Below are 144,179 nucleotides of genomic sequence, written 5' to 3' on the forward strand. Positions count from 1 at the left end.
TGAGTGACAGTGAGTGACAGTGAGTGAGTGACAGTGAGTGAGTGACATTGAGTGAGTGAGTGAGTGACAGTGAGGAACAGTGAGTGACAGTGAGTGATTGACAGTGAGTGACTGTGAGTGAGTGAGTGACAGTGAGTGAGTGACAGTGAGTGAGTGACAGTGAGTGACAGTGAGTGACAGTGAGTGATTGACAGTGAGTGAGTGACAGTGATTGACAGTGAGTGAGTGACAGTGAGTGACAGTGAGTGAGTGACAGTGAGCGACAGTGAGTGAGTGACAGTGAGTGACAGTGAGTGACAGTGAGTGACAGTAAATGAGTGATAGTGAGTGAGTGACAGTGAGTGATAGTGAGTGACCGTGAGTGAGTGACAGTGAGTGACAGTGAGTGACAGTGAGTGAGTGACAGTGAGTGACAGTGAGTGACAGTGAGTGAGTGACAGTGAGTGAGTGACAGTGAGTGACAGTGAGTGAGTGACAGTGAGTGACAGTGAGTGACAGTGAGTGAGTGACAGTGAGTGACAGTGAGTGAGTGACAGTGAGTGACAGTGAGTGAGTGACTGTGAGTGAGTGATTGAGTGACAGAGTGAGTGAGTGACAGTGAGTGAGTGACAGTGAGTGACAGTGAGTGATAGTGAGTGATAGTGAGTGATAGTGAGTGATAGTGAGTGAGTGACAGTGAGTGACAGTGAGTGATAGTGAGTGATAGTGAGTGAGTGACAGTGAGTGAGTGACAGTGAGTGAGTGACAGTGAGTGACAGTGAGTGATAGTGAGTGACAGTCAGTGAGTGACAGTGAGTGAGTGACAGTGAGTGAGTGACAGTGAGTGGCAGTGAGTGAGTGACAGTGAGTGACAGTGGGTGACAGTGAGTGATAGTGAGTGATAGTGAGTGAGTGACAGTGAGTGACAGTGAGTGAGTGACAGTGAGTGAGTGACAGTGAGTGACAGTGAGTGACAGTGAGTGAGTGACAGTGAGTGAGTGACAGTGAGTGACAGTGAGTGATAGTGAGTGAGTGACAGTGACTGAGTGACAGTGAGTGACAGTGAGTGACAGTGAGTGAGTGACAGTGAGTGACAGTGAGTGAGTGACAGCGAGTGACAGTGAGTGACAGTGAGTGACAGTGAGTGAGTGACAGTGACTGAGTGACAGTGAGTGACAGTGAGTGACAGTGAGTGAGTGACAGTGAGTGACAGTGACTGAGTGACAGTGAGTGACAGTGAGTGACTGTGAGTGAGTGACAGTGAGTGACAGTGAGTGAGTGAGTGAGTGACAGTGAGTGAGTGACAGCGAGTGACAGTGAGTGAGTGACAGTGAGTGACAGTGAGTGAGTGACAGTGAGTGAGTGAGTGACAGTGAGTGACAGTGAGTGAGTGGCAGTGAGTGAGTGACAGTGAGTAAGTGACAGTGAGTGAGTGACAGTAAGTGACAGTGAGTGAGTGACAGTAAGTGGCAGTGAGTGACAGTGAGTGAGTGACAGTGTGTGACAGTGAGCGAGTGACAGTGAGTGAGTGACAGTAAGTGGCAGTGAGTGACAGTGAGTGAGTGACAGTGTGTGACAGTGAGTGAGTGACAGTAAGTGGCAGTGAGTGACAGTAAGTAAGTGACAGCGAGTTACAGTGAGTGAGTGACAGCGAATGAGTTACAGTGAGTGACAGTGAGTGAGTGACAGTGAGTGAGTGACAGTGAGTGAGTGACTGTGAGTGAGTGTCAGTGAGTGAGTGACTGAGTGAGTGAGTGACAGTGAGTGACAGTGAGTGAGTGACAGTGAGTGACAGTGATTGAGTGACAGTGAGTGAGCGACTGAGTGAGTGAGTGAGTGACAGTGAGTGAGTGAGTGAGTGACAGTGAGTGAGTGACAGTTAGTGACAGTGAGTGAGTGACAGTGAGTGGCAGTGAGTGAGTGACAGTGAGTGACAGTGGGTGACAGTGAGTGAGTGACAGTGAGTAAGTGACAGTTAGTGACAGTGAGTGACAGTGAGTGACAGTGAGTGATAGTGAGTGATAGTGAGTGAGTGACAGTGAGTGACAGTGAGTGATAGTGAGTGAGTGACAGTGAGTGACAGTGAGTGACAGTGAGTGAGTGACAGTGAGTGACAGTGAGTGACAGTGAGTGAGTGACAGTGAGTAAGTGACAGTGAGTGACAGTGAGTGACAGTGAGTGATAGTGAGTGATAGTGAGTGAGTGACAGTGAGTGACAGTGAGTGATAGTGAGTGAGTGACAGTGAGTGACAGTGAGTGACAGTGAGTGAGTGACAGTGAGTGACAGTGGGTGACAGTGAGTGAGTGACAGTGAGTAAGTGACAGTTAGTGACAGTGAGTGACAGTGAGTGATAGTGAGTGATAGTGAGTGAGTGACAGTGAGTGACAGTGAGTGATAGTGAGTGAGTGACAGTGAGTGACAGTGAGTGACAGTGAGTGAGTGACAGTGAGTGACAGTGAGTGAGTGACAGCGAGTGACAGTGAGTGACAGTGAGTGACAGTGAGTGATAGTGAGTGAGTGACAGTGACTGAGTGACAGTGAGTGACAGTGAGTGACAGTGAGTGAGTGACAGTGAGTGACAGTGACTGAGTGACAGTGAGTGACAGTGAGTGAGTGACAGTGAGTGACAGTTAGTGAGTGACAGTGAGTGACAGTGAGTGAGTGACAGCGAGTGACAGTGAGTGACAGTGAGTGACAGTTAGTGAGTGACAGTGAGTGACAGTGAGTGAGTGACAGTGAGTGAGTGACAGTGAGTGACAGTGAGTGAGTGACAGTGAGTGAGTGATAGTGAGTGGCAGTGAGTGACAGTGAACGAGTGACAGTGAGTGACAGTGAGTGACAGCGAGTGAGTGACAGTGAGTGACAGTGAGTGAGTGACAGTGAGTGAGTGACAGTGAGTGAGTGACAGTGAGTGAGTGACAGTGAGTGACAGTGAGTGACTGTGAGTGGCAGTGAGTGAGTGACAGTGAGTGGCAGTGAGTGAGTGACTGTGAGTGGCAGTGAGTGAGTGACAGTGAATGACAGTGAGTGAGTAACAGTGAGTGACAGTGAGTGAGTGACAGTGAGTGGCAGTGAGTGAGTGACAGTGAGTGACAGTGAGTGAGTGACAGTCAGTGACAGTAGGTGACAGTGAGTGACAGTGAGTGAGTGACAGTCAGTGACAATGAGTGAGTGACAGTGAGTGACTGTGAGTGAGTGACAGTGAGTGAGTGACAGTGAGTGACTGTGAGTGAGTGACAGTGAGTGACAGGGAGTGACAGTGAGTGAGTGACAGTGAGTGACAGTGAGTGAGTGACAGTGAGTGACAGTGAGTGACAGTGAGTGACAGTGAGTGAGTGACAGTGAGTGACTGTGAGTGAGTGACAGTGAGTGACAGTGAGTGACAGTGAGTGAGTGACAGTGAGTGAGTGACAGTGAGTGACAGTGAGTGAGTGACAGTGAGTGGCAGTGAGTGACAGTGAGTGAGTGACAGTAAGTGGCAGTGAGTGAGTGACAGTGTGTGAGTGACAGTGTGTGACAGTGAGCGAGTGACAGTGAGTGACAGCAGGTGACAGTGAGTGAGTGAAAGTGAGTGACAGTGAGTGAGTGACAGTGAGTGACAGTGAGTGAGTGACAGTGAGTGAGTGACTGAGTGAGTGTCAGTGAGTGAGTGACAGTGAGTGAGTGACCGAGTGAGTGAGTGACAGTGAGTGACAGTGAGTGAGTGACAGTGAGTGACAGTGATTGAGTGACAGTGAGTGAGCGACAGTGAGTGAGTGACAGTTAGTGACAGTGAGTGAGTGACAGTGAGTGGCAGTGAGTGAGTGACAGTGAGTGACAGTGAGTGACAGTGAGTGAGTGACAGTGTCTGTGAGTTCAACTGAGTGAAGGTGATTGAGAGTGTGAATGAGTGAGAATGAGTGGTAGTGTGATTTAGTGAATGAGTGGAGAGTGAGTGAGAAGGCGAATCCTTCAATGAGTGCCAGTGAGTTAGAGCTTGGTGAGTGTGAGTTAGTTCATCATCCATTGATTACCAAGTGTCAGTCAGTTACTAGCGGTAACTAGCCCATGTAGCAACAAGTATTAGTTACTGTCCCATGTAGCATCACGTACTGTAGTAGTCGGTGACTAAGCCATTCAGCACCAAGTGTCAGTCAGTTACTAGCCCCTGTAGCAACAAGTGCCAGTGAGTGACAGTGAATGAGTGATAGTGAGTGAGTGACAGTGAGTGACCGTGAGTGACAGTGAGTGAGTGACAGTGAGTGGGTGATAGTGAGGGACCGTGAGTGAGTGATAGTGAGTGAGTGACAGTGAGTGAGTGACAGTGAGGGACAGTGAGTGAGTGACAGTGAGTGAGTGACAGTGAGGGACAGTGAGTGAGTGACAGTGAGTGAGTGACAGTGAGGGACAGTGAGTGAGTGATAGTGAGTGAGTGACAGTGAGTGGGTGATAGTGAGGGACCGTGAGTGAGTGACAGTGAGTGAGTGACAGTGAGTGGGTGATAGTGAGGGACCGTGAGTGAGTGATAGTGAGTGAGTGACAGTGAGTGAGTGACAGTGAGGGACAGTGAGTGAGTGATAGTGAGTGAGTGACAGTGAGTGAGTGACAGTGAGGGACAGTGAGTGAGTGATAGTGAGTGAGTGACAGTGAGTGGGTGATAGTGAGGGACCGTGAGTGAGTGATAGTGAGTGAGTGACAGTGAGTGGGTGATAGTGAGGGACCGTGAGTGAGTGACAGTGAGTGAGTGACAGTGAGTGAGTGACAGTGAGTGACAGTGAGTGAGTGGCAGTGAGTGAGTGACTGTGAGGGAGTGACAGTGAGTGGGTGATAGTGAGTGACAGGTAGTGAGTGACAGTGAGTGACTGTGAGTGACTGTGAGTGAGTGACAGTGAGTGACTGAGTGAGTGACAGTGAGTGACAGTGAGTGAGTGACAGTGAGTGACAGTGAGTGAGTGACAGTGAGGGACAGTGAGTGAGTGACAGTGAGTGACTGTGAGTGACTGTGAGTGAGTGACAGTGAGTGAGTGACAATGAGTGAGTGACAGTGAGTGACAGTGAGTGAGTGGCAGTGAGTGACAGTGAGTGAGTGGCAGTGAGTGACAGTGAGTGACAGTGAGTGACACTGACAGTGAGTGAGCGACAGTGAGTGACAGTGAGTGACAGTGAGTGAGTGAGTGAGTGAGTGAGTGACAGTGAGTGACAGTGAGTGACAGACAGTGAGTGACAGCAAGTGAGTGACAGTGAGTGACAGTGATTCAGTGAGTGACAGTGAGTCAGTGAGTGACAGTGAGTGACAGTGAGTGAGTGACAGTGTCTGTGAGAGTGAATGAGAGTGGGTGATTGAGAGTGTGAATGATTGAGAATGAGTGGTAGTGTGATTTAGTGAATGAGTGGAGAGTGAGTGAGAAGGCGAATCCTTCAATGAGTGCCAGTGAGTTAGAGCTTGGTGAGTGTGAGTTAGTTCATTATCCATTGATTACCAAGTGTCAGTCAGTTACTAGCGGTAACTAGCCCATGTAGCAACAAGTGACAGTGAGTGACAGTGAGTGATAGTGAGTGACAGTGAGCGAGTGACAGTGAGTGATAGTGAGTGACAGTGAGTGACAGTGAGCAAGTGACAGTGAGTGACAGTGAGCGAGTGACAGTGAGTGATAGTGAATGAGTGATAGTGAGTGACAGTGAGTGAGTGACAGTGAGTGGCAGTGAGTGAGTGACAGTGAGTGAGCGACAGTGAGTGACCCTGAGTGACAGTGAGTGAGTGACAGTGAGTGACAGTGAGTGAGTGACAGTGAGTGACAGTGAGTGAGTGACAGTGAGTGACAGTGAGTGAACGACAGTGAGTGACAGTGAGTGAGCGACAGTGAGTGACAGTGAGTGAGTGACAGTGAGTGAGTGACAGTGAGTGAGTGACAGTGAGTGACAGTGAGTGAGCGACAGTGACAGTGAGTGAGTGACAGTGAGTGACAGTGAGTGAGTGACAGTGAGTGAGTGACAGTGAGTGACTGAGTGAGTGACAGTGAGTGACAGTGAGTGAGTAACAGTGAGTGAGTGAGTGACAGTGAGTGACAATGAGTGATAGTGAGTGACAGTGAGTGAGTGACAGCCTCTGGGTTCCACTCGTGGCCCTCGCTCGTGGGGTTTAGTGTCACAGGAACAAGAGGGGATTCTCTTTACTACAAACATCAACTTATTGTTTATGAGAATGGTACATTTTAAACAATCCCAGCTGGGGATCGAGCCCAGATCTGTGCAGTTCCACAGGTGTTGGTTATCTCATTGTGCCAGAGCAACTCGGCCTCACTCCCATGACGTCTTTGTTAGTTAACAACAATAGTTTTGTGTTTCAATGATCGTGGATTTCTATTGTCTATACAGCAAGAGAGAGTGGCTGTCGTGTTGAGCAATGTAACCACAGTAGCAGCAGCAGCAGCTGCTGTGGTTACGCAACAGAATCCGGTCTCCTGCAGCAGCTGATTGGGATCCCATTCTGCTGGTGGCCGATCAGATCCAGATTCCCAACACGCGGAGTGGATCTCAGCGGCTGGGATTCGGGGTCAGGCCGAGTGCTCCTACAATCAGCTCCTATGGGGGCCCCGCACCGTGCACTCCGATGTTGAAGTCACCACCATCATAATCACCACCATCATCACTCATCATCACTATCATCGCCGCCACCACCATCACTCATCATCACAATCATCTCCATCATCATCACAATCATCATCACCACCACCATCAATCTTAATCACCATCATCATCATCTCCATCATCACCACCATCATCACCATAACCACCATCATCACCACCACCATCATCATCGCTCTTCATCACCACCATCATCATCACCATTATCACCAACATCATCATCGTTACCATCATCACCACCGTTACCATCATCACCATTACCATCATCACCACCATCACCACCATCAGCCACTGTCCATCCACTGCTGGATGAAGGCCTCCCCAAAGCGTCCCATGCATTGTTCAAGACAATCTCAAACAAGTTGCAATGAAGCTACTCGCTTGCTCAGCCCCATCCCATGGCCCAGCCGACTGGGCAGCTGAGAGGGCAGCTGAGTGGGAAGCTGAGTGGGCAGCTGAGTGGGATGAGTGGGAAGCTGAGAGGGCAGCTGCACGGAGCTCCGAGGGATCCCTGACAGAGGCAGGCCCCAGCCTCGCGCTGCGCTGCACACCGCACGACGCTCATCATTGTCACAGCAGCAGCAGCAGGCGGTCGTTGTCACTTTTGCCGTGAACAGGAACCTGCTTCCTCAGCGCGTTTCTCAGCGTCGCTTGCACTGTTTGTCACCGTCGATCCACGCTGCTGCGTCGCATCAGGACGCGGTTTGTGTTGCGGTTCGTCACTTCTGGTATGTTGCATTGGAAACTCAAACTCACCTCCTTTGAGTTTTGCCTGCAACTCGTTTATGTTGCATCAACACTAAAGGCCGATCGAAATTCGGTTTTGGCGCCGAAAGTTGGCAAATGGCCATTTTCGGCATTGTTTCGGTAAATTTTTTACTTTCGGTCTGGTTTCGGTTTCGGCCGAAACTGATATTGACTTTCGGTCGTCAACCCAAGATCTATTTTTAGAATATAACGCTAGTGCTAAGTCTATCAGCCGGTCAGTCGGCGCTCGGCAATTCTATGCGATAGGCTGCACACACACACACAGACGTGCACACATACACACACACACACGTACACACAAACGTGCACACATACACACACACGTCAGCAGCAGGAGCTTGCGAGCGAGATTACAGCCGCATGGTCTGGGGCCGTCAATAAATGATGACGTCACGCACCTAGGGGGGGGCAGCGACTGCGTACTAACTCGCGCGCTGCGCTACGAACCCGGCGGCCCGAGTTCGATTCCCGCTCACGGCCGGTGACGTTTATTTGAACCGGTCCTGGGCCTCCCTTAGGTCGACTCAGCAGCAAACGAGTAAGTGGTGTGGTATGTCAACATCGCCACTAGGGAGACAAAAGCGGCCGGCCGTGGTGAATCCGGGCGAAGCCAGGTAGTAAAGCTAGTACGGTATTTCATAAATCTTGGTGTTCGGTAACTTCAGTTATATACCTTTCTGATTCGGTCTCGGTCGAAAGTGAAGTTAAACTTTCGGTTTCGGCCGAAAGTAAAACATTGACAGAAATTCAGTTTCGGTCGGCCGAAACTGAATTGAGTTGTTTCAACAGGAACTACGTCTGTGCATCTTATTTGTTCTTATGCTGCATCAGGAATGTACTTTTATTACATTTCATTTGGAGTTGATTCTCCAATTTAATTCTGTGCATTGATGATGCAAACAGTCCAATGTATCTGTATAATTAACCTGACACTCGCTGTGGTGACTCGTTGCAGGAATCCCGCAACACGCTGAGGTTTGCGGTTACAATTCTCTACAGTTTGAGCCTGGAGACGGAGCTGAAGTCGTGCTTCCACCAGGAGCTGGCGGCGGACGTGCTGGCCTGCTACCTGGACGTGCCCGACGCACCCTGCAAGCTCTCAGCTCTGTCTGCCCTGGCCAGGGTCTCCACTGAGCAGGACCTGGACATCATCTGTAACGCACAGGGTGAGGAGGAGTCTCACCACGGGCTGTGTGACCACCCTTGGTGTGAGGGCCACTGGGGTCGAGGTGTGTAGAGTCACGTGGCCACTCAGCCCCCGAGTGGCCACTCGGTGCCGGCGTCTCTCCGTGCGTGGCGATCGACCGCGACGGGGGGAGTGGAGAGGAGGCCGCGTCACCGACCACGCCCCTGACCCAGTCACGTGACCCTCCCCCCCACTGCCCCCGTGCTGCTGAGGGCCCTGCCAGGCCGCGTGCTCAGCTCGAGGCGCTGCCGCTCCCTCGTCGTGCCGGTGCCGGGAGGCCCAAGCCAGGGCAGAGACAGCGTGCTCTGCTGTGTGCTGCTGCTGTGTGTGTGCTGTGTGTGTGCTGATTGCTGTGTGCGCTGTGTGTGCTGCAGTGTGTGCTGTTTGCTGTGTGCGCTGTGTGTGCTGTTTGCTGTGTGCGCTGTGTGCTTATGCTGTGTGCTGCATATTGTCCATAAGCTGTTTGTGCTGTGTGCTGCTAGGGGCCGTCCATAAATGACGTCACGCGATTTTGGACGATTTTTGACCCCCCCCCCCCCCATCGTCACACGGCGGCACAAAAAGTCAGACGCCCCCTCAAATATGACGTCACAAAGCTCTGCCCCCCCCCCCCCCCCAAAAAATAAAACATGCTTCAAATCGGTTTAAACTATTGTCATTGTAGTGCGTAGTTAATGTGCGCATTTTGATGTGACGTCACATTTCTCAAACCCCCCCCCCCGTCACACATCGTTACAAATGTCGGACCCCCCCCCCAGGTGCGTGACGTCATTTATGGACGGCCCCCTACTGCATGTTGCAGGTGTGCTGCATGAGCTGCTGCTGATGTGTGTTGTGTGCTGCTGTGTGTTGTTTACGCTGCGTGCTGCTGCTGCAGGAGCCATCTCCCTGCTGACGGACATGGTGAACCGGCCCTCATACAAGGACTACACAGCAATGGAGAACATCCTGTACCCTGCCAAGGGGCTGGTGCAGACTCTCACCATGGTCTCCATCACAGCCGGCATCCGCAGGAAGGTGAGGAGGCCTCACGCTCCGTGCCGCGGGCTCCTGGCCAGGCGACAGCGGCCGCTGTGCCGATGGCTCCAGGGGAGAGTCACGTGGGGCAGCAGCGTGGCGCTTGTAGAGAGAGGGGGGGCGAGGGGTGGGGGCGGTGGGGACGGGGGGTGGGGGCGGTGGGGACGGGGGGTGGGGGCGGTGGGGGACGGGGGGGGTGGGGGCAGGGGGTGGGTGCGGGGGGTGGGGGCGGGGGGTGGGGGCGGGGGGTGAGGGCGGGGGGGGGTGGGGACGGGGGGTTGGGGGCGGGAGGAGCTGTGCCCAGACACCAAGGCTGACGACACCAGAGCAGGCGGGGCGAAGGTTTCTCCATGCGCACAAAGCTCACGGGAGCAGTGCTACTACCAGTGGATGTCAATAATTATAGACACTCATTGAATACAACTTGAGATATCATGCTTAAGGAATTAAAATAAATATTGTTATAATTGTTCATCATAACTTGCGAGTGCACATAAAGCGTACAATCGCTGCAGGATAATGTACTGCGCTGCTTTTGATGCTTGGATATTTACAAGACGCGCGTTTGTCCATGAATGGGCAGTTAGACAAGTCTACAGCTACACTCGCGTCTACACAGCATCACAGCGTTCATACACATCTGGATACTGGGCTGAACCTGTTCCCCACGTGCTTCATGTGGCAGCTGTGAACATCCCAGATGCTCCACCCTGTGAGTCACTCACGTGACTGTCCAGATTCTCACAGACAGCAGATCTGTGTGTTTACTGTGTGTAGATGGGAGATTACTGTGTTTAGAAGGGAGATTATTTTGATTAGTTAAGAGATTACTTAGTTTAGTTGGGAGATTACTTTGATTGGAATCCACTTGTACTGCCATCCCCTGGCAAGCCAGGAGGTGGTGGCCTGGCTCCCGTGGAAGTTTCACAAATTTGTGCGATTCACCAACCCTCGCCTCCACAGCGCTGGGTCACGGTGCACAGAGACCCCGGCGCTACGTGGGGTCACTAGCGAGCGATGTTCAGCGTCAAACTGTGACGCAGGCTCGCATCACCGCTGGTTTTCAATCCCGGATCTTTAACGTCCGCTGTGAAGCAGGCCGCGTGCACGTTTGGTGACTCCCCCCGCGGTATTAACCAGGGCGGCCCCTGGGATCAAACCCCGAGGCTCCGCACGAAGCGGCGACCGCGCCGCCGCCGGGCCCCCGTCAGCCCCCTCGCTGTGAGCGGCCGTCACTCAGCACAGCACACGGCTGGGAGAGTCTCTGTGGGGACTCGGTGGGGTGGGGGGGGCTCGGTTGGTCTGGGCCCCCCTCGAGTAACACCGGGGGAGCCCAACGGCTCCTCTAGCAGAGCAGAGCTGGGCCCAGCAACACAGGGGATGAGTCTACACAGCTTCACAGCTAAATAACAAACATACATTGACAATAGCAGTACAGGAACAGTAAACAATAACGCAGTATAAACAATCCAACTAAATTTGCAGTCAGATCATTTCAGTTGTGGAATGAAACACTAATCAACAGTTATTAGTTTAATGAATTCAGAATCACAACTCAACTCATCAGACGCTGCAAGGGATCCGCGTGCTGCAGGGGCCGCGTTGAAGCGCAGGAGAGCGGCGACGCTGCCCACGCACGAGGCCGCCGCTAGCGGAGTCTAGCTCGTGCAGCGGAGAGACTCGTGGGCGACCGCCCAGGAAACAAACTCTCCCCATGGCGCCCGTCTCCCCGTAGCGCCAGCAGGAGGCAGCGGGGGGCCCGGACTCGGCGAGGCCGCGGCGCGAGCCGATGCGCACCGCCACCGTGGCCGTGATCGCTGACGCGGCCGCAGGGGGCGGTGACGCGCCGCTAGGGAGCGGTTCGCGACGAGCGTTGTTCGCTCTCTGGGAGGGAAGCTGCCATGGGGTCGTGACGAGGAGGGCGCTGGACTCGCTATCCATGGGTCGCCAGTTCAATTCGATCTCCCGGCTCGGCAGCTGAAACAGCGGGGCAAGCTTCTTAAACCCCCGTCTCTGTCCACACGGCAGTAGATTGCTCACTACAGTGAGTTGATGAGGAGGCCGCGTGTGGTGGGGTAAAGTGTGGGTACTCCCACATCTTTCAAGATGTGTGGGCAGTGTGGAAGAGTAGACCAAACACTCTCGAGAGGGCCTCTCTATAGCTTCTTCTACAAGATACTCTACTGCCAGCAGTGGAGTGAGCAGGCACTTGCAGGGCTGTTGAATGTTATTGAAGTTCAGGTGTAATGTGGATGTTAGTCTGATTCACAGTTGTGGCTGGCTTATCCAGTCCCATGTCAGTATAACAAGACCTGTCGTAGTGAGCCAGTCTGAGCGTCGTTCTCTACATCTGCGAGGAGAACAACAGCAGCAGCCACAGCACTGAGCCCGGAGGAACTCGCTTGGGAACTGGAGAGGAACCTGAGGAGTGGCTTCCATGTTGAGAGAATGTTCTCTTCCCCCACGGTGAGCTGAGAACCAGGCCGGTGCAGCCTCACCGAGCCCTCAGCGATTGTCTCCGTGACACGAGGTGCGGATGCCTCGGTGGGGCCGAGCGGAGCGCCTCCCTCCCCGTCCCCCTCCTCGTATCGCTCCTCGTGCTGTGGTCGCTCTTGTCGCTGGAGCTGTGGCCAGCAGGGAGAGTGCCGGGCCCAGGACACACTCAGCCTCTGATGTATTTCCAGATTACAAACTCGCCGCCTCTTTTAAACAGAATGTTGGACAAAACACGTAAATTAAACGTTGGTCTCATTCAATTATTGGTATTGTGTCCAGCCGCTGGTGTCTATAAACGATGGGGGTTGGATAATTTTCAATTGTTGCCACTAACTGTGGTGAAATCGGTCGATTCAAAAGTTGCCAAACCTCGGTGGTAACGGCGCTCGACGCCGAGCGGATCTGCCGGACGGCGTTGAGGAGCGGCGGAGCTGCAGGGGCCGAGCGAGGCGAGGGCCTCCTCCGGTGAACAGAGACACCGCGTGAGCAGCAGGGCACTCGGTGCTGCTTCGTTGGTGCTGTGCTTGAACTATAGTCAAGCACATGGCGATTAAGGGGCCGTCCATAAATGACGTCACACACCTGGGGGGGGGGGATCAGACATTTGTGACGATGTGTGACGATGTGTGACGAGGGGGGGAGGGGGGGGTTTGAGAAATGTGACGTCACATCAAAATGCGCAACTTTCAATAAATATAATTGTTATAACAACACTCATTTTGATTAATTTTCATTATTAACTATTTGGTTATTTAAATTTACTAAGGTCACCTTTTATTTATTCCATGAAGGAGCATTTTGCTTCTCCATGGGAGAATGGAGAAGCATACATTTAGAAAAAATTGTAATGATTGTTAGTCAACATTTTGATTCTAATGATTTTATCAGGGCTTTTCATTCTGTAGAATGAATATATGATTGTTATAATTGTACTCTCTATTTTGCTTCGTTATACTACAAAGTTTTTTATAATTACTTTTTATATTTTATAATTATAACATAATTTCAATATAATATTCTGAACATCTGCAGTTTTAGTTAGACGTTGAATATTTTCAAGTAAATTTTATGCTAAATTTAAGCTTTCCAACGCCTTTTTAATACGTGTTTTCTCCTACAACATCAGGGTGCAGCGCCACATTAAATACGCACTACAATGACAATAGTTTAATGCGATTTGAAGCATGTTTTATTTTCAAAATGGAAATATGGTTTTGGGGGGGGGGGGGGGCAGAGCTTTGTGACGTCATATTTGAAGGGGGTCTGACTTTTTGTGACGCCGTGTGACGAGGGGGGGGGGGGTCAAAAATCGTCCAAAATCGCGTGACGTCATTTATGGACGGCCCCTAAATAAAACCAAGCAGGTTTCACACACATAGCCTCTAAGATTTATTCTCAGTTTCTATTTTCTATTTCTGCAATCATTTTAAAATGGTCAAACGTTTCAAGCATCTTCTTATATGCTTCCTGGAGAGAGTTATAATGTGTATCCAGATCTATTAGACCTTCCATGATGGTTATTCATGATTTCTAGACCACCCCCACCGTGTGTGTGTAGGGGCTGTGATTAGCAACACACATGTCAGCGTCCTGCAGCGCTGCACCAGGGCAAAGCGCAGCTGTCCAGCGGCGTCGCGTATCTTATGACGCGACGCATCCGGCACCACCTGGCAGAGTCCTGCAGCGCACTGCACACAGTGTAGCAGGGCCCTGCCCCGCTCACCACGCAGCCCTCGCCGCACTCTCAGGCGGCGGCACCGTTCACGGTTTCCGCGTCGAGTGAAACTCCCCGCCAAAGGAACCGGCGAGAGTCCACGCACGGTAGCTGGGCAGCCCCTGTGGGGCCCTCTGGGAGTGGCGTGGAGAGCGCCATGCGGCTGAGAGGGCAGCCGCGTCACAGCGGCAGTGAGCGGCTGCTCTCATGGGGACTGCTGCAGCTGCACAGCCTCACTTTGAGATCCTGCACTCACGACTCGCAGAGAGCACTGAGCTAGACACATGGACCAGTCAGTCACACTGTGACTCATCTCTGTCTCCCAGGGATCACGTATACACAGGGTGACTCATCTCTGCTCTGCTTCTAGACGGAGGGAGCGAGCTCAAGTCTGGACAAGGAGGTGCTGGAAGAACTCATCCCGAAGGTGAGGCCTAGCAAGGGAGACCTGGGAGTGCACAGTTTACAAAATGCATTCACTTAGCACGTGCATAACGTTCATAGAATACATGAATACAAACTGCACATGTTATACATATCGATGACCATTTCACGACGGCCAGCCTGAGTAGGTGAATGCCATGAGCAAGCACCTATGAAGGTCAGTGCAGCACGGAGTCTGGCGGAGCCTGCGTCTTGCTCGCCGGCTCTTGCGCTGCATGGGCAGGGCCGTACACGGTGCCCACTGGAGGTTGAGTCGGCCGAGGGGAGGGAGGCTCGCGTCAGAATCCGTGCAGCCCCCTGGTGGTGTCCATGCCGGGGAGCAGGAGCTGTGTGGACGGCCATCCCACTGCTCACTGCTGCGTCCCTCGGGGTCTCTGCCCAAGGGCAGCTCCATGGCTCAGGCTCCATCCCTCCACCCCCCCTGCCCCCACTCCACCTCTTCACCCCACAGCACCGCACTGTGTACCAGGCCTCTTGCGTCATGACGAGGGAGGCGTGGGTCACGTGGGCTCCCATTGCCTCCCTCCACCGTGTGATATCAGCGACACATCACCAATGCCTCAGCATAGCATCAGGTCAACAATACTGATATCAAGTCTAGAACAATCCCAATCTGACAATTGCATTGATTGCAAAATTAATGTCAGAATCAACGTAAAGAGAAAATAACTTTGCAAAGGAACAGAAATATGACAAGGGAGTGTGGATGTGAAAACATGGCAATGGCTAAACAACGCAGCGAAGAGAGAACAATACAAACGTTGAGCTGCAGGAGAGGGCGGACGTTCAGAGCGTAACAGACGTTGATTCAAGACGCCGCCGTGGAGAGCAGGCGCTTGACCAGGGCCATCGCTGTGGCCGAGCGGGGGCCGATCGCAGGGGAATGGCAGCGCGCTGCCCTGAGACTCGGCCCAGAACCACTGCTCCGTGGGGCCCGCGGTTGTGGCCCACAGCGACGCTTTCAAAGCTGGGAGCTCCTCCAGAGCGATCTGAAGAGGAGACGTCAGCGTGCACCACCAGAACCTTCCACGTTTTCCAGTGCACAGCAGTGGATCTAACACTAAGGAGTCACAGGGCCAGTCGTATAGATGCATCGTGATGCCGTGGTGATGGCCGTCTAGCTGTAGTGTGCATGAGTCACTGCTGTGGTGATGCACTCTGTCTCAGTGTGCATGAGTCTCTCTCACTCTGCTCTCTCTGTGTTGTTCCGCTGTGCAGCTCAGGGAGAAGCTGAAGGTGGAGGTGGAGAAACGAGGTGAGGAGCATTTCCATCACGCCCTGCCCCCACCTCAACATTAACACTCACCCTGCTCACCTCACTGTGAACTCTGACCCTGCACACCTCACTGTGAACTCTGACCCTTCACACCTCACTGTGAACTTTGACCCAGCACACCTCACTGAACTCTGACCCTGCACACCTCACTGTGAACTCTGACCCTGCACACCTCACTGTGAACTCTGACCCAGCACACCTCACTGTGAACTCTGACCCTGCACACCGCACTGTGAACTCTCACCCTGCACACCGCACTGTGAACTCTGACCCTGCTCACTTCACAGTAAACACACACAGTGTGCATGCTGTGTGCACGGGCTGTGTGGTTTGTGTGCCTGCTATGAGCTGTGTGCGTGCAGTGCGTTAATTAATTTTGACCACCCTCTCCAAAGCCCCCATCCTCACCGTTTAATGTCTATAAAAGGTGATGATAAATTAAACATCACCAGCATCATTCTATAATATTTTTGATGCACCCAACATTCCATCGCATCTTGAAGTGTCTGCGAAATGGTTTAATACCCACAGAGCAATCCACGCAGCAACAGCCAACACTGCACAGAGAAACAATTACACAGCGCAGCACACAACACGATGCCACTCGCTTCCTGCTACAGCACAACAATGCCTAGCGCAGAGACGACGTACAATCCCCTCAGTGACACTCCCCTCAGTTAAAATCCCCTCAGTTACAATCCCCTCAGTTACAATCCCCTCAGTTACAATCCCCTCAGTTACACTCCCCTCAGTTACAATCCCCTCAGTTACAATCCCCTCAGTTACAATCCCCCCAGTTACACTCCCCCCAGTTACACTCCCCTCAGTTACACTCCCCTCAGTTACAATCCCCTCAGTTACAATCCCCTGAGTTACAATCCCCTCAGTTACAATCCCCTCAGTTACAATCCCCCCAGTTACACTCCCCTCAGTTACAATCCCCTCAGTTACACTCCCCTCAGTTACAGTCCCCTCAGTTACACTCCCCTCAGTTACAATCCCCTCAGTTACAATCCCGTCAGTTACAATCCCCTCAGTTACACTCCCCTCAGTAACAATCCCTTCAGTTACAATCCCCTCAGTTACAATCCCCCCAGTTACACTCCCCTCAGTTACAATCCCCTCAGTTACACTCCCCCCAGTTACAATCCCCTCAGTTGCAATCCCCTCAGTTACAATCCCCTCAGTTTCAATCCCCTCAGTTACAATCCCCTCAGTTGCAATCCCCTCAGTTGCAATCCCCTCAGTTACAATCCCCTCAGTTGCAATCCCCTCAGTTGCAATCCCCTCAAATACACTCCCCTCAGTTACAATCCCCTCAGTTGCAATCCCCTCAGTTACAATCCCCTCAGTTGCAATCCCCTCGGTTGCAGTCCCCTCAGTTACACTCCCCTCAGTTACAATCCCCTCAGTTACACTCCCCTCAGTTACAATCCCCTCAATTACAATCCCCTCGGTTACACTCCCCTCAGCTACAATCCCCTCAGTTACACTCCCTTCAGTTACAATCCCCTCAGTTACAATCCCCTCAGTTACAATCCCCTCAGTTACACTCCCCTCAGTTACACTCCCTTCAGTTACAATCCCCTCAGTTACAATCCCCTCAGTTACAATCCCCTCAGTTACAATCCCCTCAGTTACACTCCCCTCAGTTACACTCCCCTCAGTTACAATCCCCTCAGTTGCAATCCCCTCAGTTACAATCCCCTCAGTTACAATCCCCTCAGTTACACTCCCCTCAGTTACAATCCCCTCAGTTACAATCCCCTCGGTTACACTCCCCTCAGCTACAATCCCCTCAGTTACACTCCCTTCAGTTACAATCCCCTCAGTTACAATCCCCTCAGTTACACTCCCCTCAGCTACAATCCCCTCAGTTACACTCCCTTCAGTTACAATCCCCTCAGTTACAATCCCCTCGGTTACACTCCCTTCAGTGACACTCCCCTCAGTTACACTCCCCTCAGTTACAATCCCCTCAGTGACAATCCCCTCAGTTACACTCCCCTCAGTTACACTCCCCTCTGTTACACTCCCCTCAGTTACAATCCCCTCAGTTACACTCCCCTCAGTGACACTCCCCTCAGTTACACTCCCCTCAGTTACACTCCCCTCTGTTACACTCCCCTCAGTTACAATCCCCTCAGTTACAATCCCCTCAGTTACAATCCCCTCAGTGACACTCCCCTCAGTTACAATCCCCTCAGTTACACTCCCCTCAGTTACACTCCCCTCAGTTACAATCCCCTCAGTTACACTCCCCTCTGTTACACTCCCCTCAGTTACAATCCCCTCAGTTACACTCCCCTCAGTTACAATCCCCTCAGTTACAATCCCCCCAGTTACACTCCCCTCAGTTACACTCCCCTCAGTTACAATCCCCTCAGTTACACTCCCCTCAGTTACACTCCCCTCAGTTACAATCCCCTCAGTTACACTCCCCTCAGTTACACTCCCCTCAGTTACACTCCCCTCTGTTACACTCCCCTCAGTTACAATCCCCTCAGTTACACTCCCCTCAGTTACACTCCCCTCAGTTACACTCCCCTCAGTTACAATCCGCTCAGTTACACTCCCCTCAGTTACACTCCCCTCAATTACAATCCCCTCAGTTACACTCCCCTCAGTTACAATCCCCTCAATTACACTCCCCTCAGTGGTGTGGTCCTCACTGCCCCCGTGCTGTGGGGTCCCCCAAGGGCCCCCTGCTGGGCCCCGTCTCCCCCTCTCCGTGCTCCCTGAGTCTCCTCCCTCACCGCGCTGGTGGCACGCGGCCCGGCGCTGTCACGGACTCCCTGACCCAACCCCATCGCCACTCTCACCCGCTGCCTTCACTCGCATCTTGGGGCAAATTGACGTTTCTCCAGGCAAATGTTCACGGTGAAGTCCTCCTCGGCGGCAAAGACTCCGGTGCGAGCGCGCTCCTCATAACCACTGACAAGGCACTGGGAAAGAGGGTGCAGAGCCTCAGATTCATCATCACGTTTTGTTCTCTACACACAAAGCTCCACTCTGCCAGATCCCTTGCCTCCACCTTCCCTAGCCCCAGTGGCTGCTGAGACACTCACCCACCCTCACCCACCCTCACCCACCATCACCCACCCTCACCCACCATCACCCACCCTCACCCACCATCACCCACCCTCACCCACGCCTTCACCGCATCATGACTCGACTACTGCAACTCTCACCTCTACCTCCTTTCTGAACTCATCATCCACCACACCATCCCTCCGCTGGCTCCCAATCCCAGATCGATCTCCAGATCACACCCTCTCTCTTCAAGATCCTCCATGGACTCACTCTTATCATCCTCGCTCCTCTCATCTCACTCTACTCCCAGTCACGCACCCTCTGCTCACCAACAAGGCCTTCTGTTGAAGCCCCCAGTCAACATCTGCAAAGTGGGAGGCCGCTCTGTCCTTTGCCCCAGGGTCTGGAACTGCGTTCCTCCAGACGTCTGTGCTGTCAACCCCGTGCCCATGTCCAAGTCCTGGCTCCAGGCCCTCCTCTCCTTCTCTGCCCACGTGTGACGGTCTCTTAGTCTCTATTAAACTCTCCTCTCCCCATGATCCACACGAGCGCCACTTGGTTGTTCGCATCTGCAAGTCGTTACATGCATATTCTTAGGTTTTTTCGGTAAAGTCACGTAGTGTGTTTCTTTCTCCCTCTAAGCCTGCGTACTTCTCTACGCGTCTCCTTGACATGTAAATTTTGTCTCTAACCCCTCCCTCTCGCTGCCTCCGCCCCCCTCTGTCTATTTAAGGCCACCCCACAGAGACGATCACCCCTCTCTGTACCTGTGTTGCTCGCTCTATGTATCTTGGTGATATCTGTCTGCTTATATGTCTGTCTATTGTTTTCTGGTTAGATTTTATGTCGCTATTTCATTATACCTGATGATGATTGCTTGTGTTGCGATCGAAACGTCGTATGCTATTATTTAATTTATTATTTTATCTTTATACGTGACTTTACCGAAAGAACCAAATAATAATTCCTGCAGTCACGAAAGCTCCAAAATTAAGATTGAACCACTTCTACGGGGAAGTTCCAAGTTGACCTTTTTTCTCTCTCTCTCTCTGGGTTTTTTGTTCTCTCTCTCTGCCTGTATATTTAGTGTAATTTTTTCTGTCTACACTCGTTTTTTGTCGGTCTTAGGTTCTGCTCTGTCTGTGTGTCTCCGTTCCTCTTGTTTTTATCTTTTGTCTTTCTTTGGAATTTTCACACTTAAATTCTAACTTAGCAATCTTTGAAATACGTAATCGACCAGGCTATGCGTTAATTGTGTGTTGACCGACTCTCTGTGTCGTTTTACATAACATTTAGATACTTTGCTAGGTTATTTAATTTTAGTGTGTTTCTTTCTCCCTCTAAGCCTGCGTACTTCTCTACGCGTCTCCTCGTACTCATTGACATGTAAATTTTGTCTCTAACCCCTCCCTCTCGCTGCCTCCGCCCCCCTCTGTCTATTTAAGGCCACCCCACAGAGACAATCACCCCTCTCTGTACCTGTGTTGCTCGCTGTATGTATCTTGGTGATATTTGTCTGCTTATATGTCTGTCTATAGTTTTCTGGTTAGATTTTATGTCGCTATTTCATTATACCTGATGATGATTGCTTGTGTTGCGATCGAAACGTCGTATACTATTATTTAATTTATTATTTTATCTTTATACGTGACTTTACCGAAAGAACCAAAGAATAAAGAATAAAGTCACGTAGGTAAAACATTAAAATTAATAAAAGTAAAATAAAATAAAAATCACGACGTTTCGGAGGCAACACAAGCTTCCGTCTTCAGGTGGAACCGTCACAGCCACGACAGCTGTATGAGAGATTGCAGGAGCTACCACTCCGTTTATATAATGGTTGGAAAGGGGGGGGGGAAAGGGCCAAGTAAAGCACACTTTTTATTTATATGGTAAGGTGAGGCTTAAGACTAAGAATAGACTGCATAACAAAGGCTGAGCCTTTGTTATGGAGAGGTACGGTTTGTGACTCAACCTGTGACAAGGAGACAACCATTAAACATGGTAAACCTGTAATAGTCTATCAACTAAGTGTAGTTAAATCTTTTTTGCATGGTTAATCACATCTTAGTTGGCCAATCTTATTTGACAGACTATTACAGGTTATTTGACAGACTATTACAGGTTTACCATGTTTAATGGTTGTCTCCTTGTGACAGGTTGAGTCACAAACCGTACCTCTCCATAAGCTCCTGCAATCTCTCATTTACTTGATACAGCTGTCGTGGCTGTGACGGTTCCACCTGAAGACGGAAGCTTGTGTTGCCTCCGAAACGTCGTGATTTTTATTTTATTTTACTTTATTAATTTTAATGTTTTACCTACGTGACTTTACCGAAAAAACCTAAGAATATGAATCCTTGCAGTCACAAAAGCTTCAAATCTAGAATCGTTACATGCAGGTGCCGTATACAGTGATCGTATTTCAGGGAGCGCGCAGACACCATCCGGACATTTGGAACGCATTCACAGAAACGTACCACTCCCCTGCGGAGGCCAGGCCTTCAAACAACAAAAACATTCCTAGTCACACGGCCACCAGCACCAGTGACGATTATCTGAACCGGTCCTGGGCCTCCCCTAGGTCGACTCAAAATGAGTACTTGGTGCGGTGTGCGAACATCTCCACTAGGGAGACAAAGGCGGCCGGGCGTTTTGCTGGCACCACCCCCTCGTGTGCCATTCCGGCGTGCATAGGTGCTCGCAAACAGCACTTGCGCCAACAGTCTATTAAGGCTATACGGGGATCTTTGTCTTTGTGAGTACCAGTGAGTGTGTGACGCTGTCCGGTCTCACCCAGACTACACGCTCGAGTGGGGAGACATCGCTGTGAATTCCACTGTCACAGTGGGTGTCTCAGTGAGTGTGAGTGAGTGTGAGTGCCAGTGAGTGAATGTGAGTGAGTGACGCTGTCCCGTCTCACCCAGACTACACGCTGGAGTGGGGAGACATCGCCGTCCACCCGACGCGTCGCTCCGTGCAGAAGTGGCCCAAGGCCGGGGACGGCCTAATCTACGTCCCCTACAAAGTGTCCGTCGCCTTCTGTGAGTGGCCTCCCCTCCTCCTCCCTCCTACTCATTCCTTGTTCCGCCTGTGCCTTGTCCATCCTGTGCCTTGTCCATGCTGTGCCTTGTCCATCCTGTGCCTTGTCCATCCTGTGCCTTGTCCATCCTGTGCCTTCTCCATCCTGTGCCTTGTCCATGCTGTGACTGGAAGGTGACGAGATTGAGGGCATTCACATGAACAGAGTGGCTCTTGTCTAGAATTGAGCGCAGGGCCCAATGTAAATCAGGATGTAAATTATCATTCAGAGCTGTGCTCTGTGTGGATTGATAATCACGTGACTGGGCATGGAGGTGGCTGTGGCAAGCTGGTGGTGAGTGGAGAGTCAGGTACAGGGTTTGACCCTGAAGAAGAAACCCAACTCGGTGTCTTAGTCTCTGTGAGATGTCGCCTGGTTACTTGAATCCGCGTGAGAATCAAGCCACATCCCCCGCGTGCTGAATGATTGACATTACATTGAAATATCTGCAGCAAAATTAGGTTGTTGATTCACTAATGGTCATCCTAAGGGAGAAAGATGGCACCATGACTCATGATTGAAATAGAATCTGAAGATTAGTGGAGGAATTCTCTGCAGCTCTCTATAGGAAATACATCCACATAGCTCAGGAAGCAGACCGACTCTCAGATGAAGAGGACACACAAATCTAAGTGTCTATATACACACGACATCATCACGCACAGTGTTCTGTAACCAGGCCTCGAGTCATTGACTTACATCGGTCGTGACTCGTGATACACGCATGGCACCGTGCGTGTAGGAGCCAGTGACGTGCAGCGCGTACGCAGCGTGCGTGACTGTGATGGGAATGCCGCATTTGGGCCAATGGATCAGAGCAAGCGGTGCACACGACACGGAGAGCGCAGAGCAGCACTAGGGAGGCTCGCGTCGCCACCGCGGATCGTGGAGATTCCTCACGTCGCCGGGCGGGGGACCGCGGGGCTGAGATTTCGCTCACGCAGGGACTCCGCTCAGGACTTTATCTGAAGCGGTGCCACTCACTCAACACAGCTTGATTAGACATTAGAAGGGATGGATACCAATTTGAAAGGACAGATAACGATGTTTGTTCTCTATCTGCTGTCAAATACATGCAGTGGAGACCCAAGAAATGAGTGTTAAGTCAATAACTTAAACCAAACTATTTTTTTATTTTACCAGGTCAGGCCCACTACGCTTTTCAGCTCTTTGTCATAAGTGACCTGGTCACAAATTATAGCTCAACGAAGTGGTTTATGATGTGAAAATGTATCGTAGCCAAATACTCTAAACTCATGTTTCTAAACGTAAAGGGAAAAACCAGAGAACCCAGAGAAAAATCCATGTGACTATGATAACATGCAAACTCCAAATATACAGCAGGCGTCAGGGTCACGATTGAAGCCATGACCTCCTGTATACCAGGTGAGGCATTTAACATCGCCATCGGTGGTGCCGTTAAACCAGTAGTAATTATGATACTAATCTAAAACGACCAGATTACAGCATCTCACCAGCAGTGGCCATGAAAGAAAAGCAGTTCTCAATGAACGGCAAGTTACTGTCAACTCAAATAAAGCAGTGCCGTGGTTTGAATGAGCGACGTCTCTTGCTACCGAGTGTAAGCGCAGGGAGAGGCGGAGGAGCGGTCCCACAGGCCTTCCCCGGGGAGCCCAGCGCCGCCACCACTCACATCGCCGCCACAGCAGCATTGGTTGCTCTCGGCATGAGTCCTTTGCACGAACGCCTCTCACGCCCGGCGTGTGACATGCAGACGAGCGCGACGTCAAGAAGATCGAGGAGGCGGCACTGGAGTTTGAGAAGAAAACATGCGTCCGGTTCATCCCTCGCCATAAAGACTCTAAAGAGGCCGACTACATCTACATCCACGCACGGGAAGGGTAAGACACGGACAATGCAGAGGCACGGCTACACAGTTATTACAGAGCCAGACACTAGCCCAGAGATGGTGGAAGGATTTCGAGATTTCAAGAGCTCCTGTGGGGCTGTAAAACTGCTGTCCACTGCTCACATGAGAAGCCTGTGCTGTCATGTGCCGGAAGCCCATGGCTGGTGCTCAGTGACTGTGGAGGTTTGTGTGGTGAGTGAATGGGGCCCCGTGCTCAGGCTGAAGTTGTCGCTGCAGGAACTGGTCATTCCTGGGCCGTCAGGGCGGAGACCAGGTGCTCTCCCTGGAGCCTGGGAAGGTGTCCAAGGGTGTCGTTCTGCACGAGTTCATGCATGCGCTCGGCTTTCACCATGAGCACTGCCGCAGTGACCGTGATGCGTACATCAACGTCTTGAGTGACAATGTCAAGCCCGGTAAGGAAGACCAGAAGCGTTACCTGAAGTGTGTTATATGTCAGTATTCATACAAGAGACTATACGTCATAACAGCACCGCACACTAAACTTAAAAACAAACTAAGTCAATCGTATCATATAAAGCTGGCGATGCCTCAAGTCTCCGACCATATTTAACCATAATCAGGTCACGCCACTAAACACATGTTCCTGGAAAGCTCCAGTCTGTTTGGATCCCATCCATAAAATAGTATAAATCTGTGTGTCGGTCAACATGAGTTACAAAAGGATACCTCAAAGTTTATGTTACATTGAATATTTTTTGGACATTTGTTCAGTACAATGTACAACATTGCATTTATTAACGCATGCAACTAATTCTGTATTGCAAAAAGTGTTATTTAAAACTGCACGTGATTCGAGTCACAAGGATCCTTGGTAAATTATGATGCATTATAAAATGCTGCTTCTTCAACAAGAGGTTTTTTGAATGCCTTGTAGACCTGAACAGCTGGGCTGGATAGGGCATTGATACCCGTCAGACAATCTGTGTTCCCTGCACCAACCCGCTCTGACCAGCGTGGTGCAGTTAAACCATGGGCACCAACAGCTCTAAATCCATCAGCTATGGCATTTGTTGAGATGCTTAAGGATCAAGGAGCTTTGAATCACTGGGTACAGGGCACCTTCTGGATTTGACCATCTGTGCGTATATATCTTTATCCAACATTGATCAGTGAATCGTCACGTTTTGATGTTAAATGTAGTCTTGAAAATTATTTAACCTTTATTGGTCAGAATTTGATCAACTCTTGTAAATGTGGTAACACAGTCAGGCGTTGGAGTGTTATCGACCAAAAATTTGGCATGGAACAAATTAGATTGTAGGAACTCTAAGTGAGTGTAACTCACGTGCTCAGAACAACAGGAACATGAGCTCCCTCTCAACCTCTCAACCTCTCATGGAGACATGGCCTAGCCTACAGGACATATGGACTAGCCACGCCGAGTCTCTCACTCGGCCTGTACAAAGTCCCTCCTTCCACTAATCACTTGGGGCTGTGATCTCATATGCAACTCATATGCAACCACATCATTACACAGCCATCCAAGCTCTCAAAGAAGAAAACAAATTCGAACCAGGATTTTTTTTTTTACAAAAAACACTTTTGAAAATGGAAAAATCCACACTAAGATTAAATGAATTACTAAATTTCATATTATAAAAAGAGAAGTCGGACAAGATGATAAGCTTTCAAAGTTATTCAAGGTGTCATGGGACCTCCCTTGCCAGTGTCAAAATATAAGAATAGGTTTTACCCTTTATTGCAATACAACAGGTGTTAAGATGTTAAAACACCAAACAGAAACCCTTTGCAAGGAATCATGTCTGCATTAACCACATATACTTGTGGTGAACATGCATACAAAAAAACATGCTCTTTGAAAAGTATGTGCTTGAAAAATTAAGTATACCTCTCAGATAACCGGCATGTTTGATTAACCAGCACCCTCCATTCCACAATGATGCTGGATAACAGAGCTTCTGCTGTAATTTTATAATGTTTTGGTTCATTTGAAGCCACGCGACACATGTCAATGCCTCTGTGAATCATAACAATTTAAAATAATTTACAGAAACTCAATGTTACACGTAGCGGCAAGAAGATCGGCTCGGGACATAGCACTCTCCGGCAAGACGAGGGGCGGTGGTATTTGTTTTTACACTAACAGTGGCTGGTGTGTAGATGTAACAGTGATCCTGCAACATTGTTCTCTGGACCTGGAATCATTTTTTATAAACTGTAAACCATTCTACTCGCCTCGCGAGTTCGCGTCGCTCATTTTGGTCGGAGTTTATTTGCAGCCGGGTCCTCAGGTTAAAGAGGCCCATCGCATGCTCGCCGACCAGATTCTGAGTGTGGAGCGAGCAAATCCGGATTCCCTGGTTATCGTACTCGGCGATTTTAACAAAGGTAATCTCAGCTACGAACTCCCCAAATACAGACAATTCATTAAATGCCCTACCAGAGAAGGGAACACTCTGGATCACTGCTACACGACGGTCAGTAGAGCCTACCACGCCGTCCCCCGAGCAGCACTGGGACACTCTGACCATGCCATGGTCCACCTGATTCCTGCATACAGGCAGAAACTAAAGCTCTGTAAACCTGCTGTGAGGACATCTAAACAGTGGACCAGTGAGGCTATGGAGGATCTGCGGGCGTGCTTGGACTGTACTGACTGGGATATGTTCACGACTGCTACCAATAGCCTGGATGAACTCACAGAGGCTGTGACGTCGTACATCAGCTTCTGTGAGGACTGCTGTATTCCAACATGCACCAGGGTGAACTTCAACAACAACAAGCCCTGATTTTCAGCAAAGCTCAGAAGGTTGAGGTTGGAGAAGGAGGAAGCGTTTCGGAGTGGGGATAGAGACAGATTCAAATAGTCGAAGAACAGGTTTAGCAAGGCGGTGAGAGAGGCTAAACGACTGTACTCAGAGAGACTAAAACATCAGTTCTCTGCTAACGACTCTGCATCTGTTTTGAGAGGGCTCAGGCAGATCACCAACTACAAGCCCATAGCCCCCCACACCACTAACGACTCCAGCCTGGCCAACGACCTGAACGAGTTCTACTGTCGATTTCCAAGACAATTGGACTGTCCTGAACTACCCCTTCCCACCCAAGAGGCCTCCCCCCTCCCCCCACTACAGAGATGACTCTCTCAATTCAGGAGGGAGAGGTTAACAGACTTTTCAAGAGGCAGAACCCCCGCAAAGCAGCTGGGCCAGACTCTGTCTCTCCAGCGACCCTCAAGAACTGCGCTGACCAGCTGTCTCCGGTGTTCACCAACATCTTCAACACCTTACTGGAGACATGCCATGTACCAGCCTGTCTCAAGTCCTCCACTATCATCCCTGTGCCCAAAAAGCCAAGGCCAACAGGACTTAATGATTACAGACCCGTCGCCCTAACCTCTGTGGTAATGAAGTCTTTTGAGTGCCTGGTGCTGGCACATCTCAAAGCTATCACAGACCCTCTCCTGGACCCCCTGCAGTTTGCATACAGAGCTAACAGGTCGGTGGACGACGCAGTTAACATGGCCCTCCATTTCACCCTACAGCACCTGGACTCCCCAGCAACCTACGCCAGGATCCTGTTTGTGGACTTCAGCTCTGCTTTCAATACCATCATCCCTGCCCTGCTTCAGGACAAGCTCTCCCAGCTGAACGTGCCCGACTCCACCTGCAGGTGGATCACAGACTTCCTGTCTGACAGGAAGCAGTGCGTTAGGCTGGGAACACAAGTCTCTGACTCCCGGTCCATCAGCACCGGATCTCCTCAGGGCTGCATCCTTTCCCCTCTGCTCTTCTCCCTGTACACCAATAGCTGCACCTCCAGTCATCCGTCCGTCAAACTCTTGAAGTTTGCGGACGACACCACCCTCATTGGGCTCATCTCTGGTGGGGATGAGTCTGACTATAGGTGGGAAGCTGACAGCCTGGTGACCTGGTGTAGCCAGAACAACTTAGAGCCTAATGCTCTTAAGACAGTGGAGATGGTTGTGGCCTTCAGGAAGAATACAGCCCAACTCACTCCCATCACCCTGTGCGACTCCCCAGTCAACACTGTGTAGTCCTTCCGCTTCCTGGGCTCTATCTTCTCCCAGGATCTCAAGTGGGAACTGAACAGCAGCTCCCTCATAAATAGAGCACAACAGGGGATGTACTTCCTACGGCAGCTGAAGAAATTCGACCTGCCAAAGACAATGATGGTGCACTTCTACACAGCCATCATTGAGTCCATCCTCACCTCTTCCATCACCATCTGGTACGCTGCTACCACTGTCAAGGACAAGAGCAGACTGCAGCTTATCATCCGCACTGCTGAGAAGGTGATTGGCTGCAATCTGCCTACCCTCGAGGACCTGTACACCTCGAGGACCCTGAGGCGAGCGAGGAAGATTGTGGCCGACTCCTCCCACCCTGGATACTCCCTGTTCCAGCTACTCCCCTCCGGCAGAAGGCTGCGGTCCATCAGGACCAAAACCTCACGCCACAAAAACAGTTTCTTCCCATCCGCTGCTGGCCTCTTCAACAAGGCCAGGGGCTCAAACTGACTTTAACACTCAAACTGACTTTAACACTATATCTGTGTAATGTAGTAACTCGGCGGGAGACGACTTCACGGGTAGCACACTCTTTATTTCACCAACTTCGGTTCACAGGCGACTAACACCCACTGTAGTATCTCGGGTGACTAACACCCACTTGGTTACTCGGGTGACTAACACCCACTTGGTTAACCGGGTGACTAACACCCACTTAGCTACTCGGGTGACTAACACCCACGTGGTTACTCGGGTGACTAACACCCACTTAGCTACTCGGGTGACTAACACCCACTTGGTTACTCGGGTGACTAACACCCACTTAGCTACTCGGGTGACTAACACCCACTTGGTTACTCGGGTGACTAACACCCACTTAGCTACTCGGGTGACTAACACCCACTGAGCTACTCGGGTGACCAACACCCACTTAGCTACTCTGGCGACTAACGCCCACTGAGCTACTCTGGCGACTAACGCCCACTGAGCTACTCGGGTGACAAACACCCACTGAGCTACTCGGGACACACCCTGCCGGGGTGTCCGTCTCGACTGTGGGTCCCCCAGTCCCGACCCACGTGGGCGTCGAACCACGGGTCCCACAGTCTCGCCTCCGAGCCACACAGGGCCCCGGTCCCTACAAGGACAGCGGGACTAGGGGTCTCGGGGCACTATCTCTTCAACCCCGTCTTCGATCTTCAACTGGTTAACAACCCCGAGTGCTCTCGCGTGTCCCCCTTTATACCCCACCTGCGGACGTCGCTGAGAGCACCCATCCTATTTGACCAATCACTGGGCACTCGCTACGATCCTGTTTTCCCACATCTCAGCGTGCCTCACCACCCACGCCGCGCCGCCCCGTCATCCGTCACTCCCGGCGCGCGCGTCCATACCACGCCCACAACGCGTGCCCAACCCCGCACCCCGTGCCGCCCCGTGATCCATCACTGTCACAGTCGGCGCGCGTCAACACCACCACTACATCTGCATAACGACACCCTGCCATATTTGCACTTTGTTACCCTATTTGCATTTTTGTAATTTTATATTGCATATTATAGCTATTGTATATTTTATATTTTATTTTATTCAATTTTTACATACTTTAGCTCCTTAGTGTAGTGACAGAGAAAGGTCACTACTGTGTCGGCCCGTACGAAGGCTGGGGGCCCCAAGGGGGTGCCTGGGGGGTCACGTGGTGGAGGGATCCGGACCCTCCCAGAGGTGGGGGAAGTGAGGCGTGTCCTGGGAAGGGAGGCGTGGCCTGAAGAGAGCCAGCCACGCCAAACCAAATATAAGCGTGGTGTGAACGCAGAGCGAGGCTGCTGTTGTACTGTACTCCAAGGTGAAGACATCTTCGGTCGTCAAGTCCCGAGTCGTCGTCCTGGGCCAGGCAGGCCGTTGCCTGCCTGGTCCAGTCTGTGTCGTGTTCCAGAGTGTTAGTGAGTTGAGGAAGGTGGTCACCACCTCATATAGAGTGTTATATTATTTACCGTTTAATAAATAGTGTTGCCTCCAAGTTGCGTGTGTGTGCACCTAATTTGAACCTACTACATTTGGTGTCAGAAGTGGGGTAAATAAATATTGCTAGGTGTTATCCTAGGTAAGTAAAATGGGCACACGAAAAACAAATATAAAACTCACCTGGACGCCTTCGTACAACGGGGACGGTGTGACGACCATCCTTCTGACAGCCCCGGGGATGGCAGCCCCGGTGACAGAGAGAGAGAGATGGCGCTGCACGCGGAGCGGCGGGACTGTCACCACACTGCTGCTTCGCCGCCATCGGGAATGGAGCGACGGAGCCGCGGGGAGAGGACACCATCGTCACTGCGGGGGCTGGCAGGGGAGGCCCGGCCATGCGGGCCACGGGGTTCCCGCCATTTCGGCGGCTGGTCGGGGCGCGGTTCCCGCCAAAGCGCCGCTCCCGCCATTTCGGCGGCTGGTCGGGCGCGCTTCCCGCCAAAGCGCCGCTCCCGCCATTTCGGCGGCGGGAACGCCGCTCCTGCTGCTGAAATGCCGCTCCCGCCGACATCAACGCCTGCGAAGGGGGAGTTCCACACGTTCGGGTGGCGCCCCCGTCTTCTGCTCGAGCACGAGAGGGTGGATGGGTTCGCAAGAGCAGGCCGTATTCATCATGCAAGATTCTTTGGGGCGTCCCCGTGCTCCACCTTGCCGCGCTCCGCTATTTAAAGGTTGCCAGGCGAGTCGTCACATGACAAGCACCCGTCCCCAAGAAAAATAATAACTTCACCCATCTTGCGTGCGCCGGGTTGCGATCGCGGGTGTTTTTTTTACTCGCTGGGTTGCGGAGCGTGTTCGTCCGGTTGTGTGCGTGATAAATTGACGCGGCGACCATGGGGGGTTTCTGCTTGTAACAAGTGTTGTTGTTAAATACGGCGTCGAGATCGGTATCTTCTGGGTGTAGTTAATGATTAATTCGTGTTGGTGTCCCGAGCTCCGTTGATATCCTGTATGTTGCCGTGTTAATGACTCGTGTTGTTACATCGTTTTGTTGCGAAATCGCCGTTGTTATTGTGTATACTGTATGGAGTTTCGCTCGTGATTGCCACGTGTAACTGTAAGAAACTTTGATCGTCATTTTTGCCAAGGTACAGACCGTATGGAGCTTTGCTTGGAATTGTTAACAGTGTATGGACTGTTGGGTACTTGCTTGTGATTATTTACTATGTACGGATTGTCTGGAGTAGTGATTGTGTGTGTTGCCATGTGGGGACTGGATGGAGCATTGCACCAAATGATTGACTGTACGAAATTCATATACTGCATATACTGTATTAATCAATTCGGCAATTCTTGGGGTTTGTGTATTGTTTTTTGCTCTCAAAATTCGAATGCCCTGAGTCCCATGGTTAATGTTGAAGGGGTTTTTCAAATGACAGGTTCGGTGTGTTTCAACCTCACTGGTTGGCTCCTGTCCGTTGTTGCACAGATGATGTATTTTGTGCGGGAATGCCCCTTGTGTTCTACATCGATCGGGGGTGCGTTTCTGTTAATTGCTGTCAAATTGCGTTGCTCTCTCCACTCGGTTGGTACAGCTGCATGCTGCAATGCGAGTCTCGGAGATGATGTGTACGGATACGGGATGTGAGGTGTTTTGTTGTGACCATTGAATATTCGGGATCGTCACAAATTGGGCGTACCTGTTCGGCATTGGATCAGTTCTGTGGGGGATCATAATTCAAATCGTATGTGTTGTGATGGTGTTAAATTGCGATGGTGACATGCTGCCAGGGATTTGGAATTGTGGTGCTGGCTGTCACTTATCTTGGGGCGCAGATCCTGGTCAGGATGGCCCAGTGAGAGTTGTGTGTCTAACACGAACATTGTGGTCCCGTCATGCTATGGCTGACGGCTTGACCTGACAGCCCGGAGATTGAAACACTCCGTGGCATGTCTAGCCTAGTGGGTTGTGCGCTCACATGGCTCGGAGAGTGTGGTCCCGTCATGCAATGGCTGACGGCTTGACCTGACAGCCCGGAGATTGAAACACTCCGTGGCATGTCTAGCCTAGTGGGCTGTGCGCTCACATGGCTCAGAGTGTGGTCCCGTCATGCTGTGTCTGACGGCTTGACCTGACAGCCCGGAGATCGAGACACTCCGTGGCTTGTCTAGCCTAGTGGGCTGTGCGCTCACATGGCTCAGAGAGTGTGGTCCCATCATGCTGTGTCTGATGGCTTGACCTGACGGTCCGGAGAGTGAGACACTCGGAGGTGCGTTGAAACAGTGGGCTGGAGATTCGTAAGGTTCAGGTGGAGTTGTCCTGTTACGTTGGGACTGTATCCCTCAGTTGTTAGGGTGCATGTTGTGCAATGAGTGAACGATGGGTCGTCTCAGCTCGGTCGGTACAGTTATATGCTGCGATGCGAGTCTTCGAGAGAGACTGGCTCGTCTCAGCTCGGTCGGTACAGCTATATGCTGCGATGCGAGTCTTGGAGAGAGACTGGGTCGTCTCAGCTCGGTCGGTACAGCTATATGCTGCGATGCGAGTCTTGGAGAGAGACTGGGTCGTCTCAGCTCGGTCGGTACAGCTATATGCTGCGATGCGAGTCTTGGAGAGAGACTGGGTCTCAGCTCGGTCGGTACAGCTATATGCTGCGATGCGAGACTTGGAGAGAGACTGGGTTAAAATCCCACCGATATGGCCGACGCGTGCTGCTGGTTGTGACGCCGCGTCGGAAAGGCAGTGGGGTGGTAACATGGAAATTCCCCCCCCGATATGGCCGACGCGTGCTACTAGTTGTGACGCCACGTCGGAAAGGCGGGGGGGTGCTAACGGGTGACTGTCATTGCATGCGTGATTCTAACGGGGGAGGGGGCTGTGCTGGAGCGTAAGTGGGTTAGCCACTTTTCATGTATATTTGTTGTTAATTCCCCGTTTTCTATGCGGTTCCCTTTTACCCTCGTCGATTCTGTATATATTACGTGATTGTATTTCTTATCGGTCGCCGGTCATTTATTGATGTTGTTGGTTCGGAGGCACACCTTTTCGATGTTTCACAGTTGTGTTACAGCCGGGGACGGCTGTGTGTTTATACAGGGGGGGGTGATGTAGTGACAGAGAAAGGTCACTACTGTGTCGGCCCGTACGAAGGCTGGGGGCCCCAAGGGGGTGCCTGGGGGGTCACGTGGTGGAGGGATCCGGACCCTCCCAGAGGTGGGGGAAGTGAGGCGTGTCCTGGGAAGGGAGGCGTGGCCTGAAGAGAGCCAGCCACGCCAAACCAAATATAAGCGTGGTGTGAACGCAGAGCGAGGCTGCTGTTGTACTGTACTCCAAGGTGAAGACATCTTCGGTCGTCAAGTCCCGAGTCGTCGTCCTGGGCCAGGCAGGCCGTTGCCTGCCTGGTCCAGTCTGTGTCGTGTTCCAGAGTGTTAGTGAGTTGAGGAAGGTGGTCACCACCTCATATAGAGTGTTATATTATTTACCGTTTAATAAATAGTGTTGCCTCCAAGTTGCGTGTGTGTGCACCTAATTTGAACCTACTACATTAGTATTAGTTAGACTCTGTACCTTTAGTATAGTTAGACTTGTACACCACTTATTTAAGATTCCTATATGTTGAATGTATGCACCTTCCTGCCAAAGTAAATTTATTGTCTGTGCGAACTTTGATGGCGAATAAAACCCTTTCTGATTCTGATTCGGATTAGGACCTCCAGATTTTTTAACTTCTCTCTCCCATCTGTCCTGGCCTTGACTTGGACTAGGCGTGCTTCTTGATTATGCATTCTCTGCTCTTCTTCTCTGCCATTGTTGAACTTGCCTGCTATTCCCACCATCACCACCCTCTTCTCTCCCTCGGCCACTCTGTGGTCTCTTTTCTGTGCCAGTGATGCGAGAGGAACATTCTCATGGCTGGTACTGTCCACGACCTGCGCCTCAAGATTTTCCACTCAGCAGACCCCGGCTCTTCTCTTCAGACATTTATTGTCATTGTCTTGCTCAGAAGCAACTTCCCTGACCTGACCACCTTCATCTCTAGCTGTCGCTTCTATCAATGAAGCATCGTGTTCTGCGTAGGAGTGCTCCAAGAGACCTTCCCCTACAGACACAATCATCGTCTTTGTCAGCTGCCTCACCACGAGATGCCTCTTGACTCACTTTTCACAATGAGACGCGAGCAGCGTCTGGACGAGGTGGTGCCACTTGATCACCCCGAGCTGTCACGTGACTCCAAGCACCCAGTGGCAGCAGACCACGTGGGGGAGGGGACGTGCGAGGGCTTTTCAAACTAATATTCTTTATTTATAAAAAGCCAGAACCCTGATGGCATGCTAACTCTATCATTAATAATAATGAGCGGATGAAGTCACTCTACATGGAGCACCCTCCCCTCATTAATAATCATGACTGAAACATTTTTTTCGATTGAATATTTCAGATTTACTGCAATACACCCGTCCTTGGACGGGCTATAGGCTAGTCTGTAAATAAATGCTGCGGAAACTGTGGATTGTGGCTGATGGTGGTGATAGCTATACGGCAGCTTTCATTGCATTACAACATTTCTAACAATATGCAATCTATACAACGAACACGTTACTTTTTTACGCCTAACACAACGTTACCATAGTTAACGCAGCAACATCTTAATTCACTTGTGTTCATTTCCACTGTAGTAACAAGGTTCTGTGCGCTATTAATATAGCAATATGCATATATCATTAAGATACAATTTTGCAACCTTTCTCTACATTTCAATAAAATTGCATGTCTAATGTTAATACTCTGGAGTGTAGTGCATGTCTTGGGAATTGGCGCCAAATGTGTGCAGTGCCACACCTGGGAGGCTCGTGTGCACGAAAAGTGAAGTAGAAAACGCGTGGGGTAATTCCGCACTGGGACATCACGGAAACGGAGTCGGCCGCATGCTGACGAGCTTGTGACGTTACGGCTTTGTCTGCCGCAGACTCTACATAACTCACGAGTCGGGGAGGTGACACTTTCATTGAGTGAACAAGAGTGTGGCTCAAGAAAACTGTCGTGTTAAACGGCCCGGTGATTCCGTCACCCATTACGAGACTGACTTTTGTCTCACCCATACCAGACACCACACTGAAGGTCACGCACACTGATGGAGATTTGTATTGATCACATTTAAAAAGTATAACATTACTAACTCTTAATATTTGACACGTTTATTTTCAGAATGGGTGGATGCCATTGTGAAGAAAACATCGCATGAGCACAACCTGACGACCCCCTACGACTACAGCTCCGTCACCCACTACGGCATGTACGTCTCTCTCCGCTGGGATAGTCGTGGCCAGCAGGGAGGTCGAGCAGGTCCTGCCCTCTCAACACCGCTCCAGACGATGACCATCGTGGGTGCCCAAGAGCGAACAGTAATAAACTACTATAACCTCCTTCGGCACTATGGTGGCAGTGTCACCAGATAATCTGCAGCAGGCCTGATGCACAGAAAGGCCAAATTGATGAAATTCCATTGGCTGCAGGTAATAGTGCAGATGCAGGTTCTGTGGATTGACTGATTAGAGTTCCTGATACCTGAGTCAACTTTGCTCCCTGCTATGCCCCTCACCTTTGCTTGGGACAGCCGACAGCTCACTGCTCAGTATTGCCCCATTCCTCGTTTCGATGCTGAAAGGCCACCACCAACTGCTCCATTGTGTTTGTCACAAGTGCAGAGGATGATCGGGACGTCACTGATATCAGACAAAACCCAGATCCACTCAGTCCAATTCCCCTTTTGATCCACACCAGTCTCCTGCTTCTGAATTCCATTCTTGTGCATGTCAATTCCTGTAGGCTTGGCTGCACAGGAGCTACTCGTTTATCCAGTAGCTGTGTGGAATGCAGATCTCCACAGCCTCACTTGAGATAATATAGCTGCTGTGTTTAGTATTACTTTCTGCATTGCAATCATGCCCTGTTTATTACACTAGCTATGTGTACAATACAGCAGGACAACTGCTGATTTAGCTGATTTAGCAGTTGTCCTGCTGTATCGGTTCCGCCTGATGACGGTCGCTTGTGTTGCGATCGAAACGTCGTGATTTATTTTATTTTATTTCTACCTACTTGACTTTACCGAAAGAACCAAAGAGTAGGGATAACATTAGTGGTGAGTGATACTCTATTCACCAACCATTACTGTATGGTCAAACAAACCTCACCACCTACTTGACATGGGAAGGCCTGTATAGGGGCCGTCCATATATGACGTCACGCCCCTAGGGGGGGGAGGGGGGTCAGACATTTGTGACGATGTGTGACGAGGGGGGGAGGGGGCGTTTGAGAAATGTGAAGTCACATCAAAATGCGCAACTTCAAATAAATATTAAATTAAATAGAATTGTTATAACAACACTAATTTTGATTAATTTTCATTAACTATTTGATTATTTAAATTTACTAAGGTCACCTTTATTTATTTCGTGAAGGAGCATTTTGCTTCTCAATAGGAAAATGGAGAAGCATAAATTTTGTACATTTTTTGAATGATTGTTTTAAAACATTTTGATTCTAATGATTCTACCAGGGCTTTTAATTCTGTGGAATGAATGTGATTGTTATAATTGTACTCTCCATTTTGCTTTGTTCTACTACAAAGTTTCAAGTATTTTTTTATAGTTATAATTACTTTTAATATTTTATAAGATAATTGCAATGTAACATTCTGAACATCTGCAGTTTTAGTTAGACGTTGAATATTTTCAAGTGAATTTTATGCTAAATTTCAGCTTTCCAACGCCTCCTTTTTAATACATATTTTCTCCTACAACACCAGAGTGCAGTGCCACATTAAATACGCACTATAATGACAATAGTTTAAAGTGATTTGAAGCATGTTTTATTTTAAAAATTAAAATATGGTTTGGGGGGCGGGGGGCAGAGCTTTGTGACATCATATTTGAGGGTCTGACTTTTTGTGACGCCGTGTGACGAGGGGGGGAGGGGGGTAAAACATCGGCCAAAATCGCATGACGTCATTTATGGACGGCCCCATACCGCAGCAGTTTACATGAGGTTAAAATCATAAAGAATAATGTGCACTCATGCCAATGGGTCAAAGGATGTTGTTTCTCAGTGTTCACTCGCGTCATGGCACGTTAACAACCTCGGTGTCCCCAGCTCCGCCGGCTCCAAAGACGAGTACAGGCTGACGATGACGCCCAAGGACACAAAGAACATGCGTCGCTTTGGAGGGAGCCACGTCCTGAGTGACGGCGACGTCATGAAGATTGGGAAGATGTTCGGCCTTGACGTGGCGGCACGGGAACCCAGAAACCCAGCTCCAGCCCAGACGCACCCGGTCAGAGGTGAGAAACTCATGATTGCATTGACCTAGAGAGACACAAGTCACAGGTAGGATCAGATACAGGTGGGATGTTCATCATTACATTGATCTATATAGATACAAGTCACAGGTGAGATCAGATACAGGTGGGATATTCATCATTACATTGACTTAGAGAGACACAGTGCACAGGTGAGATCAGATAGAGGTTCAAATGCCAGTGTGAGATTCCGTTTTACAAAAGCTTTCCATCTTGCTCCTCTTCACCTCTTTACGTCATGATTTCGATACTTTCTTCAAACATTTCCATAGATATACCTCATCTGATTTCAGCTGCATCCTCCCAGCAGTTATTTAATATATCACCATTTTTGTACTTGATTTTTATTTTTCATTTATCTTGGGTCTCACTTTATAACTTTTCTTTTAGTTTTTCTATCATTTCCTATGACTCTTTATCAGTGTTTGTTATATTGAATGTCATTAACAAGTCTGAGATTATTAATACTGTCCATTTGTTTATTTACACTTTCTCCCATTCAATTATCATAAAACATCTGCTAACGTTGCTGTGGAAAGCATTGGTGATGGAGTATTTCCTTTCCTGAGGCCTCTTCTGATTTGTATGTTGCCACTCTCTTCGTGAAGTCCCATTGTATGATTTATTTATTTGTAAATGTGTTTTTTTGTAAAGACCTTGGTTTGTGAAATCTAGGATGACTGATCTAGTTTCCCCTGATTCAAATGTATTCTACGAGTCTAAAAATATTGAACTCTGCATATGACAACCAAATCTCAGGGCACGTGTGTTTAAACAAAAATCACAATGCATGGCAAAAAAAAAGATCAAATGTAATCATGTATCATGTGAAGTGGTGCGTGAATAATGTTACCATCCACTTGGAAGGTTAATCTCTATAAAAAAAACTATGTACACATACAATTTTACAGCGATTAATAATTTGTTTCTTTGGTTTAGAGTGTGCAGGTATAATGCTGATTTTCAACTATACCTTGAGTCAACGGACATAGCCAATCAAATCAAGTTGTCGTGTGGACAAATATGCCAGCAAACCAGTGTTGAAAAGCAAATAGAAAATGTTCTAATTTTTATGCAACGTTTGACTGGAGCTTGTATCGTCAGGTGTTAACAAAAGCTCAGCTCTCGCGTGCTTGAGCTTCCTGAACTGTGTCCTTAAGCGCCATGATGTGATCAACACAACCATGCACGTCATCCAGTTTAATCATCAGCATTTATTGCTCAACTAACTGCTCAAGAGTGCCAATTCCCATGATGATAACTAACGATTTTACCAGTTAATGCTTAACTAGAATCAAAATAGCATTACAACTTCAGCTTCATTACCACCACAATACACATGAATATAATTAAGAAATGCATATTGTCACCAAGTGCAAAACAGGTTTTGCTTGTTAAACTAATCAAATCTGCGAATCACAACCAATCAACCAACCAGCAATCAACTCTTAACATATTTTACTGGATCCACGTGGTTGAGCTCCTTCGGGATCTCGATGGTCAGGGGCGATGATGCCACTCTGGAATTGAGAAAAGCTATTAACATGCATGAGAAATGAAAGGAGAGGAAAGAGATGGCGAGATGTTAACTACCAAGCCTGGTATACTGCAAGTTGTCGGTTTGATCCCAAACCTGACGGCTTTATACAGTAATTGGAGTTTGCATGTTCTCCTCGTGGTCGCATAGATTTTTCTCCAGGCCCTCCCATGTTCCCCTCCATATTTCAAAACATACCATTTATATACCATTTAGAATATTTGGCTGCTATAAATGTCCGCATGATAAGCCACTTTGTTAAGCTATCTTTTGTGGCCAGGTCGCGTCTGAAAACGAGGTAAATAGATCAGTGGGCCTTACCTGGTAAAATAAAAAATAGTTTGGTTTTCGTTTGTGAACTCTAGAGGGGCACATTTATTATGTATTCTGCTCAAAGTGTTTACTATAGTTTGTGAAATAGGATGAAATAAATATTAAAAACGAATAGAATTTACCCAGTGTTGAGATGTTCAAATACTAAATAGACACGCATGATGAGGTACGAAGTCTGCAATAATCACACATGCTTGTGGTAACACATGCGAATAAACGTGCTTTGGTAATGTACCCATTGTCCTTGAAACCGATTGGACTACACCAGAGACAGTCTCCTTTCTGGCCTTGTCTCAACAGTGTTAGACCAGAGAATGCCAAAAGGCAACCACAAAGACAATGCAAATATCACGGCATTAATATCTCGGGTTGAGCAGTTATATCTATTATCGTCTTGATACTAGCAAAAAAGGGTCCCATTGATAGGATAAACAAGCACACCCAACTGTGGTTAAGGGAATGCCAGTGCGTGTTTCGATGATACTAGTGAAAATGTTCCTGTCTGACAGATATGTAGAGGAAATTTGGGTTCGATTTGTAGACTTTATTATGTTCATTATGTCTGGACAGAGTCTATGGGAACTTCCAGGCATTTCAGGTGAACAATTGTGGTGCTCGGCGAGCAAACTAATCGTAGGGTTAGGGCTGCAAGCAGCGTCAGAATGATGACAAACGAGGATGTATTCAAATATCACCTCAAACTCCGATAAATAAATAAACAGATAATTATGATTCCAATATTAAAGTAATATTTACTGCAATTAGTATAGGACAATCATAATGTAACACAACTGTGATATAATTATGTGAGTAGCTTGTCTAGCATATCATGTGCGTAGTCACCCAAAGCACCCACAATGTCACTGCTTAGGGTTGCCAATGGGCCGGCTCCAAACACGCAGGTAGGGTGAGGAGTTCTCCTGAGGAACGTGAGTGATGGACTCAAGCTTTTGTGGTGTCCACTTGAACACTGCTGTGGCCATGGGCGTTTTGCCTTCCAATTTGTTCAGTACCATGCTTATGCGTTGTCTACAGCCTTTAATAGGGCAGAGATTTTGATTTAAAGCTTTCGTGACTGCAGGAATCCATACTCTTTGGTTCTTTTGGTAAAGTGACGTAGGTATAAAATAAAATAAATCACGCCGTTTCGATCGCAACACAAGCGGTCGTCCTCAGGCGGAAAAAATATAATCCAGCAGTGGAACTGCTGAACTGGCGAGAGATCAGCTACAACAAGGATATATATATGGCAATGGGCGAGCAAGCGGTGGCAAGCACCTCAGTTGTGTTAATGGGGGATTAATGGGGGATTAATGGGGGATTAATGGGGGATTAGGGAGAGAGAGATTAGGAAGATTTGTGATAGAAACGTGATCTATTACATTTTATACCTACATTACTTTACCGAAAGAACCAAAGAGTAGGGCAGAGATTGCAGAAACATACAAATAAAAATAGGTCATTGGACCCAAGCTTTCGCATCGTGCAAGTTCCCAGCTCAGACCTTGGTTGGGGAATTGCAGATTTTGGCGGTTTCAGGCACCGAGGCTGGACTCTGTGGTCTGCACGTGAGATTTACCAAGGCTATATTGATGGCACTGTTGTGGGATGAGGCGTGTGCACCTTTATCAGACGTCATCAAGCAGTGAGAGTGGAGACCATAGAGGACCTGCTTGTTTAGACGGTTGGCATGTTCGTCCACCCCCACTGATTTGATGATTGCTGTGATTCGGGGGCATAATTCAAGAATCAAATACTTTTTGTCAAATTTTTATTTTCACATTTGTCGTACTGACTTAAAAAAAATCACAGTGTTTTGTTTGCTCCATTGGCATAGGTTTAACATTAGCATATGTGTATATTATTGCATATATCCTCAACAATCGAATTGCACACGCATACCTCAACGCACGTTTGATGAATATAAGAGTTGATTACAGTCAATTCATCAATGGATCATTACATGTATGATACTGTGCAGAAGCAGGGGGTTGTGAGAAGGAAGTTGAGAAAAATATTTTGCCAGAAAGTGTTTTTTGATGGATAAGATAAACCACTTTGAAAGTGTAGAAGTCAATTTTAGTCTAAGAAGGTGCATGTTTGAGGCAGGAGTGATATCTACTTTATTCTGTGCGTCAGAAATATGGATTTTAAAAAGGAGCCAGCAAAGACGCTTTGTCATTCGAAATGTGGGTGTGTGCAGAAGATGTTAAGATTTTATGGCATATAAGGGTAAACAACTAAAATGCGGTGACACGCGCTTGGTTAACACTTTCATTGAGCAGTCGTTTATGATGACGATGATGATTGTGATTATATCCAAAAAGCATCATACCCACAGTCAACACAGTCCCAGAGTGTTTGGAGGTGATGCTGTCTGCACTGCTGCGTGTGTTGGCGATCCTGCCCATTTGCACTCTGCATGAGTGTGTGCGCTGATTGCTCTCTCTGTGTTACCCCAGCAGAAGCCAGTTCTCTGTCCAGAGATGCTGGTGTCTCAAGCCACAAAATAACGGTGAGGTCTGCAGCAACATTACATAATATAGGCAGAACATGGCCTGACTTCTGTAGAAAATGTTTTACTTATAGTGAAGCAAACCTACAGCCTCAGCTGTCCCATATAAACCCTCGTAACACTCGCCATGGTGACGTAGCCCAGCGGTAGGGCGTTCGCCGCTTGTTGCAGAGGTTCACAGTTCAAATCCAGTGGCCACCCTGATTAATACTGCTGGTGTATTAACTTTAAAATACGTGCCGTATGCTTGACACTGGGCGTTAGAGATCACGTGACGTAATCTACAAGAGGAGCCAATAGTGTGCTGATGACATCGTCCAAATTTGCCAAATTTGGAATGGTTACCTGCAAATTACTCAATTTGAATTATACTCAGCAATCATCACCTCCTAGTGCGAAACCTTGCCAGGGCCCTCCTGAAAACCTGGAAAGAGTCATGAGAAAAGCTTTTCTGGGCAATAATAACATACATTTCATTTATGGTTAGTTCTTTGTGCTTAATTTGTATTGCCTTATTTTATTTCAGCTTCCCCAGGTTCTGGAGAAGAAAGAGAAAGGTAGGCACCACGGGGCCTTCTTCAGGTTCACGGGGCCCATGGGAGGAATCCACCTTTTCCATGTGCCCAGTGCAGTGAACGCAGCGCCCTTCTTGATCAGCCTACATTAACCGTTACCTAATGCAAAGCCCTTGTCAATCCACTGCTGGATGAAGGCCTCACCATGCTGTGATGGTCAAGGGGGTTGTTTGACCATACTTTACCATGCTGGTCAGTGTGAGTCAGTGAAGGGTTTTTTCTCGTGAAATTAATTTTTTTGATTTAAAACTAATTTATTTTGAACTGCTTTTTGTATTTAATTTGTTGTCCTTTCCCCTCACCTCCAATTATCACGGTTATCTAAGTACGGTGCGAAACAAGTTCAACATACATACGTGAATAATATTAACATTGGCCAAAGTAGCGCAGCATAGAATCCTCTTGACCGCCTGTCCCCATCACATCAGTCCCAAAAGCAAATATTTTCGGTGGGGCTTTTGTTCATGCCATTAAATTTGAGATATGCAAATGACATGCCATTTTCTAATTTCTGTCTCCCCCAAATATCCATAATTACATGTTCATTGCAAGTACATTAGAGCATTGGTAGTGGCTGTGCTGTGTGGGTGGAGTTGAGGCACAGCATCGTCCATCAATTCTGATGCTGTATGCGACAATAGCTTACAGGCCGGTGTCACAACTCACACAAGCCCAGGCTGTGCGAGAAGAGCGTCCTGCGTGAGCTGTCTGCCCCCCCCCCTCTCTTGCTCCGGCTTCAGAATTCACCGGGTGTGGAGTCAAGGAGAGCAGCCTCTCACACCCAGTCAGGCACTGGCCGAAGAGTGGCGATGGCCGTGTGTACATCCCCTACAAGGTGTCCAAGGACTTCTGTAAGTGTCGCATTGACCTCATGAACTGTCAGTGTGTTAGTGCTCTATGGAGAGGCTTCTTTGACATGTTTTATTATAGCTTTAAATCCACGAAATGTGAATACTCGTACATTGGTTATAGTAGCATGCATAGTTAACCTTGAGGGTTTTATCAACACTAGTCTCATTATGACAGCTGAATTTTAGATTATTTTGCGTCTTAATGTGCATTTGCCTTTACCAAGAGATTTGCAGTCATACCACCAACCAGATGCTGGAGACATTGAAGGTTGGCTGTTGACTTAACAGCATCAATGGCATCGCCATGATGACCTGAGCTCCTATTGACATAATAGGGTGCTACTCACAGCTATAATTTGATGTCAGCTGCTACAGTTCCACCAACTATTTTCCTTGCACCCACGTGTAGTATGTAGGTCCTGGTCTAATGCACCCTAACGTATGCATATAAATACAAACATTTTAATAATGCTTTGTAATAACAACCCCCCCCCCCCCATTATGATAATTAATATAAATGACTTCATTGCGGACAATGCATACAAATTGCATTGAAGTGAACTGATATGAAATGCCTCACTGTCTTGCAGATGACTACGATGTGAAAGCCATCGAGCAGGCTGTAGACGAGTTTGAGAAGAAAACCCACATGCGATTCCGCCCTCATGGCAAAGAGACAGACTTCATTCACATCCAGGCCTTAGAGGGGTGAGGATTTCACATCCAATACCCATATACTGTACAATAATTCAATAATTCACAGCCAGTACTCGCATCTGGAATTCTCATTCAGCACTCAATCATGTTGACATAGATCTTTGTAATTCACAAGCTGTACTGGCTCTGCCTCACCACAGCCAATCCCAACACGTTGTGTGGTTGTTCTGGCCATTGCCAGAGGTGTGGAGTGGAAAAGTGCTTCATAGCTCATCGGATTCATCCAGTCTAAATAGAGTTTCTGATTTTGGTCTTGAATGTGCTCGTCTTACACAGTCACTATGCATCTAAAATCACATCTTAGCTGAAGAGAGTTTATTGTTGTCAGTGGAATATTGATTCAAAATAAATGTACGTGTTAGATCACATGAGTAAAGTGTGTGTCGTACACCTTCCTCCACCAGTGGAATATATTTTAGCCTAATTGAAGAGATTTTCAGGACCTTTTACGTCTCGTGAGATGATTTTGCTTCGGATGGAAACGCATTTTGTCTGGCAGAACAAATTGCATTTCTAGTTTACAGCAGTGGTGGGTGTCATAAAATGACAACTTCACTCTTCTGTACTCTTTAGTTTAGGGACTCTACTGTTCCATGCAAACTCATTGTCCCATTTACATAAAAATCTGAAATATACTTTATCTAAATGTATTTAAAATAATCACGTGATCCAATGGATGACTCCTGCTTTCAGGTCTCTCAGCAAGAGCTGGTCGTACGTGGGGAAGCAGGGGGGAGCCCAGGATCTGTCCCTGGAGCCCGGCAAGGTGACCAAGGGCACGGTTCTGCACGAGTTGATGCACGCACTCGGCTTCCAGCACGAGCACTGCCGCAGTGACCGCGACGACCACGTCTGGGTGGTGCCAGAGAACATGAAGCCCGGTGAGAGGGACAATGTGACTCCATCTCTCAGTGCAGGATGAGCATCACCTGTGACTGTTGCTTCCGAACTGCCTCTGGTACTATGAGTGCCGATCCTCCTCTACTGTCCGCGTCTGGGCACTAGCGGTGCAACGATGGATCAATTAATCAATATTAATTATTTAGCTAACAATACACGCATGGATGTGTGTAAAATTAACAAGATTTATAAATTCATATGTTTTTTGGATGAGTTCAGTAACCCCCTGCAGCCACTGGAGGCCACTGCATTAAACAGATTGTTAAAAAAATTACCTATTCTTGAGTGGAATCAGAACCCTAATCACGACAATTCATCTCGTGGTACCACAACTCACCTCCATGACACCCCTAGCGGGCAAGAAGGCAAGTCTCATTTGTAATGACTGGAAGCACAATATAGCAGCGTGCCACCCTCTTAACTGATGCTAGGTTGTAAATGTGTTCACAGTTTATTCTTTTGTTTAATAGAATTGTACTGAGCAGACTGGCCTTCCCATTTGACTACAAATATTCTTCAAATTAAAAATAATAATTAACTCTAGATTTGAAGCTTTCTTGACTGCAAGGATTCATACTCTTTGGTTTTTTCGGTAAAGTCACGTAGGTAAAACAATTAATGAAATAAAATAAATGAAAACAACAAATCACGACGTTTCGGAGGCAACACAAGCCTCCCTCATCAGGTGTAAAAAGGCACAGCAAAATAATGTACATCTGGCCCTCAAGATGAACGGATACTCAGACCGTACCATCCGCCAAGCTGTTTCTCCCACCATGCAGAAACAACCACCTGAAACTCCGATCAAAATCATCACGCTGCCATACATAGCAGGCGTTACCAAAAATATTTCCAAAATTCTAAACAAACACAAGATCCATGTCCGGTTCAATACAGTACACAAAATCCGTGATCTGATCCCATCCGTAAAGGATGTCATTCCGGATTTACAGTACAAATTGAGTTGTACCTGTGGTGACTGCTACATCGGGGAGACGAAACGACATATTTCGGACCGAATTCGCGAGCACAAATCAGATTTGAAACACGGCAAAACGAATTCTTCGGCCGTTGCTGATCATTGTTACAACGCTATGGTGATCATGATATTGTTTTCTCTGATACCAAGGTACTCTGCAAGCCGTCTGGATACCACCAAAGATTTGTCCATGAGGCTATACAGATGTACAAACATAGACATAACTTCAACCGAGAAGATGGATTCAAATTGAGCAATCATTGGAAAGATGTGATTAACCATGTTAAACCTCAACCGTGACTCTCCCCCGCTCTGCGTCCCCCCTCCCCCATCCGGGGCTCCGTCCTCCTTCTCTATCACCTTCCTGGCTCCACCCACATCCCAACCCCCCCCCCATCCTGCGCCCATCCTCCTTGGCTACTCCCCCTCCTCTTACCCTATACAGTATAACAATGTCTCATCACAAATAACTCTCGCTACAGTTATTTTGCTGTGCCTTTTTACACCTGACGAGGGAGGCTTGTGTTGCCTCCGAAACGTCATGATTTAATTTAGTTTTCATTTATTTAATTTTATTAATTGTTTTAATAATTAACTATTACAAATGTATTCGAATTTAATTTTATAAACGGTGGCAATTCTAACTTTAATTTATTGTTCATTTAGAAATCTGATACATCTGATTGGTTGTTTCTGTGGTGCTACAACATCCATTTTAGAAACCGGGTTGGGTGCAGGGGAAGTTTCGACTTCCTGAATTTTCCTGAATATGCTTGACAGTTTGAAGTGAAACGTGGCATCAGATTGCTAAATGTGGTTGTGCTAAATGTTCTTCACCTAACCCTGAGCTGAAACAATAATAATTTATGCGTTACACGCTTGTCACTATGTGACAATTACATTTGTTTGGCTGTGTCGGGTGGTGGTGAGCCTTTTGATACAAATTTTGCCAGATCATTACGTGGCCTCACCCAAAACTAAATTACAAATCAGACCGATAATATTCATAGCGAATGTGACAAAGAAGGTTTAACATGTTAGACCATGTTTCTTTTTCAGAATGGCACGGTCAAATCTTCACTAAGAAATCACACGCGCATGACGTGTCCGCCCCCTACGACTGCAGCTCCATCATGCACTACAGCATGTACGTGCCAGCCCAACCACTCCCTGTGTGTGCGTGCCTTATACTTCCCCTATATCACAGCGTGTGTGTGCATCTTATACATTCCCTATACTACAGTATGTGTGTGTCTTATACATTCTCTGTACCATATATATAGTCTGTATGTTATACATTCCCTGTACTACAACATGTGCGTGTGCTCATGTATATTATCTTCACAACAGCCAGCACGTGTGTACTAATATACTGACCTTACTGAAAGAGAAGTTTTCTGTTTCTCGTTGTAATTCCCAGCATGCTTCTTACCACCCTTTTTCTGTACTTTTCAGCTTTTGTTTATAATCTGTTTCATTATCTATCTTTATGATTCATATGTCATGGCAGATACTATTCACTGATTTAACCTTTATGATTTAGGAACTTTGGTTTGTTGCTTTTAATGGTAAAATACTATTTTGCAGTTGCACTCCATCCAGCTCCCAATTACCTCTTATTCCATAATTTTGATTCCAGTCCAACTGATTTACCCAGATACACGCACTCGGTTCTGTATTCAACAGGATGGCTAATTTGGCCGCCTTCCGGCTGGACCTGCACACAATTTAAGTTACAATTACAGCAGCATTACATTTTGACTTAAAACTTTTGTGACTGCAGGAATTCATATTATGTAAAGTCACGTAGATAGAAAAGAAATTTTTTTTTTTTTAATAAAATACAATTATCCACTTGATGACGACCGCTTGTGCTGCGATCGAAACGTCGTGAGTTTTTAAATTATTTTTTATTTTTTTATTTTGTTTTCTATCTTTGTGACTTTACCGAAAGAACTAAAGAATACAGCAGCATTGTTATCTAAAATTGCAGTTACATTTTCAAAGTGATTCTAATTAATTACAAATCATAGAACTAGAATTGTAATTAATCACGGATCTATCTCCTGCTCCTGACCTCTCCTTAGGTCGACGTGACTGTGTGCCGCTGATTTTGCTGCTGTCCAACCCAGACCTTCCCTGCTCATCCCCTCTGCCTCCCTGACACATTTTAATATTTTTTGTCTTCTCAACCTCCTTTGCTTTTGCTTGGCGTTAACCCTATGCCACCTCTGGACCCTTTCCTGACCTCTCCTTGTCCTCGCTCTTAAATTGCACCACCTCTGGTCTCTGTCCTGATCCTCATCTGCCACTGTGGCTGCCTTGAATCTCATTGTTGCTGACTCGCTGGTGACGGGCCCCTGGTACCACAAAATTATTCTGGGGCTCATTGGTGATTAGGCACTGGGGCCCACACAGCCTGTCCTGGGACTCGTGTGGTGAAGGGCCCACGAAGATATCACTGGGACTCATTGGTGCTGCCCTGGCTGCCCATGTATCATGATACCTCAACTTTGTCGTGCACAATGGGCTGTCAAAGCTGTCCCACTCTACAGAATGTGTTATGTGTAAATATTGTGTACTCCTGTGAACTGTGACTTCGTGTGATATATAACGACACTCCTGCCCTGCAGAATGTATATTTGTTCATCTAAGTCTTTCATTTGTATACTAATGTTTTAGTTGTGTTTACCAATAATGGCCTGATCAAGGAGTGCTTTGTACCTGGTGTTGTGTGTGTATGTGTGGGTGTGTTCATTCAGGACGGCGGGCTCAGTGGACGAGCGCAACCCAACCATCATCCCTAAAAACCCTGTCCTCATGCTGCACATGGGGCACGGCAACTCCCTGAGCCCCTGTGATATCGTGAAAGTGCAAAAGCTTTATGGCTTTCCAACAACCCGAGTGCTGAATTCTCACTCTGCAGGTGGGTTTACGGAGGTCATTTATTCAGATGTCCTCTTCACTGAGGTTTGTACCATGGCCACGTCATTGGTAGCTGATGTAATTATTTTAAGTCCTTAACCAACCAGATAGTGTGAGAACCTTAACATGAGACCCCACCAATATCTTTTTACGTAAAGGTTCTGGTGGTGGGGATGACAAAACTTTGAGATGACCTTCGTACAAACCCATTCATAGGAGACACTGCCAAGTTACAAGATGTACGGAAACTTGCGCTTCTGAAAATAACAGATCTCTTAAAGTAGTACCTTCAAATAATTCAACAACATCAACATTAGCTTATATCTTCACACGAACTCCGTTAATTTCACACAAACTCCGGCCATCCTCGTAGCAGCTTTTGGCTGTCCATCAAACAAAGATGGCCACTGCGTTGCGCGCTTTCAGATGCACTTCTGCGACCGTCTGAAATGCTCTTCCTTCCAACATTAGGAAGCCACTGGAGCTATGCACTTTTACATATAGACTGAAAACTTATTTCTTTAGAACTGCTTTTTGTGTTTAGTTTGTTGTCCTACTCCACACCTCCAATTAGCACGGTTAGGTACGTATGATGCTAAAGAAGTTCAACATACATACATGTATATCTTAAAATAAATAAGACAAGTGTTCGTAATAGTAATTTTTCATGGAGAGGGAATTGCATAAGGTTTCTAGTCTTAAGGTTATCTTCATATCTTGAGTTACAATAGAATGTTAGCGATGGTCGTGTTACATCTGGAATTGGTTGACCACTCCCAGTGCCACCCTTTAAGCTTCACGTGTATAATATACGAATCGTGTAGTAAACAAAACCCCTCAATATGCCCGGAGATGGGAAGCCCTTTTCTACTGACACACTGCGCCTCTCGTTACATTCATGGTATGCACTTGAGAGCTGCTCAGCGTTTCATTCAATGGGAGGAAAATCCTAATTGCACGACGAATGTGCACGATAGGCAGGCCTTGTTCGGGGCAATGTGAGGACAATGTCAACATTACCAATGATTTCTTCACCATCAACAGATCACAATTAAATAACTTGCTGCACAGTCGATAATCCCCAATTGAACAGAGCATCACACTGATAATTTGAAGAAAATATGGCAAAGTGGCTCTCACAAATCCTCGGTGAAAAGCAGAAAGTTCCTATAGCTGTGTCCGAGTGCACTGCCACGCATGCTCCTCTTCACACTCTTCAGCTTTTGTTCCATGGCATAGCAGGTAGTATACACAGAATAACATGTAATTCTTGAGGCACATTGGTATGTTTATTTTAATCGTGAATTCAGTTTCACAAAAGAACTGTGGCCTACTTTCTTCCACATTTTCATTCATTATTTTTTCGCAGTCCACCTGCGGTAACTGTCTTAGGTACACCCACAACATTGTTGAGTGAATTTGTTGTATGTGAATTTGTTTTGCTCATTATTATCTTGAGTCAACTCTATAGCTTTCTTTACAATGTTATGCGGTCATTTCCTATAATTCAAAATAATAATTCTCGTCATTGTGGAGACTATAAATAACCAACTGAATAAGCAGACATCGTTCCTTCGCACATCCATCTTTTAAGTAAAAAAAATAAAAGTATTTCTTACACAACCTATCGTCCACACGACCATCTGGAAGTGTAGATATTCAGCAGAATTTATTCAAGACAAAAAACTACGAGCTGTTTTTTATATAGTGTCTCCTTACCATTAGAGTGAGGCTAGCTTCAATCAATGCTGGTGTACTGCCAACACTTACAGGCACGGACCCTCTATGATACAGGTCCTCGTTAGATGTAACATATAATACGTAACTCACGTTAATCGTAAGTGTGACTGTCAAGAATATAGAAAACAAAATAGATACGCAGACAGCATGTCTTTTTTACATATCCATCTCTCTACATACATTATGACACTGTTTCTTAAACAACCTATCAACCTTCTGGGAGTGCATAATTTCACGAACATTGATTGAAGTACAAACATACTATGGACTTCATGATGAGGTTATTTGGGTTTGAGCTTACATATAAATGCGTCATTTGGCTTTTTAGACAGATGTATGAACAATAAGAATTATTTTATATATTTATGTTTTTGTTCATTGTGCTTGTGTGCTGATTTGTCAGATGTGATAGCACATGGAGGTCTGGAGAACCATGTGAACATATCCAGAAAAAAGGTGAGAGGGATGAAGCAGTGGGAAACATGACTATAAATTGTGTCAGCTTTAGTTAAAAGTAATTTTATATTTTGTGGGGAGCAGACGTTGCATTAGTATGGTAATTTTAAGTTAATGTTTACGTACAATGGGGTTCTTTAAAAGTAACGGCCATTAAGGTTTTCCTATGAAACTGCCAGACCTACATTACTGCAAACGCATAGCGAGAGGACCGCACGCCTTCACACTGCTCGGTGCAGTTTGGATAACACGCAAAACGGTGTTTCAGTTGCAAGCAAAATGGCTCAACAATGAGGCATAGCCGAGTTCCTGCTGCGACAGAAAACGAGATTCTTGTTTGGTGCACACGGCGGGAACCGGAGGGGTGTTGTATTATCGTTCATGGGTGAATCGTTTTTGATCCCACACCACAAGTGGTCATGGCAACCCATAGCCACGGGAGTCTCACTGCGCCGGTTTCACCGACTTTGTTCACAGATGGTAAAATAGCACTGATTGCACTAATGAGGTATAAAATTACGTTTATGTGGGTAAATCTGTAGACTCCTTTTCATGTAATTTACAACTCTTTAGTTACTAAGGTTTCTAATAGATACATTCAATGACATTACCTCATAATTCCAGTGTGGTTGTTATTTAAAGAATGTTTATGCATTTTCGCAAGGCATTCCCTGTGGAGGGTTGAATGCGTGGTATTGCCGCTGTGGGTGTTGTTGGCCGCCACCACTCTGCTCACTCAGTTGACTGCTCACGTTTCCTCATGGAGACACCACAGTGCCGCCGGTGCAGCAGTGCTTAGTGAATGAGCTCCCTAAGCTCCGCTGATGTCAGGCCTGTTCACTGGCTTTTTTACTTTTATTCATTTATGATTGTTATGGATATGGAGTAGTTTCATCATGAGTTCATATTTCATTATTTTGCAAAGTAATTGGTATGTCCTTTGGAGCATGATTTTAAATCAATAAAAAAACAAATTACACAAATTAAAAAATATTGTCCGGTTTTTCACAAAATGTTACTTTAATTGGTCGAACAGTTTGAGTTCAAACCAAGAGTGTGCTACCAAAAAGAGGAGTGGCAACAAAATCCCCCAGTGTGATGGGACAGCGCAGGGAGGGCTCATCCCAGACAGAGAGCCCTGCTGTGGTAGCAGGGTGCCACCTCCCAGACCGGCAGTCCCATTACTGTGCCACCGGGCCGAGCAGGGAGAGACGAGGCCACCTCCTGTGGTCCCCTGTGCACCGTTGTACTCGGCTTGCCTCCTGGCTCTCGGTGCTGATGGTCATCGTGGTTTTGTTTGTTCTCTCATCAGACAGAGGAGGAGGTGAAGGAGGAAAAAGCAGCCAAAGGTGAAGTTTGCATGTGTTATAAAGAACACAATGTCGCCTCAGGGGATTTTATTTTACAATTACAGTGATCCGTCAAAATGTATTTGAAGGAGTATTGATGATGTAATGAATACTCTTTGCATCGGTGACACTTGAACACTTATAACAACCCAATGTCTATCACGATATCAATGTTCTTTGCAAGATTTTTTCATGGAGCTGTTTGGAGATTTTCTATACAATTTGTAAAGGAATTTCACAAACCGGCACTGATCAGTGTGGTGAAGTACGGTCAAGCCATCCCCATGACCAACAAGTCAGCGGATGCCGACATTCAGCAGTTGATTGGCACTGGTCTGTAACGTCTTATTATATTATTTTGTTTCCACAATAAACCCCCCCCCACCTGGAGAAAATCCTTGCCTATGAGTGGAGCACCAAGCCCGTGCACACAGTACAGTAGAGCTGGGACAATTAGTCAACTAGGTCGACTAATTGAATACATTTGCAGTTGACTATTTTGGGGTTGATTACTCAGGCCCATTTAAAAATGGCGACGGGCACCACATCCTGCCTCCTGAAGGTGGGAAACCCCCTTTGAGCCATGCCCAGTGTGACGCGCTAATAATGCTGATGATGTCACCAAGCCCCGCCCATGATCTCTTAATTATTTGTGACATTTTAAATGCATTGTGAGTATGTTTTTAATGTTTTACAACTACATTCGAAAGTTTATGCCTTAACCTTTAGTTGCTTTTCAAATTCTTAGAAGGACCCACTAATATCTAACCTGCCCATCTTGTGTTGTTGCTCACTTCTTTACAGTGCGGGCATTAAACGCAAAAGGAGACCCAGTTGTTAAGGTCATCACGGAGGTGGAGACGCAATGCACGTGAGTATCATCCTTAAAGTACGATCACAAGACATTCTGGGTACAGAGGGCACTACAAGAGACACTGCTGGTCCAGAGAGCCCATGCAACATCATTGAGGACAGCACTCCAGTCTAAAATACATTGTAAAAATATTAATATTTATGTTGTTGATTAGGTTGGGTGTTGAAACCAATCCTGGTCCCATTACTGCCAAATCTTCTCCAGCACTCACCCATAACTCAATTGATAAAAAAAAACAGACAGTGTTGGCTTTCATATTCTTGGTTCTTTCGGTAAAGTCACGTAGAAGGGAAATAATAAAATAAAACAATAAAATTCTCACGACGTTTCGATTGCAACACAAGCAATCATTATCAGGTGTGAAAACCATAGCAAGAACATTTGAAAAAAGTGGCGTTTTTTTCTTAATGTTAGCACCACGGACAGCAACTGGCGGTTGTTCAGATGGACGAGTCCATCTATGCTCGTAACAGAGGAGGGGGGAGATAGAAAGAGAATGGAATGCGGTCTGAAAGTCACCGTAAGCGTGAACACAATCAATTAAGACCCGAAATGGTTTATCAAATCCTTCCAATGATTGCTAAGCCAGAATCCATCTTCTCGGTTGAAATTGTCTCTGTGTTTGTATATGTGGATAGCCTCATGAACAATACTGTAGTTTTCACACCTGATGATGATTGCTTGTATTGCAATCGAAACGTCATGAGAATTTTATTGTTTTATTTTAATTATTTTATTATTTACCTTCTACATGACTTTACCGTAAGAACCAAGAATATGAATCCCTGCAGTCACAAAAGCTTTAAATCGAAATTTAAAAGTCTTGGCATTACCCATGTTAATATTTGGAGGCATTATAGCTAAATTGGAACAATACATTTTTTTTTTCAATAATCCGGACATCTTCTGTCTGTCTTAAACATGGCTTCCACTAATATAAATCCTAGCCTAACAGATTTTGAAGGATAAAATATATTTTTATTAAACAATTAAGAGGACGAGGAGGTGTGGCAGTATATGTGAAAAATAACCTCCCTTGATGACACTCTACCACTGTATCTGACCATGGCTCTTTTTAAATTATTACACAACTAATTTCTTCTCCAGGTAACCAATACTTTACTCCAATGTGTTGCTATAGACCACCAAATAGCAAAATAAAAATATATCTCTGGATAAAATTATGTCACCCATTACAAAAGGTGAGGTATTAATCATAGGGGTTTGAATTGTAATTTACTAAACCCACATTACATGCAATTGCACTTTACAATCTAAACCTATCGATTACTTCAACCACTAGACCTAGTATAAAAACTTCAGATCGCTTGTCCGTACTTGCTATTCTTAGGTAACCATCCCAGTGACCATGCCATTAGTCATACAGAACTCATTTTTAACAGGGATATGATGAGCAGTTTTTGAAAGTGCTTGGACATTTTAAGAACCAGTTCATGAAAATCATTGACAAACACGCCCTCTTAAAAAGGTTCAGAATAAAGGGTGATTGTCTCACCATGGGTTAAGCCAAACATTTATGAATTCATGAAAACGAGAGATATAGTGTGGAATAATGCAAAACATCAAACGACCTCCTTGATTGGCTCACTTATAGAACACTAAGAAGTAGGTGTACTCGCCAAATAAGAAAAGCAAATTTTTATTTTCAAACTATTTGAAATTCACAAAAAAAATCCAAGACTCTTCTGGAAACAATAAATTCAGTTGAAAACAACGGAAAGCAAAATGTTCTCCCAAAAAAACCCCTTCCTGGATGGGAAGACATTGGCCATGGATTAAATTCTCATTTTGAATCAGCAGAACACGTCTTTGGCAAAACACCAGAGTAGCATTTCTCGAAATACACCACTGTTCACACTCACTTCTTCCTCCTCACGTACCAACCCTAAAAATGTGACTGAAAGTCTTCGGCCCTACTTCTCGTTTAGTCCCATATCTGAACATTACTTGCTGCATAAGCTAGCATCAATTAAGACATCGTCATCCACGGGAGAAGACGAGTTACCTGCGTTTGAACTTATGGCTGTGAAAGATCTCGTCCATAGACCCCTCACACATATTTTCAACCACTCACTCACCAAAGGTATATTTCCACGAGTGGAAATCCACGCTTATTCGTCCAGTATATACAACTTGCTCCAAAGAAGATCCTTATAATTATTTCACCAATTACTAAAATATTTGAAAAATACTTAAATCACAAATAAACTGCTTCTTAAAAACCCATAATCTCCTGCATAGTAACAGTCTGGTTTTCGAGAGGATTACTGCACTACCACAGCTATGAGAGACAGCTTCAAAAGACCAGAGGACGCTAATTGGCGTCATCTCCAAAGAAAGCTGTCTCTGGTGTGGACCACTTAGTTTCAAAGGCAATGCATATATTATCAGAGTATGTTTTTTGTTTGCATTCTGACCACAAGTATTGTGGTTAATGCAGACATGATTCCTTGTAAAAGGTTTCAGTTTGGTGTTTTAACATCTTAACACCTGTTTTGTTGCCAGAAAAAGGGGAAAACCTATTCTCAATACAATAAAACATTGTTTTAGTTACCTCTCTGACCAATCTCAAAAGGAACTTAGTGGTAACATTGTTTGGAAATATTAAAATAACAAAGGGTGTTCCACAAGGTTGTGTGCTGGGTCCAATTCTGTTCTTATATTTAAACAATCTTGGACTAAAGTGAAATCACTCAGAATTAAATCTCTTTGCTGATGACATTGTCATGCTAGTTTCAGGTAAATCTCCAAACGAAGTAAATCAGAATCTCCAACACCATTTTGACTTAATTCAATATAAATTGTCATCACTAAAATTGCTCCTAAATGTTCACAATTTTAAGATCGTGCTATTTGCTTTCAACAAGAATCCAGTTTCATGCCTTTCACCTATTACGGATATCAGAAACAACATAATTGGACAAACGGAATGCTTAAAATTATTGGGTTTATTGATTCAAACTTACATACTGACCCCATATTGATAACATCCAAAAGAAATATACAAATATTATTTTCCCATTGAGTGTGCCTGCAAATTGTTGAAGCTATTCTACCACTGTGACACTGATGAGATCTGAGATCTCTGCAAAATCTCTCGTGATCTCACAGCTGATCCACCAATTGTTCCAACTATATTGGTAATGATGGGTCATTAGCAGGGCCGGATTAAGATTTTGTAGGCCCCTGGGCTACAGGTACTGTGAGGCCCCCAGTAATATTTTCAAAAGGAAAACAAAGTTAAAGAAAAATACAAATTATTTTTACAAGGCTAACTACAAATAAAATTCAGCATTTACATGTGAAAGCTCGTTGAGGCGACTTCTGGAATCCGTCTTTTATTCAACTTGTATTACAGCTTTCCTTCACACTGATGACAGGCAAGCGTGAGAGGGACAGATAGAGAGACACACTGCCACGTGGCAACCCGGAGCCTCGCTCCCGCGTGGCCCCCTTTCTCTGTTTGTTCCCGTTCTGACCACGTGTCATTCGTCTCCACCCCTATTTAATACCCGGGTCACGTGGTACGTTTCCGCCAATCCTCGTTAGCCTCCAATGGAATATTCCAGGCCCCATCGTAAGCTCCCAGGACCACGCCCCTGACTCATCTCCCCATTGGCTGTGGCCAAAGCCAGCAGAACCAATCCTTACAGCTGTCACCTTTCCATTACGTCAGGGCCACGCCCCTAGGCTTCCCCCCATTGGCTATAAACCAGGACCGGCAGAGCCAATCATCATGACGAGTTGTGATACGTCAGTGAGCCGGATATATCCTCACATTACACATAATTGCATTCTCTGTAACAGTATTGGCTATGCATTGCAGATAAAATTCTGTTTGCTGCTGTGTTTCTCTGCTTCACACTCCGTGTTGTCTCACTGGTGTGATGGCTTCATGGTGACACACCTGGAGAGGCTGCTGGAGCTGTGATATGAGGCTGTGTTACTCCTGGGTCATGCTCTGTGTTGTCTCACAGTTACGACATCTCCACGGTGCCACGCCTGGAGAAGCTGCTGGAGCTTCTGTCTGCCAAGTGCCCAGCGCAGGAGAAGGAGGTGCTGCACACGGCTTACAGAGCGGGTGGTGGCCCAGGTGATAGTCTCCGCGCTCACTCTCTACAAAACGTTTTGTGTATTTGATTTATATACTTTGATGCTAATACTCTTTTTGATGACATCACCTTATTAGAACAGCATAAGTAATTACAGGTCAAGATGCGATTTCACTCAAAACAGTCAGCCACCAAACACACACAGGAAGCAGCCAAGTCGACGCGTTTGCCTTTTGCACTAAATGTGCATGTAAAAGTATCTAATTTAAAACCACAACACTATTCAATGTCAAATGTCAACAAGATATGTAGAACTTGGATTTGCTAGTCAGGTAACCAAGAAAACACAATTACAATAAAACTAAACTCAAAACATTCGTCAATAACACTGCCATGAAAGGAATATTATAAATACAATAGGAGACGTTTTTGGCATTGAGCTTTCTTCCTCGCAGATTATAAAAATAGTTCACATGTCACAAGTAAACAACAACACTAATTAATGATCACTTTCCCAGTAAATTTTACTGCTCAGATTACAACAGGTCACCAAGTACTACTGTCACACCACAATACTGTTCAAGGATTCGAAATTCAAAGTAAAGTCGTCAACTGTTTGGGTACATTCATCCCACTCGCTATGCTGTTGTTTTGCATTTAGGCCCATTCTGCTTCTCACACCAACTTGTCATGCAACGATATGGATGCACAAATAGGGGAATATTCGAGCGTTTTTGCCATATTTGTTTATGTTGTGATCGGCTATCTGCCTCCAAGAGACATTTGGCACTTTGGCTCCTGTTAACCCTTTCCCGCTCCAAGATATCTGCAAGTTGCAGGGTGGGTCTCGTTGACCGCTGAATCTCGGAACGTGCAAGCGGTTAGCATTAATTTGATTTAGAGAGGCATAGCACTGTTTGTACTCACTGCAGATAACTGTAGTGACAAGGCCGCACTCTATGATAGCTAGCACCAAACTCTGCCACATGCCCTCCTGCATGGCCTTGTAGGAGCCTCAGTACTGATAAAGTTAAACATACATCGGAACAGTATTGTAAGAAAAACTGATTACATACACGTATATATACGTACGTTGTTCCACCTGATGAAGATTGCTTGTGTTGCGATCGAAACGTCGTAATTTGTTTTATTTGATTTCTATCTACGTTACTTTACCGAAAGAACCAAAGAGTATGGGAAAGGGTTAAGTACCTCCTGTTGTGCCTACTTGAACCAGTGTGGACACGTGACTGCCCCGCCCCCAGCTGCTTATATAACCCATGGTCTTGCACTCCCACTACGCCCAGACAATAATGCATGCAAACACAAATCACATAAATACTCGCAAATAGTTGTGCATGCAATTGCCAATACATCCAGGACAAATGCATACGGAAAGTAAAGCTCAAAAAAATAATCATCACGTCCAAAAATGTATATACATTCAGTCATGAGTCGGATTTATCGATGTCTGACATTAAAAAAATCATGCTGCATTCATAAATCAATCAATCTGTCTTTATTTTACGTGCCAATATCGCCCTCAATAAAGTAGGAACTGGTGCACATAACAGCAGAACGGGAACCGTACAGAGGTATAGAGCAACATGAATGAAATAAAGAAACCCATCACAACCTCAACGGCTAAAATAGACTGAGCAAAGTAAATTGCAACTGCACACAAAATAAAGTACAACTGTCTAGAACAGATATAATAAGAAATGTAAGTCTTCAATAAAACAAATAAGAAAAGAAACAGCTTTTTATTATAGATTTTATGGGAAGGCAAGACTGAATATGATGACGTATTAAAATGTTTTGTACTGTGTTCATGTAAAGCCACTGAATAATAAAGCAATTCAGTTTCACCACAGGCTTGCGTGAGTGAGCATGCAGCAGGTAAAACGTTTGAGGACCGTCCATGTAAAAACTATTTCTTTAAGAAGCAAACTTAAAACAAATTATCAACTACATTTGTATCTGTGCATGTAAAATGGGGCTGGTGCTGACAGAGAGATTAAACATTACCCTGGAATTAATGTGTTAGAATTGTACTGTTTAAATACAAGAGAGTCCTGGTTGCTAAAAAGTTGTGGTTTAATATGTAATATCATCTCCTTTAGCGCTGCTCAAGAAAATCCTCGAGTTTCCCAAGGCAGAGTCATACAGAATTCCTCTTCTGCTTGTGGTTGCAAAAATCGTCAATGTCCTGGCTGTTCAGGCAGCAGATGAAGGTAAGCAATGTGTTATCTGGGCTAGCTCTACATTTGAAATATGAGTTTGTTGATTTGAATTTCTAAATACTAATAAAACACGTTTTAAGTACTTGAAGTTAATATTTGTAGAATGCAAGCTAGCATCTCTCTCTAGTCATTGCACACTGAGATGAAATATCAGTCCATGCTATCACTTCAGGCTTAAAGATATCGCAAAAAAACTCCAAGCGCTGTAAATTTGTGCTTTGAAGTTTGATGTATAATAAACATGTGAAGAGTAAATCAGTTTTGAGATTATCAGCGATGTTGCCCATCGGCAGCTCAATCGCCACTTGTTGCAGAGGTCCGCAGTTTGAACTCGATAGGCTACACTGATAAATACTGGGGGTGTATTCGCCATTACGCGCCATCTGCTGCAACCTGGACTTTAAAAATTTAATAAAGTCCTTAGAACAACAGTTGGCCATTGTGTGGTGGCGTCATGGTCCAAATGTGTTAAATTACTTGTAAATTACTTAATTAGGAAATACATACTGATTGTCGCCCTCTACTGTGAAAACTTATCAAGACCCTGCTGAAAGAGTTTTGAGACTCAGTGATTATTCCGAGGTAAACAAGTGTAATAATACATCATTATTACGAATCATTAAAATATAGCTATGTCACCGCACTGCCGCGACATGTGCTTGGACTGTTATAGGAGTCACAGTGTGTGAGAAGCGCTGTTTTCTTCAGCAATCTAAGTACATCGCTTAGTGCTATCTAGTGCCATCTCTATGCTTGCAATACTTGCAGCCCTCTAATGGAACATCTGTGCGGTTAGAAACATTCAGACTGGCCAGCCAATTATGCATCCTGGCTTTAACCACGCTGGATTTCATGTGAGGGCCTCAAAAATCCTTCGAAGATCTAGAGACAGTTCCATCAGTGAGCTCCTCTGACAGGCAGGGCTGTGTTGGCTGGAGCATGTAGCGCACATGGCCAGCCACCACATACCCAAAAAGCTTTTATTTGGCCAGATAGAGGGGGTTAATGGGCACGCTATGGGCTAGAGAAGAGATAGATTGATGTGGTACACCTCCGATTAGCATGGTTCGCTATGTATGGTGCGAAAGAAGTTCAACATGCATGCATAGAAGAGGATATGGAGCTGAGCGGAATTACCAATAATTGCTACCAGCGTTGTCAAGATGTGGAGGAGGCTCGCGAAGGACGTTATTGCACAGTTGGAGGAAGTCGCCCTCCAACAACAGCGGAGAGCAGAGGAGTGATGCTCGCAACAATGAGCGAAGTGCCAAGTGGCTAAAACACAGCAATTGGCACAGTAGGGGACACAGGTGGTGCATCTGCCAGTCATCTCAGTCAACCCATGGCATCTGGGTCTGCCCAGTCACCTGCCAGCGAGCCTTCAACACTACACGTGGCCTTAAAGTGCACATATCCTGGCACAAGCACCATGGTGACATCACCACCACTTAGTTCCAAATGGCAGTTATTGTTAGTGAGAACGTGGTTGTACGCCGACACGAGTAATGACGAATCTAAGGCTGGTCCCAACTGCTCCTAATGTTTTCACAGAAATGTATGCATTCCCCTTACTTGAATCACATAGGGACTCGAAATTGGGACGAATCTTGGCCAATGCAATTTATAGTAATGCATAAGCCATTCAGTACACAGACCCCTGGTATAGTGGGATGGTGTGGTGTGATGGTGTAATGGACTATAATGGCCATGATGGGCCACTCTGATATTTTAGCAAATTAGTTTAACCCCCTTTGCCAGTATTAAATTATGATAATACGGGTTTCCCCTTTCTGGAAATAAACATGTGTTAATATGTTAAAACACCAAACTGAAACCTTTGCAAGGAATCATGTCTGCATTAACCACATATACTTGTGGTGAACATGCAAACAAAAAAACATGCTCTGACAGTATATGCATTGTCTTTTAAACTGATTGGACCACACCAGACAGCTTTCTTTAGAGCCTAGTCTCAAACAGTATTAGACCAGAGCACAGAAACAACGCACTATCAGGACATTGAGAGCTCGGGGTGATGTAGCTGCTCACCCAGAACTCTCAACGCCCTGATAGTGCGTTGTCTTTGTGCTGTTCACCTTTTGGCGTCCTCTGGTCTAACACTGGCTCCTGAGAGATATTGTAATCTCAGCATATGGCTACTCAAGCATTATTTTGTAGTCTAAAAAGAATTAAGTTACTCCACAATTGGCATTATTTAGCATTCATTGTGAACGCTACTTAAATGTTGGCACACATTAAAAAAACAACCAAGAGACTCAAACATTAAGTTAGGTATTTTCATCTTCTTGGTTCTTTCGGTAAAGTCACGTAGAAGGGAAGTAATAAAATAATAAAAATAAAACATAATAAAACAATTCTCACGACGTTTCGGCCACAACGCAAGCAGCCGTCCTCAGGCGAAGAATGAGACATTATCAAGCTAGGAGCTTATATAGGTGTAGCGAGGAGGAGCGCCTTAACAAAAGAATGTGCATATGAAGAGGAATTTTAGCATACCAATGGGCAATGCGTAGGAGGGGGGGCGGAGGGGTTTCAAAGTCCCATTATGCCCATGCATTATGCAGGATCAACAGCACCACGGGGGGGCGCAAGGAACAACGTTAATAAAGGAAAGGAATGTTAATGATATGTAGCTGCATTTACCAAACAACCACGTAGAAAACCCAAAGTAAAAACTACATAAAAAACTAAAATATAAACTGATACTTACTATACTCTACAATAAGCTGAGTTACTAACAACAAATAATAAATTACAATTCTACGTCGTAAGAAGTATATAATATACTTCAATCTAAACTTTATTCTATTAGCATATACAGTACTATATACTGCCATAGATAAACCCAACATTAAATTATATACTGTATTGCTGTAAACAACCCTATACTTTATACATTTTAATATAACACTATGTATTATTCAACTCACCCTAATGTGTATCGAAATGGTTTATTACGTCCTTCCAATGATTGCTAAGCCTGAATCCATCTTCTCGGTTAAAATTGTCTCTGTGTTTGTATATGTGGATCGCCTCATGAACGAATCTCTCATGATAGCCAGATGGCTTGCAGAGAACCTCCGTCTTGGAGAAGTCAATGTCATGTGAGCCCACTGAGTTGTAACAGTGGTCTGCCACGGCTGAGGTGTTTGTCCTACCGTGTTTTAGATCAGCTTTATGTTCACGAATGCGGTCTGAGACGTGTCGTTTGGTTTCCCCAATGTAACTGCTACCACAGAGGCAACTTAGTTTGTAGACGCCAGGGTACTGTATGTCTGGAATCACATCTTTTACAGACGGTACCAGATCACGGATTTTATGTACTGTGTTGAATCGGACCTGGATCTTGTGTTTAATCAGGATTTTGGAGATCTTTTTTGTGACCCCAGCAATGTAGGGTAAGGTGATGGTCTTGAAAGGCTCCTCAACAGGATCCTTCTTAATGGTTGGAGTGATGGCTTTGCGGATTGTGTAGTCGGAGTAACCATTAGCCTTAAGAGCTTGGCGTACGTGTTTGAGTTCACTGGAAATGTGTTCATGGTCGGAGATGCATTGGGCTCTATGATATAGAGTCTTGATGAGGGAATTCTTCTGGGATGGATGGTGGTGGGAATCCGGTTTTAGATAAGCATTCGTGTGGGTGGCGTTCCTGTAGACAGAGTGGCTCATTGAACCATCAGGTCTCCTTTTGATTAGGACATCCAAAAAGGGTAGCTTGCCATCATTTTCGACTTCCATAGTGAATCTGATGGCTGGGTGTATGGAATTGATGTGGTCGAGAAATTGGTCTAGAGCAGGCCGGCCATGTGGCCAGATGACAAAAGTGTCGTCTACGTACCTCTTCCATAAGGTCGGGCGTAGAGTGGCAGTCTGGATGGCGTCCGTCTCAAATTTCTCCATGAAGATGTTGGCTACAACCGGAGATAGGGGGGAGCCCATTGGGGTGCCCTCAATTTGCTTGTAGAAGGTTCCATTCCAGGTGAAGTATGTATTGGTTAAGCAGTGTCTCACCAGGGGGGGTACCCCAGCATTTAGTCCTTGATGAACCAAGTCTTCAATGATTGCGATGGTGTCGGGCACAGGCACCTTGGTGAACAAGGAAACCACATCAAAACTGACAAGCAGGTCGTCTGGGGACAGGGCAATCCCCTTGATTGTCGATACCAGGTCAGTAGAGTTTAGTACTGCAGAGGTGGTTTTTCCAGTGAAAGGCCGTAGGATTTCGGACAAAAAACGAGCCAGTTTGTAAGTGGGGGAGTTGATAGTAGAGACAATGGGACGAAGAGGTGTATCTTCTTTATGTATCTTTGGCAAGCCGTACAATCTTGGTGGCCTGGCTGCAGAAGGTTTCAACGAGAACTGTTTGGTCTGATCAATTAATGCGGTTGAAGCAGAAATGATGTTGGTTTTGGAGACGAGGCTGTTGGTGGGGTCTCTTTTTATTTTTGTATAGCTGCCATCGTTGAGTAGTTCTTGAATTTTGTTGTTGTATTCTATTTTGTCCATGATGACAGTGGCATTGCCTTTGTCGGCTGAGAGGATGACAATGTCATCCCTCTTTTTTAATTGAGCTAATTCAAAACGCTCATCTTTGCTGATGTTGCTAGCTGGCGTCTTAGCGTTTTTGAGGGTTACAGAGATTTCAGATCTTGCTACGTCTGCAGCGATGTGACTCAAGCCCTTGAGAGCTACATCTACTCGAGCAATTATATCATTAACTGGTATGTGTCTAGGTGTGACTGCAAAGTTTAGTCCTTTAGCTAAAACGGATTTCAAACCTTCAGAAATAGGACTGTTACTGCGATTAATTACGACTTTGTTAACATCTAGCTTTTCAATGTGTGGGTCCGGTTTCTTGTTTGAGAGGCGGTTGAATTTGGAAATCAAGTTGTCCTTACATTTAGTCGACATAGCGGCAGCTGAAGAGGCAGTCATTTTTTCCACGTGTTCCCAATCCGATGTGGACATTGTTGCACTCAAAGATAAGTGTGATTTGTAGAGTGTCTTGTCTAACTGATCTAGTTCGGTGCGCGTAAGTCTGATTTTCTCTGAGATAAGAGCTAAGCTAGTTCTAGACAGAATTCGTTTCGCATTAGAAGAAGTTACAGCAGCAGATGTTAGTGTAAATGCGTTTGGTATTACCTTAGAGTCGCGGCATCTCTTCAGAAAGGTGAGAGACTCGATTAGCTGAGCCTTCTTATCCCGGAGCTTGTTGAAGGATCTCAAAGTTATGTGGAAACCCTCCCCGTAGAGGCGGTTAAATTTCGATTTAAAGCTTTCGTGACTGCAGGGATTCATCTTCTTGGTTCTTTCGGTAAAGTCACGTAGAAGGGAAGTAATAAAATAATAAAAATAAAACATAATAAAACAATTCTCACGACGTTTCGGCCACAACGCAAGCAGCCGTCCTCAGGCGAAGAATGAGACATTATCAAGCTAGGAGCTTATATAGGTGTAGCGAGGAGGAGCGCCTTAACAAAAGAATGTGCATATGAAGAGGAATTTTAGCATACCAATGGGCAATGCGTAGGAGGGGGGGCGGAGGGGTTTCAAAGTCCCATTATGCCCATGCATTATGCAGGATCAACAGCACCACGGGGGGGCGCAAGGAACAACGTTAATAAAGGAAAGGAATGTTAATGATATGTAGCTGCATTTACCAAACAACCACGTAGAAAACCCAAAGTAAAAACTACATAAAAAACTAAAATATAAACTGATACTTACTATACTCTACAATAAGCTGAGTTACTAACAACAAATAATAAATTACAATTCTACGTCGTAAGAAGTATATAATATACTTCCATCTAAACTTTATTCTCTTAGCATATACAGTACTATATACTGCCATAGATAAACCCAACATTAAATTATATACTGTATTGCTGTAAACAACCCTATACTTTATACATTTTAATATAACACTATGTATTATTCAACTCACCCTAATGTGTATCGAAATGGTTTATTACGTCCTTCCAATGATTGCTAAGCCTGAATCCATCTTCTCGGTTAAAATTGTCTCTGTGTTTGTATATGTGGATCGCCTCATGAACGAATCTCTCATGATAGCCAGATGGCTTGCAGAGAACCTCCGTCTTGGAGAAGTCAATGTCATGTGAGCCCACTGAGTTGTAACAGTGGTCTGCCACGGCTGAGGTGTTTGTCCTACCGTGTTTTAGATCAGCTTTATGTTCACGAATGCGGTCTGAGACGTGTCGTTTGGTTTCCCCAATGTAACTGCTACCACAGAGGCAACTTAGTTTGTAGACGCCAGGGTACTGTATGTCTGGAATCACATCTTTTACAGACGGTACCAGATCACGGATTTTATGTACTGTGTTGAATCGGACCTGGATCTTGTGTTTAATCAGGATTTTGGAGATCTTTTTTGTGACCCCAGCAATGTAGGGTAAGGTGATGGTCTTGAAAGGCTCCTCAACAGGATCCTTCTTAATGGTTGGAGTGATGGCTTTGCGGATTGTGTAGTCGGAGTAGCCATTAGCCTTAAGAGCTTGGCGTACGTGTTTGAGTTCACTGGAAATGTGTTCATGGTCGGAGATGCATTGGGCTCTATGATATAGAGTCTTGATGAGGGAATTCTTCTGGGATGGATGGTGGTGGGAATCCGGTTTTAGATAAGCATTCGTGTGGGTGGCTTTCCTGTAGACAGAGTGGCTCATTGAACCATCAGGTCTCCTTTTGATTAGGACATCCAAAAAGGGTAGCTTGCCATCATTTTCGACTTCCATAGTGAATCTGATGGCTGGGTGTATGGAATTGATGTGGTCGAGAAATTGGTCTAGAGCAGGCCGGCCATGTGGCCAGATGACAAAAGTGTCGTCTACGTACCTCTTCCATAAGGTCGGGCGTAGAGTGGCAGTCTGGATGGCGTCCGTCTCAAATTTCTCCATGAAGATGTTGGCTACAACCGGAGATAGGGGGGAGCCCATTGGGGTGCCCTCAATTTGCTTGTAGAAGGTTCCATTCCAGGTGAAGTATGTATTGGTTAAGCAGTGTCTCACCAGGGGGGGTACCCCAGCATTTAGTCCTTGATGAACCAAGTCTTCAATGATTGCGATGGTGTCGGGCACAGGCACCTTGGTGAACAAGGAAACCACATCAAAACTGACAAGCAGGTCGTCTGGGGACAGGGCAATCCCCTTGATTGTCGATACCAGGTCAGTAGAGTTTAGTACTGCAGAGGTGGTTTTTCCAGTGAAAGGCCGTAGGATTTCGGACAAAAAAAAACATCTTCATGGAGAAATTTGAGACGGACGCCATCCAGACTGCCACTCTACGCCCGACCTTATGGAAGAGGTACGTAGACGACACTTTTGTCATCTGGCCACATGGCCGGCCTGCTCTAGACCAATTTCTCGACCACATCCATTCCATACACCCAGCCATCAGATTCACTATGGAAGTCGAAAATGATGGCAAGCTACCCTTTTTGGATGTCCTAATCAAAAGGAGACCTGATGGTTCAATGAGCCACTCTGTCTACAGGAAAGCCACCCACACGAATGCTTATCTAAAACCGGATTCCCACCACCATCCATCCCAGAAGAATTCCCTCATCAAGACTCTATATCATAGAGCCCAATGCATCTCCGACCATGAACACATTTCCAGTGAACTCAAACACGTACGCCAAGCTCTTAAGGCTAATGGTTACTCCGACTACACAATCCGCAAAGCCATCACTCCAACCATTAAGAAGGATCCTGTTGAGGAGCCTTTCAAGACCATCACCTTACCCTACATTGCTGGGGTCACAAAAAAGATCTCCAAAATCCTGATTAAACACAAGATCCAGGTCCGATTCAACACAGTACATAAAATCCGTGATCTGGTACCGTCTGTAAAAGATGTGATTCCAGACATACAGTACCCTGGCGTCTACAAACTAAGTTGCCTCTGTGGTAGCAGTTACATTGGGGAAACCAAACGACACGTCTCAGACCGCATTCGTGAACATAAAGCTGATCTAAAACACGGTAGGACAAACACCTCAGCCGTGGCAGACCACTGTTACAACTCAGTGGGCTCACATGACATTGACTTCTCCAAGACGGAGGTTCTCTGCAAGCCATCTGGCTATCATGAGAGATTCGTTCATGAGGCGATCCACATATACAAACACAGAGACAATTTTAACCGAGAAGATGGATTCAGGCTTAGCAATCATTGGAAGGACGTAATAAACCATTTCGATACACATTAGGGTGAGTTGAATAATACATAGTGTTATATTAAAATGTATAAAGTATAGGGTTGTTTACAGCAATACAGTATATAATTTAATGTTGGGTTTATCTATGGCAGTATATAGTACTGTATATGCTAAGAGAATAAAGTTTAGATGGAAGTATATTATATACTTCTTACGACGTAGAATTGTAATTTATTATTTGTTGTTAGTAACTCAGCTTATTGTAGAGTATAGTAAGTATCAGTTTATATTTTAGTTTTTTATGTAGTTTTTACTTTGGGTTTTCTACGTGGTTGTTTGGTAAATGCAGCTACATATCATTAACATTCCTTTCCTTTATTAACGTTGTTCCTTGCGCCCCCCCGTGGTGCTGTTGATCCTGCATAATGCATGGGCATAATGGGACTTTGAAACCCCTCCGCCCCCCCTCCTACGCATTGCCCATTGGTATGCTAAAATTCCTCTTCATATGCACATTCTTTTGTTAAGGCGCTCCTCCTCGCTACACCTATATAAGCTCCTAGCTTGATAATGTCTCATTCTTCGCCTGAGGACGGCTGCTTGCGTTGTGGCCGAAACGTCGTGAGAATTGTTTTATTATGTTTTATTTTTATTATTTTATTACTTCCCTTCTACGTGACTTTACCGAAAGAACCAAGAAGATGAATCCCTGCAGTCACGAAAGCTTTAAATCGAAATATAGGTATTTTCAGTTATAAATAATGTTTCTCATCACCATCTTGATACAAACTTGTTACTCCCACTTTTGTGACTGTTTTTATTTATGGTGATGTGATGTATATATCTGCTCAAATTACAGTTTTAAAATCTCAATGCCTGGCATTCCATTAAGCCTTGTGCTTTATTATTTATTATTATTACACTTGTTTACCCAGGAAAGCCTCACTGAGTCTTACGATTCTTTCAGGAGGGTCCTGCCAAGTTGCCACAGTAGGGGGGATGATTGCGATGTATAACCCCAATTGAGTAATTTGTGGGTAATTTTTCAAACTTGGTCCATCATGCCGGCACATAATTGTCTACAATTGCAAATGACGCCATTGGATCTTTATTGTAACTTCAGAGACAACAGTTAGAGAATGTCCGTTCACCATCGATGCTTCTCATTCACGGAACACTATCGCATCCCCATTACATGCAGATCTCGCTTAGCGTGACCCCATAGAACGCTGATTTGTTATAGCGCTCTTTATCCTGGAGATTTTTTTAACGAAAAATCTAAACAGTGCTTACGAGTGAGAACAAGAAGCAGTGCCGGACAAGGAAATATACACGCCCTCATCATTCACTCAGCAAACTACATCTCACCCCCTGCAAATCGATTTTCACGATTCGTAATCACGATTACATAAAACCAAAAAAATATTTGTTTAGCCAGGAGAGAACTCACGAGACCAGGATAGAGTTTTAGGCATCACCTACAATAAACCTCACCACATAAATTTATACTGAGTGCATCACTAAGATCACGGAGGACCTGGATCAATTCTCTGGGGTATTGGGGATTGGGAGTACAGGAGCTCCTACAACCTCATCTCCCACCACTGCCTTGCAGGAGTACAGCAGAATGCACTCATGAGTACAGTAAAACATCCTTAATGATAAAATAATTTATACTTTTGATTTGTGAAATAATATTTTTAATCTGTATTATTAGCACTTACCAATACTCCAACTAAGCCCTCATATATTGCTCATACAAAATAAATAACGCTATTGCGAACGCATCTCCATAAATACAATCCTTTTAGCACCCATTCCATTCACACTCACTTCTCCAGGAACGCATTTTGAGCGCTAAGAAAGGTCTGCCTGTACATTTAACAGCCATCGCTCCCAGTTGGCTTATAATGGGGGATTTGACTCTTCACTTAGAAAACATGAATGCAAGTGTTTTTGATCATTTTTCCGACCTCAGTTTCGTTTGTATTGTTACTGATATTTTAAGTTCTGTTTAACCCTTTTTTATGGTAAATTTTCATAATGTTAGAATAGGTTGTCCCCTTTTTTCTGGCAACAAAACAGGTGTTAAGATGGTAAAACACCAAACTTAAACCTTTTACAATGAATCATGTGTGCATTAACTTGTGTTCAGAATGCAAAAATAACATACTCTGATAGTATATGCATTGTCTTTACAACTGATTGGTCCACACCAGAGACAGCTTTCTTACGAGCCGAGTCTCAAACGGTGTTAGACCAGAGGACGCCAAAAGGCATAACATCTTAACACCTGTTTTGTTGCCAGTAAAGTCACGTAGGTATAAAATAAAATAAATCACGTTTCCCACCTGATGACGGACGCTTGTGTTGCGCCCTAAACGTCGTGATTTATTTTATTTTATACCTACGTGACTTTACCGAAAGACCCAGAGAGTATGGATTCCTGCAGTCACGAAAGCTTAAAATCAAGATTGATGCATAATGTTACACACAAAGGTTTTATGTTTTGGACAATATTGATCTCTGTATCCAATCATCACGGTTTCCGTTTTGTACACCTCTCTCTAAAGTCTGCTGCCCAAGAGCAGGTCCATGGCTCAATGTTCCTCCATTTCACCAATCTCACTGCCCCTCGTCACCTCACAGCACCACGCTCCACACGAGGGCTCTTGAGTCATAGTTAGAGAATGATGGCTCAGGTGGATTCCCCTTGCCTTTCTCAGCAGGCTTCTTTCCGTGACACCGAACCACTTAATAACACACCTAGGACAAACACTATATTCACTTTGATGAGGCAGATCTCCCTTGAATATGAGACGTTCCATGTTACTGGCTATATATGTACAGGTGTTTTACTAATTGCACATTCAAACTTTGTTTTGTTTTCCTAGCTTCCAAAGTCCTCAGGACTGGAGACATTGCAGGTGACCCCTTGGAGAAAATTGTGGAGTGGCCCAAACACCGGGATGGCAGCGTGTACATCCCCTACAACATCTCCATCGCGTTCAGTGAGTGCAGTGCACAGTAGACTGCATGGTTTTATACAGGAAGGAACAATGTTCCACACTGCCCACCAGGGATTATTTGTCTGTCTGACTGTCGTGCAACACGTTCCTTCGGAGTGGGCAGGTAGGAACTTGGTTGGACAGCGCATTTGTGCACGACAGACAAATATGCACGACAGACAAATAATCCCTGGTGGGCAGTGTGGAACCTGTTGTTCTTACCTGTATAGAAGATAACTTGACTTGAGGTAGCCAGGCAGCCAACCAGGTAGCCAGCCCCCTGAACTATCGGCCCCTCCCCCTTGCTTAGGCCCCTCCCCTTACCCCCCCCCCCTCCCTTAGGCCCCTCCCCTGACCCCCCCTCCCTCAGGCCCCTCCGCTGACCCCCCTCCCTTAGGCCCCTCCCCTGACCACCCCCCCATATCCTTAGGCCCCTCCCCTGACCCCCCTTCCCTTAGGCCCCTCCCCTGACCACCCCCCTCCCCATATCCTTAGGCCCCTCCCCTGACCCCCCTCCCTTAGGCCCCTCCTCTGACCCCCCCCCCCTCTCAGGCCCCTCTCCTGACTCCCCCCTTCCTAAGGCCCCTCCCCTGACCCCCCTCCCTCAGGCCCCTCCCCTGACCCCCCCCCTCCCTTAGGACCCTCCCTTAGGCCCCTCCCCTGACCACCCCCCCCCCCCCCGCATATCCTTAGGCCCCTCCTCTGACCCCCCCCCCCTCTCAGGCCCCTCTCCTGACTCCCCCCTTCCTTAGGCCCCTCCCCTGACCCTCCTCCCTTAGGCCCCTCCCCTCTCCGTACCCGGCAGTATGTATCCACCAATCAAAGAGCTGTTTGTATTATATATATATTTATGCACGACAGACAGTCAGACAGACAAATAATCCCTGGTGGGCAGTGTGGAACATTGTTCCTTCCTGTATAAATATATATATATAATACAAACAGCTCTTTGATTGGTGGATACCTACTGCCGGGTACAGAGAGGGTAGGGGCCTAAGGGAGGAGGGTCAGGGGAGGGGCCTAAGGAAGGGGGGAGTCAGCTGAGGGGCCTGAGAGGGGGGGGGGGGTCAGAGGAGGGGCCTAAGGATATGCGGGGGGGGGGGGCGGTGGTCAGGGGAGGGGCCAAAGGGAGGGTCCTAAGGGAGAGGCGGTCAGGGGAGGGGCCTGAGTGAGGGGGGTTAGGGGAGGGGCCTAAGGAAGGGGGGAGTCAGGAGAGGGGCCTGAGAGGGGGGGGGGGGGTCAGAGGAGGGGCCTAAGGGAGGGGGGTCAGGGGAGGGGCCTAAGGATATGGGGAGGGGGGTGGTCAGGGGAGGGGCCTAAGGGAAGGGGGGTCAGGGGAGGGGCCTAAGGATATGGGGGGTGGTCAGGGGAGGGGCCTAAGGATATGGGGGGGTGGTCAGGGGAGGGGCCTAAGGGAGGGGGGTCAGCGGAGGGGCCTGAGGGAGGGGGGGGGTAAGGGGAGGGGCCTAAGGGAGGGGGGGGGTCAGGGGAGGGGCCTAAGGGAGGGGGGGGGGGTAAGGGGAGGGGCCTAAGCAAGGGGAAGGGGCCGATAGTTCAGGGGGCTGGCTACCTGGTTGGCTGCCTGGCTACCTCAAGTCAAGTTATCTTCTATACAGGTAGGAACAACAGGTTCCACACTGCCCAACAGGGATTATTTGTCTGTCGTGCACATTTGTCTGTCGTGCACGAATGCGCTGTCCAACCAAGTTCCTACCTGTCCACTCCGAAGGAACGTGTTTTGGGGTTAAATGCATCGACTGGGATATGATTGAGAGGTAATCCTCTTATATCTTACAAACTCGTCCAGAGAGTCCATTAATGGTGGGTACATTACCCTAAATATTTTTATTATCAGTCAATCAACAATTATTTGTGGGATAATTGTGTGATTGAAAATAAATGACTTCCTATACAACAACATTGCAGTGGCAATAGAAACGTCCATGCTGCGATGTGGCCTTTGTGAATTGTAAGGAGTTTTGATGTGGGTAGCAGAGTACACTTCATGATGCACAATTGTACACTGCAGTGAAGTTAAATTTACATATTGAGAGCCTAGGTAACCTTGAAGATTGAACGCAAGTGGCGCATGTGTTTTGCACGAAAATAAATGCTGCTTAATCCAGTTAAATCGGACGTTCTGCTGGTTGGCACTCGGGCTCAGGGAAAAAAATATATATTGGAGAATCAGATGTGACAGACGCACGCAACAGCACAATTTTGGCCATGCAACCCAAACATTGGACCACACAGTAAATAATTGTAGTCTGCACTCCTTCAACGGAGGAATAGCAAAACTAGACAAACTCTCTTGAAGCCCACTCGTGACTATCAGACCTCAACATTGGCATATAGCTCCTGAACATAGTGCCATACGTAAGCATAGAATGAATTTGAACTTGCTTAATCCTCATGCTTTGTTTTCTAGGCGCCAGAGACAAGAAGGTCATTGAGCAAGCTTTCCAGGAATACCATAGCAAGACGTGCATCAGGTTCACTCCTAGAAAACTGGAGGAAGAGCATTACATCAACTTCCAGGCACTGGATGGGTGAGTGTGGGTGCACGTGTGTGTGTGTCTTTGTTTCTGCTGTAATGGTGAATGTAGGTGTATTTGTTTGTATGGGAAGCGGTGGCGTAGTTCTTAGCATGCTGCGCTACAAACCTGGAGGCTCGAGTTCGACACCTGCTCACGGCGACCAACACCAGTGACGATTATTTGAACGGATCCGGGGCCTCCCCTAGGTCGACTTAGTCTTAAATGAGTACCTGGTGCAGTGTGTAAACATCGCCACTTGGGACAGACAAAGACAGCCGGCGATGTGCTGGCCACTCACCCCCTCGTGTGCTGTGCTAGCTAGTGGTCGACAAAAGCACTTGCCCCAAATGTCTGTTAAGGCTATACAGGGTGTCTTTGTTGCATATGCTGTAGGGATGAGTGTAGGAGTATCTGTTTGTGTACTGTAGGAATGAATGTCGCCGTATCTGTATGTGTGTGTGCAACGTGCACCTATAGTCTGGCACAAGCCACTTAGTGGTGAGTAGGAGTTATTGTTTTTGTTGTGTGTGTGCGCTTTAGGGATGGGCGTAGTTGCACTTATAGTGTGTTTACATACTATGGTTGTTAAAATCATAGTTTTTGTACATATAAAATTATATCAATGAACATAACATTATTTCTTTGAAACTGGCTCCCTTTAAGTTTGTATCTATCGCAAAAATTACTAGTTCGTGCACAGCATCTACAGTAAGAAGATGCATGCGGATCTGTACAGAAATGCATCAGAACCATTTTCCACACTGTTCTGACCTTGAACTTTTGGAACAGGAAAACAATCACATGTACATTTGGCCCTCCATTGCCATGCTTGTTGCAAACATCAATTTGACCAGGTACTTATCACCAAATGCAGAATTACAGAAAAAGCTGAACATTAAAAATGCATTACATTAACATGTATAGCAAAAGTCATTGGCCATATAGCAATATTGCACAGCAAACGTAATGTTGAATAACATTTTACCACCATGTCTAAGGTAAAACAACTTCTCCCGTCAACCAAAGTCATAATTCCCAGCTTAGAGGGAATCTTATCACCTTAATTGCAGCTGTGGACAGAGAAAGGTGGGTCATAATAATTAAGACAACAGTTGTCAGTTCCTCAATGACAAACAACAACAATACTGTATAACCATCTGCACTGTAGTTAGAAGGGTTAGCTGGGACACGATTGGTGTGCAAATATCCTTAGAATCCAACTCTGTCATGTGATCACATCCGGGTCTCACACAGGCTCTCCATTAACACCAAGCCTCACTGGGCCTGAAGAAGCCTGAAATATTATCATGCGAATCTGATGCCAGATAAGGCCTCATGAAGCATGCTGCTGTGCACTTTGTTGTTGCCAGGTTTGTCGTGCATGCTGCTGCGTGTTTAAAATGTTGAAATGACGAATTACATCCATTGTAACAGAGTGGTAGTGCAAACTGGAAAACCATGAGTTTCAAACATCCCTGCGTAAAATGCATACACCCATTGTGCATTTGTGTAAATACCTAATAATTTTCTGAAGTGCATTGAGGTTATCTTATCTTGTGTTACCATATTGCTGTCAGTCACATTTACTCAAGTTTAATTTGATGGTGATCAAAGACAAATGGACCACAAAGGACTTCTTCAGGAAATACTGATGTTTTAGCATATGCACAATGGCTGTGTTCTTCTTACACATTTTTTCATCTTGTTTCAAACTTTTGCTGCATATTTGCTGCTACTACACAAGCCACCTTAGTCTACAGCCAACTGCTTGTACAGAGCAGCAATCTGTAAGCATTACACCAGTACTCACTGGTGACTTATACCTTCATGTGGGGGCCTACATAGAAGCCTACGTCGGGGCCTACGTCGAGGCCTACTTCGAGGCCTACGTCGGGGCCCACGTGGGGGCCTACGTGGGGGCCTACGTCGAGGCCTACGTGGAGGGTGCTCGTCAATGGAAGCAGAACAATGAAGCTGATGGGCCAAACATCTCGCCTCTCCACGTCCACATCACGCAACTATTCGGCCTCGGCGCCTCCAGGCCGCACGCCCGCTGCTGCTCTGCTGTAGTACACACAGCTGCGGCTGCTTCGTGTATGACTCCTGCAACTGCAGTTGGGTCGGCTGCAGCTGCTACAGCAGCTACAACAACAACAGCAGCTGCAACAACAACAGCAGCTGCAACAACAACAGCAGCTGCAACAACAACAGCAGCTGCAACAACAACAGCAGCTGCAACAACAACAGCAGCTGCAACAACAACAGCAGCTGCAACAACAACAGCAGCTGCAACAACAACAGCAGCTGCAACAACAACAACAGCAGCTGCAACAACAACAACAGCAGCTGCAACAACAACAGCAGCTGCAACAACAACAGCAGCTGCAACAACAACAACAGCAGCTGCAACAACAACAACAGCAGCTGCAACAACAACAACAGCAGCTGCAACAACAACAACAGCAGCTGCAACAACAACAACAGCAGCTGCAACAACAACAACAGCAGCTGCAACAACAACAACAGCAGCTGCAACAACAACAACAGCAGCTGCAACAACAACAACAGCAGCTGCAACAACAACAACAGCAGCTGCAACAACAACAACAGCAGCTGCAACAACAACAACAGCAGCTGCAACAACAACAACAGCAGCTGCAACAACAACAACAGCAGCTGCAACAACAACAACAGCAGCTGCAACAACAACAACAGCAGCTGCAACAACAACAACAGCAGCTGCAACAACAACAACAGCAGCTGCAACAACAACAGCAGCTGCAACAACAACAGCAGCTGCAACAACAACAGCAGCTGCAACAACAACAGCAGCTGCAACAACAACAGCAGCTGCAACAACAACAGCAGCTGCAACAACAACAGCAGCTGCAACAACAACAGCAGCTGCAACAACAACAGCAGCTGCAACAACAACAGCAGCAAGATGGCGGCGGCGTGTGCGGCCGTGTGTGCGTTGTGCTGCATGGGTGTGGGCTGTGCGTGAGAGTGGGTGAGGGTGAGCTGCGTGTGAGTGAGCTGTGTGTGTGTTTAAATTTAGTGTTTTAAAGATGTCAATTCACCTGCTGTGTATCTTACTACTGTCCCTCCCGGCCATATCTAGTGCCACACTCAACTCTACAAACGGCTACCCGCGTTACTTCGCGTCAATACTTATTGCTAAATTTGCCACTACACCTGCTAATGAAACAACTTATAGACACTTCTACACTCCATCATTGTATCCTTTTAAACCCTATCTTTGTCCCATTACTTCACCAGCACTCCTTCCAAACTTCATTCTGCTCTTAAAAATAACACCATCTGCGAGCTGCTGCTATTCGTCCAAGGTTCGTCGCTCTTCATCCTTTCACAGAAAATACCTGTGCAAACTATTAATTCTACTTTTCTTATTTCTGGGTGGTATTGAGCTTCATCCTGGCCCAAATGTAAAGAACTCATATAATTCTGTAGATTTTTCTGGCAGAAAAGGTGTTGGTGTTCTACATGTCAACATCAGAGGGCTTTTGATTAAATTAAGTCAACTAAAACTAGAAGTAGCAAATCTTGACCCGGACATATTTTGCCTAACAGAAACATTTCTCACTCCTGCCGTCAATGACTTGCAGATTACGATTGACAACTACAACCTTTTTCGGCTTGACCGAGGATCTAAAGGAGGTGGAATTGCCATCTATGTTCGTAATACTATTGCATGTTCACCAGCTCACTCCTTGTTTAAAAAATGTTGCTTTGAAGGTCTGGCTCTCAGAATAACTCTCCCTAATAATCAACACATATTGGTAGTGTGCTGCTATAGACCGCCTAGTGGTAAGGATGTTGAAGCTGCATCTGCACTGAGAGAGCTTCTTGGGGGCCTCCCTAAAGGTGAAATAGTTTTAGTGGGTGATCTAAATTGGAATTGGCTAAACCCGCCGGCCGTGGCCACAAATTTTGCAGATGAATTTAACCTGTTTCAATTAATAAATGTCCCCACAAGACCCAACCTAAAAAATCCGGGACAGTCATCTCTGCTTGACGTCCTATTGACAAATGCCCCTCACAATTTCGCACTGACTGGTGTTCTAGGTAATAACCTTAGTGATCACTCCTTCATTTTTGGGGTGAGATCATCAGCCAGACACAAAGCCCCCCCTAAATTGGTTGAGAAGCACTCCATGAGACACTTCAGCATACAGGCATTTACTAATGATGTGCTTCACTCGGATATTGACAAGGTCTGTGATATTCCAAACCTGACTACAGCTTGGGAGACCTTCAGGTACACGTTTCTACAAATTCTTAACAAACATGCTCCGTTGGTTAAATTTAAAACTAAAGGCAATCGTCCACCATGGTTTGATCCTTTGATTACAAAACTCATGAAAACTAGAGACAAGGCTTGGGCATGTGCTCAGAAAAGTAATTTGGTTAATGACTGGCTAGAATACAGGATTTTAAGGAATAGATGCGTCAAAAAAATACGGCATGCAAAAAATGACTACTTCTCTTCTACTCTCCTTGAATCTCATGGAAATGCCAGGATTTTCTGGAAAACAATCAAATGTATCGAAAAGGCATCCAAAACAGATCATCTGCCCGTTCAGCTTAACCGAAATGGGGAATATTTTTCAGATCCCCAAAAAATAGTTGACAATTTTAACCTTCATTTTTCTGAAGCTGGTACCCTATTTGATAATCTATTGGGAGTCACCCCTGCTCATGCAAATTCCTACACCCCTATCCAAACATTAAGCGAATTTAGTTTTCAGCCAATCCACGAAAGTAATGTTCTGAAACAACTGTCCTTCCTCAAAGGGTCCTCCTCTACCGGAGCAGATAGTATTCCCGTCTTTGCTCTACTAAGTGTTGGTCACCTAATATACAAACCTATAGCCCATATTTTCAACCTGTCCATCAAAGAAGCATCAGTTCCTCTAGAATGGAAACATTCCTATGTTCGTCCACTTCACAAAGGGGGCCCTAAAGATGATCCAAATAACTACCGACCTATCTCAATTTTGTCCCCGTTGATGAAAATTTTTGAAAAATTATTGAACTACCAAATTATCAGTTTCCTGTCCGCCAACAATCTATTACATCTAAAACAATCTGGGTTCCGAAAAAAATACAGCACCACATCTGCTGCATTAGACTCTATGAATCACATTTACAGTAGCCTTGATAATAAGCAGTACTGCGCCTGTCTTTTTCTTGACTTGTCCAAAGCTTTTGATACAGTAGACCACAACATCCTGCTTAGTAAAATAAGTTGCCTCGGTTTTTCCGAAAACACAGTAAAATGGTTAAAAAATTACCTCTTTTCTCGCACCCAAACTGTATTCACAGATGGTTGGAGGTCAAACAGTGTTAAGATAACAAAAGGCGTTCCACAGGGTTCCATTCTCGGCCCCCTCTTGTTCTCTCTTTATGTAAATGACTTGGGCACTGAACTGGATTATTCCAGGGTTAATCTTTTTGCAGATGACACGGTACTAATTACTGCTGGCCGCTCTCCGGATGACGTGATTGCTAAGCTCCAGAGTGATTTCAACAAACTACAACATCAGCTAGTTGCTCTTAAACTAGTCCTAAATCCTGCCAAAACCAAGGTGCTATGCTTCTCACCAGGACTAAAGCGGGAAGTTATTTTCCCCAAATTACATTCCTTAAATAATGATCAAATAGAGCAAGTTAAGATCTATAAGTATCTTGGGATCATCCTGGATTCAAAACTGAATTTTGAAGATCACATTGATTATATTGGGAAAAAGACAAAAATTAAAATTGGTTTTCTATATCGACACAAGCACTGCTTCCCCCCTATGTTCCGTTTGGAATTGATTAAAGCTACCATACTGCCTCTACTTGATTACTGTGACATTGTTTATAAATCAGCCCCAAGTACTGTACTGAAGAAGCTTGACTCAATGTATCACTCGGCCTTAAGATTTGCATTGAACTGCCCATATAGGACTCACCACTGTGACCTCTACATTGGGTCAAACTTAACATCTCTGAATGTTCGACGGCTTGTGCACCAGATCTTATTTATTCATGATGTACTTGCAAAAGAATCTGCAGATTACCTGCTGGATCTCATCTCTGTTTCAAAGAACAAATTTGACCTAAGGTCTACACTCATTTACCAGCTTAATATTCCCTATTGCCGTACATATACTGGAGGAAGGGCCTTTGCTATTGATGCCCCCAGGGTCTGGAATGCTGTTGCCAATAAATTGAAACTTGAGTCACTACCTATGAGATCTTCACTCAAAACTGCTCTAGAGGAGTTGTACACCCCTAGCTGCCAGTGCTATTCAGTGACCTAAAATAAAATGTTTCGCTCCGGATGATCGCTACAAAGTATGACCTGTGTTTTGATTTAGTGTGCTGATCTTAAAGGTGGAGTGACTCATGCAGCCAGCTATGGCTGCAGGGTTTTGGTAGTACATGTTGTTTATGCCATTTATTGTGAAAATTCTGTCAGTTCCTATGATTGCTTTTTCATTGTTTTCATGGCTTTATTTTGGTGATTTCGAAAAGTGTATTGGTTTAGCCATGTTTGTTTGTTGTAGTACAGAGTTAGACTGATGGCCTTAATCTAAGCTGTCTTGTGGTTGTTGTTGTTGTTGTTTGACTTGCATCCCACTGGGATTTTTGCACACAGCGTTGGTGTACGGTGTTTTTTCTGCAATATTTTGCTGTCTATTCTTGGATTTTCTGTTTGCACTTAGTCACATATTCACTTTAAGATGTTTTTTGTTCATGTTTTTGTTTTTTGTTTGTTGCGGTTGCACCCGATTCAAGAGCTGAATGGCTCACAGGGCTATACCTAATAAATGAACTTGAACTTGAACTTGATGTTATATTCCAACTCCTAATTCGTTGTTTGCCATTGTGGTCTGCTGAGACTGGTTGGAAGACTAAGCAACAACTGGTGATGATGTCACACATGCAGTCACACTGTGAATAAAGTTTAAATATTAATACTATTCAAGGCTGCAGAAACCTCAAATCTAAGGTGCATTCATTATTAAAATTCCACTATAAATGTTAATTTCCTGACTCTAGGTACTGGTAATAAATGCTGAAATATGGTTGCATTTTACCGGTTATTGTTTAACATCCCTGGTACATACTACAGGGGAAAGTGTCGGTGCACCTGTGATGAATGTCCATGCAGCTTCTGCAAACTAGTGTAGGTTTTTATGTGCTGTGAGTACCAATATTTGTTCATGCATATTTTTTCCATACTTTTACTTTTCTTGAACTGATTTGTAGAACGTAATATAATTAATATTATTCCACATTTCTGTATATGACCCAGGCTGATATGACATAACAGAGAATAGATGTAATCAGTTCTTAGGTTATTATAGTGGTAAGAAAAAACAAGTTGCTTTTTGAACAATGATGCCGGTACAATAATTCTACCTTTTTCGAATGTGATGGGACCTTTAACATCCACCCCGATGCAGACAGCATATATTTTACCATTAATACACCCAACGTATTAACCGGGGCAACCAGGAGCTTGAACCACTAACCTCTGCAACAAGCGGAAAATGCCCTGCCACTCTGCCCTGTTACTGCCCCAACTTAATTGAGAAGAGGATGACCTGGTTATATCAGCACCAGTTTGTTTTAATAAAAGAAGATGACAAATTTGGACAAAAACACAAACTTTGCAAAGCATGTTGTGGATATTTATTGTTATTACTTATTCTGTTATTGAAACTGAATCTGAACCATGTTTTTGTGTGAGCAGGAACTGGTCATTTTTGGGTCAGAAGGGAGGGGCTCAGTCCGTGTCCCTGGAGCCCGGGAAGGTGACCAAGGGCGTCGTTCTGCACGAGCTCATGCACGCGCTCGGCTTCCAGCACGAGCACTGCCGCAGCGACCGCGACAAGTACATCACAGTCCAGGAGGACAACATCAAGGAAGGTAAAGAAATATTAAACAATCAAGTGGCAAACATGGAGGCTATCATTTGCAGTATAATGTCCTGGACCGACTGATTCCTATGGTAAAATCAGCAGTGATCTCTGCGAGATTATCAACAGTCAGTTTAAGCGAGCACGTTAGCAGTGCAAAATATCACTTGGGAAATGCAGTAACTGTGACCGACGTTGTTGTTGAAGACATGTATTTCAGATCAGTCTCCTAACGTGCAAAGTGGCATACCGATTATTCACGTACCTGTCACAACGCTATCATACAGAGACTGGAAACCACTGCGCCACAATGCTTTCCATCCGAAGATCTGGTCATCATCGGCGTGTCGAAATCCTGCATCGACGGTTGATTCATTCGCAGCTCACTGTTATTCTTGATGAACTCGTGCACATCCAAACAAGCACAAAAGGAACGGGGAAAGCATGCAGTAACTGGCAGTAACTGGCTGTGACTGGAGGCGATCACTGTGAAGCAGACGCAGAGGAGGCTGGAGTGTCTTTGGAAGAAAACTGGTTTCAAGACTCTCCGACTTGCTTAGAGCTGCCTGCAGATCTGCCGACTCCTTATTGAGTCTCGCAGATCATACTATGTTTTAAGCATCAATGACTCAGCTTGCGACCCCTGTGTTTTTTGGCGCATCGTGAAGGGCTTTGTGCACTCCAACAATCCATCAGCTAGTCAACCCGATCCATGCACATTACTTGCGATATTCTTCACCAATAAAATAGTGACGATCAAGATGGCAGTTTCTCACTTGAAGGCAACGTATATTCCCGGTCTGCCATCTGAGTGTGAACATCCTGGAGCCAATGCAAAAATCGAGACCCTGGCACTAACGTCGGTGGCAGCGGTGTCGAGGTTCATCGCACGGCTACCAAATAAGACATCGCTGCTCGGCTGAAAAAATTTGGCTTGAGCAAGAGTGACGCTGCAAACTATCACCCGATCTCAAACTTGAGTATGATTTCAAAGGCCATAGAGCACCTGTATCTGAAGCATTTATTTCCTCACATTGCTGCGATGGGCAGATTAGACCTGTTGCAGTCGGTGTGCGCCATAGCATTGGTTGGCCTCGATATCTCAGCCGCCTTCGACACCATCGACCATGAGATTATCTTCAGGTGGCTAAGTTCAAGATTCGGTATATTGGGTAAGGCCCTGGGATGGATGGAGTCATGCCTACATGATCGATCACAGTTCATCAAGCTGAGCAACGAAGAGTCATCGCGTATGCCTTGCCTAGTTGGTGTACCACAGGGGTCCATCCTTGGGCCCTTCCTCTTTTCAATATACGTGTTTCCGATCACCGATAACATCTCATCGCATCACATCAAGTACCATTTAATATGCTGATACACAATTATACACCGCAGTGAAGTCAAAGTTAGATATGGAGAGCCTCAGGAACCTCAAGGATTCCACAAGAGTAGTGCAAATGCGGCTTGCACGAAATGAAATGCTGCTTATTCCAGAAAAAAAAAGTTCTGCTGGTTTTTACTCAGCCTCAGGACAAAAGAATATGGGAGAATCAGGTGTGGCAGTTGCAGACTCCTGGATTCTGTTTTCTAGTTATCGAAAGAGCCTCGGCACCCTACTCGACCAGAATGTTTTTTGATGACCACGTGCAAACTAAGTCAGGTCCTGCAATTTTCATATCAGGGCTCTACAACACATTCGACCACTATTGAGTCGTGACACAGCCAACACGGTGGCGTGTAGCATAGTATCGACAGCTCGATTATTGCAACTCGCTACTCTACAGGACGCCTGACAAAAACATTACTAAGCTGCAGCGTGTACAAAATTATCTGGCACTTGTCATGACGGGTACTGCAAGATCTGACCATGTCCATCCAGTTCTCACAAATGAACCACAATACCTGACTGATCTTGTCATGGAGCATAAACCATCACACGAACTCCGGTCATCCTCGCAGCTGCTTTTGGCTGGCCATTGAACAAAGACAGTCACTGCATCACGCGCTTTCAGATGCGCTATGGCCGTCTGGAAGACTCTTCCTTCCGATATTAGGAAGCCACTGGAGCTGTGCACTTTTAAATCTAGATTAAAAACGAATTTCATTATAACTGCTTTTTATGTTTAGTTTATTACCCTTCCCTGCGCCGTCCAATTAGCATGGTCGGCCATGTATGGTGCAAAAGAAGTTCAGCATTAATAAATACAATAGTTATGAAGGCCTCATTAAAAAAGCAGAGTATGGAGTAAAACTCAATTTGTTATCACTTCTTTTTGAACTATAATTCCTGGATCTGGGAGAGAGAACAAGGATAATGTTGTAAGATGCTCATAAAACAACGTGTGAGCTATATTAATAGGGGAGCATGAATTGATAGCTCACATCTGTTGTTTATTCTTGCAAACTTTTAGTTCAGTCTAATTCCAACTTGCAGCCCAGCAACAGTTTATGTATGAGTGGAATCGTGACATATGCATTTGAAGGCAATTCACAATGTCCCAGTTCACAAGTCCTGGTTTATCCAGGCTGCCACCGTCCATCCCAGACCCAGTAATCGGTCACTACTTTATATTCAGAAAGTCAAGGAGGTTTTAAATTTACAAACTGCAAACGGCAGTATTTAAATTTTTTTCAGATGTGACATCTGCAATTTCATCCTTATATGAGGGAGTGGGAGAGCAGTGGTGCAGTGGTTAGCACGCCGTGTTATTAACCCGGTGACTTATGTCTCTCACCATTGTCTGGCAGATATGATTTATTTCAGTTGTTGTGTGATTTCATAAGCGTGTGTAGAATCATGGGCAGTCACTGCACACATGTGTACTCACATACCCACCAAATAATACAATCATGCTCCGGGCACAGATTAAGAAACTTTTAAGATGTATAGTGTTATTTGACTCAGAAAATGAGTATATAGTGCAGCATAGCTCGGCCAACTGCCTGTTTAATATATTAACAACACCAACCACCATTCACAACTGAATGACAGTTGCGTCACCACAGCGTTTGCCAGGTTATGTGCAGCTTGAGGCCACGTGAAGTGTGAAATACTTGCAGGCAGGAGTTCAAGGGACAGATACAGGTGTTCTGGGTTAACTGAGGTGACGACTCAAAAATGCACAACCTGTGCTCTCCAATGTGTCAACCTGCTGCATTGTAATCACCCGAGGCTCTGTTCATTGTTGTGAGCAAGGAGTAAAATGCACAGATGAACATGGATAATAAGAATCCACACCTAGTGTCCCACATCCAGTCGTATGGGAAGCATTCCTCTGTATATGTGATATCTATGAGACCTTTTTCCAGTTTTAAAATTATGAAAACATAACAATAGGCTTATCCTTTCTGGAAATAACACAGGTGTTAAGATGTTCAAAAACAAAATAGATAAGTTGCAAGACTTGAAGTCTGCATTAACCACACATACTTGTGGCAAAACATGCAAACAAATGTGCTCTGATACTATACGCAGACTTGCATTGTCTTTGTACTCTTCACCTTTTGGCGTTCTCTGGTCTAACGCTGGTGAGACAAGGCCATAAAGAAGGCTGTCTCTAGTGTAGGCCAATCAGTTTCAAAGGCAATGCCATATATTATCAGAGCCTTTGTGTATGTGTGGTTAATGCAGACTTGATGCCTTGCAATAGGTATCTATTTTGTGTTTGAACATCTTAACACCTGTGTTATTTCCAGAAAGGGTAAATGTATGTGATGCAAGTTAAAGATGTTGCTACTGTTTATGTTGCTAATAGGCTCTGTTATCAGGAATAAGCAAGGATCAGGTTGACTCCAACTATCTTATTATATGGTTCTGTCACATAGATCCTGACGACCGCTTGTGTTGCAATCGAAACGTCGTGATAATTTTATTCACTTTATTTTTATAATTTTATTGTAATTTTTTCTATCTACGTGACTTTACCGAAAGAACCATAGAATATGAGTTCCTGCAGTCGCGAAAGTTAAGTCAAAACCCAATTATCTTATTTTAGTGAATATACAGAACTTGTCATTTTCTCTCAGGTAAGATACGTGGACAAAAATGCCAATAAGTTAAATATGAAATAAATTAAATCCAATGTTGAATGTCTCTTAAAATGCATATTGTCATTGTGAAATTAAATTCTTGATCCCTTTTCTACCAGATGAACAGCGTCAGTTTCGACTGCTGGAAACCAGCGATTTTGAACTGCCCTATGACTACATGTCCATCACCCACTACGACAGGTAGGCCTTCCTGATATCACCTTCTTGGGTTTACACCCGAACCGTGTATGTGATTCCAGCAGCCCCCACAGCCACAGCTTCACAGTGAGATAGAGCCCTCGTACACAGTGGAGTCTCCATCTCCTGCTGTTCAGGGAACTGGGAAATTTGAACATTAGATTTCCCTCTCACCCCACTCATCTACTACCATCTCTCACCCCACGCATCTACCATCTCTCACGCTACTGATCTCCCCCTCTCACACCACTCATCTATCATAAATTCCACAGGGGGAAAACTTCTAAAATGCACTATATTATCGTGAATGAAAGGAGTCGCGTGGTTATAACCCCCCATATTCGCGATACACTGCAATGGCGTTAATAGTGCACCATCGCAGTGTATCCCGAATTTACGTTTGCATGGGCCGATCTATGGTTAGAGTATATAAACGGTATACTGTATGTACAGTGTATATACAGTGAGGGAAAAAATTATTTCATCCCCTGCTGATTTTGTACGTTTGCCCACTGACAAATAAATTATCAGTCTATAATTTTAATGGTAGGTTTATTTGAACAGTGAGAGACAGAATAACAACAAAAATCCAGAAAAACGCATGTCAAAAATGTTATAAATTGATTTGCTTTTTAATGAGGGAAATAAGTATTTGACCCCTCTGCAAAACATGACTTAGTACTTGGTGGCAAAACCCTTGTTGGCAATCACAGAGGTCAGACGTTTCTCGCAGTTGGCCACCAGGTTTGCACACATCTCAGGAGGGATTTTGTCCCACTCCTCTTTGCAGATCTTCTCCAAGTCATTAAGGTTTCGAGCCTGACGTTTGGCAACTCGAACCTTCAGCTCCCTCCACAGATTTTCTATGGGATTAAGGTCTGGAGACTGGCTAGGCCACTCGAGGACCTTAATATTCTTTTTCTTGAGCCACTCCTTTGTTGCATTGGCCGTGTGTTTTGGGTCATTGTCATGCTGGAATACCCATCCACGACCCATTTTCAATGCCCTGGCTGAGGGAAGGAGATTCTCACCCAAGATTTGACGGTACATGGCCCCGTCCATAGTCCCTTTGATGCGGTGAAGTTGTCCTGTCCCCTTAGCAGAAAAACACCCCCAAAGCATAATGTTTCCACCTCCATGTTTGACGGTGGGGATGGTGTTCTTGGGGTCATAGGCAGCATTCCTCCTCCTCCAAACACGGCGAGTTGAGTTGATGCCAAAGAGCTCCATTTTGGTCTCATCTGACCACAACACTTTCACCCAGTTGTCCTCTGAATCATTCAGATGTTCATTGGCAAACTTCAGACGGGCATGTTTATGTGCTTTCTTGAGCAGGGGACCTTGCGGGCGCTGCAGGATTTCAGTCCTTCAAGGCGTAGTGTGTTACCAACTGTTTTCTTGGTGCCTTGAGATCATTGACAAGATCCTCCCGTGTAGTTCTGGGCTGATTCCTCACCGTTCTCATGATCATTGCAATTCCACGAGGTGAGATCTTGCATTGTGCCCCAGGCCGAGGGAGATTGACAGTTCTTTTGTGTTTCTTCCATTTGCGAATAAGCGCACCAACTGTTGTCACCTTCTCACCAAGCTGCTTGGCGATGGTCTTGTAGCCCATTCCAGTCTTGTGTAGGTCTACAATCTTGTCCCTGACATCCTTGGAGAGCTCTTTGGTCTTGGCCATGGTGGAGCGTTTGTAATCTGATTGATTGATTGCTTCTGTGAACAGGTGTCTTTTATACAGGTAACAAGCTGAGATTAGGAGCACTCCCTTTAAGAGTGTGCTCTTAATCTCAGCTCGTTACCTGTATAGACACCAGGGAGCCAGAAATCTTTGATTGAGAGGGGGTCAAATACTTATTTCCCTCATTAAAATGCAAATCAATTTATAACATTTTTGACATGCGTTTTTCTGGATTTTGTTGTTGTTATTCTGTCTCTCACTATTCAAATAAAGCTACCATTATAATTATAGACTGATCATTTCTTTGTCAGTGGGCTAACGTACAAAATCAGCAGGGGATCAAATACTTTTTTCCCTCACTGTACAGTACAGGAAAACCCCACAGGGTGATGTTTCAGCTATGCACGGTTAGACGTTGCTAAGATAGTTATTATATAGGCTTGGGAAAGGTGACAGCGCTGCAACCCTTTGGAGCTACTACGGTGTGAGTGAATCGACTGTGAGCATGTATGTTTTTTGTATTCTGGTGTGATAATGTAACTTACTCAACCCGCTCATCCACAACGCAAGTGTTCACGCATGGCCACATGCATAGCCACCCACTCATTGAGGATATCAGCCATGCGGAAACCTAGATGGCGAATCGTGAACGTTCAAGTGATAGTGTTAGGGCAAGCATCGGGCTGGCAATTCAGTGTGAGAGGTGAGCTTTGGCAGTGCGAGTAATGGAGATGGGGGTTTTGTGTTGCGGTGAAATTGAACGTGTACACACACACAAGAAATAGAGAGCCACTTTGCATCCTTTACTAGAATAAGGGTGGAAATCATTTAGAATTAGTTAAACAAAGAGGGAAGGGGTGATCATTTCAGACCCAGGACACACAACCCTAGTTTTCCCTTAAGGTTTATTGTTTGTCGAATTCTGTTTTGCCCAACATGGCATTTCCCAGGAATGTAACCCCCACATTCATCGAGGTTTTTCTTTTTGTGTAAAAGAGTTGCAAAGCAGATGCTGGAAGGGTTGTTTATGAAGCCGGCAACACAACACGTCCATGCAGGGAGCCTGTTTTCGCAATGGCCGTTCCCAGGCCTTTTAAGCTCTTGCCTCGACCTTCCTGAATGTTCCAGGGCTCTCCCTCTCTCTCCACCACTCCCTTGATCTCTCACCCCTCACCAATGTTTCTCCAACCAATAAATGTGCCGTGCGTCTCTCATTCAAATTTTCCATCCAATGAGGTTCAATAACCTCACTTCTGAATGTGTCACATATGTATCTTCTTGGTTCTTTCGGTAAAGTCACGTAGAAGGGAAGTAATAAAATAATAAAATAAAACATAATAAAATGAAATAATTTCATTTTATTATGTTTTATAAAATGAAATAATTTCATTTTATTATGTTTTATTTTTATTATTTTATTACTTCCCTTCTACGTGACTTTACCGAAAGAACCAAGAAGATGAATCCCTGCAGTCACGAAAGCTTTAAATCGAAATGTCACATATGTAGTTAGAATTTTAGCCAATGAGAGGAAGAATATCGTATTTTAATAATTTTAAATTATAATTACTACATTTGTAGTGAGTCCAACTGAGTCGCAGACGTTGTCTTGGGAGCAACACTATTTATTTCACCAACATAACATAACACAACCTACACTTGGGTGTTGAATACCCATATTCTTTGGTACTTTCGTTAAAGTCACGTAGGTAGAAGAAAAAAAATATCACGACGTTACGATCTCAACACAAGCGGTCGTCCTCAGGCAGAAAAAATTATCCAGCAGTGGAACTGCTGAACCAGCGAGAGAGCTGTTACAACAAGGTTATATATGTGGCGATGGGCAAACAAGTGGGGTCTGAGCTGGAAAGGAATTCCATGTCTGGACGCAAACACATCAGTTGTGTTAATGGGGGAGATTAGGGAGAGAGAGATTAGGGAGAGAATATCATGAAATGAGCTTCTGTCGCGGCGACGGAAGCTCATTTGACAGTTAAATGCAGTATGTTAATGCAGTCTTCTCTCTCAAATGCGGAAGATGATGCATGTGCTGTGTTCCTGTCAAGGTGTGCATTCTCTGTGGATGGGAGAAGCCCTACGATCATCCCTAAATCAGAGACAGTCACTATTGGTCAGCGGGATTGCCTCAGCCCACTGGACGTCATAAAGATTCAAAAGATGTACAAGAATGTAAGTAATACGGTAGATGCGCGTGGTGTCCAGTATTGTCATCGCGTCACATAACCTGTACAAGGCATGATCGCCATACGTTTACAGTGCAAAATGTGAGGCCATGCACGAGACACCCACCTGTATAACAGAGGTACATGGAAGAGGCAGCACTGAGTATTTTGCTGACCCATAGGTGCAAAGTTTGAGTTGCTTTCCTCTGGACACATTGGTTTTCCAGTAGAGTGCATGCAAACAATACTGAAAAGCAGTGGTGCACATGGCTGCATGCTCGCTCACTAAGCTCCGAGCCGGCATTGCTTGGATACTGGGTTCATGTTCACGTTTTAGTCACCATTGCTTAAATCAGGTTCTCTAGTGTAGCGAGTTGATGGTCTCAACCGAGTCTTCAATGACTCGCTTATCACCTCATCCAGCTCTGAGGATTAAACATCTCAGATTGATTGCTGTGTGATAAATTTTTTCAGGTAATGAATGATGCACACAGAGTGGCCTATTGAGTGACTTCAGAAGTTGTTCCGTGGTGTCATCTTCCAGGGCTGTATGGGCATAAAATATCCGACTGCCTATGGAAAAAAATTTAATCTGAAAATGGAATTGGCCAAATGTCCTTTGAAACTCTCCTGAAACAGACTTGAGTCGTACTTCCTTGGTGAAAGAATTTCACATCTTGCAGTTCTAACGTTAGTCAAGTATTTGTTCGCTATGAAGGGAGCAAGCAGCCAAAATCGATGGTATATGTACCCCCATAAATTGTAGTGCAATGATGGGTTGGGTTTGACAATGTATATAATAAATGCATAACTGGTAATTCTTCACATTATAATTTTTCAACTAAGATGGCCAAGTTACTGAGCAGGGCGAGCGAGGTCACAGCCCACAGGGTCACAGCTGTGGTGGCGGTGAACACGTTAAAGCGTCACTGGTGCCAGAGTGGGCCCAGATAAATCTACTGAGTGGCGCACTCTCATAGCACTGGCCTAGAGTGCTGGCCACACTGGGCCAGCTTGCCTGTGAGGCACGGGTAGCCTTCACGGCTGTGGGGTGCCCCAGCAAAGGGGAGGTGTTCGCATGCCAATTGCCTAGTACAATCAGAACACGTTACAGAAACAAGCCTGAGCCTGCCCATTGAAGACCAGCTCTTGCCTGAACGTGGCAGGGAACAAGGGGGAGTCTCACCTGTCATGTTTCTGTAATGCGAGCGTAAACGGCCTCGCGGATATGACGTAACAGAGGGGAGGAGTTGGGTCACGTGGGGAGAAGGGAGAGCTCTTAAGGGCAGGAACCGGAAGAGCCGGGGAGAAAGTGAAGGATAAAGACAGGAGGAGGCCACGCAGGGCAGGAGGTGGGAAGTGGCGTGATCGCCACTGGTCGGGACTCGGCACCGTTGGCCAGCGGTGTCCGGGAACGGGGGAGATGGAGAGCAGCGGTGGGGCTGCAGAGAGAGCAGCCGAGGGGCTGCAGATCGAGGGCGGAGAGGCTGAGAGGAAAGCCAGCAGCGGAGCTGCATCGGGAGCCAGCAGCAGGACTGCGGGAGCGACGGCAGCAGAGGGGCTGCCGAGCGGGAGGTGGAGGAGACTCTGAGCGAGGCGCCGTGCAGGCAGAGTTGTACGAACACAAATAAAGGACAACTGAGACAGACCCAGTGAAAGAGTCCTTTATTACACTTCTATGGAATTCTGGGAACGTTTATTGACAATGATGTGTTTCTACTTATTCAGGTGGTGGCTATCGAAATTGCTAGAGCGCTTCCTGAGGTAAGCATGGTTCCATACATCTGCACAATGTTGCTTCATTGCACATATAGCAAGCTAATGCTGGTTTGATGTACAATTGCATGTGCCAGTTATTTCCTGCAGCTCTTTCTCATTGGCAGCTGTAACCGTGCTATTCACATTCACATGTTTTTTTGGAATATATACTCGTCATTATCTTCAATTTGTCATCATGTATTCACTGTTGTTAATCTCCAAACTATATATCGAGACCAAAGCATTTGTTGTAGCTAATCCATGAACCGTGTGTCTCTTAATAATGCACGATTCTCACCCACAAAATAGACAGCTTTCTTTTGAGCCTCGTCTCAAACGGTGTTAGACCAGAGGACGCCAAAAGGCGTCAAAAGGTGTCCTCTGGTTAATGCAAACATTATTCCTTGAAAAAAGGTTTCAGTTTGGTGTTTTAACATCTTAACACCTGTTTTGTTGCCAGAAAAAAAGGAAAAAAATAGATATTATCATGATTGGTAAGGTTCCTATTTGCTTATCTAGAAATAATTTGCCTGACAATTCATATAGAAACTTTGACTCGGCAACAACTATCACATATCATTGTGTTGCAAGGTAGCACCAGGCTTAGTTCTAGGCCATTTACACTTCATAATGCACTTTTTCTACAGGAATAATGAATAAAACATGTTTCTTTATAAATCACAGGTCTATAAGGTTTTATTTGTTAACGAAAAATAGGACTGGGTTGCATAAATCTAAAATGTATTCATTCTGATGTTCTGTTAGAATTGCTAAAAACTGGATCTACCTTGGTTGATCAAGGACGAGGCATATATATAGTGAAGTTATTAATTTGCAGTGATGACAAAGCATTTTCAAAATTTACCCCAAACATGGCACGTTTGAAGTTAAATATTAAAACGAAAATACAGAACTCTTCTTATAGGTGGGCCTATTACCTGTGACTCCTATTATCTGCGGGAGCTGTAGGGTTTGTGAAAACTTATATTACTCCCCGCCCTTTTGCTTGTACTTTTGTACTTATCTGCCATCATAAGTGATGTTTCCAAAAAGTCTATGCGGAACGGCATCCGAATACCCGCAATATTTTCACGGATAAGAGGAGTCATATGTCGAATTACTCCAATTACTTGTTGGTTATCCACAGAGTAACTCGGGACACACAAAAAGAGACAGAGACACAGACAAGGAGGCACACTTAGACAAGGAGTGATACACAAGGACACACACACATACACGGTGACACCTACTCTTTTGCATGAGTGGGATTGGACAGGATGCATAACTACAAGGGATGATGAATGATGGTCAAGAATAATTAACGGAGTGCCAGTCAAGGAATAGAACGTGTCCAAGAGGACATCTACCGAGGCAATTGAGCAATGAAATGAGGGGAGGCCCAGGACCAGGTCTGATCATTGCCACTGAGGTTAGCCGTGAGTGGGAATCAAACTCAGGTCTCTGAGTTTGTAACACAATGCACTCACAATCTACATGAAGCACTATGCGTCCTTAGCACACGAGTTCCCTCGAAATTCCACTGTCACTCGAGCGTGATTGTACGCAGCTACAGCGAGTGGCAACCTGCGCAAAGCGCTCCCATTTGCCACGCGATGCATGTGCGATTATTGCATGAGGCAGTGCGCACTGTCATGTGATCAATGATCTAGCAACCTGTATACAGTGCAAAAGCCCTGAGCAGTCAACCTCACTTGCGTTTTTCAGCTCAACCCATTGTCTGCTTCTGGCTCGTAATTCATCATCACCACCCATGTTTAATCCACTGCTGGATGAAGTCTGTCACTTCAAGATTCTGAGATGTAAAAGCCACCTAGAATTTTGATCTCCTCACGTGTCCCTTGTAGTAGTGTTATTACATAATTATAACTACACATGTGTTACACAATACATAATCTATGTGTGTTGTACAATATTGTGACTATGCAGTGGTATAGCATTATATTATTACGTGTAGACATTTACAATATTAATATACTATACAGTGTACCCTATTGTATTAAACTATATTTTAGTTATAGTTTGTCTATGGCATTGTTAATATACTGGAATTCAATTATTAATGCATTACATATTCTTAGAAATCGATTATATTATACACATTCCATTGTACGATGCAATTGCTCTCCATGTGTTGCATTATACTATATATATTGCATCGTAGATTGTGTTTGTTATATTATGCATATATTGCATTATATTACAAATGTATTACATTGTATGTTAAAGTTAAAGTATACATATATTTATGTTGTATGAGGGATACGAATGCATGGATAAAACAATATTGATTTCACTGGTATTACAGTTGTGAAATACCTAAATGTATGGGATTTTCGTTAGACAATCATGCATGGCTTGATTTACTCAAATGCAATGCACGCATCGCAGTCCGGTGAGATTTGGAGACTGCACGGGCTAAGTTTGTTTAACGAGGGAAGTGTTCTGCTGTATGTGCCTCACACCATGTGTGGCGTTATCCCAGCTGAAGACACTACTGCAACAATGGAGTCAACTAATTAGGAAGAGAAGTCTGCAGGGCTAATTAGGATGACGAGTCAGCAGGACTACAGTAATTTGGAGTTGGATGAGGAGCGATACATGTCCACATAAGCCACTTTGTTGAGCTATCATTTGTGGCCAGATCGCTTCTGAAAAATAATCTATTAGCTCAGTGGGCTTTACCTGGTAAGGTAAAAAAAATTGTTTAGTGTTAGTTGTATATTTTTGAAGTGATTGGTTTACCTTTCCTATATTTTGCACTCTTATCGTGTTTTTTGTATTGTTTATTGTCGTATCGTTCTGACCCTCCCCTACTGGGCAGCTGTGAAAAAAGCTTTATAGCTCATCGGATTCCTCCAGTATTAACAAATATTCTGATTCTATATGTATGTCTGTTTAACTTCTTTCACACCGTACGTAGCCACCCGTATTAATCGGAGATGCGGGGGAATGACAACAAATTAAACACCAAAAGCAGCCCAAAAGAAATGCATTTTCAATCTAGATTTAAAAATAGGACGAGAAGCCTGCAGGACAAATTAGGACGAGGAGTTTGTAGGACTAATTTAGATATATGTAGGTCTAATCAGTGCCGGATTATCCTAGTAGCAAAAGTAGCATATATTACGGGCCCCACACTTTCAAGGGCCCCGTGCTAAATGCTTTCAAGCTATCAAATCCGGTTAATGATTCTGCACTTGCTCTATTACTATAGTACTATACTGCCTTCAACTTTTATGAATGACTGGGTGTTTAAGGTTAGCGATTTGTCGTATTTCCTGACTGATTAGCAAATGAAAACATACAATTGCTTTACTATTCAAGTAAAAAATTTGTGTTTTAATATTTATGTTGTTTTAATGTAGGGCCCCTTTATAACATATGCTACAGGCCCTGCACTAGCTTAATCCGGCACTGGGTCCAATTAGGATGAGCAGTCTGCTGGTGAAACTGCGGAGATGCTGACTCCAAGCTCCACCACCCACTTTGTTCCATAAATGGCATTGGTCTCTCTCCATCCTGCCCCTAATTTTGCCTAAAAATGGCCAGATTTTCATCAAATTCAGTCTATATGTGGAAATATTAATTAAAATAAAAGCATATTATCCTTGGACAAAATGTGAATGATGCCCCTATTACCAATGGGCTCTCATACATATTTACAACAGTACTTACTCCTATGAATGTACAATGCTCGCTGGTGTGGTTCATTCAGTGCCATGTTGATTCATGGCCACTTCTCACTTCGATCTGCCTTCACCTTTTGTTTCTGTAGGACAGAAAAAAATCATTCCAGGAGCTGAGGAAAATAATTTCACAAGTAAAAATGACACGCTAAAGGTACAGTAGCAAATATCACTCTAGTTTCATCAGACACAAGCCTCGCAGAGTGAGCCTGCCATAAGCCACGTGTCTCATGTATATGTTTTGAGCTACAGAGCATAAGACAGTGTGGATATGGAACAACAAAGGGTTCAATCTACTGACAAAAGTCAGGATATACCAATACTAATTTCTGCTACCCATATGGCTTTATGACAAATGCAAAAGTGCTGGAAGCTGCCCTCCATATATGGTTGTGGTGAATGGCAGGACATGCTAACAAAAGAGGATGTCTATCAATCTACAAATGAGCCATTAATTACATCGGTAATCAAATAATGTAGTCTGGGCCACGTATACTACACAACACCAGATAGAAGGGCTCAGCAGCCACCATGTGGGTTCCATAACATGGCAAGTGGGGACAAGGATGACTGCTGATAAGCTGTGGAATCAAACAGTGCATAAAAATCTTCCAACTGCAGGTGTCACATGCGGAGAGCTCAGACTGATGGTACAAGACCTTTAAAAGCGGAGGCATTGGGTTACCCAATCTGTCAGTGACACGTGATAAGCCACTTTGTTTAACTTCTTTCACACTGCACGCAGCCAACCGTGCTAATCGGAGGTGCGGGGGGAAGGACAACAAACTAAATGCAAAAAGCAGTTCTACAGAAATTATATTTAAATTTAGACGACAGCCTAAGTACTAACTCGTGCGGATAACAAGACAATTGAATAAACGGCACTCACTTTCGTCGCATGGCATACACACGTGGTGAATATTTGACTGTGCCCAGTGCCGGTTGGGCCACCAAATTTCCATCAGTCCTTTCCTTCTGCAGGCGTTGCATCTTTGTCACCTGGCTGCAAAGGCCTGGTCTTACAATACCTCGCCATCTGGTTATTTAGCTCTTGGTGCCACTCCCATGCTGTACGCGGAGATATACCAAACTGCACCCTGCACGTGTGTATACTCATCCACCCTGCTGCACACTACGTGTATACTCATCCACCTTGCCCCACCATGCACTCATCATGACCTCCTCTTCCTGCTTACATCCACAGTGCTTTCCAATCATTTCTATTTATATATGATTTGAAAATAAGCACTTGAAACTTGAACAATAATGTTGAGCAACATAAAAGGACAAATAAATAGGAACAATGTGAGGGCATCGTCTTGGTTCTTTCGGTAAAGTCACGTAGAAGGGAAGTAATAAAATAATAAAAATAAAACATAATAAAATAATTCTCACGACGTTTCGGCCACAACGCAAGCAGCCGTCCTCAGGTGAAGAACAGGTCTGTCGAGAAGACAGAGTCTGAATGACAACTCCAGGCTTGGAGCGTCTTTTTAAGCTGGGTTGGAGGGGGGGAAGAGCGCCTTGACAATATAATTTGCATATCAAGATGAATTTACGACAATTACAGCTGGCTTCACTGCGCGATGTGTGCCGTCATCTTGAATTGGGTGTAATGGCGGAACCCCAGCCTCGTGGTTGAAAGGCTGTCAAATCGTAACTTCCTATTCACCTGACTAAACTCGCCCTCTAAACAGGAAATTCCTGTATACTCACACCCCCACTCCCGCATGGAGCAAAACACCTGCCATGAGGCAGAACATGAGTTGAAATCCTGGTTGAGTGACAACTCGGCACATTAGCCTTCCAGAATCAATAAAATGCAAACGATTTTGAGGCAAACCAACAGTGGTCATACTATCGGGAGACTGGCTCCCACCATGATGAAGTGGAATTTTCACCACTGGTTCAGAAATGTGAACAGAAAAGAGTGCCGTTTCTTGCTGTAATACTTTGTGCGGGAGGCTGCTACGTGTTCTCGACCGATGCACCTCGATATATGAAGTAGATGCGTTCCTGAAGCTTCGTTCATATATCGAAACTTCGTATATTGAATAACTTATAGCATTAGTAATATTAGGATGCCTTCTCAGCCTTTGTAACTTACCATAGCATTCTATAAACACTTAATAACTTCGACTTCAAACTTTCGTGACTGCAGGAATTCATATTATATGGTTCTTTTGGTAATGTCACGTAGATAGAAAAAATATAACACTAAAATAATAAAAATTAAGTGAATAAAAATAATAAAAATATCACGACGTTTCGATCACAACGCATGACTTTACAGAAAGAACCATAGAATAATAATTCGTAACCTACCATTCGTATTGTAAGCAAATACGTTTTATATTGAAAATAATATATTTAATACTGTCCAGTATTAAAATAAAAAACTGACACGAACAAAAGAAACGGTGGACTATACAGTAAAATATGATCACACTCACCAGTGTAGATTTCGGTGCAGTCGGAAGGTTGCATTGCACACCAAACACCATAGCTCCGTAACGTCGGACGTTGCTGCGCGTTGATTGGCCGAGATGAAAGTAAACTTTTATAACGCATCGCGATGCGCAATGCTTAAGAAACCATATATTATTATAATTTGATTATTATTATATTGTACTGTAGATTGATAATTTTATTATTTAGTAATAAATGTCAGTGTATTTAAGCATTATTTTACGTTATTTTTCATTAACAATAATATAATGGCAATAAATCAAAAGTTTGATGTACTGAAACGTCATATTGTATATCGAATGTTTACATATCAAGGTACTGCTGTAGTCTGTTTTGAAGAGTAACGCATTGCAATAGTTCGCATCACGTTACAACATCGTACACGTTTGTGGTTGGTACACATGACACGTGCAGCACTTGTGTAGTGATGTGTTATTATTGCTCTGCTGATTACTTTATTTTGTCTCACATTGCAGCGTCTTCTGGCTGCGTTGTGCCGAGCTGGGATGACAAACCTGGTACAACCTGTCCAGCCAGAAGCGAGCGTCTTGGAATGGACCAATCATCTCATGATCAATTTACAAAAATCTTTCGTCTCTATATTTTGCTCTATTGAATGCTAATTGACACCAGTAAAATATATTTACGGAATGCACTTTAAACCCATATATATGCTAATTAAGGGAAGTATACATCGTTCTTTAATGGTGTTCAATACTGGCATATCATGACATTGTTAAATAGTAATTACTAATTATATGTCATGTTACACCAATATTGATTACTTTGCGCTTTCACTTCTGAAACTCCTTCACGTTTTTTTTGGACGTCATGAATTAATATTCTTCATTTAATCACCATCTTGGCGAACACCTCGGCGTAACCACGTATCAATGAGCAACATGACCAATTGACCTCATCACAAAGGAAAAACTCAGACCTCTGTTCCACGAAGTGATCACCCTTGTACGATGTGGCGATTAACATGGGTGGGGAGCCTCGCGATATTTGGTGGCGTGTCACGATTTTTTAAAAGTTTGTATCCAGAGTAACAGCCTCCTTCGTTAGTTTTCTGCCATTCAGTCAACAATTATCGATTGTTTTCTGCTTAACCTGCGTATAACCTCGATGTCCTTGAGCCAGGTTATAGAGAACTGATATTCATTACATCTTTCAGAAGAAAATCCCTGATTGATGCAATTATAGAGGGATAGTTAACAAATTAAACATCTTAGGGTTATTAAGGGATTAATGCTACGACGTCACGTGCCTTTTGATAGCTCCGCTCAGAGCGGCCTTTCCCATGCAAACCGGTGCACGGGGCGCATGCTGACCGGGATCCAGCGACCCCTCCTCACAGTCATTGAGTAAAGTGGCTTCCACAACAAGACACGGTGCCTTGCACAGAATACGAACCATAATGAAGGGCAACAACAATGCAGGCTCATTAGCCTGACTCCCCACATTACAACTGTAGAGACATCCGTGGACACATATGAGGGCCAGCGTGCTTGCGACTAATTCAATTTGTATGGAGTTAGTGGTTTTTTTTCCTTTCAACGAAGTACAACTATCTAACCTCAAATGAATGTCAGACACTGAGATGGTGTTGACACACGTATTAGAAAGTAACTAACAACTTCCATTATATAATTACCCTGGTGTAGCCACATCTTCCAATGTCTGGCCAGTGTGGAAAGAATGCCAAACGCTTTATAGAGGGATTCTCTAGAGCTGTCTCTATGCTCTTCAACCAGCAGTGGTGTGAGCAAGCAATCGCAGGACTGCACCTTTATATATACACAACTCTGGACTGATTACAAATGTATTTTATTTAAGCACATTGGTGTGTTGCTTGTCATTAGGTTTGGTTTTCCAAAAGCACTCCACCCTGCTCTATTTCGCCACTTCATCATTTTGACCTCGGTCTCCATCTTCAATAACTTCCCTGCGTGGACTCAGAAGTGCCTTGCAGGTGTGGGCTCAGGCAGCGCAGGTTAGTGGACTTGGGCAGGACACGTCGCGAGAAGGGATGATTGCGGTGATCAAGACCAACGTGGGAGTGGTGGTCAGAGGGAGGGAACACGACCAGTAGGACGCCCACCACGGAGATGGAGCGACGAAACCGGCTCCTGCTGTGAATGGATTGTTGCATCAAATGTGTCTCTTAACATAGCAAAATGGCATATTTAAATAAATCAATACATGTTTACAAATAACATTGTCACTAAACACATGGGCATTGAATAATTCACCCGATTTGATAAGTGGTAACTGTTTGGGTTGCGATCTGACTCGATATATGTTACGAAAAATAATTGTGCCAAATATGGATTTCATATTAAATTATATATCTGAGAATTAAAAAAAAAGTATTTCATGATTGGTCAATAACACTGCCTAAAATGAATAAAGTGACGTTTAGGGCAATTGTCCTTCTTCATAAAACTTGTGATATATGTAGAACAATATCGGTCTGACTGTCATTGGCATGTATGTGTAGATGGGCTTGTGGGAAAGTGCCATTTAATGTGGATATATACATTTCTCTTGCGGTCATATCACAAGCAGTTCTGTGATATCACTTCCCACAGCCCGTTCGCTAACACGGGGTGATGCACTGCTGTGCAAGTTCGTAATGGATGCTTCACCTCATGACATGACGCCGACAGCACACTTAGAATAAATTTGTGATAAGGAAATTGTTTACTGTTGATTATGGTTTGTCTTGCGTTCTGCGTGGTTTAAATAATTTGTTCTCCCGTTTTAGTCGTGTCTGCGCCATTACGCTAAATGTAACCGAAACGTTTTCACTGAACACACTTTTTTATCGTTTGCCTAAGTAAAAAAAATGCACATTCTGATGATGTTCTAGAAGGGCTAACAAGCACAAATACGGAACAACTATATAGTTGAGTCGCTCCCCATAACTAGGGAAATACAAAACCCATCATTTTTATTTTTATCTCTGAAAAACGTGACGACCAGAATTTTATGCATTTTCTTTTTCAAACCTACGCTTACAAAACTTTATGTGGAGATGTTTTAGGGTACTAGGTGCAAATATGAAATGAGGTTCTCAGGATATTTTAAAAGGTACTTTTTACATTTGTAATTGCATGATTTTGGAAAGTGGGCAAGGTTAATTTATTATATTTTTGGGTTATTCGTGAATCAAAAAGTCTGGTGTTTTCATGTTTTTGCAATACAAGAATTAAATGAGAATATAATAACAAGTTCAACGAGTCTGAGTCTTTTCAGGAAAGTATATATGTTCAACTTCTTTCGCACCGTACGTAGCCAACCGTGTTAATTTGTGGTGCGGGGGAAGGCCAACAAACTAAACACAAAAAGCAGTTCTAAAGAAACTACAACAGAAGCTGTGAACAAAAGGATGAGGGAGGGGGATGGGGGGAAATGTGGATCTCAGTGGCCATGTCGTATATCCAACACGCATCATGGACACGACAGTGTAGCATAGAAAATAAATCCCAACGCCGATTGGTGACCCTGTTGGAATGGGCAGCAGATCCTATCCTGCTAATCTTCATCAGTCTTGAGGGGTGAGCCGAGAGCAGCCAAGTTGAATATCTTGTTCAGCAATGCATGTGGCTAATGCTAAAATTGTTAAACGACAACCGGTAAGCCGGTAACCCTTGCTATTGTCGATTACGGGTTCCAAAAGTCAGGAAGCATAAATCGTATCCTGTTGAATATCGCGAATGAACGCACTGCAGAGCACGTGCGACTGATTGGCCACCACAAGCCACACCTACGGCAGCCACATCAAGTTCCCGTGTGGTGCACTTGTTTCTTAGCTAAGGCAACATTTGAGGTGCAGCGCTGTAATTTGCGTGCTCATGCTACTGTTGGTGGAAGTGCCTCCACGAGAGGGAACCCTCAAGGGTATCTTGTTCTACTCATGATGACGAAAACGTGTTGGAATAGGTGGGTGTATCCACTCTTTACCCCACCACATGAAACCAGCTGATCGACTAACTATTGAGTGCCCATGAAACTGTTGGGTGGACAGAGGCAAGGGCATTTAATAAACTTTCTCCATTCGTTCAACTTCCTCGCCGAGAGACTGAATCGAACCACTAGCAGGATTGCAGTTAAGTGTGATCACCATTACACCACGTAAAAGGTGATGGACACAAAACACCAGGTTGTACATGTATATTTATTGTTCGACATTGTCTTATGCGCGGCAAAGCAGTAATTGGGGGGGGGGGGGGGTTACCAGTTTTTACAATTTAGTTACCGTTCATGAAAGTAAAAATATGTTAACAAGCCTACACAATGGAGTGACTCCAACCTTTCAAAATTAGCCTCACGTTGACAATATACCAAAATTAGCCTCACGTCGACAATATACAATAGGGCACATGCTGAACATGTTAATAGGAGACAAACTGCAGGAGAGAGATGTAGCAGGTTCCGTGTGCCGTCATAAAAGGTAAAGGTGCAGCAATGCAATGTCTTGCTAACACCACGAGTGGTGGAACAGCTTCTACTAGATGGTATTTGGCCTCATGTTCCACCTGGTGGTGGAAGTCACCACACTTCACCCCAACACACGTGACCTGCTCGTCGACTAACTGTGGTGCACCGATTTATGCTGCTGGCTGGACAGAGGCGGTTGGGGGAGGATTTAAGAAACTGGCACCATTGTTGCTACCGCTGTGCAGGGAGAACGAACTGGTGACCTCTGGGTTGCACGTCCAGTGTGCTAAACATTGCACCACGATTGCATCCCAGCGCCTCCTCGTACGGGTAGGCAACTCATTCTATGATGCGTATCACAAGTGGGACAACCACAACCACATTTGAAAAGAATGCTGCACTTGCAGGGACAGGAATGGGGAAGACAAATGGCTTTCCTAATCTGGAGAATGGATGGAAGGGGCGTGGCAGTGCAATGTCGTCGTCTCCCGGCTTATTGAAAGGAAGAACGGAAGTGGCCTCAAGCCTACATGTTTAAACGAAAAGATAGATCATACGAGACGGAGCAAGTGTGATAACATATACAAATATATTCTCCACTGGAAATCGTGACCACCAATGTGTGACTATCCCTCAAATCTGCAGGGCGTGAATGGTTACTTGGCTACGAGACGCGATTCTAGCGCTCACTGAACGAGTTTTCCTGATCGCGATATTTGTCACGGAGCGAGGCCCAGGTCACTCCTCCTCACACAAAAGGGGCGCGTTTGGACGTCTTCGCTTCTGCGAGCACAGCGGCCACGCAGCTCACGCAGTGGCCTCGAGCCCAAGTTGATTGCAGGGCCCCTGGTGCCACTCTCACACAGGGGATGTCCCCTTACAAGAGAAACCCTCGCAGTCTTTCAGAAGGAACACAGCGCAGCGAGTACACAGCAGGGTGCAATTACTTTGGCGATTGTTTACATTTGCGATGAATGACAATCACTGCGCCGTATACCCTTGATTAAAAGATAAACTCGTCCCTCCTTATCTCGCTTAGCAGTTGGTGGTGCGTCTTATAATCCGGTACGCGCGTGTGTGTGACCACATTTCTATGCGTATATTGACGACGAGCACAGGTTTAGGCTGCGTCTTACTGTTCCGGAGCGTCTCATAATCATGCACCCAGGAGCGACGAAGGTCCCAGGTGACGATGGCTGCAGTGCTACCGGACCCAGGTCGACCAGGGAACCCCCTATTCGCAACGAGGCGGGGTGTGGAGGCGGCACTGTTGGCGGATCCCATCATCTGCCGCTGTCGCCACCACCACCACGAGGCGTTCTCGCGACCCGCGCGGTCTCCTTCGTGACCCGCGCGCGCGAAGGGGAAGAAGACCTCGTGGCGGCGTCTCTGCCGCTCCTGCGAGATCCTCGCAGCGCGCGGATGCCGCGGTCGAGGTCACCGCTGCTCCGGCGAGGCGACTGTCGCATGAGGCGCAGCGTGGGGTAACACGGAGGTCGATTTGCGAGGTAATTGTTATAATAACCTCGCTTTTATCAAGCGCCTTTCATATTGAAGTTCTCAACGCGCTTTACGTAAAATGAATCTACACGCACAAGTATTGATAACATCGAAGCCAAAGAAAAACCTGCTAATGACAATATTCATGGCTACACTCGAAGTTCCCATGGTGTGGAGGATGCTGTGCGAAGCGACATTCGCTGCGGTTGACAGGACGAGCGAGTGGCAGGAGGATGGTCAAGGAGTGTCACGGTGTGGCTGTACGGCGAGCTAGGATGCGATGTACAAACAACGAATGTATTCGTGATTATCCGGGCTCGTGATGGACTTATTAACGTTCTTATGTTGTAGTCGTTTTGGATAAATTTACATTGCAGCCTATTATTGCTATAAGGAGCACAGCTGCATGTATGTAGCTGCATTTATATTCATGCATGTGCATGTATCTATACAGATGCATGTGTATCTATACAGATGCATGTGTACTATATATATACACGTGTGCATGTAGCTGCATTCGTACATACATTGCATGCATGCACGTATCTACACACAGATGCATGTGTATGAATGTACAGTATGTGTCTACATACATACAAATGCATGCTTGTATATATGTGTGTGTATGTACGTACCGTCACTTTCGATACGTCATTTCCCTTGCAATTGCACTGAACCCCTCTGCTCACATTTCCCCGTGCACGATCTCCGCTCGTGTGCCCCCCCACCCACCGGACAAGGCGGCTTCGCCCTCTGCCTGCAGTCGACCTCCACTCGCCCACCCGCCCGCACGTGGCGCAGGCGCCTCCACGCGCCGCCGCCGCCGCCTCGCGAGGGCTGCGAGCCGCGAGACGCACGTGCAGGGGGGACACTCGTCTCGGTGCGGGGGTGATGCAGTTGGCAGCATTTTTGCCAAACCAACTAGAAAATTAAAAGTGGCGATGTGTTTTTGAAGTAATCTTGATTTGAAGCTTTCGTGACTGCAGGAATCCATACTCTTTGGTTCTTTCGATAAAGTCACATAGGTATAAAAAATAAAATAAATCACGACGTTTCGGGCGCAACACAAGCGTCCGTCATCAGGTGGGAAAGCATGACTTTACCAAAAGAACCAATGAGTATGTGTTTTTTGAGGTAGAGAATTTCACTGCCATTCTTGTCCAACAGCGCTAAGAGGTAAAGGTGCAGCTCTGCAAGTGCTCGCTCACGCAAGTGCTGGTGGAAGGGTCTTCACTAGAGGGAGCTCTAGAGAGCCCCTCTAGGGGTATATTCCAGCTACGCTTCAATGCTTGTAAGGGATGGGAGTATCCGCAGTTTACCCCACATCACACGACCGACGAACTGTGCTGTCATTGAATAAACTCGCACAATCGTTTTAACTGCCGCTCAGCAGTTCCCTCTATTATTAAGACGCTGTCAGTCACTGAATGAGTGCTCACATGTGAGAGGAACCAGAGCACCCAGAGAACACCCACTCGTGCGAGGGAGTCACACTCTATCCCACACAGACGGGACAGGTGGAGTCAACGTGTTCCCTGCGTTGTCATCTGGCGACGAGGGTTTACCGACGAGCATGGAAGTGGGGAGCAGTGGCACGGTGGCCCCTGCACTGCGCTACGAACCCGCCAGCTCGAGTTCGATGCCGGCCACGGCTCACGGCAGTGGCGAGTGACGTCTCGCCTGGCCCCAGGCCTCTCCACTTCACCAGGCGGCGTTGACCGGCGCGGTGAAGCACGCGGAGTGAAGCAGCCCCCCCCATGGGCGACACGGCGCGGGGGAGGCCTTCATCCAGCAGTGGATTGTACGGCATTTGCAGTGTTTACATTTACATGGTTTACATTGACAGGGTTTACATTGACAGTGTTTACATGTACAGTGCTTACATTTACAGTGTTTAAATGTACAGTGTTTACATGTACAGTGCTTACATTTACAGTGTTAAAATGTACAGTGTTTATATGTACAGTATTCTCGGATTGTATTGGTCGTGAGCGGGAATTAAACTGGGGTTCGTATCACCGTGCACTAACCACTACACTCCTGCTCCACATACACCCTGAGAGACACTCGCCAACTTTTAAGCAAAGTAAATTAAAGGTGGTGGTTCTGGATTTGGGGTGGTGGTTGCAATGTGAGTAGGGTGTTACTTGTTTTTGTAACGTTAGTGGGTTATTGGTGGTTGTGAATTGATGGTGGTTGTGAATGTGGGGTTGTGGTTGTGAATTGACGGTGGTTGTGAATGTGGGGTGGTGGTTGTGAATTGACGGTGGTTGTGAATGTGGGGTTGTGGTTTAGCGATACCGCTTTTCCATGAGCCACAGAACTCGACTTCTTACTCCAGTTGCAACCCCCCATCCACAACCCGCATCACCACTTACAGTAAGCTCCAGTTGACTGCCATTTTGGGCTGGAGCCTGTTGCTACGACATGGACCATACACAATGAAACTAACAAAGAATAATAAACATCTGAACATGCAAGAAAGCATGGAGAGGTGCATGCGTGGACCAGCAGCGAGATACTGAGGTACACGTGGATAAAAAGAACACGAGTTTCAGACACCATATTGATGGTTATAAAAATGGGCTTGTGCAGGAAACGGACGGGACGGGTGGCTGAGGCGATTATGGAAGTGGCAGCCAAGGAGGGAACATGGCCGAGAGGTTGTCCAGCACACAGGCGGGGCGAGGAACTCAGCTCGGGTGCAGTGGCGGGACGGATTGTCGCATCGCATAACCGAGGTGAAGGTAGCTTGGGGATACTTTCATCCAGCAGTGGAGTGTTCATAGCTCGAATTTCGTCATAATATCCAATGCGTTTAATGAATGCGTATAATGTATGCATAGATACCATCAAGTGAATTGTGAACTCAATAGCATATGTATTTTCAATTGTAAACACGACTGGAGGTACACGAGGCTGCCAGAGCTGCGTTTGCATGTGGCCCTGCTTGGCCATGGCGGAGTGCAGGCGCGCTGCACCATCATCCACCAGTGCGTTTAGTGCATTGCGCTCGTTTCAGATAAATGTGGACACTTTTTCTTCTTCATAGAGGGAATGTAAATGGTCACGTGCCACTGTATTAACTTGCGTTCCTAATTTCTCACAATGTCATGCAAAAGAACAGGATTTTGCAGTCTATTTTTTGTGTACTTCTTGAGTGTTGTAGAGCCAGCATTAGCTACTTTTATAAGATGTGTAGAATCCTCAAAATTGTTCAACCAAATTGTACAAAGATTGGCCCCTAAGTGTGCAATGCAAGTTAAAGTATTAAGACATTATTTTGCTCTTTCGGTAAAGTCACGTAGATAGGTACAAATTATTAAAAATAATAAATATTAAATGAACAAAAAACTACGATGTTTCGATCACAACACAAGCGATCGTCATCAGGAGTAAAGAGGGGGAAAGCTGCTGTATTTTATTTTACTTTTAGACGTGACTTAACCGAAAAGAACCAAAGAATAATTCCTGCAGTCACGAAAGCTCCTAAATTAAGATTGAACCACTTCTACGGGGAAGTTTTAAGCTTATCCTTTTCTTTCTGGCTATTTGTTCTCTCTGCCTGTGTCCTCTCTTTAGAATTTTCACACTTAAAATTCTAACTTAGCAAATTTTGAAACACGTAATCAACCAGGCTATGCGTTAATTGTGTGTTAACTGACTCTCTGTGTTGTATTACATCACATTTCGATATTTTGCTAGGTTATTTAATTTTCGTGTGCCTCCTAGTTTTCAATCTTGCGTGCCCGTTCCACAGCAGTATGTTGCCGTACACTACGTTGCCGTACACTCATTGATGTGCTAATTCTCTCTGCCCCCTCCCTCTCTCCGTCCCCGCCCCCCCTCTCTATATTTAAGGACCGTCACAGAAACGACCCCTCTCTTTGTGCCGATTTGTGTCCTCTCTCTGTGTGCCGTCGTGATGTCTGTCTGCTTGTATGTCTGTCTATAGTTTTCCGATTTGTGTCCTCTCTCTGTGTGCCGTCGTGATGTCTGTCTGCTTGTATGTCTGTCTATAGTTTTCTAGTTAGATTTTTTGTTGCTGTTTCTTTTATGCCTGATGATGATTGCTTGTGTTGCAATCGAAACGTCGTAATATGTTATTTTAATTTATTATTTTATTTTACTTTTAGACGTGACTTAACCGAAAAGAACCAAAGAATAATTCCTGCAGTCACGAAAGCTCCTAAATTAAGATTGAACCACTTCTACGGGGAAGTTTTAAGCTTATCCTTTTCTTTCTGGCTATTTGTTCTCTCTGCCTGTGTCCTCTCTTTAGAATTTTCACACTTAAAATTCTAACTTAGCAAATTTTGAAACACGTAATCAACCAGGCTATGCGTTAATTGTGTGTTAACTGACTCTCTGTGTTGTATTACATCACATTTCGATATTTTGCTAGGTTATTTAATTTTCGTGTGCCTCCTAGTTTTCAATCTTGCGTGCCCGTTCCACAGCAGTATGTTGCCGTACACTACGTTGCCGTACACTCATTGATGTGCTAATTCTCTCTGCCCCCTCCCTCTCTCCGTCCCCGCCCCCCCTCTCTATATTTAAGGACCGTCACAGAAACGACCCCTCTCTTTGTGCCGATTTGTGTCCTCTCTCTGTGTGCCGTCGTGATGTCTGTCTGCTTGTATGTCTGTCTATAGTTTTCCGATTTGTGTCCTCTCTCTGTGTGCCGTCGTGATGTCTGTCTGCTTGTATGTCTGTCTATAGTTTTCCGATTTGTGTCCTCTCTCTGTGTGCCGTCGTGATGTCTGTCTGCTTGTATGTCTGTCTATAGTTTTCTAGTTAGATTTTTTGTTGCTGTTTCTTTTATGCCTGATGATGATTGCTTGTGTTGCAATCGAAACGTCGTAATATGTTATTTTAATTTATTATTTTATTTTACTTTTAGACGTGACTTAACCGAAAAGAACCAAAGAATAATTCCTGCAGTCACGAAAGCTCCTAAATTAAGATTGAATGTAGACTGTTTTATAGGTTTAAAATGGGTGTAGTACTAGAGTCATAAACGGAGTGGGCGGGGCTAGTGATATTAATGTGAGAAATTAGGATGTTAATGTAAGATCGCAGAGCGGCCTCCACGACGAGTGTGCGGGTGGCTATGTTAATGTGAGAGATTAGCATGTTAATGTAAGACCGGAGAGCCGCCGCGATGTCGAGCGACGTCTGGAGGTGGCCACATTGGCGCGATAAATTTCACCTGTTAATGTGAAATGGGAGAGCTGAAGCCACGGAGAAAAAAATATAATTTATCATCGGAGGGTGGTGGGATGGGAACATCACAGCTAGTTAGGACTTAAACTGGTTGATGACGTTTTTCCAATGATTGCTGAGTTTGTACCCATCCTCTCGGTTGAAATTGTGTCTGTGTCTGTATATATGGAAGTGCACTAGGCATTGGCTGATTGAACTCCAGCAGCATGGACGCGAACCGTTAATGCAGGGTTTCTTCCTTTGGTCCATCTTTTCCCATGGGCGGTGCCATGGCCCTGCAGTGTTTGCCATTTGTTACAGACATTTGTGGTTCGAGCCCAGTGGCCTTCCTGGACAATTCTGTGGATGTATTAACCATAAGTAGCACCATCTGCTTCACAGTGGATGCTAGAGATCCCCGGATTTTACTAGGCAAGAGCAGACCACTCTGTGCTGGCGTAAGGGTTCAGACTTGCCAAACTAGAAAATTACCATGGAAATGACTCAATTTGGATTAAACATAACAATCATCACCCTCCACTGGCAGACGAATGCTCCTGGTCACTCTTGCAATTGTCACTATCCTTGTCTTTTGAGTTCTCACCTGGCTAAACAAAATAAACGTAGTAACCTGTTACACCGCTCGCAAAACAGGGAAATCTGCACTTAGGTAGGAGAGGAAGGAAGTGAGGTAAACACTGGGATAATTAACGCTCTGGTCATGCAACCCCGAAATAGCCGAGTCGACCTGAGACATGAGACCATGTCAATTCCACAATACTTGGCGTCACAAACATGATTTCCACAGCAACATTCAGAGCATTGTATTGTTTATTGTTATATTATATCCATATGCTCGTACACTGAATTATTCGATATATGGATGTGCCTGCATAATTCCGAGCACATTTTGATGAGGTTAACAGAATACAAGGTTAAAATATTGCACTGATCCGGTTTAAATTACATTCCCGAGAGCAGTGGTTCCCAGCCGTGGACCACAAGACCGTGGGCAGACCACGGAACTGTCACAGACACGGCGATCCCTTTCACAAAACCCTCTATTTTGTACTGCCGGTTGTAAAACTTTATTTAGATCATTCAATTAAAAGAGAACTAATTGTTATGTTTTTTTAATTAACATTTCACAATTATTTTAGAGTAGTGAAAGCTATACAATTGGTGTACAAGGTGGTCCACGAAAGAGTTTTGAGGGTTGAGGGTCTGCGGGTACAAAATCGATGGGAACCACTGCCCTAGAGCGACCAAGCTAATACAAGGCGCATGGTGCGTACCTGCATATATAAACCCACACCAACAGTAAAATATTGTTTATATCTAACATTTTTCAAAGATACTGTCCGAATTGGCTCAAATGTTGTAGATGTTTCGAGTTCTTTACCCAGGTGCCACCAATCAATAACACAGGAGAGTCATGAGAACATACATGAACTGTTATCGAAGTCTTTTCAAGATCTTCCTATCAATGACAAGACACTTGAACCAAGACTGAGATGAGATAAACAGCAACACAATGCTCACGCCCCCTGTTCCAGCGAGCCGCTCCACGAGTATCGGCAGTGCAATGGGCACGACACCGCACTCCCGTCCCTACAGTTTCTTGGGCTGTGACCTCCATCTCAGCATTGCACTCTACTAGACCAGCTAGCCGCTTCATTCTCTTCCGGCATATCTCAATGTGCCTTTTGCTGTGCATAAACCAAGGTAACAGCACAACTCTGCAGGTAAGCATTGTGTTGTCTCTTACGAGGGTGACTTTTCACTTAACTCGAATACATATCCCATCATGTTTATAATACTCTTCCCAGGAAGGTAAAAATGATTGTCATCTGTAGGATATAAATTCTCCTATAAAAAAAAATATGATTATTGTTTACCCAGGAAAACATCATCGAGTATCTTGACCAAGTTTTAATAGGAGGGGAAAATTATTGCTATGTATATACCAAAAGAGTAATTTGCAGGTATTTCTACAAATCTGGCAAATTTTGACCATGACGCTGACACAAAATGACCTATTCCAGCGAATGACATCATGCAATCTTTAACGTCCACTGTGAAGCAGACGGCATATAATATAGTGAAAACACCCCATAGTAATAATTATGGTGGCCACTGCAATCAGCGGTGAACATGTTGCAGCTAGGCCATGTCACTGCCATAATGATTAATTATAAAAGCATTCACCAGTGATGGAGATGTAAAATCCCTGCAATGATATTACATTTGGGGAAAGTAAAATAGAGTAAAAATGTATAATTTGAACAGCTTCGAACAAAGCATAAGTGAATATGAGATGTCGATGCTCACTTGGGTAAAACTACTGAATACAGCAGCTGTTTACCAAAGCTGAAAAACAGAAAAAGATCAATCACGATAGTTATACATAAAAAAAGACTTGCATGTATACCAAAATAAACATTTTTGAATACGTTTGCTATTTTTGTAGCGAAATTACACGATTTTATCTTATTTGCATATTTAAAGCATTAACTAAGACATTCTAAATGATGTACAGTATCTCATTAAATGCAGTTTAGAATACCTGAGTGTGTGTACACTGATTTTTACAGTGGCGAAATTTAATTTATCCAAAGAGTTATTGTGAATATTATGTTCGCATGAGTGTAGAACAGGGGAATAGGTTGCACCATGAAACATCCCCAATGTCGAAGAAAAAAACATCCCGCTTGAAGAGCAAGGACATGATATTGCATAACTGGTTGCAAGGAGAGGAAATTCTGAGAGACTACAGCAGCCATGTGGAGAAGATACATCATGAGCTATTTTCTCAAGGAATAATAATTTTCATACTTCGGCCGAAGGACAGGTATAAGTAGTTTAATTTAATATACCTATAAGACAAGTAGTACTGTATAAAGAATGCACACAAATAGGAGATACATTACCGTTCAAAATTGTGCTAAAGTGAACACCAGTACAGATAAATATAATCGTACTGCTGTTTTGCTGTATTGTATAAAATAACTTATTTCACACCCTACGTAACCAACCATGCTAATCGGAAGTGTGGGATAGATATATATGCTGTATACTCGTATAAACCAACAAAATATTGAATATACATACATTCGTTTAAAATATTACACAAGTAGAAACATGTTTATTTTGTGTAAAAATTGTTATTAAGGAAAGGAAATTAAAGTAAAACGAAACTTTATTGTTTCACAAGGTAAGGCCCACTTCGCTGTATAGCTCTTTTTCAGAAGCACCCTGACCACAAATGATAGATCAACGAAGTGGTTCATCATGTGGAAATGTATAGCAGCTAAATACTCAAATGCATGTGTCTAAATGTGGAGGAGAAAACCGGGAGGACCCGGAGAAAAATCCACGCCACTATGGGGAGAACATGCAAACTCCAAATATACAACAGGCATCAGGGTTGGGATCGAACCCACGACCTCCTGTATACCAGGAGAGTTAGTTAACATCTCACCACCGTGGCACCCATGTTAATGTTTTAAGAAGTTGCTTATATCTGAAAATGATTACCATCATATATTAAGAGGATGTACATTAAGAAAGTAGGAGGCTTACTATTGGAGAGGAATATTGGTGAGTATAATGCGGCTCCGTACACGTTTTTTAAATAAACTATGAGTGAGAGAGGTGTGATTATCACAGCCGCGCTGTGGTGCAGAAGCCAATGAGAGGCTAAAGAGGAGGTGAGAGCGTCCATCGGGGGTCATCAGGCCATGCGACAGGATTTACTGAGTGCTTCCCCTATTGACAGGCAGAGGGCCATCGGACTCCCTGCTCATCTTTGGAACCCCAAAGACCCACATCCCACTACTGCCAATACGGCTATCATAGCAACTACGTCCGAGTTAGTGCACAAAGAATTAGAAGTTTCCAAGGATGTTGTCACTGGATTTCTGGGTGGACTCGCAGCAGAGCAGTGAAGTGTGTGCTACAGAGTGTTGCTGTGTTGTTTAACAGATAGGCTTTCATGTTAATATTTTGTCTCATGGTGTTCGTGATTCCTGTTGTTCATGCTTTTTTTACTTTTCTCCATGATAAAAAAGGCGTTTGGTTTTGTGTCCACCCTCCTCTCCCATCAGAGGACCCTCCCAAACCCAAATCTGCAAATTATTCCAATTCATGACACAAAGATACTCGTATAATGCTAAATTAACCTAGAGTACAACTCACCACCAACAGTAACTAGAGCTTGCAATATATCTGAGGTGTCTGGTCGTAGCACCACTGCTCCTTATTCGTAGTGGTCAAAGGCGTCACTGCCACTCAATGGGTAATAGATATGGTTGTTGTGATGGCAGTGTGTGGACTGTAGACTGTGCAGCTACTTTGGCAGTACTGAGTACCCAGACTAGAGATGCTCAGATACCCTGGCTAAGGGGGAGATGTTCCAGCCAGCTGAGAAAAAGCGGAGGGCCTATCCTCATTGATGAGATGAACATTCACCATTGGTATTTTCCCAGACTTCCTCCAATCCATAAATGTGCAAAGAGCTGGAATAGCTGATCCACAAGTATTGTGGAGTAAAAAATAGTTTAAATGCATTGAGGATGTTTTTTTTCTTCTAGAAAAAGCATTCAGTGTAAGACGGGTGCTCTTATAATGACTTAATTGTGCTATGGCACCACTTAAAATTTGTTAGGAAGTTATAGGTGGCAAAAAATATGGATCAGCTTCTGGGCCACTGCTTCACTTGATGCAGCACAACATGCATTTTATGAGACTACCAAAAAGGTGGCTGGCGTTTGTAGAACCTAACATGGAAACGAACACAGGCCACTGGGACACTTAGTTGAACAGATGTTGTGCATGTACAGCCCTTTGTGAGCTCAGAGATCTAAACACTGAAGCTTATACACAAAACACACAAGATATCAGACATGTAACATCCATTGAAATAGATTATTATGCTCACGATTCATACACTCAGTCAGATGTGTGAGATTTAATAACATAACATCAATGCATATGATACGCAATTTACATGTGAAAGTTACACTTAAACTACCGGAACTAGCAAAACTACAAATAATTAAGAAAAAATACAAATTCGGACAAAAGAGTAGATTGTTTAAACTAAGCACTACCCCAAAGAGTAACACGTTTCCAAATCGCCAATGGGGTAAATCATGTGCTTCATTCATAATGGCCACGTGTGCAGGATCCATAGATGGTTGGTGATCCGAACCCAAATGCTTTTTCAGTAACTCTGGTAATGCTGCTGTGGGCTTCATTTCCAGTCAATTAAGCAAGTGTGTATTCATGGGGTTGACATTGCAATTGCACAAAAGCAGCCTGGTTCTCGTGTGTATAGCTCATACAGCTGGGATAACACGGTGAGGGAAGAGTCTCAAACTTTGGAATCCCTTTGCTTCTCATCGTTTTGTGATGGGTAATTTGGTAATATTGACAGAGGTATTTAACTCTCAATAAACATTATTCAAAGTGTTTAAACGTAAAAAGGTCAAAATTCTGAAAAATGGAAAAGACCCATTTAGACCAGGTGCCCATTATTGGCAGGTGGTGATTTCATGGTGGCTGTCGCCTGACGAAGCTAGTTGTAATTACTGGCGAAACGTCATACTCAGATTGTAAATTATGTGGATTTGCTCTCCAACACACCAGTGTGCTGTACTCGTAACAAATTGGTATGTTCTGTTTACGCGACAAACCTTACTAATTGGCTGTGTCGGGTGGTGGCGGGTTTAATGACACATTTATATTTACGCGATCTAACCCAAAAAAAACCTATATGGATATATGGGTTCACTACCGAATGAAGCTCAATGCAGTTTGAGCAAAACTGAATCGTATGTTGGTGTTCAATTCAGCCATTTAAAGTCTTAAACCACCGGTGAGGAGCTCCATGGGTCACAATATGATTGATACATTGGCCACGTATAAATAATATTTTTCTAAATTTGACAATCTTGTCGGGTGGTGGAGGGTTACTGACAAGAATTTTGGCATGAAACTAGAACATGGCCTCGCCCACAAACAAATATGAATGTATCAATGTGTAAAATGGGGATGTGACGTCAGTTGTGCCGTTCAGTGCGATGACGTCACGTTTCCTAGGGTACTTAAGGGATACCCCATGACGTAAGCGGGGTCACTGTGGGAATGGGTAAAATAAACAGGATGAAGAGGGAACCAGGGGTAGAGAGAGGGATCGAAAAGGGAGTCTGGGGAGAAGCCGGTGGTAGCCGTAGAGGTGCTTCTCTCTCCGGTCGGTGGAGTCGGCAGAGTCCACGATCCGACACGAGAGAGACCGGAGCTAGCCGGCAGGGACCCAGACTCAGAGTAGGACCCCTAGCCCCTGGGAGTTGTGTACCCTGTGTAATATTGATAAGCTTTAATAAACCCTGGCGGAAGCCCTTAACTTACCTCCTGTTGGATCTATGCCCTGTTTTCCGTTATTAATATTAATAAAAAAAAAAAAGAATTTTTTTTATATATATATATTTTTTAATTAATTAATGAAAACAACTCACTTCTCCTCACAAGAACACCAGGAATCCATGAAACATGGAGGGCGGTTAAAATGTTGAGAGTTCGGTCACAAAGAGGTCATAGACATCCAGATGGACAAAAGATGTATGGACTAACCTCCCAAAGACATCTGGAGATGTACAGATAAGGTGCAGAGCAAACAACGGTTGAAACTCGCGTTTTCTTAACGTTTTCCTTACCGAAAAGTAGAAACTTAACATAATTAACCAACAAACAATAATTTTATTATTAGTAATTCCCTTATATTCACCGCATACATATTATTTAGAAGTATATGTTTCCTATCTACACGACCTTCCGAAAAACTAAAGAGTACGAATTCCAGAAAGCTTAAGTGCATAGTACACTTAACCTCAGGACATTAAAATATAACTCAGAATAAACACCAATCTCTGGAGAACTAAACTTGGCGAAGACCAAAACAATAATGTGACGAGAATCATTACGAATATTCATTAAACATAGACGAATGATTACCACGATACTAAGACCGAAGGAACTCATAGAATATAATTCAAGAATAAATGTAACACACAGGACCACATAAATGTATTACAAACATCTCCTCAGCCACCTTTGTCTTCCAGCAGGGTCTGACAAGCATGGAGGGAGCAAAAAGGTCAAAAAGGGGGGGGTGTCTGCTTCTTCACGCTCTGTCTTGTTTGTTTTCTCTCGCAAGAGACGCGGAGAGAGGGGAGTCACGTTTTGAGTTAGGCACGGGCGCACACCGCGAAAGGACAGTCTGAGTTGAGTCAGTCCGGGTCGAGCTCAGCGTTGCGACGGGGGCTCGCAAGAGAGCTGGGGCGGTTGTGCCTCGAGAAGTGATGGAACGAGGAGGAGTCGTTCGAGTCGCAGAAGTCTGAGTTCAACCTGAGTTGGGGCTGGGTTTCAGCCGTGCTCCGGCTGGCGGAAAGTCGTGAGGAAACGAAACACCGATGCCGATAGCAGGTGTCGCTTCTCGCAGAACGAAGTTAAGTGCGAGTGAAGCTGGCAGCTGCACGAACAAAGGAAGCACGGAGCAGAGAGAGTGACGAGTGACGACAAGCAATCAACCTGTAAAAGGGCGGAGATCGCCAAGCGTCGACCAAGCGTGCAAAGCAGAGAGCGCGAAGCAGTGGAGAAAGCCTGGTCAAACGGCTGGGAGGGAGAGGACAGCGCCATCGAATGCGCCGTGTGCCTGAGGCCACACCGACCAACGACCAGTGTGCACACACAAGACGCCCAGAGCGACGGCGAGCATCGTGCCGACTCAACAATCAATCGAGCAGTGGAGAAGCCGGGGGCTGCCACCAAGGAAGCGCGAGCGCCACCGAGCGCCACCGTGCGCCACCGTGCGCCACCGTGCGCCACCGAGCGACACGAGCGACCGAGCATCTTCAAGGACAGCATCGTGCCAACTCATCATCGAGTAGTAGAGAGAGAGAGCGCACGAGCAGCACCAAGCCCCGGAACCATCAAGCGCCAAGCAAGCAAGTTTCTTCAAGGAACATCGTGCCAACGCCGCTCAATCCAGCAGTGGAGAGAGAGAGAGAGCACAAGCAGAGACACGCCGAGCGAGGGAGCAGCAAGAGCAGAGCGGCGGCCACGCCCAAGCCAGAGAGAACCTCCCTGGCCGCTGTTTGTATAATCCTCCCACACCACACAAGCTAACGACACAACTCCCGGCTCTAAGAATTAATTAATATTACATGGGGACAACGCATACACAGCACGTACACGAATAAGACTTAAAAAAAAATATTATCTTTGCGTTTCAAAAAGGGTTGCCATTTCGAGGTGGTGCGTTCAATATCAACTGATCGTGCGAAGCAGTGCTGCCGTCGAGTTACATGAATCAGAAATGTTTTAGTCATTCATTTTCGTTAACTGCATAATCATGCCAATGAAGAAGTATGTTTAGTCATTCATATTAGGTAATTGCATAACCTCGTAATTGCATAAGAATTTTAGTTATTCATATTAATCGAATGCATAGTATCGCAAATGCATAAGAGTTTGGTTATTCATGAATTATTGACGCATGTTTGACCTGCATGATAGAATGTCACATGCTTGTTAGAATAAATTTGCTTAACACCAACTGTTCGAGTGCTTCTTTCCAAGTCCATGCAAAACTGTCTTATTCATAAGAGCTGTATCCTGTGATGAGATCTGAACTGGTGACCTTAAATATCATAACACACACTAGGATAATCGGTAAACGTTTAATCGATGATAATCGTGTTATCCTGATTGACAACTCTGGATAAACGAAGCTGAGCCTAATTATCACAACTGCACACATTAACATCATCGCAAGCATCCGCATAAATTACTACGATTATCATAATTTGTGCATATAATTACATGCATTATCATAATTTATGCATGTTCATACACACATCTACATAATTAATGCGATTTGCGCATTTTTCGGAAAATTATAAATTTTTATTATTTTCATCAAAATTTCATAACCCGACACATACAACACTCCGTCTACGAGTACGTCCGTCGGAACTACTCAACACTATTGTGATTAGTGCATTATATATATGACTACAGGATGCCTAAACTATAGTGCATTTTAAAGTGAATATAACAATATTCATACTACATAATATTTTTGTTTCACATTGACTGTAAATACTATTTCAGAACAATTCTTAATTTTAGTTACAAAACAACTCAACTTTATACATCAATAACACTGCCTTAAAAAAGCAAAAGTTTACCTTGGCCAACATTTCAGGCATTGATCCTTCACAACAAAGAGAGGTAGAGTGATGGTAGTGTTATTGAACGTGTTAAATTTTACCATTAATTGTGCTTGGGCACCACTGGAAACGCAGCATCACTTTTTATTTTTGTTATGGGATGCCGAGAGCTTCTCATGTGTTTGATACGGACTAAACTCCAATGCAACACGTACTCACCAGGCAACTGCACTCAACAGTGGCAATAGAGGTATTATTGGCATCGATGCACGATTAGATCATCATCTCCACCATCAGGGCCTGGGTGTGGGGGCACATACTCTACCTCGTCTTTCTTCCTTTTTCTTCATTGCTTCCACCTCCATTTGTTCCAATAGGACCCCATGCAATCGCTCTATCACCATCTTCTGCATCAACTATCCGATAAACACATTAGGAGGAACACATAGAGGTCAAATGTGCAATGGAATGTTTCTCTGGATATAAATCAAGTTTGAGGATTAGAAAAAACTCTGAATTAGAGCCCTGTATGGTGTTGAGATGGACAATACACAATTAACTGCTTTAATAACCACATGTTTCCATCGTCACAACTTTGCAATCTAAAAATTTCACACGTCACAAAAATGCAGTCACATTTCCTGTGTTTACAAGTACTTTAAATCGATTGCCATAAAGCAAAAGTAATTTTTTTTCTATATACATAAATATAAAGCAAAAACCCAGCTATCTGGCATACCAGGAGAGCACTGTGCTAGTCCAGCTCATTCACGCTGTGCTTTCGTCTCCACCCTGTGGTGCAAATGCACTTACCTGCAATTTTTCTGAAAAATCTTTTGTCTACAAAAAAAAAGCAACAAAATTATATCTCACGAACACAAGATAGTGTCACAGTTAAACAACAATGTATGAAGAACATGCTTAATTTTTATACGTAATAACATTTTATAAACACGACTCTACGTGATACATTTAATGAATATAAGAATATCACTGCAATATATAGTTTTGTTTACATTTTGTGGTTACAAAAATCAAGGTCTGAGCTATTGCAAATGCTGTGATGTTGTGACTCAAATGTTAAAAGGAAGCGTGGGTTTTTCCCTTCCCCACAAACAGAACCCAATAGAAGTAATGTACATGCTTGTGACAGGCTGCTCCACCACCATGTATAACATTTAACTGGGGCTGACAAATTTAATGCCGAAAAATAAAAAAAGTAAAGTAAACGCATGTCGCTGTGTGAGTCACCAGGGCTTCAAAATACTCACCGAACGAGGAGGCTCCTGCAGGGTTTCACAGAGAGCAGCCGTCTGGAGGGAAACACCATGCACATGCACCCTCAGCTGTTCACCTCACACTCACAGCACTGCACCTGATTTAATGCCAGCACGTGGCTCAGTTGAAGGGGAAAATGTAACAATGGCGATGCACTGCTGGATGAAGGTCTCCCCTAGCTGTCGCTATCTCTTTTGGTCTCGCGATGCAACAATCCTGCACATGAGCTGATCTCGTCACTCTTATCTCAGCAGAGGATATCCTCCATAATATTGTTTTTTTTGGGTTAGATCGCGTAAATATAAATGTGTCGTTAAACCCGCCGCCACCCGACACAGCCAATTATTAACGTTTGTCACGTAAACAGAACATGCCAATTCGTTACTAGTACAGCACACCGGTGTGTTGGAGAGCAAATCCACAACATTTGCAATCTGAGTACGACATTTTGCCAGTAATTACAACTAGCTTCATCAGGCGACCGCCACATTTGTGGAGACATCCTGTTTCTTTCCTTAAATAAAAGGATAGTTGTGATGACAACACTTGTGAGCCCTTCACGTGTGAAGGGGGGGGGTTAATGAATGCATATAAATTACAATGGGTATCCATTACCGGTTGAGCTATTCATATGGTAATCCACGTACATTATGCATGCACATTTTTCTTGTACTTCCTGTCATTTGCGTGCAATAAAATACCAGTACCTGATAATTGTTTTTTTACCCTTCTATCTGGCAACAAAACTGACACATTTTTACAAGGAGTCATGTTTGCATAGACCGCAATACTTGCAGTCAGAATACAAACAAAAGACATAACTCTGATAATGTGCACTGTCCTTGAAGTTGATTGGTCCCCACCCGACACAGCTTTCCTTAGAGCCTAGTCTCACACGGACGGTACCAGATCACGGATTTTATGTACTGTGTTGAATCGGACCTGGATCTTGTGTTTAATCAGGATTTTGGAGATCTTTTTTGTGACCCCAGCAATGTAGGGTAAGGTGATGGTCTTGAAAGGCTCCTCAACAGGATCCTTCTTGATGGTTGGAGTGATGGCTTTGCGGATTGTGTAGTCGGAGTAACCATTAGCCTTAAGAGCTTGGCGTACGTGTTTGAGTTCACTGGAAATGTGTTCATGGTCGGAGATGCATTGGGCTCTATGATATAGAGTCTTGATGAGGGAATTCTTCTGGGATGGATGGTGGTGGGAATCCAGTTTTAGATAAGCATCCGTATGGGTGGCTTTCCTGTAGACAGAGTGGCTCATTGAACCATCAGGTCTCCTTTTGATTAGGACATCCAAAAAGGGTAGCTTGCCATCATTTTCGACTTCCATGGTGAATCTGATGGCTGGGTGTATGGAATTGATGTGGTCGAGAAATTGGTCTAGAGCAGGCCGGCCATGTGGCCAGATGACAAAAGTGTCGTCTACGTACCTCTTCCATAAGGTCGGGCGTAGAGTGGCAGTCTGGATGGCGTCCGTCTCAAATTTCTCCATGAAGATGTTGACTACAACCGGAGATAGGGGGGAGCCCATTGGGGTGCCCTCAATTTGCTTGTAGAAAGTTTCATTCCAGGTGAAGTATGTATTGGTTAAGCAGTGTCTCACCAGGGGGGGTACCCCAGCATTCAGTCCTTGATGAACCAAGTCTTCAATGATTGCGATGGTGTCAGGTACAGGAACTTTGGTGAATAAGGAAACCACATCAAAACTGACAAGCAGGTCGTCTGGGGACAGGGCAATCCCCTTGATTGTCGATACCAGGTCAGTAGAGTTTAGTACTGCAGAGGTGGTTTTTCCAGTGATCTGGTACCGTCTGTAAAAGATGTGGTTCCAGACATACAGTACCCTGGTGTCTACAAACTAAGTTGCCTCTGTGGTAGCAGTTACATTGGGGAAACCAAACGACATGTCTCGGACCGCATCCGTGAACATAAAGCTGACCTGAAACACGGTAGGACAAACACCTCAGCCGTGGCAGATCACTGTTACAACTCAGTGGGCTCACATGACATTGACTTCTCCAGGACAGAGGTTCTCTGCAAGCCATCTGGCTATCATGAGAGATTCGTTCATGAGGCGATCCACATATACAAACACAGAGACAATTTTAACCGAGAAGATGGATTCTGGCTTAGCAATCACTGGAAGGACGTAATAAACCATTTCGATACACATTAGGGTGGGTAGAATAATACATAGTGTTATATTAAAATGTATAAGGTTTATAGCAATACAGTATATAATTTAATGTTGGGTTTATCTATGGCAGTATATAGTACGGTATATGCTCGTGTGATGTAAGAGAATAAAGTTTAGATGGAAGCATATTATATAATTTTTACGACGTAGAATTGTAATGTATTACTTGCTGTTAGTAACTCAGCTTATTGTAGAGTATAGTAAGTATACTGATGGTGCTATGCAGTTTATACTTTAGTTTTTTTTATGTAGTTTATACTTTAGTTTTCTACGTGGTTGTTTAGTAACTGCAGCTACATATCATTAACATTCCTTTCCTTTGTTAATGCTACTCCCTGCACCCCCCCTTGGTGCTGCTGATCCTGCATAATGCATGGGCATAATATGACTTTGAAACCCCCCCGCCCACCTCCTACGCATTTTCCATGAATATGCTAAATTCCTCTTCATATGCACATTCTTTTTGTTAAGGCGCTCTTCCACCTCCAACCCAGTTTATATATAAGCTCCTAGCTTGGTAGTGTCTCATTCTTCACCTGAAGACGGCTGCTTGCGTTGTAGCCGAAACGTCGTGATAATTATTTCATTTTATTATGTTTTATTTTTATTATTTTATTACTTCCCTTCTACGTGACTTTACCGAAAGAACCAAGAAGATGAATCCCTGCAGTCACGAAAGCTTTAAATCGTGTATTAACAACTTAGAGAGTGTGTAAAACCAAACAAAGATTAGCTACACCATTTACCATTCCCAAGCTCCATAAGTCGAACGCTTTGTAAGTCGGAACACCATAATGTACTGCATTTAAATGCACATATGGTCAGTGTAATAAAATGTGTTATGGTTCAACAAAAAAGGGAAGCATTGTTCAACTCATAAATAGAAGAAATAATGAAAAGTTCATGTCAAACTGTAACATATACTGTACTAGCTTTACTACCCAGCTTCGCCCGGAACTTGGATTCACCACGCACGGCCGCCTTTGTCTCCCCAGCGGCGATATTCACACACCACACCAGTTACTAATTTGAGGCTGAGTCGACCTAGGGGAGGCCCAGGACCGGTTCAAATAATCGTCACCGGTGGTGGCTGTGAGCGGGAATTGAACTCGGGTCGCCGGGTTTGTAGCGCAGCGCGCTAACCACTACACTACCGCTCCCCCCACACACACACATGTGCGCGCACGTCCATAGGTACAGATACACGTGCTTTCTGCAGACACACACAACTTTGAGGGTGCGTACGGCAGTAAACGATTTAAATAATAAACCAATGCTGCGTGAAGAACGCCTTAGACCTGCAACACACTTTACTCGCGGAGGGTTGGGGGGCGATGCGTGACATGAGCAGCAACACTGCGTAACACTTCCGCATGCGGGTGACATCACAGATGTGACGTCACAGCTCACTTGCCGTGCAAAATATATCCATTATTGCGCCCCCCCCCAAAAAAAATACAAGTCTATTTTTATACTTTTTGCATGGTGTAGTCTGGAAACTACCCACATGCCAAATTTCAAGTTTGTTGCATATCGGGAAGTATGCTAAACATTTCGAACACACACACATATTCACAAATTTCCCTTTTATATATATAGTAAATAAAACGTTGTAAAACAAGCACATATACCTATGATACAAAATGGGTCAGAAACATCATCACTGACAGAGAATATGAAAATAATATGAAAAAAAGCTGAAGAGTGTGCAAAGCAGCATGGAGAGATACGTGCATAGAATTATACTGAGAGACAAATACAGCAACACGTGGACCAGGGAACAAATACAAACTGAAGACATCGCTAGAAGTTGTGATAGCCAATAGGTGAGACTGGTGATGGGATGACAACCAAAGTGAGGAACATGCCCAAGAGTACAACCACCATGGAAACGGAGTGATAAAATCGTTTATGGATTGTGGTAGTGCAGTACCATGAGAAATGTTGACAAAATAGAGAGGCCTTCATCCAGCAGCGGATAGACATTGGTAATGATAATGGTGAGTGTAGGTCATTATGTGCTGTAGCATAATCCCAAATACTAATTATCTACAAGAAGGCGAACACAAGAAACATTTATTTAATGTGAGATGCAGATGACTTTGACACGTAAACTGTAATAACCGGCCAAGTACAAGGCAGTAAATGGAGCCAGCCTGGTGCTGTCGTTCACAGCGCTACAGCCACCAGTGTTTAACATTGGTGAGGAGTGAAGGGTCCATGCCACTGTTGCCTAAAGACCCTCCGACAATAGCAATGACATTTATATAGACGCAGGTGCAAGCCCATTGAGACACCGTCTCCTGTGCAAGGGAAATGTGGAGTAAGTTAAGAGTCAATTCCTGTTACTAATTTCAACAGATAAAACCATAAGCACCTGATTGAAAACTCAAGAAAGCATTCAACATTAAATTTAGCACAACATAACAAACATATCATAACGCACAAGACAAGCAATTAGAGCAGAATCAATGAGCAAAGCCTTGCGTGTATTCAGGTGCGAGTGTGGCCATGCCCCATCGAGCGCAGGTGGGGGGGGGTCATCTCTCGACAGGCACCGATGAAGAAACTCAACAAGCACTGCCGACTCTTACACTCACAACACACGCACACAGTCTTATGAGTAATAACCAAATGATTACAATTCATCAAAATGTCATTCAACTTTATGGAAATATTTTTATTTAAATGGTGATTATATGCCTCAGCTACTCAAAACATTCAAAGAGCGCCCATAGTGGCAGCTGTCCTTGTGCGGCCTGCAAGTAGGAATGCCTGGCAGGAGGGGCGATAATAGCTGCTCGCAATCCCTGTTGAGTAATTTGTGGGCAATGTTTTCGAGGGGTGACTCGTTACTCTCCTCCATCGGTGGCTCTAAGCTATTGGGAAACGTCACACCCCCCACAGCATGTTGAATGTTCTACTGTCATGTCAAAATAACAAAAATATAAACTCCAACTGATTCACTACAGGGTTTTCATAACTGAAGATCGTACGTTTCAGGAAAAATACACAAAGGTGTGTTTCTTGAGCGAAGGTCTCCCTGGACAAGATTATTTACACTTTCAAATTGCAAATAAAAGCAGGAAAATATCATCCAATATTTTTGGAGAGCTCATTCCAGCCTGCATTCGATTCAGAAGTTCCCACAGACATTAATAAGACCAAAGGAATGATGTCAACTAGATATCATCCTTCCAATGTGTCGATAACACCTACATAGGCAATACCTTGGCGTGTTGCATGGCTCTGATTCTAACACAGTGCTATGTTAATGTAAAATGAAAATGTTGTGAGCTCAGTGAAGATTGAGGGCCGGTGACGAACCGGTTGGTACTTGCGCTGCACCCTGAGCACGTCCAGGGGGCTGAGGCTGCTCCTCTGGCCGATGGGAGCTCTAGCTGCTGTCGTGGGGGTGATCGTCTCACTCATGCAGTCCGAGGACGAGGCGTATCTGGAGAGGAAATCAGCGCGTTACACACTGGACTTGAATGACCGGTTACCGCTCTAAGTTTTTTACCGGTTACTTTATTAGATGTGAAATCAATTACTTCCCCAGAACAGATGATGACCAATTGAGATGAAGTGTACAGGTTGTAAGCCAAGTGGACGTCAGTGCCAAACAAGAGGCTGCCGAGTTAGAATCTGCCACATGTACACCAATGTACCCTGGGACACAGCTGTATTACCCATGTCACCACCCTTAAACACTCAATTGCTTCCTGCAATAGAAAGACGTCTACAGTATCTATTTGCGTGCATGATTTAATGTCTTCAGGGTAAGGTACTCATGTAGCTATCGTGTATTCAGCCACTCAGTAATGCGCATGCACTATAAAATAGACACGACCTCTCTGGTTCTTTCGGTAAAGTCACGTAGGTATACGTAGCACATATACATGCCCGTCTGAAGTTTGCCAATGAACATCTGAATGATTCAGAGGACAACTGGGTGAAAGTGTTGTGGTCAGATGAGACTAAAATGGAGCTCTTTGGCATCAACTCAACTCGCTGTGTTTGGAGGAGGAAGAATGCTGCCTATGACCCCAAGAACACCATCCCCACCGTCAAACATGGAGGTGGAAACATTATGCTTTGGGGGTGTTTTTCTGCTAAGGGGACAGGACAACTTCACCGCATCAAAGGGACGAAGTACCGTCAAATGTTGGGTGAGAACCTCCTTTCCTCAGCCAGGGCATTGAAAATGGGTCGTGGATGGGTATTCCAGCATGACAATGACCCAAAACACACGGCCAAGGCAACAAAGGAGTGGCTCAAGAAGAAGCACATTAAGGTCCTGGAGTGGCCTAGCCAGTTTCCAGACCTTAATCCCATAGAAAATCTGTGGAGGGAGCTGAAGGTTCGAGTTGCCAAACGTCAGCCTCGAAACCTTAATGACTTGGAGAAGATCTGCAAGGAGGAGTGGGACAAAATCCCTCCTGAGATGTGTGCAAACCTGGTGGCCAACTACAAGAAACGTCTGACCTCTGTGATTGCCAACAAGGGTTTTGCCACCAAGTACTAAGTCATGTTTTGCAGAGGGGTCAAATACTTATTTCCCTCATTAAAATGCAAATCAATTTATAACATTTTTGACATGCGTTTTTCTGGATTTTGTTGTTGTTATTCTGTCTCTCACTGTTCAAATAAACCTACCATTAAAATTATAGACTGATCATTTCTTTGTCAGTGGGCAAACGTACAAAATCAGCAGGGGATCAAATATTTTTTCCCTCACTGTAACATCCTTTCAATGATTGCTCAATTTGCATCCATCTTCTCGTCTATGGTTATATATCTGGATGGCTTCATGAACAAACCTTTGGTAGTAGCCCGAAGGTTTGCAGAGTACCTTGGTCTCGGAAAAAACAATGTCATGCGAGCCCACAGAGTTATAACAATGGTCAGCCATGGGAGAGGTATTGGTTCTGCCGTGTTTCAGATCTGCCTTGTGTTCGCGAGCACGGTCCGAGACATGTCGTTTCCTTTCCCCAATGTAACAGCCACCGCAGGTACAACTGAGTTTGTAAACTTCAGAATATTGCATGTCAGAAATGTCATCCTTCACAGATGGGATTAGATCACGGATTTTGTGTACTGTTTTGAATCGGACCTGGATCTTGTGTTTGTTTAAGATTTTGGAAATCTTTTGGGTAACACCTGCTATGTATGGTAACGTGATGGTTTTGATCGGCTTCTCAGGGGGTTGTTTCTCCATGGTTGGAGAAACAGCTTTGCGAAAAATGCGGCGCTCTCTGTGATGAGGGAGACCGTGCACACCAAGCGGTACTCTGTGATGAGGGAGACCGTGCACACAGAGCGGTGCTCTGCAGACTGAAGGAGCGCCGTGCTCATTTCTCAGCCTCGTGGTTATCTCAAGAGTCAAAACAGAATGTAGAAGTGTTGTACTAACATCACCAGCACCACAAACATGAACAACATCATGTTCTGGGGTTCATAATCTCAAAGGCCACCAGACAAATGTTTCCCAGCAATATTGCTGAAGCAGGAGACTCTGCGCAGGTTTTACTTTTTGAGACTCATAAGTTAGATCCGTCACCCAAAGCGCGTTTTGTTTGATTTCTATAAACATTGAGTCTATTTATATGCGTGGCCTCGAGACAGATGCCTGTATGTTTATTATTTTATTATCCACAATCCTCCAAGAGAGCGCACGATGCGTGTGTAACAACAGGCGAAGTGTTGATATGAGTGAAGGCCACAGCCCGTGGAGGCCCACCTGCCGTAGTGCATGATGGAGAGGTAGTTGTAGGGCAGATCTTCTCCACATCCACTGGATTTCAGCCGTTTGAACTGCCCAAGCTCACCTGCAGGCAGCAGGCACAAGAAGCTCTCAAGATTAGAAAACACTGCCTTAATGCGGGAATCTTAACAGTACTTTTAAACCTGTTAACGGTTCAACCAAGAGCACACACAGATTGTTGTGGTAGTGTTTGTGTCACGTAATTGTGAATCTTGCATTGCGCTATTTAGATGACACTGAAGTGTCTCCAGCTCAACCGTGTAGCTGGGTGCTTATATCCACTGCTGGCTCTAAGTCAGTGGGGGAAATTCCACATTTTTATGGTGGAGACTGATAATACAACCCAAGACAACGAATCCAAGCCTAATTATACAAATTACATAATTTAGCATAACTGCATGCACTTGCATAACTGGATACAGTACACCTTCCTAATTAACATAAATGTTTAATTTGCATAACTACATAAAATGACACATTGTAAAATTTTCATCTATTTTTTTTTTTTATAATTTTTCAAGACCAATATATACAACAAAGGGCAGAGCCAGCCACGCTGCAGAGAATATAAGAAACCTTCGTCTACGTTCAAATGAAGTCTCCAACAGGTGGACCTGGGCCCGAGCTGTGGTCCTGGTCCGTAGTAGCAGTTACGTTGTAATTAGTGTAGTTAGCCTGGTGGTCACCACCATAGGTTGCAATTCTGTTAAGGGGAAAGTTACCCCGTGTGTTGGGAGTTAAATGTGTTGCCTCCAAGTCTATGTCTGCAACTCAGTTTAGTTTTCATCTAAACTTGGATTACAATATGGGACTTAAATCTTGATTTAAAGCTTTCGTGACTGCAGGAATTAATATTCATTGGGTCTTTCGGTAAAGTCACGTTGATAGGTTCAAAGAAAATAACAAAAAACTACTACTTGTTATTTTCTTTGAACATATCTACGTGACTTTACCGAAAAACTCAAAGAATATGGGACTTACCCTCAAGAGCAGTGCTTCTCAACCTTTTTTGGTTACTGTACCCCTTGTTGAATTTTGTTTCAACCAAGTAAAAATTCTGAGAAATAAATGCATGAACGAACATAAATATTTTAACCAATTCTTTGGTTCTTTCGGTAAAGTCACGTAGGTATAAAATAAAATAAATTAAATTAAATCACGACATTTCGGGCGCAACACAAGCGTCCGTCATCAGGTGGGACAATCACAGCAAGAAACAATTGCTTAAAGTGGGCAAAAGGGCTGCTTGTAACAAGGGGCTATATAGGCAAGAGAGGGGGGGAGGAGCCAGGGAGGTGGGGTAGGGGGAGTGGAGTAGTGCTGCAAGCTCTGGTACGAGCAGGGCAAAATGCCGGGGCTGGGAAGTGAGCAGGGCTGGGGGTAGGAAGCTGAAGAAACTGGAGATGCGGACATGAAGGCAAACTATAAAGCAGTTAAGGTTTTACCTGGTTAATAACATCCTTCCAATGATTGCTCAATTTGTATCCATCTTCTCGGTTGAAGTTATGTCTATGTTTATATATCTGGATGGCTTCATGAACAAACCTTTGATAGTAGCTCGAAGGTTTGCAGAGTACCTTGATCTCGGAAAAAACCAATATAATGAGAGCCCACAGCATTATAGCAATGGTCAGCAACAGCGAAGGTATTAGTCCTGCCGTGTTTCAGATCTGCCTTGTGCTCGCGAACACGGTTCGACACATGCCGTTTTGTTTCCCCAATGTAACAATCACCACAGGTGCAACTTAGATTGTAAACTCCAGGGTATTGCATGTCAGAGATGACATCCTTCACAGGTGGGATTAGATTACGGATTGTGTACTGCACTAAATCGGACCTGGATCTTGTGTTTGTTTAAGATTTTGGAAATCTTTTTGGTAACGCCTGCTATGTATGGTAATGATGGTTTTGATCGGCGTCTCAGGGGGTTGTTTCTCCATAGTTGGAGACTCAGCGTTGCGAATAATGCGGTCCGAATATCCATTCATCTTAGGGCCTGGTGTACGTGTTCCAGTTCACTGGCTAGGTGGTGTTGGTCAGAAATGCAGTGGGCCCTATGGTGTAGTGTTTTGATGAGGGAATTCTTCTGTGCCGGATGGTGCAGGTTTCAGATAGGAATCTGTGTGGGTGGCTTTCCTGAAGACAGAGTGTCCCATTGAGCCATCTGGTCCCTTTTCGATTATAACATCCAAGAATGGTAACTTGCTGTCCTTTTCCACCTCCATGGTGAATTTGATGGCTGGGTGTATGAAATTGATGTGGTTGAGGAATTGGTTTAGAGCTGGTCGGCCATGTGGCCAGATGACGAACGTGTTATCTACGTACCTCTTCCACAAGGACGGATGTAGAGTAGATGCCTGGATGGCATCTGTCTCAAAATATTCCATGAAAACATTCGCTATCACTGGTGATAAGGGGGAACCCATAGGGGTACCTTCATTTTGTTTGTAGAAAGTACCTTTCCAGGTGAAGTAAGTGTTGGTAAGACAGTACCTAACCAGAGTAGGAACATCAGGGTTCAGTCCATGTTGGACTAAATCTTCAATTATTGCTAAGGTGTCAGGCACAGGAACCTTGGCGAACAGAGAAACAACATCAACGCTGACGAGAAAATAATCTGGGGACAAGTGAAATGCCCTTGATTAGAGAGACCAATGAGCTGAATTATGTACTGCTGAGGTATCAGACATAAAATGGGCCAGCTTGTAGGTAGGTGAGTTGATAGTGGAAACGATGGGCCAAAGTGGAGAGCCGTTTCACTGGTTCGATTAATCGAACCAATCAAATGGCTCTCCCTAAAACCTTCGGCTGCTAGACCACCCAGATTCTATGGTCTACCTAAGATCCATAAACAAGGCACTCCACTTCGGCCCATCGTTTCCACTATCAACTTACCCGCTCACTTCCCAGCCCCGGCATTTTGCCGCGCTCGTACTGGAGCTTGAAGCACTATACATTATTATTCTACCCACCCTACTGGTATACAGTAGGGTGGGTAGAATAATACTTAGGGTAATATTATAGTCGTAGGTATAGAGTGTGTATAGTAATACAGTATATAATTTAATGTTGAGTTTGTCTATGGTAGTATATAGTACGGGGTAGACCCGTGTGATGTAAGGAAAAAAGTTTAGCTGGAAGCATATTATATTTTTTGCGACATACAATTGTAATGTATTACTTACTGTTAGTAGCTCAGCTTATTGGAGAGTATATTTAGTATACTGATGATACCATGTAGTTTATACTTTAGTTTTTTACGTGGTGGTTTAGTAACTGCAGCTACATACTATTAACATTCCTTCCCTTTGTTATTGCTACCCCCTATCCCCTCCCTTTGATGCTGCTAATCCTGCATAATGCACGGGCATAATATGACTTTGAAACCCCCCGCCCACCTCCTACGCCTTTCCCATAAATATGCTAAATTCCTCTTGATATGCAATTTATTTTGTCAAGGCACTCTTCTTCCCCCTCCAACCCAGCTTAAATATACGCTCCAAGCTTGGTGGTGTTTCATTCTTCACCTGAGGATGGCTGCTTGCGTTGTAGCCGAAACGTCGTGAAAATTATTTTATTATGTTTTATTTTTATTATTTTATTATTTCCCTTCTACGTGACTTTACCGAAAGAACCAATTAGATGTAGCCTGGTTATTAATCTGGGTGAGTGTACTGGCAGTCTATAATGTAGATCTGAAGCCAGGCTGCAGTAAATGTTCGCAAGTAACAGTGGTGGCAATGGAGGCCGATCAAGAATTGCGCTGTGCTCACTGCACTGGGCACGTGGAGGTGGATTCCTCCCGTGGGCCCCGTGAACCTGAACAAGGCCCCGAGGTGCGTACCTTTCTCTTTCTTCTCTGGAGCACGGGGAAGCTGAAATAAAATTAAGAAATAATAATTAGGCAACAAGAAATGATAAACAGAAATGGAATTGCATAATTATCACACTTGTTTACCCAGGAGGGTCCTGCTGAGTTTTCACAATCAAAATAAACTACTATAATATATACCAGGTTAAGGCCACTGAACTATATAGCTATTTTCAGAGGAGATCTGGCCACAAAAGATAGCACAACGAAGCGGCTTATCATGTGGAAATTTATAGAAGCCAAATAATCTAAATGCATGTTTGTAAACATGCAGGGAAAAACTGGAGGGCCTGGAGAAAAATACATGCGACCATGGAAAGAACAGGCAAACTCCAAATATATCGACCTCAGGCTCATGATAGAACCCACGAGCTCCTGCATACCAGGTGATAGAGATAACATCTAACCACCATGGCACCCCACAGAAGGAGATGATGAATGCTATGTATATTCCAATTTCAGAAATGTAGAAAATGTAGACTACGGGATCTTAAATGTCCACTGTAAAGCAAACGCCACATATTTTTACAGCTAATGCACCAACAGTATTAATCAGAGCGGCCACTGGATTTGAACTTTGAACCTCTGCAACAAGCAGCAAACACCCTACCACTTGGTTGAGTAACTACCCCATGGAATTAACCTGCCGAGGGTTGATATGGGGACAGCTCATGCTGTAGGTTTGCTTCAATATAAATACAAATATTTCTACGGAAGTCAGGCTGTGCTCTGCTAGATCATGGAATTTTGCTGCAGACCTCACCGTCATTTTAGGGCTTGAGACATCAGCTTCTCTGTATGCAGCGCTGGCTCCTGCTGGGATAAAGCACAGAGAGGAATCAGCGAACAAGCTCGTGCAGAGTGCACATAGCCAGGATTGTCAACACACGCAGCAGTACAGACAGCACTACGGGACTGCATTGCCTGTGGGAATGAGGCTCTGTGGGTGTAATGCTCTGTAGGTATAAGGCTTTGTACCATTATCATCATTACCATAATTATCATCTGCTGATCAAAGGGTTCCCAGGTTCAAGTGCCTCTGTGTACTACATTGGTCACAACCCACAATCAATTCCTTCCTTTTGACACATTTGCTGCAATCACCAAGTTGATACCTGCCTTCTAATGTGTTTATTACATTGTCTCATCGTCTGGTCTAAAGTCTTCGAGGTGCTGCCTCCAATAGCTGTCTTGCCCATGCGTAACAATCATCACTTCCCTTTCATGATTGCATCTACAACCCTCTACAGTATTGATATGTTCTATTCCGAACATCCACGTTGCTTACCCTAAACTTCCATGGATTTCTATAATCTTCTGCCTGTAACTGAGTTCAGAGGTCAGCAGCTTCTTTCCCCATTGCTGTGTTCAAGTCCAGCTCTCTGACACATACAGTAACACGGGCCACTACCACTGCATCACACATCTCTTCACGGGAACATTCACATCTCTACTCTTCCCAAGTGCTTTAAGTAGCCCATCAAAATCCATGCCCTACTAGCTGACTATTTCTCGACCTCCTTATCACAACTCCCAGTGTTGTGCCAATCACTCCATAAATACAACAAAACCTTTGAGTTATCATGCCTGACTGCGATAAAGTCTTACCGTGGAACCTGCGATGAAGGTGCCCAGACCCATCCCTAGCCACTGCTATCGCCTCTGTCTTTTAAAGATCACCGGAAGCCCCAGGTTTCTCAGGACATCTCTTAGAGTGATGTTTATCATATCACAGCAACATGAATGCTGAAACATAGAGAATATATGAAATAGAGTTAATGAACTGACTTATTCTGCTGCTCATGTAATGAGGAGACTTCTCCATATGTTATGCATTAAGAATTCTAATTGTAATCAACTTAACCCGCTAAAATCTGGCCTCAAGTTCATACGTTGATATTCAGCGATGGCTCTGCACCAACGGGAGCCACGTGTTTGCTTGGCCGAGTGGGAGGTGGGCGACCCGGCTGGGTGGCGAGGGAGGAGCGAGCGCCGGCGCTGTGCCGGCGCTGTGCCGGCGCTGTGCCGGCGCTGTGCCGGCGCTGTGCCGGCGCTGTGCCGGCGCTGTGCCGGCGCTGTGCCGGCGCTGTGCCGGCGCTGTGCCGGCGCTGTGCCGGCGCTGTGCCGGCGCTGTGCCGGCGCTGTGCCGGCGCTGTGGACTAAGTCGCTCGGCTCGCTCTGTGGGTGCACGGCGCTACAGAGGCCCCGCCTTGCTAGCCACTTGCTGTCTCAGGGAAGGGCCTCCACGTTGGACATCGTCTCAGCTGATGGCTTCTCTCTGTAGTACCTCGTGATTCATGCTAGACGAATGCACTCTGACATGTGGTTGTCAAATGGACGGTGCAGTAAAGGATCATCAGGAGGATGACGATGATGATGTCCTGGACCAGGCGACTCCTCGCCACTTTAATCAATGAATGCAGAGGGAGAAAGAGGAGAACGGGCACTGACTTCTCTCGTCGTGAACAAACGCGGTGCATAGGCAGCGCACACACGGCCTGGCCAAACGTGACATGTAAACAATTGCCTCATAAAATAACCAAGTTTCAAATGTACAAATACGCACACTCTGAGAAAGTGTATTGACGGGGCTCCCTAGGATGATGTAGCCATGAATCACAGATCCGTATCTACACCTGCCCTGCCAGTACTACTCAATGGGCTGGCAATCAAGAATCTTATTCCTGCACTGTAATATGATTTTCTCACGGAGCTCTCCAGCTGCACTGCGTCTCTCACCTGGCGTCCGCGCTGGAGCTGCGTCGCTGGATCCCCGTGGTGCCGGCTCACAGCCGAACATCTTCTCGATCTTCTCCACGTCGCCCTCACTGAGGGTGTGGCCACCTCCAAAGCGACGCATGGTGCTTGTGTCCCTGGGCACGGCGGTCCTGCGGAGTAATTTTACATTGGAGTTCATTGCCAATGAATAAGAGAAAATTGACACCAATGTCTCCATTGTAAAGCAGCTAGTCATCATTTAATTTCTCATTTAGCTGTGGGTAATATTCTGTGGGGTTTTGGCTGGTACAATATAAAGCAATGCACTATTCTTGTGAATGAAATCCTAATCACAGCCATGGACAATCCCTGAGCTGTTGAAAGCCTCCCCAAGCTGTCGCCATCCCTCGCGGTGCCACGACGCGCAGTCCGCCCAGCATCGCACACGAGCCGATTTCATCACAGATATTCTTAGGTTTTTTCGGTAAAGTCACGTAGGTAAAAAATTAAAATTAATAAAAGTAAAATAAAATAAAAGATCACGACGTTTCGGAGGCAACACAAGCTTCCGTCTTCAGGTGGAACCGTCACAGCCACGACAGCCGTATCAAGTAAATGAGAGATTACAAGAGATACCACTCCGTATATATAATGGTTGAGGGGGGAAGGGCCAGGAACGGCACACTTTTTATTAATATGGTAAGGTGAGGCTTAAGACTAACAATAGACTGCATAACAAAAGATTGAGCCTTTGTTATGGAGAGGTGCGGTTTGTGACTAACGCCTAGCCTACATAACAAAAGTGTAAAAAAAAGAAGAAAAACTAAAACTGGTAAAACAAAACTGGCTGTCTATCAGTAACCTGTAATAGTTGTCTGTCAAATAAGATGGTCCAAATAAGTGTAGTTAAATCTTTTTTGCATGGTTAATCACATCTTTCCAATGATTACTCAGTTTGTAACCATCACGGTTGAAATTATGTCTGTGTTTGTATATTTGTATGGCTTCGTGTACCAACCTTTGATGGTACCACGCCTGCCAGGGCCTCATGCTGCGCTTTGTGAGTCACGCGGAGAGGGGGTGGGGAGTGAGAGTCAAAGATGGTGAGAGAGTTAGTGAGTGAGAGAGTTAGAGAGAGAGTGAGTTCGAGACATTACTCCACGTTATTGACGTCCTAACAGACGAACCTTACAGCACAACGAGGGAGACAGACTTAGAAGACAAATGCCCACGTCGAGTGGCAGCATCCTCAGGGTGTCTTGTCGAGGTGCTTGTAGAATCGCCAGTGTGAATCCTGCCGGATCAGCACGCTGTTTGTGCACTATGTACATTATTGTGTTTATACCTCAGATGTGTGTGCCATGTTGTTCACGTCTTGCGTAGCAAGTCTGTCCTGCGCCGTGCGATGTTGCTGTGCCGCGTGTGCCCTGAGCATCTCTCGCTTTTTCGCATTTCACTGCCTCTACTGCAAGTTGTCACTTGGGGATAGCGACTTCAGGTGCAGCAGCGATCTCGCATGCGATTCGTTCTGCCTTCTCCTCCCGCTTGTGTCGCTCCTCCTCTATCCGCTCCTCCTCCTCTGGCGCGATGAGCTTCAGCCATGTGCCAATCTGGCGGAGCCGTAGACACGAGACCACGTGGCAGCGCAAAGTGGCGCGCCGTCTTACACAGTGGAGACGCTTGCACCGGGGGCACCACCTTGCTGGCTTGCTGCTGCTGGACGTCTCGAGCGAGAGACAGAGTTAGAGAACGAGGTATAGAGTGAGTTAGAGAGTGGGTGAGTGGGTGACTATCACTGTATCGCTGTGTGTGTGAGAGTTGTGGGGAGCGGTAGTGCAGTGGCAAGCACGCTGCGCTACGAACCCGGCGACCCGGGTTCAATTCCCACTCACGGCCAACACCAGTGAGAATTATAGAAGCTGGTCCTGAGCCTCCCCTAGGTTGACTCGGCCTCAAAAGAACAGCTGGTGCAGAGTGTGAACATCGCCACTAGGAGGACAAAGGGTGTGGTGCTGGTCAATCGCCTCCTCGTGTGCCGTGCCGGGACTCATAGCTGCTCGGTTACAGCATATGCCACGACAGTACGTTAAGACTATGCAGGAGATCTTTGTGTGAGTGAGTGTGGCTGAGTGAGTGACCTGTGAGTGACTGAGTGACCTGTGAGTGAGTGACTGTGAGTGACAGTGAGTGACTGAGTGGAGTGAGTGGAGTGACTGAGTGGAGTGAGTGACAGCAAGTGAGTGGCAGCGAGTGACAGTGAGTCACCCCCACTCTGTACTCCCCCTGGTCCCCCACTCACCCCCACACGTGACGACTCATGTGACCCTGAGTCTCCGTGTGTCTCATCGGGTAGACGACGGCGACGTCAAGAAGATTGAGGAGGCGGCGTTAGAGTTTGAGAAGAAAACGTGCGTCCGGTTCATCCCTCGCTCCAGCAAGACCGACGCCATCTACATCCACGCGTGGGATGGGTGAGACAGAGACACGGACACCACAGAGACATGGACACGACAAAGACACTAACACTATAGACACTACAGAGACACGGACACTATAGAGACACAGACGCTAAAGAGATATGGATCCTACAAAGACACGGACACTACAGAGACACGAACATAGACCCAGACACCAAAAAAACATGGACAAGACAGAGACACGGACAAGACACAGACACTACAGAGACACGGACAATACGCAGACACGGACACTACAGAGACACGGACACCACAGGGACACGGACACCACAGGGACACAGACACCACAGGGACACGGACACCACAGGGACACGGACACTACAGGGACACGGACACTACAGGGACACGGACACTACAGGGACACGGACACTGCAGAGACACTAACACTACAGGGACACTACAGGGACACGGACACTACAGGGACACGGACACTACAGGGACATGGACACTACAGGGACACGGACACTACAGAATCAAGGACACTACAGAGACAGACACTACATGGGGCTTGGTGCTCAGGCTGGGGTTGTCTCTGTGGTGAGAGGTGAGGGAATGGGGCTCAGTGCTCAGGCTGGGGTTGTCTCTACAGGAATTGGTCGTTCCTGGGCCGTCAGGGCGGGGACCAGGCACTGTCCCTGGAGCCCGGCATGGTGACCAAGGGCGTCGTTCTGCACGAGTTCATGCACGCGCTTGGCTTCCACCACGAGCACTGCCGCAGCGACCGCGACGACCACATCTTGGTGCTGAGCCACAACGCCAAGCCCGGTGAGAGGGACAGATGGCGCAGTTCAATTCTCAGCCATGGCCATCATCAGTGGCGTGTGGTCTATGACCTGATCCTAGGCGATCGCCTCTACCATACACAACCCACCTCCATGATGACACAGTGTGGATAGGCTCATGTCCAACAGAAGATTGATCAAGGCTCTAAGTTATGAGTCAAATTAACGGTGTCAACCAAAGTGTTTGTTGTGTTAGAGAGTATTGCCCTTGGATCTTTTTAATAATGTGAGAAGCTGTATTCCTTTAATGACTTTGCATTAAATAATATATTTATTTTCAGAGTGGGTGGATGCTATTGTGAAGACAACCCCCCATGAGCACAGCCTAAGGACCCCATACGACTACAGCTCCGTCACCCACTACGGCAAGCTGTGCACAATGGTAGCAAGGGGTCCAGGTGCTTTGCGGAGTTCCTGGAGCAGGGATAGACGTGGCCAGGTCATGGAGAGAAAGGAATGGATACTCAGCCGTGGACCATTACGAACTATAACCACCTTCACCAAACGTCTGTGCAGTTAGCCTCTGCAGCAGGCCTGGTGCACCACGAGGTCACATGGCCTCGCTTGCGATGGTCCCTTGGCTCGAGGTCGTTGGGCAGATCCAGGTTCTCTGGGTTGGCCCTGTTGAGTTCCTGGCATCTTAGCTAACTTGGATTCTGGTAGCCCACTCCTCTTCTTGAGCTCCGCTTTCACCTCACAGGGTGACTGTGGCATGGGTCAGAACTCTCCTCCAGAAAGGATCAGACCAACATACCAGGTACCAGACAAGAGCCGAGTCCACTCAGGTCCAGTTCCTCCTGAGCCCTATCAAGCTCCTGCTCTCAGCTCCTCAGCTGTGCGTACATGGCCTCTTGGTCTGGTCTAAGAGCAGCTGCTCATGCTGTGCATGTGAATACAGGTCCCCACCTCCACAGCTTCACTTGTCATCGTTATATCGGTGCTGCATCGTTTGTTACAGTATTTTGTTATCTGTATTATAACCCTTCTGTGCATATTCCATTTGCTCTGTAATATTACGAACACAATCTACAACTGCTGAAAGTAGAGTCATTGCAACGTCCAATGGCCATGAACTACATCAATGTTAGAAGAACTTGATAAACTCAGAGTTGGGCCCAGTGCCAAACGTATTTCACTTGTTCAACAATGTCAGAGAGACAACTGGGATACAGAGCAGTGTCTGTACATTTATCTCTGTTTTTTAAGACATCCAGATAGCAAAGTGATTATGTATAGCGGTGGACAAGGGCAGGCTGGAGTTCTTCTGGAAGGCTGAACTAGATAACGAAGAGTAACATAGCAATGTGTCTCGTCAGTACAGTTTGTGATCAGTGTGTCTAACCTGCTAGGACATATCTGGCTTAGAGACTTGGACATTGTCAAGAAAATGAAAAACATTTCCCAAGTGCACAAAAAAGCTTGGAGATGATTTATGCAACTACTAACGAGGAACACGTGTGATGTGATAGAGAGCATACGCAGGTTAGAGATGTGATATTGACGGTTAAGAAAGCAAGTGGCTTGGACAGGACCCGCCACTAGACGGAATGATGGCTGCTTGTCGAGACTAAAGATGAAGTGGCAGCCAAGGGAGGGTGTGAGGACATCTGTGATGAATTCTAGATTTGAAGCTTTCGTGACTGCAAGGATTCATATTCTTAGGTTTTTTCGGTAAAGTCACGTAGGTAAAAATTTTAAATTAATAGAAGTAAAATAAAATAAAAAAATAAAAATCACGACGTTTCGGAGGCAACACAAGCTTCCGTCTTCAGGTGGAACCGTCACAGCCACGACAGCTGTATCAAGTAAACGAGAGATTACAAGAGATACCACTCCGTATATATAATGGTTGAGGGGGGAAGGGCCAGGAACGGCACACTTTTTATTAATATGGTAAGGTGAGGCTTAAGACTAACAATAGACTGCATAACAAAAGACTGAGCCTTTGTTATGGAGAGGTGCGGTTTGTGACTAACGCCTAGCCTACATGACAAAATTGTGAAAAAAGAAGAAGAAAAACTAAAACTGGTCAAACAAAACTGGCTATCAGTAACCTGTAAAAGTTGTCTGTCAAATAAGATGGTCCAAATAAGTGTAGTCAAATCTTTTTTGCCAGGTTAATCACATCTTTCCAATGATTACTAAGTTTGTAACCATCATCACGGTTGAAATTATGTCTGTGTTTGTAAATTTGTATGACTTCGTGTACAAACCTTTGATGGTAGCCAGGTTTGCAGAGCACCTTGGTCTCTGAGTCTGATTGTCCTCTCTGGTCACAGAGACGACCTTCGTGGAATGTGTAGGCCTCAAGTACCTGCTGGGCCTGCTCAAGCACCACGCCTGCCAGGGCCGCATGCTGCGCTTTGTGAGTCACGCGGAGAGGGGGGGGGAGTGAGAGTCAAAGATGGTGAGAGAGAGTTAGTTAGTGAGTGAGAGTTAGAGAGAGAGTGAGTTCGAGACATTACTCCACGTTATTGACGTCCTAACAGACGAACCTTACAGCACAATGAGGGAGACAGACTTAGAAGACAAATGCCCACGTCGAGTGGGAGCATCCTCAGGGTGTCTTGTCGAGGTGCTTGTAGAATCGCCAGTGTGAATCCTGCCGGATCAGCACGCTGTTTGTGCACTATGTACATTATTGTGTTTATACCTCAGATGTGTGTGCCATGTTGTTCACGTCTTGCGTAGCAAGTCTGTCCTGCGCCGTGCGATGTTGCTGTGCCGCGTGTGCCCTGAGCATCTCTCGCTTTTTCGCATTTCACTGCCTCTACTGCAAGTTGTCACTTGGGGATAGCGACTTCAGGTGCGGCAGCGATCTCGCATGCGATTCGTTCTGCCTTCTCCTCCCGCTTGTGTCGCTCCTCCTCTATCCGCTCCACCTCCTCTGGCGCGATGAGCTTCAGCCGTGTGCCAATCTGGCGGAGCCGTAGACACGAGACCACGTGGCAGTGCAGAGTGGCGCGCCGTCTTACACAGTGGAGACGCTCGCACCGGGGGCACCACCTTGCTGGCCTGCTGCTGCTGGACGTCTCGAGAGAGAGGCAGAGACAGAGTTAGAGAACGAGGTAGAGAGTGAGTTAGAGAGTGAGTTAGAGAGTGGGTGAGTGGGTGACTATCACTGTATCGCTATGTGTGAGAGTTGTGGGGAGCGGTAGTGCAGTGGCTAGCACGCTGCGCTACGAACCCGGCGACCCGGGCTCAATTCCCACTCACGGCCAACACCAGTGACGATTATAGAAGCCGGTCCTGAGCCTCCGCTAGGTTGACTCAGCCTCAAAAGAGCAGCTGGTGCAGAGTGTGAACATCGCCACTAGGAGGACAAAGGATGTGGTGCTGGTCAATCGCCTCCTCGTGTGCCGTGCCGGGACTCATAGCTGCTCGGTTACAGCACATGCCACGACAGTACATTAAGACTATGCAGGGGATCTTTGTCTTTGTGTGAGTGAGTGTGGCTGAGTGAGTGAGTGACCTGTGAGTGAGTGACTGAGTAACTGTGAGTAAGTGGAGTGAGTGAGTGACTGAGTGACCGTGTGAGTGAGTGACTATGTGAGTGAGTGACTGTGAGTGGAGTGAGTGACAGCGAGTGAGTGGCAGCGAATCAGTGACAGCGAGTCACCCCCACTCTGTACTCCACCTGGTCCCCCAATCACCCCCACTCTGTACCCCTGGTCCCCCACTCACCCCCACACGTGACGACTCATGTGACCCTGAGTCTCCGTGTGTCTCATCACGTAGACGACGGCGACGTCAGGAAGATTGAGGCGGCGGCGTTGGAGTTTGAAAAGAAAATGTGCGTCCGGTTCATCCCTCGCTCCAGCCAGACCGACGCCATCTACATCCACGCGTGGGACGGGTGAGACAGAGACACGGACACAGAGACATGGACACTATAGAGACACAGACGCTAAAGAGATATGGACCCTACAAAGACACGGACACTACAGAGACACGCACATAGACCCAGACACCAAAAAAACATGGACAAGACAGAGACACGGACAATACGCAAACACGGACACTACAAAGACACGGACACTGCAGAGACACGGACACTGCAGAGACACGGACACTGCAGAGACACGGACACTGCAGGGACACGGACACTGCAGAGACACGGACACTGCAGGGACACGGACACTGCAGGGACACAGACACTACAGAGACACGGACACTACAGAGACAGACACTACATGGGGCTTGGTGCTCAGGCTGGGGTTGTCTCTGTGGTGAGAGGTGAGGGAATGGGGCTCAGTGCTCAGGCTGGGGTTGTCTACAGGAATTGGTCGTTCCTGGGCCGTCAGGGTGGGGACCAGGCGCTGTCCCTGGAGCCCGGCATGGTGACCAAGGGCGTCGTTCTGCACGAGTTCATGCACGCGCTCGGCTTCCACCACGAGCACTGCCGCAGCGACCGCGACGACCACATCTTGGTGCTGAGCCACAACGCCAAGCCAGGTGAGAGGGACAGATGGCACAGTTCAATTCTCAGCCATGGCCATCATCAGTGGCGTGTGGTCTATGACCTGATCCTAGGCGATCGCCTCCACCTTACACAACCCACCTCCATGATGACACAGTGTGGATAGGCTCATGTCCAACAGAAGATTGATCAAGGCTCTAAGTTATGTGTCAAATTAACGGTGTCAACCAAAGTGTTTGTTGTGTTAGAGAGAATTGCCCTTGGATCTTTTTAATAATGTGAGAAGCTGTATTCCTTTCATGACTTTGCATTAAATAATATATTTATTTTCAGAGTGGGTGGATGCTATTGTGAAGACAACCCCCAATGAGCACAGCCTGAGGACCCCATACGACTACAGCTCCGTCACCCACTACGGCACGCTGTGCACAATGGTAGCAAGGGGTCCAGGTGCTTTGCGGAGTTCCTGGAGCAGGGATAGACGTGGCCAGGTCATGAAGAGAAAGGAATGGATACCCAGCCGTGGACCATTACGAACTATAACCACCTTCACCAAACGTCTGTGCAGTTAGCCTCTGCAGCAGGCCTGGTGCACCACGAGGTCACATGGCCTCGCTTGCGATGGTCCCTTGGCTCGAGGTCGTTGGGCAGATCCAGGTTCTCTGGGTTGGCCCTGTTGAGTTCCTGGCATCTTAGCTAACTTGGATTCTGGTTGCCCGCTCCTCTTCTTGAGCTCCGCTTTCACCTCACAGGGTGACCGTGGCATGGGTCAGAACTCTCCTCCAGAGAGGATCAGCCCAACATACCAGGTACCAGACAAGAGCCGAGTCCACTCAGGTCCAGTTCCTCCTGAGCCCTATCAAGCTCATGCTCTCAGCTCCTCAGCTGTGCGTACATGGCCTCTTGGTCTGGTCTAAGAGCAGCTGCTCATGTTGTGCATGTGAATACAGGTCCCCACCTCCACAGCTTCACTTGTCATCGTTATATCGGTGCTGCATCGTTTGTTACAGTATTTTGTTATCTGTATTATAACCCTTCTGTGCATATTCCATTTGCTCTGTAATATTACGAACACGATCTACAACTGCTGAAAGTAGAGTCATTGCAACGTCCAATTGCCATGAACTACATCAATGTTAGAAGGACTTAATAAACTCAGAGTTGGGCCCAGTGCCAAACGTATTTCACTTGTTCAACAATGTCAGAGAGACACAACTGGGATACAGAGCAGTGTCTGTACATTTATCTCTGCTTTTTAAGACATCCTGATAGCAAAGTGATTAAGTATAGCGGTGGACAAGGGCAGGCTGGAGTTCTTCTGGAAGGCTGAACTAAATAACGACGAGTAACATAGCAATGTGTCTCGTCAGTACAGTTTGTGATCAGTGTGTCTAACCTGCTAGGACATATCTGGCTTAGAGACTTGGACATTGTCAAGAAAATGAAAAACATTTCCCAAGTGCACAAAAAAGCTTGGAGATGATTTATACAACTACTAACGAGGAACACGTGTGATGTGATAGAGAGCATACGCAGGTTCGAGATGTGATATTGACGGTTAAGAAAGCAAGTGGCTTGGACAGGACAGCTTGTCGAGACTAAAGATGGAGTGGCAGCCAAGGGAGGGTGTGAGGACATCTGTGATGAATTTTAGATTTGAAGCTTTCGTGACTGCAAGGATTCATATTCTTAGGTTTTTTTCGGTAAAGTAACGTAGGTAAAAAATTTAAATTAATAAAAGTAAAATAAAATAAAAATAAAAAATCACGACATTTCGGAGGCAACCGTCACAGCCACGACAGCTGTATTAAGTAAACGAGAGATTACAAGAGATACCACTCCGTATATATAATGGTTGAGGGGGGAAGGGCCAGGAACGGCACACTTTTTATTAATATGGTAAGGTGAGGCTTAAGACTAACAATAGACTGCATAACAAAAGACTGAGCCTTTGCTATGGAGAGGTGACTAACGCCTAGCCTACATAACAAAAGTGTGAAAAAAGAAGAAAAACTAAAACTGGTAAAACAAAACTGGCTGTCTATCAGTAACCTGTAATAGTTGTCTGTCAAATAAGATGGTCCAAATAAGTGTAGTTAAATCTTTTTTGCATGGTTAATCACATCTTTCCAATGATTACTCAGTTTGTAACCATCATCACGGTTGAAATTATGTCTGTGTTTGTATATTTGTATGGCTTCGTGTACAAACCTCCACTCCACCCGATACATGCACCGTGGTATCCATACACACACCACGTACACACACACACCATGTACACACACACACCGTGTACACACACACCATGTACACACACACCACGTGTACTGTCGCCTCCCCATCGTCACCGCCTGCTGCTGTCCAACCTCTCACCTGCTGCTCCTTCAACTCGACCCCCAGGCCGCGCTCTCTCACCACCCTCACCACCCACACTACCCTCACTACCACCCTCACCACCATCACCCTCACCACCACCTCCTCCCCGTGGTCTCACAGCGCTGGGCGCCTCTCTCTGTCTGGGCGCCCCTCGCCCTCTCACCCCCTCACCACCGCCCCCTCACCCCCTCAACTTAGCCCGCTCCCTGCACCTCGCCAGCGGAGCCCGGCCCGGCACGCGGCTGCTGTTGGTGATGGTGGCTGTAGTGGTAGTTATAGTTGTTAGGTAATGGTGGTGGTTATAGTGGTAGTTATAGTAGTTAGGTAATGGTGGTGGTTATAGTAGTTAGGTAATGGTGGTGGTTATAGTGGTAGTTATAGTAGTTAGGTAGTGATGGTGGTAGTGGTTGTAGTGGTTGTAGTGGAAGTTATAGTAGTTAGGTAATGGTGGTTGTGGTAGTTATAACGAGGTAAAACCGGTGAGAAAACAGCACAGATACAGCATGTTATAACCCGGAAACACCAACACAATGATTGAACACCACAGCATCAGAACATTGTCTTTGATAACATGTTTCTCAACAATAGACCCTGGATGGACCAGGCTCCTACATTACCACTTAACAACTACACAAGAGCATAAGCTGCTGTGTTACATAAAGGCACATCGTGTATTCATCACACTGCACCCAAAATGTACAGTATTACACATAACACTAAATTGTAGAGGAGATATTTCGTCATCCTTGCTCTCAGGATCGCAATATAGTTACTTGGGTACAAGTTTGAGTCGACTTATTAAATTACAAGTAACATTCACAATAAGGAAAGTTGCAGGCTTCGTTGTTAACTAGGCCTCGTATTTATCATAACAATTTAACAGCATTATAAAGGCATTTACATCATTATAACGGTCATTCTAACATTATAACATCATTGCCAATATTATAAGAACATAAACGAACTTACAGACTGCTTCTTAAGCTCCCAAAATGGAAAATTGCGGCTGGCTTCACAGGACGCGATGCGTGCCGCCATTATGAGTTGTGTGTGTAAAGGCCGACGCCCACGTGGTCGAGCGGGAATCTTAAATCGCAACTTCCTGGTCACGTGACCAAAATTAGCATAAAAAACAGGAAATTCCTGTGTACAGATGTGCCCCACCCCCATCTGCCATGAGGCAAAACCCCAGCCGTGGGGCAGAACACTAAACAAGTGAAATGTTTTAACATTTGTTGTAACCAAATGTGGAAGAGCTAACTAATTTAGTAAAACTATTGAAGAGTAATGTTTTTTAAAACAAA

The 144,179-nt window shown here is 45.4% G+C and overlaps 1 protein-coding gene across 1 annotated transcript; it reads left to right on the plus strand.

Annotated features, from left to right (window-relative positions):
* The first annotated feature begins 8,288 nt into the window (after positions 1–8,288).
* Positions 8,289–97,297, plus strand: LOC144738515 (uncharacterized). Its single transcript, XM_078621529.1, has 29 exons — positions 8,289–8,538; positions 9,436–9,575; positions 14,156–14,212; positions 15,448–15,484; positions 21,466–21,582; positions 23,356–23,482; positions 23,728–23,903; positions 34,674–34,761; positions 36,621–36,808; positions 41,159–41,211; positions 41,738–41,768; positions 42,527–42,637; positions 43,228–43,345; positions 44,048–44,235; positions 46,293–46,380; positions 47,996–48,159; positions 50,302–50,354; positions 51,667–51,703; positions 52,508–52,574; positions 56,576–56,691; positions 58,774–58,884; positions 69,988–70,104; positions 72,530–72,650; positions 80,407–80,582; positions 84,721–84,802; positions 88,547–88,670; positions 90,392–90,427; positions 94,218–94,282; positions 97,074–97,297. Exons 2-28 carry the CDS (start codon positions 9,459–9,461, stop codon positions 94,278–94,280), a joined length of 2,763 nt encoding a protein of 920 aa, XP_078477655.1. The 5' UTR covers positions 8,289–8,538; positions 9,436–9,458; the 3' UTR covers positions 94,281–94,282; positions 97,074–97,297.
* Positions 97,298–144,179: the final 46,882 nt, after the last annotated feature.

This window comes from Lampetra planeri, unplaced genomic scaffold, assembly GCF_965212315.1.
Source record: "Lampetra planeri unplaced genomic scaffold, kcLamPlan1.2.h2 scaffold_103, whole genome shotgun sequence".
Classification (NCBI taxonomy): domain Eukaryota; kingdom Metazoa; phylum Chordata; class Hyperoartia; order Petromyzontiformes; family Petromyzontidae; genus Lampetra; species Lampetra planeri.

What these genes read in the sequence shown, in the direction of transcription:
- LOC144738515 (XM_078621529.1), top strand. Translation starts at nt 9,459, where the DNA reads ATGGTGAACCGGCCCTCATACAAGGACTACACAGCAATGGAGAACATC. An exon ending in CCAGACGCACCCGGTCAGAG is followed by an intron (nt 36,809 to 41,158) that starts GTGAGAAACTCA and finishes GTGTTACCCCAG; the next exon opens with CAGAAGCCAGTTCTCTGTCC. An exon ending in GCCAGAGAACATGAAGCCCG is followed by an intron (nt 44,236 to 46,292) that starts GTGAGAGGGACA and finishes TTTCTTTTTCAG; the next exon opens with AATGGCACGGTCAAATCTTC.